General features: G+C 47.4%; 1 protein-coding gene and 1 non-coding gene across 2 annotated transcripts; one reads left to right on the forward strand and one right to left on the reverse strand.

Annotated features, from left to right (window-relative positions):
* Nucleotides 1-22,272: 22,272 nt before the first annotated feature.
* Nucleotides 22,273-93,315, forward strand: LOC8030189 (chromosome-associated kinesin KIF4). Its single transcript, XM_029994636.2, has 26 exons — nucleotides 22,273-22,411; nucleotides 22,491-22,725; nucleotides 33,286-33,476; nucleotides 34,522-34,599; nucleotides 38,973-39,231; nucleotides 50,952-51,062; nucleotides 52,379-52,554; nucleotides 55,059-55,313; nucleotides 55,983-56,041; nucleotides 57,477-57,555; nucleotides 60,151-60,195; nucleotides 61,881-62,060; nucleotides 66,390-66,499; nucleotides 66,727-66,874; nucleotides 68,499-68,792; nucleotides 69,046-69,177; nucleotides 70,065-70,176; nucleotides 72,955-73,031; nucleotides 74,240-74,443; nucleotides 75,836-75,925; nucleotides 78,593-78,670; nucleotides 79,080-79,148; nucleotides 82,675-82,785; nucleotides 85,784-85,831; nucleotides 88,010-88,147; nucleotides 91,929-93,315. The coding sequence occupies exons 2-26, from the start codon at nucleotides 22,497-22,499 to the stop codon at nucleotides 92,007-92,009; spliced, it is 3,354 nt and encodes a 1,117-aa protein (XP_029850496.2). The 5' UTR covers nucleotides 22,273-22,411; nucleotides 22,491-22,496; the 3' UTR covers nucleotides 92,010-93,315.
* Trnag-ucc lies at nucleotides 40,581-40,659 on the reverse strand. The gene is given in 2 exon segments: nucleotides 40,581-40,616; nucleotides 40,623-40,659. It is a non-coding gene; the product is annotated as a tRNA-Gly (tRNA).
* Nucleotides 93,316-102,782: the final 9,467 nt, after the last annotated feature.

A 102,782-nucleotide genomic window follows, 5' to 3' on the forward strand; every position in this document is an offset into this window, starting at 1 on the left:
CTTTTTGCTTTGACTATGCGAGGGCGCAGAAAAGAAAGGGAGCGAGGCCATTTCTTTTCCCTCTCAACTCTTCTGCGATAAAATGATGTCAACATTCTGCCTCATTCGCTCCTTTATTTTCCAGAAATACGGCCATCCGCTCGAGATATGGCTATATGAGTGATGCTTCGTGGTTTATGGCACCCTATTGAACACTTCTGCAATCTTATTTCGTGAAATCCGAATTTCGGTTCAGCATCCCTTTAAGGAATGCTAAACCATTTTGTGCAGTGGTCTATTTATGGTAATAACTCAATCTACGGGCTCTAGTCTGTTGCAACATAGGAACAGCAGTAGATGCTTTTCCTCCTGCTTGTTTTGCTTCACGTACACCGAAGTGTTACCGAAGGTAGAAAGCTTTCTTTGGAGTCTCAGCATCTACTGCTAATCTTATGTTGCAACAGACTATAAGCACCCTTCAGAACCAAATATTACATTCATGCATGGCCGATTTCTCTATTAAAATCGGTATCGAAGGTTGATCAGTACTTCGGAACTATTGCTGACACCAGATGGCGTCGTTGGACAAGGAAAGGCATAGTAGCTGTATATTGGGAGAGAGGGCAGTAGGTAGGTGTGGGAACAAAGGCGCTGGAGGGGAGAAAATTGAAGGAAATGGAGAAGACCACTGAAGGAGCGAGAAGGAGAGAGCAAAGAGGAAACTACCGCCCTTGTGACGGAACACGCTTTCGGCGCAGAGCACTGTTTAGGCTATGCGTCGTCCGCTATGGGCTGACTTCTCTTTCGCCCAAATAAAAGTTTTAGGTCAAACGTCGAGAAAAGTTCGATCGTTAGCTTTTTAACATGCCGAGGAGTAACATTATGTCATTTTCTTGCCAGAACCAGCGAACTAAAAAGAAAGAACTGAAATTTTGATGTTGATCCCATGCATTCCACTGGGCGAATAAATGAAAAAGACGGCCCTCCCTGCTCAGCTGGGAGCAGCCGGGAGTTGGCCCTCCCTGCTCAGCTGGGAGCAGCCGGGAGTTGGCCCTCCCTGCTCAGCTGGGAGCAGCCGGGAGTTCACGTGCATGCGCTCACACCTTTCAGTTTGTGCCGCGGGGTGATTGGCTCGGGAGGGATGGGAGGCGTTACGGCGGCGAGACCATAAATTAGCCAAACTCTCCTAATATACGGCTCTGAGGAGAAGGGTTTCCCCGTGTTCCCAGCTTCTCCTCAGAGCCATTTATACACACGCGGGCCGCAGTGTGTACACGGGCTTGCTTAAGTAGGACTGTTGAAGTTTTTTCGCTGATTCCTGCTTGAAGGTTTCACTGATGATGTTTCCCGCATGGGAGACGAAACGTTTGATTAAATTGTTAATTTTGTTAAGTAAAGTCGGCGCAGTTTTTTTTATCACTATGATTCCCGGCTTTTGGAACACTTTTGCATATCCCAAGCTGTTTTAAAGAAAAGGGCCCTCCAATGATTTCTTGACTGGTCAAAAACTTGCGCTGAGATAGACCTCGGGCAACGTAGTAATGTGGAGAAATAATCGTGGTGGCAAACCGCATTATTTCGGAATTTATAAGCAAATTAAAATCGCTCAAACCGCGATGCATACAGCTAATATCATGTGACACACGGTCGAAAACCTTTCCCAAATAGACTTGTAGCATATCGACGCTCCGATCCATACTACCGCTACATTCCAGAAGGCTCCTTGCCACATGAGCGTTTATAACGATACTTCGTCCTTTGATACCACAACCGCTGCGCGTTCGGAAGCAGCGACTTCGTGTCAAGGGGTCGCTTTCGCGCCCATTCGCGCTTTTGCTCACGGCACGGCATGAAAGGCGCGAAGCGAGGTGCTCCATCTCAGATGGCCGACTGTGCCGGCGCTCTGTAGTGAGTGACTCTAGCTTTGACAAGCCTTCCTCTCCTTTCCTATTTTGTACACCAATCCACCGGCGTTCGGTTTAACCAAGGAGGTTATAAGTAATAGGAGGGGGCACGTTGCAATATTGGTGAAGCCTAGTCACAAAAAGTTGAAACGATTTTGTGCCCAGCGTGATCGCAGATCTCTCTGGCGATTGGTGCGCGTGACACGTCACGTGCGAGATGGATGGTTGATTGTAGGAGGATTCCTTGCAGGCTTGCGTGCGCTCTGTCCGGTAGGTTTTATCAGATCCAAGGCTAGGCTGTGGTGTATTCTAGTCAAGGAGGTTAGAAGTACTAGGAGAGGGCACGTTGCAATATTGGTGAAGCCTAGTCATAAAAAATTTAAACGATGTGGCCAACGTGACTAGATCTCTGGCTATTGGTGTGCGTGACATGTCACGTGTGAGATAGATAGTTGATTGTAGGACTCCTTACAGGCTTGCGCACGCAGTGTCCAGTAGGTTTTATCAGATCGAAGGCTAGCCTGTGGTGTGTTCTAGTACCCCAAAGCTAGACGAAGACTAGCTACGGTCACGTGATGTGGTAATGTTGGCGTGGTAAGTGAGGAGAGTAAGGATGAAAATGAGAAAGGTGAGGCGTCAAGGGAGCATGGCTTGTGGAGGCTACACGGCTGTCGTCATGCCCTCTCCTACGCTTCTATCATCCTTGATTCTAGTACACCAACATAGCGAGACGAAGGCTAGCTACGGTCACGTGGGCCTGATAAGAAAGGAGTAAGGGGGAAAATGAGAAAGAGGCAAGGCGTCAAGGGAGCATGGCTTGTGGAGGCTACGCGGCCGACGTCATGCCCTCTCCTACCCTTCTATAGCCCTTGCATTTTGTTGTCACGGTTGTCACCTGTGCGCATCCACCCAATTAGCCCTCTCCTTCCCTCCCTCTCCCTCCCCCCCCCCCCCCCCCTTAGTAGTAGTATGGTGCCTGGAATACTATGCTTAGTGGTAGTATGGTCCTGGAACGTGTCTCCGACTGGTGTGTTTACCGCGCCCAAAAAAGTGGTCCCTCGATTTCTGCCTGATGACGTCATAGAAGTGTCATGCTGTCGCCGGTCGTGACCCTGGTGGTGTCCCAGCAGCTGTGGTGGATATGGCAGATGCCTGTTCTGCTGCAGGTCGCTCCCCACTGTGACAGTCCATGGAAGCCACAGCAGCCGAAAGTTGAGACGCCGTGATGACAGCGACACTCGCGTTCGCTCGCACTTTTCGCCAGCATTTCTACGGCCAACCGCCAGGATCGCGGCAGTCAACAGCATGACACTCTGGCTTCTGTGACGTCATTTGTTGCCACTTGAAGACCACTTTTGATGTATGGGCAGCATAGGACGCTAAACACACCAGTCGAAGACGTGTTCCAGGCGTCATAGTAGTAGTAGTAGTAGTAGTAGAAGTAGTAGCAAATACGATATAGCTTCGCCAGTACTGGAACGGCGAACGTGACAGTGGCGCCTCTAGCGGACTCGGGAGTCTACGGAAGCAGACGACGCAATCGAAAAGTATAGGCTCCGCGACATCCTCGAGCTTTGCGAGCCCCGTTTCTTCACCCCAAAAGCTGAAACAATTCATTACGGTCAACCCGTTTGCAAAGTGGAATCCACTGATTGCAACTGCAACGACAAACAAATAACAACGCGCGCATAAACGAAGATAGAGCAGTTTATTTAGAGGTCTCAAACGCCACTCAAGGGGATTACGCGCATTTGAAGCGCATCTGGGAAGCGAAAAAAAGGCGTTTAGCCACCCGAACTACGTCGTAAGAAGTTACTGTTTATCCTTTACAAACTGCGTATTCACAATTTCTTACCTGAATAGGTGATTATTAAAACATGCGCAAACAATATGTTAGAATTACCAGGGCAAGCGCACCAGCCTCTGCTAAAAAATGGCAGTCGCCTCCTCTCTGCTCCCTTCTTTCTCTCTCGCTCCTTCGGCGCTCTCCTCCCTTAGGGCGTAGGGGCCCGTTTCCAGCCTGAGCGGCGTCGCCGTCGACGTAACCGGGGGGGGGGGGGGGGGGGGGGGTCACGTGACCCCCCCTCCCCGAGGCCAGGTGACCCCCCCCCCCCCCCCAGGCGAAACTTTTCAACTGGGACCAATTGGTCCCAGACTCCAGTTGCAACTGGTTTATGGAACAATTCCCAGTTGCAACTGGTCCCAGTTGGAGTTGGTCCCAGCTGGAATTGGTCCCAGCTGGAATTGGTCCCAGTTACAACCAGAGGTCGGCATTTTAGGTCGCCCTCACTCACCCTCACCCTCACAGCCACACTCACCTAAGCCCCTCACTCACCCTCACCCTCACAGCTACACTCACGTTCAGCCCCTCACTCACCCTCACCCTCACAGTCATACTCACCTTCAGCCCTTCACTCACCCTCACTGAACCTCACGGCCCTCACGCACTCACCGCCCTCACGGCCCTCACGCCCCTCACGCCCCTCACCGCACTCACGGCCCTCACGCCCCTCACTCACTCATGGCCCTCACGCAACTCACCGCCCTCATCGCCCTCACGGCCCTCACCGCCCTCACGGCCCTCACGCACTCATAGCCCTCACCGTCCTCACGGCCCTCACGGCCCTCATGGCCCTCACGCACTCATAGCCCTCACGCCACTCACCGCCCTCACGGCTTTCACGGCCCTCACGGCCCTCACGCCACTCACCGCCCTCACGCCATTCACGCATGCCACTCAGGCCAGCTTCAGATGGGGCAATTTCGGCCAGAAACTTTTCGTCGCAACTAGGGAGGCCTACCTAGTCGCAACACCAGCAACACGCGCCGCCCGCGATCACACGCAGCAAACGTCATTATAAAATTTTATTTTTCTTGCACTATTTAGACAGAATTACGCGTTATAAACGTGTTTTTATGCATTTAAATCCCGTTAAGAATACTAATGCACCTTTCTGAAACAGTTTATTTCCAAAAAACGATCGATTTCAAACGAGAACCAAGTCTTTCGGTGTCGTCATCACCGGCACGAGGTATCACGTGAAAATTTTGCGTCCCATGATCAGATGCAGCCGCTTCAAACGTATTCGAATTGCTTCGAGTTGCTTGCTTATTTCGAGCCGGACCCGATCTCAGCAATTCCTGTCGATCTAGGGAAAGCTAGAGAACAACCCGCCATTAACACCAAAATTGCTGAGAAAGATGCTCGATCTGAAGGGGGCCTCGCGCACTGACCGCCCTCACGGCCCTCACACCACCTCATGCACTCACCGTCCTCACGGCCCTCACGCCTCTCATGCCACTCACTGCACTCACGCCACTCATGGCCCTCACACCCCTCACGCACTCACCGCCCTCACACCACTCACGGCCCTCACGCCACTCACCGCCCTCACGCACTCATGGCCCTCATACCCCTTACGGCCCTCATGGCCCTCACGGCCCTCCCCGCCCTCACGGCCCTCACGGCCCTCACCGCCCTCACGGCCCTCACGGCCCTCACCGCCCTCACGGCCCTCACTCAACCTCACACTCATGAATTTTCCTGGTTCAGAAACTCACTCACCCTCACCTCACCTGTGAAGATGAGGGTGAGTGAGGGTGAGTGAGGGCCCTCATGAGTGAGGTTTGCCGAGGTATGGCAACTGGTCCCAGTTACCGCTGGTACCAACTCCAGCAACAATGACAATGAAACACGGCACAAAATGGAAGGTTGACAAGACTTTATTGTCAAAAACTTGGAGAATGAGACTAAATAGGTGCGGTGACGTACACGCTCCGGGTTTAGCCACTTGCTTGCGACGGTTGAATCGCTCTTTCAGAGGTGGTGGTATTCATGAGATGAAGGAAGATCGGCCGCTGGCGTCTGTTAGTGAAGACGTCCTCAGCTCTTCCCATCGCGTGAAGGTGCTTACCCGTGATCCCGCGTTGCGCAGGTGAAGTCCTGATAAGATGCGGTAGCGCTCCCACCTTGCAATCTCTGTCAAAACAGTCGAACATTTTCGAGGTAGACCTCCCGCCATTTTCGCCATTGTGCTCTCCGCGGCGTTTTCTCTTCCGTCCGGTCTTTCCTGGGTGCCCTCCGATCGCTGAACTGCATCTTTCCATCCTCGAAGTTCACCGCCGCCACCATGGTGTGTGTACAGTTAGGTCCAAAGAAGCGCAGCTGTAGTTTTGACATTTTCATAACGACGCCAACTTGGGCGATGGCGACCCTTCTCTACCGCGTCGACCGCAAGGAGTCGACCGCGTCCGCGTCCGTCCGACTCGGCGTTATGGCGCATTCACACTGGAAGCGGATCCGCGTTCGCGAAGCGGTTGCGGATGCGGCTCGCGAGCGACCCCGTTCAGAGTCAGACTCACCGAGAGCCGGTTGGCGGTTTCTCGGCGATCACGCGTGATCTTGTGAGACTTGCGTTTGGCAACCCTGTTTTACAATCCACAATCCACTTTAATTCAAGATCCAAAGCCAAACTTATGCTATTTTGGCACTCGGAATATTTTTCACCGGGATGTTTGCGCGCATCACGAGTTTAGGCAGCGAAAAAAGAAGCATGGACCCGCCAAACTCGCCTCTGATTCCCTCGACATCGCCCACAAGCAAAGCCCAGCTAGGCGCGCCTTGCTGACTCAGAACAGGATGCCCCCGACCTTTTCTTCGAAGTGGACCCTTCCCGCATGAATAGCTGACCTTGTTTTCGGGATAGAGGGCCAGTTTTCCCCCCTTGTTGCTGTTCGCTCTTATCATTTTCGAAGTTGTGGGCGGTGGGCTGGACCGTGGTGCGGGGGAATGTGTTCGGTGCTAGCCGGTCGTGGCTTCGTTGGTGGCGGACTCTCCTCTCGTCACTCGCTCGTCGATCGAGTCTACTGTTGGTTTGACATTAAGCTCAAATAAACGCCGTATGGATTACCTCTGCATTGTCTGGTACGTACACTTTATTCCTTGAGTAGGTTCCCTTTATTTATTTTATTAGTAGCAAACGTTACAAGTCGAGCTAGCGCAGGTACCCTGCCCCCTCCGCGGTAGTGCGTTGGCTACGCAATCAAGCTCACGACGTCTCTATTGGCCTTCGTGGTGGTCATGCACGGTGTCGAAAGCTTTCAATAGTTCATGCGACTATACTAGTGGGTAGAAAAGCTGACATTTCGGTCGATCAGGGGCGGGTTCTGACGTTCTACGGGCAGAGACTAACAAGGCACCGAGCTTGGGCTTGTGGCACCCGGAATAATAAACAAACTCTTACCCGAACCAAATCACCGGTGCGAAGCGCGTTAAATTTACGAGTCAATTCTTTTCGCGGCGGATTCAAGTGACAGACGTGAATATGAAGTTTCTCCGTTGATTTGTCGAAAGCTAAGACTACAGCGCTAGGACTACAGCGCCTTGGACGCCTCACCAGCGACAGGTGCCATCTTGTTTCGAAAGTCACTGACGTCACGTCAGCGTCTCGTTGTGATTGGTTGCCGCTTTGCGGTTCGTGAAAGCGGTTGGGAGAAATCGGTCCCGAAGCGGTTGGCAAAAACGCGCTCCAACCGCTCAATCCTAGCCGCTTTGCGGTTGAGAACGCGCGGATCCGCTTCGCGAACGCGGATCCGCTTCCAGTGTGAACGCGCCATTAGGCTCACTCGGATGGATGGATGGATGGATGAATACGGCTGAGCCCTTTGGATCGGGCGGTAGCTTACGCCACCTAGCCATTTTGTTTTACCATTTAAGCTTAGAATATTTAAATGTGAAATCTATATTCACTCCGCAGTGCAAAGAAAGTGAGGCTATGAAACCCCCTTGCCATCAGTGAATAAGAAAATACCTAGTTTTCTCTCGATTTCTGCCACCATTCACTTAATCTTTGCTTGGTAATCTCTACAGTCTTGAAATCCACTCTCCCTTCGCTGTCTCTAAAACCCAATGACTTTATTAAATCTATGTTGTCTTCGGTAGGCATAGGGTGAAGCCCTTTGCAGTAGAGTATCAAGTGCTCAGCCGTCTCGTCCTCCTCTCCACAAGCAATGCACACTGTATCCATTTCCTGGTACTTCACTCTGTATGTTCTGGTTCGCAGAACACCCGTTCTTGCCTCAAACAGCAATGAGCTTCCCCTAGAATTGTCATAAATGCTTTCTTTGGCAATAACTCTTTTGTTTAATCTATAGCTTTCCAGAGCAGTCTTTGTCTGCATTCCCTCTAGCCACCGATCCCTTTCTGTGGCCTTAACTTTCTTCTTAACTGAGACTTGCTCTTCTTCGCTATAGCCCAAAAACTTTCCTCTTAATTTCCTAGTGCGCTGTCTCCACTTTGTGTCTACACTCCTCATGTATAAATAGCTGAAAACCTTTCGTGCCCATTGCTCCCCATCCATTAGCCTCAACCTATCCTCAAATTCTACCTTGCTCACCGCTTCCCTGCTCTCAAATGATGCCCATCCCATGTCTCCTTGTACTCCCTGGTTTGGCGTTTTGCAATGCGCCCCCAAAGCCAGTCTACCTACTCCGCGCTGTTTTATTTCTAGTTTCGCATGCACTTCGGATTTCATGCATAGCACTGCGTTTCCAAATGTCAAGCCAGGCACCATGACCCCTTTCCAAATCTCTCTCACCACCTCATACCTGTTGTAATTCCAAAGTGCTCTATTTTTCATTACAGCTGCATTTCTGTTGCCCTTACCTATTATATACTTTTCATGGTCTCTGAGATATTCTGCACCATCACATATCCATACTCCTAGATACTTGTATTTACTAGCTCTCTCAACTGTAATATTCTGTATCTTCAGCCTCTCAACTTCATCCTCGTTAAAAATCATGACTGCCGATTTTTCGCTACTGAATTCTAAACCTAATTCCTCTCCTTCCCTACCACAGATGCTCATTAATTCCTGCAACTCTGTCCTGTTGTTAGCCATTAGTACAATATCATCCGCATACATCAATCCCGGTAAGGATTGCTGAATTTTTTGGCCTAGCTTACTGTAAGAAAGGTTGAACCCAAGCCCACTCTTCTCTAGTCTATCCTCCAATCCTCTCAGATACAACATAAACAGCAAAGGCGATAACGGGCACCCCTGCCTAAGGCCTCGTCTTATCTCTATTTTCCCTGTCGCCTTTCCTTCCCATGTTATAATCACCTTGTTATCTTTGTAAATGTTCCTTAATAGTGCTGTTAGTCCTTCATCTAGGTTTAAGTTCTCCATTATGTCCCACAGGTTTCTTTGGTTCACATTGTCATAGGCACCCTTGATATCCAGAAATGCCAGCCAGAGCTGTCTGTTTTCTTTTTGCGCTATTTCTATACACTGTGTTAGAGAAAATAAGTTGTCCTCCAACCTTCTTTGTTTTCGAAACCCGTTCTGTAACTCGCCCAGTATGCCCTCGCAATCTACCCATTCCTCCAGTCTGTTCTTTATAATCTGCATTACCAACCTGTAAATAACCGGTGTCACGGTTATAGGACGATAATTTCTAATATCAGACTTATCTCCCTTTCCCTTATATATCATACTCATCCTACTAAGCCTCCATTCATCTGGAATATTTCCTTTTGTTATCATGGTACTCACTACCTCCCTTAGTTTTGCCTTAGATTTAGGACCCAAATTCTTCACCAGCTTGATAGGGATACCATCTGTGCCTGTCGACGTGCCACTAGGGACTCTTCGTTCCGCCTTTTCCCATTCTCTTTGTCCAAAATCCGCGATGTCACAAACTGGACTGCTACTTCCTTCGGTTCTCCTATCTTCCACATGTACCCGTTCCCGAAATTTCTCCTCCATCACTGCTCCTATATATTGTATCGCATCATCTCCCTCTAATTGATCTCCCTGATGCGAGAGTATGAACCTCTGTCTAGCTTGCGTTGTTTCACCGAGTGAGTTCAAGTGCTCCCAAAACTTCTTGGCAGCATTTCTATCTTTCTTACTTACATCACTCATCCATTCCTCACCCTTTCTCTGAATTTTCGCATTGATCAAACTGGATGCCTCTCGGCGACATGTTACAAAATTGTCCCATTTTCTTTTTACTTCCGTTTCGGACTCCCCACTACGCTTGGAATACCTGTGTTCTCTAGAGGCTTCCTGACGTTTTTGTATCGCTTGCTTCACTTCTTTGTCCCACCAACTTTTTGGTCTATGTCCTTGCTTCCCCTTTCGTTTACTCTTAACTTTGTCTAGTTCTAGAGAAAAAAGCCTAGTTAGGCTCTCATAGGTCCAATCTGTATGCCATTGCCCTGAAACTGCTGCCTCTATTCTTTCAACAACTATTTCCAACTCTTTGTCGCTGCAGAAAGTTTGCTTTGAATTATGTTGTCTAGTTTCAGCATTTACTTCTCTGGCAAAATTCAGCTTAATACGTTTGTGATCACTACCAAGACTTTTGGAACCTTCTTCATCTATTTTCATTACTTGTAACTTACCATATATTTTGTGTGACATGAGTACGTAATCTATAGTTGAATGCAGATTGCCAGTTTCCCAAGTTATGTGCCCGTCACACTTCTGACTGGTATTACATAAAACTAAGTCATGTTTTTCCACCAGTTCTAGTAATATGCTTCCAGTTGAGTCCGTATACCCATCCAGACCCTCAATATGGGCATTCATGTCTCCCATAATAATTATTTCGGAGCCTTCGCCTAGTTCACTAATGTCTCTTGATATGCAATCAATCATTTTTCTGTTTTCCTCTTTAGCACCTGTCCCTGTCCATAAGTAAACCACTCCAAGGACTGTTGATTCCCCAGCGACTTTTCCTTTCAGCCACAAATGTTCGGCGCACTCCTTTCTGATCCTTTGAAAGTTCATATTCTTCTTAATAAATGCTCCAATTCCACCTCCCTTCCTCGTTCCCTCCATTCTGTTGCATTCTTCCCACACATAGTCAGGGTTGCAAGGTGGCTGCTCCATGTCTCTGAGATGTGTTTCCACAAACCCATACACCATTAAATCCTCCTTTCTTAGTTGCTCCTCCACCTCTTCCCATTTTAACCTATTTCTACCACCCTGCATGTTAATATATCCAATGTCTGATTGTGCTGATTTTTTATACCTGTTCTTACGTTTTCTCCTCTTTTTAACCCTGGGTGCCTCTCCTGACTTTGTTGGGTTTTCAGTTACTTCAGTGCCCCCAGGGCCCTCGGTCCCCCCAAAAAAGCAGTCACCGTGCGGCCCATCCTATCCCCCACCCTGTAACCCGTGGCCTCACTGTAGTGAATGCCATCTGCAGATGGCGCTGCCTATGCTGACGCCATCTGCGACAGATGGCGTCAGCATAGGCAGCGCCATCTGTCGACAGCGCGTACCACTAATCCGCACCCGCGTGCCACGGCGGCCGGCTAGCGCTAATTGGCCAAAAGATAAATTTATTTACTAAAAGAAAAAAGAAACAAAAATACTGTAGGTGTTTAAATACGCCTCGCAAGTGGGCTCATTTTCGTAAGGGAGGAAGTGGCCGAGTGGGCCAACGACACTGATCTCAATGACAATTGCTGGATCGCGCTTGCCGCTCCCGCAAGTGAAGCCACCGGGCGTCACTCGCTTGGGATACGATTTGCCGTTTTTGCTAGCCTTTGCTGCGGTTTTCCAGCGTGCTGACGACACGTTTTCTACTCGTTCGTCGTCATTCGCCGAAGAAGTTTTTTGAAGACTCTGTGTATTGTTGAGACTTTCCGTTGTGAACACGTGGAAAATTTTACGAAAGTGCAGTGTCGCAGGAAAAAGGCACAACGCGTCGAAAGGAAGGGCTGGCGGCGTGTTCAAAGCATCCTTGGCACGCCGAAGTGCCGTGTCTCTGTGCCTTCGCGCGCTTGGATACCGACCAAGAACCGACGCCGTGTGAATGTGTTTAGCGAGTGCAATGTGAGTGAAGCCGTATCAAAAGGTACAACTCGTCGAAAACGTGTCGCCGGTGTCGCGGCGTGATCAAAGCTTCCTTGGCACGCCGAGTGATGCATCTTTGTGCCTTCGCACGCTTGGATACCGGTCAAGAATTGACGCCGCGCCAAAGTTCTGAACGTGTGTCGCGCGTAGATGCCTTTAGATCATTTATATATATCGGCCACGGAGTTCTGGATCGTCACGCTGTGCCGGTGAGTTGCTATCAATAAAAGGGGGAGATCTGTACGTATTCTTATGTACTATATTAACCATGGCTATGTCCCAAATCTACTCTAATAGATTCCGTGGGAGCACGAATAGGGCAACGTTGTACGTGGAGCCAGGGGGGTTTTCGAAAGCAAAAGTACAAGACGGCGAGAATGAAAATCTTTGAAGCGCGGCCGATATGGTCGTGTGCCATCTGTTGACCAATTACAATTAGGCGAGCCGCGCTCAAACGTCAAATGCAATTAAGTAGGTTGATAATAAGCCAGCACTGATCAGTGATGAGGAGCTGTTGTGCACGGTATTGTGTAAATCGTCTAAGGACGAAAAAAAGACGTACCTTCTCCCCATCTTCCGTCGCTAGTGGACGCTGGATTAAGCTCGTTCCTAAACCGCGAGGGGAAAAGACGCTGATCCAGAGGCACGAACAGCTTCACGCACATTGCACTCGCTGAACACATACACACGGCGTCGGTTCTTGGTCGGTATCCAAGCGTGCGAAGGCACAGAGACACGGCACTTCGGCGTGCCAAGGAATCTTTGAACACGCCGCCAGCCCTTCCTTTCGACGCGTTGTGCCTTTTTCCTGCGACACTGCACTTTCGTAAAATTTTCCACGTGTTCACAACGGCAAGTCTCAACATACACAGAGTCTTCAAAAAACTTCTTCGGCGAATGACGACGAACGAGTAGAAAACGTGTCGTCAGCACGCTGGAAAACCGCAGCAAAGGCTAGCAAAAACGGCAAATCGTATCCCAAGCGAGTGAAGCCCGGTGGCTTCACTTGCGCTGCAGCGAACAAGCGGGGAAGCGCGATCCAGCAATTGTCATAGAGATCAGTGGCCAACGAGGTAGAGGGGCTTAGAGCGATAAACCGGGGTTCCGGTCTGCACTCGAAAGTGACCCCCCTAAGGCGGCTGCCATTGTACGCAAATTTGACCACACGTCACATGACCAAACCAAATACGTGACGTCACAGGAAAGATGGCAGCGCCCATGCAGCGGCTGGCCCCAGCTGGGCCGGAGCTTGTCAGATGCTTTGTTGGTTGTCGTTCGTCTCGGCGAGTTGATTTCAGACGCGGAAGCCGTCATATGAAACCGTTCGAAAGCGAGTTCAGAGTTCAGCGTGGTGTTTGACGTAGGTATAACGTGAAAATACGGAGGAACGGTGTGCATTTCGCTGGTGACCGACCGGGATATTGCCACGGAAGAGACAATCTGACCTACTCATGTCATGTCGTATTACACCTGAGACTGCGGTGGAAGAAATCGGAAGAACTTTCAGTAGAAGGAACAGACACAGAGAACGTCTCAACGTTCTCTGTGTCTGTTCCTTCTACTGAAAGTTCTTCCGATTTCTTCCACCGCAGTCTCAGGTGTAATACGACATGATTAGCTACCACCAGCTCGCCTGCACTCTCACCGTCTTTTCACTAATCTGACCTACGTTGCTCGGACCTCGGATTGATTCGGATACCGCTAGGATAAAATTTAAGGCGACGTCTCTGTGCTCTCGTTGACCATCGGAATCTTCGAGGTTTGCAGTGAAGCGTGTGCAATATATTTGGATACACAGTTTAGCTACGGAAATTGCGTGAGTCGTGATTGGCGGTGTGCAATCGTGGTGCAGTTTCGATCAAATGACCGAGGGCTCACTTCGGTTGTGCGGCGCACCGGAAGGCTGCCTTGAAGCTGGTAGCTCCCGTGCCGTGCTGAATGATGCTGTGCTGCTTACAAATTGTTCCGGCGTAGAAGTGCACTTTCACGGAGCACAGGTGTGCGGCGCACCGAAGAGCTGCCTTCAAGCTGGTAGTTCCTGTGCCATGCTTAGGTGATGCTCTGGTGCTTCCGAAATTGTTCCGGCGTAGACGTGCACTTTCACGGAGCACAGGTGTTGCAGTTGGTATTGATCCCGCTGGTCTGTCGCACGTTTCGTCAACACAAACGTTTCATCCACACTCGTTACGCGAATTGCAAGCTGTCCGGACATTTCATTGAGCGTGTTACGTACCCATCTCACGCCGCTTTGTGGCAACAGTCTGCAGTGGCTCATTACCAGAAAAGTGGTCCCACATCCATTTCAGTTCAGTTCGTCCACGGCAGTCGCCAAACCCCGAAGGAGAGGATTTATTCAGACAGAATGCCACTAAAGCAATGCAGCTTCTTCAGTGGTCAGGATAGATTCTCTTCTGCGAGTTTTGTTATACTGTCACGGAAACTTGTTCCAGTCCTATCTTCTATCAATATTCACTATTCTGGGACACTGCAGGTCATGCTCAGCTGTAATCGTATGTTCTGGTGGAGGTGCTGGGCACCCATAGCCCTTCACTCTGTGTGAACCCGGCGGCTCTTCAGCCGAGTTACTCGATAATGGGACACGGCTGGCGGACTATCCTGCGTCTTATACCCCCGTCGAGCCGTAAGCAAAGTCCTGACCCGAGCCTGGCAGAACAACCGCAAGACGACCGAATACCACAAGGAGTAACCTCGGAAATACACCACGAAGCACCTGAAATCCGAGCCAGTTGCTGCTACCAGGAAAAACCACCGGAATTCGGTCTCCTGTCAGAAAATCCGAAGCTGACTAAGCCAACAATGACAAACCTGTAGCAGCAAACCGTGTCCCCTCCCACCATTGTTTGCATGCCCGTCGCAAATCACACTCTGACGCTTTTTCACGCAAGCTGTATGAAGACGTCAAGGACTGGATTGAACAATATGACAGTGTTGCCCGCCACATTGGGTGGACAGACAACCAGCTCCTGCAGAACCTATACTTCTCGTGGAAGAAACTGCCGGCGCTGGTCTGAGAACCAGGGATCCTCCTTAACGTCATGGGAAGTTTGCAAGATCGAGCTGAAGCGCACATTCGTCAGCCACCATCAACGAGAGAGAGCCGCATTCTTGATTCTGTCCAGGACACTGCCCCAACGAGAGCGCCACCGCACTCGTGGAGGATGTTTTGCGCTTGATCGAGCGCCCACGCCCACGCCGACCTTGATGTTACAGAAGACAAGAACCTAAGAATCCCATGCCCCTCACGTGAGGGACAACACCTTCGGCAGCCTTGTCCGCAACCCCCAACAACAGTCGAAGTGTTCATATCACCGAGGCTTCCAACATGGAATGTACACTGCAGGCCCGAGCCTGCCACTATGAACAACTTCCTGGCGTCTCGACACTCGAGTTGTCCAGCTACTACTTCGACGCCAGCCTCCCAGGCATCCACGACATCATCCACGACGTTGTCTGGGAGGAGATCAGGAAGCTACTTCCTGCGATCAGTTGCCCGACTTTTATTTTGATTGCCGAGATTGTTTCGGAACAAGTTTGACAGGTATTTCAACCGAGACTTCTGCGAGCGAAGCGGCATCTGACAAACCAAGGGCAACTTACGCCACAATGGCACGACGACCGCCACCGGCTGCCCCTTAGTATTCAATGCCAATTCAATGAAACACTCTAACGCCGAAGCATTCCCGACATCGTGTGTAGGTCTGTGCTCAACAAAGTACACCGAGGAAAACGTAGGTGATGCCAATGTGCGACCGAAAACCACTTTGCTACCACTGCATGAAGCCGACCATGTCTACCAAAGCAGCCCGTACCAATGAATTGGTCTGCGAGGGTTCGTGTCAAACGACCCTCGATTACGCCTCGAGGAGCGACCACGGGAGATTAAGGATTACCTTCGGCGACCTTTTTCCCTGATGTTGAAGGTGCTGAATCGAAGATTCTGAATCCCTGATTACCCCGAAGCTCCTCATGTCCATCACCTCAACAAGAGGTAAGCACGACAAAGCAGGTGAGCGGCGATGCAGTGACAGTGGATTTGGTGTCGGTTGTCGTCCAAGGACAATACCTAAAAATTTGCTGACATCAATTTTCTGTGTCCACTCCACGAAGCACACAATTTCCAACTTTGAGGAAGAATGCCCCTGAGTGACTTGAAGGAATAGAATGGTTGGTTGCTCTCAAAAGTGAACTGCAAGCATCACCAGACTTGGATAGCAAACAAAAATTGTTGCCAGCTATCAAGTCAACGGTACAGCAAAAGGCACAGCCACGTATGCAATACATGCCCGAGCTTGCTGCATTGATGCCGAAAACTACCAGGAAAATTTTCGGATTAGAAGCCAGCCCTGCAGCTTCAGTGCATCAGACGTCAGTGGCCGCACATGACGTATGATTACAAGACAGCATCAGTCGGTCAAAGTTGCCACTCGACCAAACTGAACACCGACATGCCAGGAGCGTCATCCGACAACAAGGTCCACAGGTACTACGACTGAACGCCTGACACGAGACTGTCGCAGAAAGAACTCGTTATGGAACCATTTACTAAGAATCAATAATTATGTAATCAAGTGGAAATAAACATATTTGATACACTAACCAGATAAACATATTTCCGCTTGCCTTCATGCCTTGAGAGTCTACACACCGAGAATTGTGTCCACTGCACGCTCTGGACCTTACGAGGACACTCGCATCTCTGACCCTTCAATATTAATTAAGGGGTCATACCAGACTGGCAGACTTCTTGCTAGGGGCAGCGCTCGTTCAACCTTTCCTGAACATGTGGTGCATCCGAAAACCAACTCCAGTGATGTGAAAATGTTATTTATTAATTTATTCCTTCCAGGGGCATTGTAGGCATTGCAGAGAGGATACTTAAAACTACACACATGATAATAGCATTAAAGCACACTGCTGTAACTTGTTAATTGGAAAAACAAACACACCTCTGAGCATATAGTTTAATAGTATGTGTTGATGCATTGTTATATAGCATGACACTTCCTATATGTATGACGCAATAGACCCTTTGCAGAACCTTATCAAGCAACACAACTGTCACCATTGTTTTCGGCGTAAAGCACACGAATGGGCCCCAGTTCACGTCGAACGCTATTGCAGCATTCGACTCCAATACGTGCTGAGCCGAATTCACAGGGATGGCGGACATAACATCCTTGTCGAACAAATGCCCAAAGTCTGAAAACTTGGGGTAATTACAGTAGTAGCTACTGTAATTTGTTTTATCAGAATTTGGCAGACGGCAAAGGCTAAGGTGTCGGTAAGTCAATACACACATTGGAGAGAGGCACATGACAACATATCACCAGAGTGCTCGTCTGCACAGATTTGTCACACACCTTCGCTCCGTCTCTCTGATTGGCTCGAGGGGGCTGTGGCGGTTGGCCTTTTCCAAGTTACGGTGATGCGAAGTATAGACACCCCACACTTTTAAAAAGAGTATTGAAGAGACCGAAAGGAATGGTAGTCAACATTTTTCAACAAGACTGCTCTCCAGGCAAGGGATGAACACAAATATGAATCATCTTATCCAGGTAATTAGAACAATTAAATAACTGACCGACTAATACAATGCACTCTTGATGGAAAAGAGTATAGCTGCAATAAATCCTACAAAACAGAAAAAATGCGCAGTTAATCTATGGATGCACCAAAACAGTTGTTCTTATAGCAAGTCGAATAGCTTTGAAGCAGGTGCCTGCAACGATTTATTCTTCCCCATACTCAATAAAACGCCATCCTCGTAGCTGAAAATAAGGGTGCACTTCGCACTCACACACACACACAAAAAAAGGAAGAAAAGCGATCGAATGTAGAATCGTGGATTAGCACAAAAGAATCGCAGGAGCTTCCTCGCTAAAAGTTGATATGGTTGTTCGGTGACGGAGGGCTGAAACAACTTCCCTTAGGCCCTAACGCGACGTATACATTTCACGTAGATTCTCAGATATTTCAACGTTCAAACAAAGCTAAGAGAATGCGAAAATTTCATGTTATAAGCACTCATAGTTCTATCGGTCCTCGGACACATCCCGGAATCCGAGCACCGGTACGGCGATGCAGAGCTGATGCTGTCTCACAGACGTTAATATCCAGATGATCCAGAGCGATCTTGCGCAAAAACGGTATAAAATCTCATTCCTTCATATTTTCACATTATATCTGCGTCAGCGAGCACGAAGAAGCCCGAAGTCGTCGGAAAGCAGCTGCACATCACGGCTACCGCGCACCGAACAAACTCGCATCCGCCAGCTCTGGGCGCTGCCATCTTACCTGTGACGTCACGGCTCTTGGGAGGTCACGTGACGAGTGGTCACATTTGCGTAAAATATGGCGGCAACCGGGGGGGTGCCACTTCCGAACTTCCGGTTTATCACTCTACCTCGTTGGAGTGGGGCTAACCACTGATCTCTATGACAATGGGCTAACGAGACGAGCCAGGTGCCGCTATTTCAAAACGGAACTATCTGCGAAGAATGTAGATTTGGTCATGCAAGCTGCAACGAAGAAGCATGTTTCGGCCGCTGCACCTTTCTCCTCTGGTAGCAGACGACTCTACAAGTTGAACGGGTCTGACTAGTCACGCACTGCTGAAGGGTCCCTTGCCACGTTCATATGCGCTCACTCTGCAATTTTGGCTTCGGATCACCTGGGTGAACTGTGGCGTGGAGTGACAGATTTCTAGTCAAAACAAAAGGAAAGCTTCCTTTCAGATGGGATTGATATGATCTATACTGTTATTATACCTTGGCCGAGAATCAATGCAAAAAAAAATTTAAAAAGTCGCTTTGCGTTGTATTTTGGATTTAGCGGTTTTTTAGCGGTTTTCGGGATTCCGACTGCGGGTTTTCAATTTTTGAGTTGGCAACACTGGTCTCAGCTCGGAGCGTGGAGCGAAAGCTTGCGCTGGGAACCTCCTGGGTTCGACCCCCGCCGCACCCGCCCGTTTCGATCTGGATGAGTTTCGTACCGGCACGCGTTCGTGTGATCACTACTGCGTGATGCACGTTAAAAAACCCAGGTTAGCGGTTGTACCGCACTGGCCAAATTTCTCATCTACAGCTAAGAGACCGATTACCCGTTGAGGCGCATCTCCATCAAGGCTCTACCGGGTGAAACAAGGAGACGGTAGGCTCTTTAAATCGACCGGAAAATTCGGTTTCTTAACCTATCGCGCTACTACTTTGTGCAGCTTTGCCCACAGATGGTGCATTTTTTTCGTAAAATTTGCAAAGAGCGAACTTACCTGAGGAAAAAGTAAAGAAAGAAAAAGGCTTAGCTCCTATGGAAACGCAGCGACGCCACCGGTCTGCAATCAACACGGCGCCGTTTTGCACGGTAGACAAGAGATGGCGCAACGAACGCCGCCAAGGAACGAGCATACGGGCGCCGAGAGCCGGCCGAGGTATTCCTCAAAGGCTCTTTAGCAGACGATCTTTTCGACTCAAAAGCGGCGCGCGTTCCGCAGGCGGTGACAGTCGCAGAAACAAAAAAGACAGGCGCGGTAACAGCAAGGAACTGCAGTTCCTTGTCTGCTAGTTACGCCGGCTCTCGGCGTCGTCTGCTCGTTCGTTGGCGGCAGTTGGCGTCGCGACCGCTTGCGCCATCTCTTGTCTATACCGTGCAAAACGGCGCCGTGTTGATTGCAGACCGGTGGCGTCGCTGCGTTTCCATAGGAGCTAAGCCTTTTTCTTTCTTTACTTTTTCCTCAGGTAAGTCCGCTCTTTGCAAATTTTACGAAAAAAATGCACCACGTGTGGGCAACGCTGCACAAAGTCGTAGCGCGATAGGTTAAGAAACCGAATTTTCCGGTCGATTTAAAGAGCCTACCGTCTCCTTGTTTCACCCGGCATAAACATAAAAAGCAAGCCAATTTTTTTTTTTTTTTTTTTTTTTTGGGGGGGGGGCTCGTTTTTGTTTTCTGCGCACGAGAAAGCAAGTAGCGGTGACGTCAGAACGCCGAGCCCTGATTGGCTGATCGCGACCCCCTATCTGAGCGTCGTCTGCTCCTTTGCAACGTCGTCTGCTCCTTTGCAATGTCGTCTGCGTCTGTCTTACCTTTCCTGCGACTTTCGGAAGTGCAAGTTTTTACGAGCGAGCTCGACTTCGCCTTTCAGAGAGGGCAGACGAAATAACTCAAGCGGTACGTTGTTTTTGTCTAACTACTAGCAGACGCGCATCAAGGAGGGAAGTGAAAGGACTCACTGGCGAGGTGTCCCGAGGCGCCGAGGTTTGTTTGCTAAGAACCGAGAGTGAGCGTGTTAGTGTCCGCAAGTTCCCTCCCAAATACTTGTTCCCTCCTTTCGTGTGCGGCGAGACCCCTCACTCTTTAACGGCGTCGGCGGGTTGGCTCAGTTAACGTCGTCTGCTTTACGTCTGCTAGTCAAAGCGATGGCTGCCTTACCTTTCCTGCTGTCGGAGATTCACCGCTTTTTCACCGGCGAGAGTCACCGTTGCCTCGGGAAACAAGGAGATAACAAGAGGAAGAAATTGACCTCTTAATCTAAAATTGAGGTCAGCGATCAAAGTATAATACGGGAAGGGTTCACAAGGGTCGCGCGGGCACATTCCATTCAGCACGCCAGCTGGTCGTGAGCAGAGAGCTTTTCCCGGGTGTTTGTGGATCCAGCGTTCTTGTTCGTCGTGGTCTGTTTCAAGTACTTTTTACTTTTTCTTGCTGCTTGAAGGAGCGCACGTAGAAAAATAAACGTCCGTGGGTCGTCGCGACCGCGACGCTGTCGGCCATGCTGATTTGATCGTAAGAAGTGCGAAGGACAGCTTCGGATCTGTCGTAGGATTTCGTCGTAACCTGTGCAAAACTTACGAAAATTTCGTTTCGTGAATACGAATTAAGCTTTGTCTTACGCACATTTTTGGCGTAAGATCGTTTCGTGAATCTGGCCTCTGCACTTCCGAAAGTCGCAGGAAAGGTAAGACAGACGCAGACGACGTTGCCAGCAGACGACGTTTCAAAGGAGCAGACGACGCTCAGGTAGGGGGGCGCGATCAGCCAATCAGGGCTCTGCGTTCTGATGTCCCCGCTACCCCCTGCGCAAGAAGCAGACGAACTTGCCCTCCGCATAGATGTTTTAATATATTTTAATAATGCACTAAATGTTCATTTAGGTGAACACATTTTGTCACTAATTATATTTTCCAATTAAAAAATTATTTAGTTAATTAAAATTTTTATATAATTCTTATACATATATAAATGTACCCCAGTAATTAAAAAAATTCCCTATTTGTATAAATCTAAAAATTTAAGTGTTTTTAGTTTTCTTCATTAGCAAAGGTCAATACACCCCCAACTTGTCAAAATTGTTGCCCCGTGTGAACTGGGAACGGGAAAGGCATTTGAAGTCCGACTGGGAATCGCTCCATCCAGTTACTTTCCTAACTGGTCCCAGTTCACTCCATTCCCAACTGGGAGTCAAACCAGTTGACTCCCAACTGGGAATGGTTCAAACCAGTTGACTCCCAACTGGGAATGGTTCAAACCAGTTGACCCCTCAGCTGGTCCCAGTTGGACTCCTATTGATCCCAGTTGGGACCAGTTAGTCCCAGTTGATTCACAGGTGGGACCAGTTAGTCCCAGTTGAAACCAGTTGAGGTGCCAACTGGTCCCAGTTAGAAATTTTCGCCTGGGCCCCGGGGTCACGTGACTATCCTTCCCTACTCCTCCTCAAGAGCTGCTCTCCAATTCGGCGTTACAGGGATTTGTAAACGGCTTTCATTTTTTTACTCTCCTGCGCCTTCGTCGCCACACCCACTGGCCAAACTCTCCCAATATACGGCTCTGATAGTAGTAGCATTGGACCGCGTGTCCAATGCTACTACTATCAAAAAGCGGAAAACTCAGTAGATTCTGTGGTATTATCACTGAATCAGCAGACTTCTGAAAAATATAATTAGATCTACTGATAAAAACGCCGCTTCGCGGCGTCCGACTATTCGCTAAAGTGTCGTTCGATGAAACGTGGGCGTTCGCTAAAACGTCATTCGATCAAGTGAGTGCCTCCCACTGTGGTGCCTCGGTGCCTCCCGATAAATCAGTAGGAGTGGCAACACTGGCCGGAGGGAGCCGAAGTTTCGCTTTTGATTGCCGCTCGTGTTTAAAATTTTCGCGAAGCAAACAGCATAAGCTCAATGAAACCTAGACTCAACCTACCAACTCTAGCATCTCGCCGTAAATTATTTCAACTATGCCCATTTCACAAGCACTTTCATCACCCATACCTACGGCAGCCATCGAAGATCACAATCCTTTCAAGAACGCTTTAGCTATTATTGTATGATTAGGAGCCTCTTATTTGTCTATACTAATAACTGCACAATATTGTACTATCTTATGAAATGTAATCCACTTCCTTGAAGGTAAATAAATAAATAAATAAATAAATAAGAAATTTTTGCTCTCGGTCCCTAGCGGAAAACCAGTCAACGGTGAGCAACAGTCTCCCAACGGTGCAGGATTCAAAAACGTACGCCGCGCTGGCATTGGCCTTGCCTGCAGTCACGCACTGCCCGTCGTGCCCGTGCTATTGTGCTCGTGCGCCCTCGTTCCGCCGTTCGTTGGAGCATTTGGCCGTCGTAGTGGCCGGTCGTTTTTCGGTAAGCCTACCCGAACCGCTTTGGCCATTTTCGCCTTGTTCTGACATGTTTTACACCCTTCATTGTCTGACCGGCACAGCGTTCCATGGAGGGCAAGGCCATCCCGGTCAGGGTGGCAGTACGCTGCCGGCCACTGGTCTGCAAAGAAAAAATCGATGGCTGCCAGTCCTGTGTCCAGTTCGTGCCCGGTGAACAGCAGATTGTGCTTGGCACGGACAAAAGGTTCACTTACGACTACGTGTTCCCCCCCGAGGAGGCTCAAGAAGCCGTCTACACACACGCTGTAGCCAAACTCATTGACAAACTCTTCAAAGGTAGGCGAACTTCCCCGTAACCGTTTCGAAGCGCGCTTTGCTGAGCAGCCGCCCTTTTAGTGAACGTCGTCTTGTCGAGCAATGTTTGACATGCATGTTGATAGTTTGGGGGTGTGGTTTGAGCAAACGACTTCTCACTTGTGACCTTTTCTCCCCTTTGTTTGTGGAGCCATCTCGGTTGCCGTGTGCCACCACTCGCTAAAATATGTTCTTTTGAACATTATTTGTGGCCCGTAACGCCCTTTAATTAGCAAGCATTCCACTTTGTGTGGAAGTGTTTTAGGTGCCATTAATCTTGGGACGAGCCTATTTTGACGGCAGCCTGAGAGGAGGCGGCCTGGCTGTCCGGGCGGAAGTGCCGGCAATTTCCTCCCATTGGCTGGCTCAACCACGTGACTATACTGCTGGCCAGTGTTGCCGTTGGGCGGTTGGTGAAAGTAGCCAAAAGACCGGTCAAAAGGAGCCATTTTATTCGTCTTGGTGCCAAAAATGTTGCCACCATTAATTCAGGGTAAGTTCTTTTAAAGGGCAACTCCAGTCCATGCTTTCGATTTTGGGATTATGACTGTTTTTAGTGCAGTCAGCGTCCCTGATTTGCAAGGTGTAATTTTTTTCTCGTTATTGTGCGTAGTTTTAAAGATATCGACGCCTCAAAGTTTTGTTTGGGGCGCGGCCGACAAAACCGAAACTAGCCGCTCGAGGCCCCGGCAACACTGGAAATCAGCCGCTATGTGAACGTGACGTCAGGATCATTCTCGTTCAATGAGTACGCAGGCCGAGCGGCACCTACCTCTGTTGCGCTAGCCGTCTAAAGATAGGAGGTAAGCTGATTTTGTATTAATTCTGTATACGTGGTAGTTATCCAGCATATGTAGCAAGAGTTAGTGCGTATAGCCAAAAGCTAGCGACTGGAAAACCCGTGAACTCGTACGGTGCCGTACTCGGTGGCCGCCGCCGTGCGTGCTCTATGCCGTACTCGTCGCTTGTATAGACGCTTTGCAGCAGCTGTGCATGGGCACCGCCATAACTGACCTTCAGTTTTTGTTTCCTCTTATTTCATTTTCTTCACTTCATTATTACCATACCAGGCCAGGTTATAGCCATCTTAGATTTTCTTCTGTCTTTCTCCCCAGCATTGGCTTCTGTGGAGCCTCGTCCACACCAATTTCAGTGGCTCGGTATCTCGGTAAAACAAGAGAAGGTCAGCAATGGCGGCTGTATTCTGGCGCGTGTGTAAAGCGTCTATACCCAAAAGCTAGCGACTGGGAAACGAGTAAACTCGTTCGGTGCCGTAGTCGGCGGCTGTCGCCGTGTGTGCGGTCTTCCGTACTCGTCGCTAGGCCTAAATTGTCATCGTGGCTCCGTGGATGGAGCGGCGTTGCTCTATGCCGTGCTGCCAGTGACGCACAGTACCGGGGGCCCTCTCGCTTTCGCACTGCGGGTCAGTCCCAGACACTAAGCTTTGCGGCCTTCCGGCGCGGGCTGCGGCGCCCGAACACACGTGTGCTGGGCTGTACACGTCTGTTTTTTCATTCTTTTTTCCTCGGGCGCGTAAATGCCGAAGACCACAGTCCACTCGTTGAACAGTGTTCACCCACAGCTTCTTCAATTTCCGGTCCGTTGGAAGCTTGTGAAAAAGCACCTCCGGGTTGCGCAGCGGGTTGTTTGAGCAGCCCACAGCACTACAAGTGGCACTCGGCATCTTTCGAGGAACAGCCGGCCAGTCTTGGGGGCACCGAGTTGCTCGCTAAGACGAGTCTTGGAGTCCTCACAGGCAAATAAACAAAAGGCTATATCAAAGCTGCCTGGGCTACAGATAAAAGCAACGGCTAAACACACCTATCACAACCCGAAGTAGCGGTGGTGGCGGCTTAAAGGGCAACTCCGCTCAATTCCGAAAAATTTAGGCTTGCATGTGATTCCATTTCACAAAGCTCTACTAAACAACTCTACGTCTTCGGATTCGCAAAATGTGAAATATTATTTGTGTGATTCTAATTTAAACGCCAGCTGATACCGAAACTTCGGTTGCGTCAGGCAACATTGGTCTCGTGCGGTCAGAGTCATGGGCACGTCACGTCGAACCACGTGGTCTTGTGACGTTCGGGAGGGGGGCGAGGGACAGGACACGTGACGCGTCCAGGTCGCTTCGCGTGGCGTGGACGGTGACGGCCCGGGCGAGAGGGGGAAGGGGAGAGGACGAAAGAGAAAGGGAGCGGAGAAACAGACCGATAAGCGCGCAGGGCAGCGCAAACTCTGGGTTTATGGCAGTGAGCCTTCGAAATGCGGATGAAGAATTAAGAAGCTGTACTTGCATCTGGACTGCCATTTTCTTTAAAAAATAAAAACGGCGTTCGTGAACATTTCTTTTTTTATCTTCAATTGGAAATTCCGATAGCTTCTCGCTGAAGACGTTTCCCAGGTCTGCTGTTTTTGGACTGGGAAAGATAATCTCATATTGACCAAGTCCAAGGATAGCAAGCTTGTCGATGTGTTGTGTCGCAACACTGATGGATCAGCACTAATGGGATCAGAATGTCGCGGTGTTTTTTTTTGGTTTCTGAATGCTTGGGTAGGTACCCATAGTGCGGACGAATCTTGCATTTGCAGAATTTACACTTTGCCGCTGTTCCGTTGTCAGCAGATGGCACCCAGCCTGCAAGAAGTATTGATGAAGAACATATAGGTGAACAACAGCGCGGCATAGACGCAGCGTTAATGTTTTTATGCACAGCATGCCAAAAAAAAAATTTGTAACGAAGCTTACCATTAATCTTGCTGTCTTTTTTCCACTCGTCGCGGAAGCTATCATTTTGAAAGCCAGTAGTAATGCCTTGAAATGATACAGCGAATCATTTCTGGGCCTGTTAGAAAACAAAAGCCAACAACTAAGTTTGCCAAGGAAGACTGATTCTAACGCAGCTGCTGCTTCCGTTTATATTATGTTTGTGGACTTGTGATTGACCGCTCCTTCAGTATCGTGATGACCGGAACATGCCGCGTTTTTTTCTTAAATTTCTTTTAAAGGTATTTGTAATGTCAGATATCATGTCATCTTTCTGACAGAGTATAAACATTCTCTGTACTAAAAATTCGCCAGAATATAAATTAAAAGTAGCCAAAGAAGCCAAGGAGCCAACTTAAAATTTTTGTCACCAGACCGTGCTCAAAAGTAGCCAATTTGGTGCGAAATAGCCACCAACGGCAACACGGCTGCCGGCATACTTTTGCGGGTATCATATAGACCGGGGATGGCCAGTCTGACCCGGCCTAAAAGCCGCAAACAAAACCACGAAACTTTCAAGAGCTGCGGAGGTGGGGGTAGAGGGGACTTCTGTCCAGAGCAATAAACTAACCTTGAACTACTTTCAATCTATCAGAGTCAAAAGCAGTCCAACTGTTTGTATGATAGCAGTAGCACGAGACTACCAAACCGCAACCACCTGTCTTTCGATTTAAAACGCGTTCCATCTCTTTTTGGTAAGTCCTCATGTGACCGGGAGGGAGGGGGGGGTAGGGCTGCGAGTCACACTTTAACACGTGAAGAGGTGCATGCGGCTCGCGAACCGCAGCTTGGCCACCCCTGATATAGACCTTTCCAGCACCAGTCACGAACGAAGCGATTTGCTGTGTGCGTCCCTGGTTTTGAGAGGGTACGTCATTGTTGCCAGACTGCGCTGGGCTGTGGGTTTTCTAGGCAGTGGGCTGTGGCAGCCTGCGTAGGCACACTTCCGGACGCTGGTGGAGGCTAAATTGCCGCATTCTATTTTTTTTATTTTGTGTTCTATGGCGAATAGAATTTCTCGGGGTTTTTAAGAATGCATTGTCAGTGATGTGATTGCTGCGCCAATTGCGCCAAACTGCGCCAAGGGGCTAACCCTGCTACATTTTGCCAAGATATGGGTAATCTGCGCCAAGCTTGCGCCAAAGGACCAATTTTGGTCGCCTTTATAAACCGAAACTAAACTGAGTACCGCAATTGAGCACGCGGTGAGCTAGGTGGCGCAAGCGGCCGCCCGACACAAAGTACCCTGCATCAATCGTTCATCCGGTCTTGCACGGTTTTCCCGTCATGTCTCGTTCCGCGTCCCCATCGTCTCGCGTTTTTAAAATTTTTTATTATTTTTTTTTAACGATAGACGCGGACGTGTGCGGCGCTCCGACGCTAACGTGCTAGTGTACTGGCAGTGTTGCCAATTTAGCGGTTTTCCCGCTAAACTTAGCGGTTTTTGGTTCTGTTTAGCGGGATAAATTATTGTTTTGCGGGTGGCGGGACTTTTAGCCGTTTTTATGTAACCTTGGCGGTTTTTTAGCGATATAGAAGTTATATAGATTTACTGTCAACGATGCACCTTTCATATCCATAAAGACAAGGATAATAAGCCACAGTCGTCTTCGCTTACTCTCAGTAATGTTCTGGTTTGTGAGAGTAACGCCTGTGACGTCATCAGAACATTAAGACGTCGAACATCGGAACATGCCTCCCTGTTTTGTGCGCGCACGTTTGAACTGCATGAATGTTCCAATTTTTCTTTGACGTTTTTGTCACTGTTTCGTGAAATGGGCGCGGTGAAGTACGCTCAAAAATTTAGAAAAGACTGGCTACAAGACCCCTAACTTAAGGACTGGCTACTGGAGGTTCCTGGTGATAGCAGACGAGCCAGGTGCCGCTATTTCAAAACGGAACTGTCTGTGAAGAATGTGGATTTGGTCATGCACGCTGCAACGAAGAAGCATGTTTCGGCCGCTGCGCCTTTCTCCTCTGGTAGCAGACGACTCTACAAGTTGAACGGGGCTAACTAGTCACTCACTGCTGAAGGGTCCCTTGCCATGTTCGTATGCGCTCACTCTGCAATTTTGGCTTGGGATCACCAGGGTGAATTGTGGCGTGGCGTGACAGATTTCCAGCCAAAACAAAGGGAAAGCTTCCTTTCAGATTGCATTGATATGATCTACACTGTTATTATACCTATGTCACGAATTAAAGCAAAAAAAAAAAAAAGTTTAAAAAGTCGTTTTGCGCAGTGTTTTGGATTTAGCGGTTTTTTAGCGGTTCTCGGGATTCCGACAGCGGGTTTTCAATTTTTGAGTTGGCAACACTGTGTACCGGCCATGTCGTCATGCTATGAAACGAAACCACGTTTCTGCGCGGCGGGAGTTCCTTAGTGAGCTGAAGCACTCGCTCCTGAAAGCAGCGGCCATGGGAAAACTATATTTGGTTCCTGCCTGCCAGTCACCGTGGTCGCGCGACGTCGGGTGTTGCCGTCCCCACGTCGCTGCAGATATGCCGCTTTCGAAAATGAGACTAAATACCGCCGGATGTTCATCAACATTCCTGTTCTTATTTAATACGCTACTAAAAAAATCCCTCTTTAGCTCAAAGACTTCTGTGTCGAAATATTGATTACCTAGGTTTTTCTCGGCGGGTTTTCTTTCGGAAGGGACCCCGGCGCGTGAAAAATCTGCCGCGAAAGAAAGTTGGTGAAGGGAAGTGAGCCAAAGAAAAGAATGCAATGTCTACAGGCTGAACCCGCTCAGCGCGCTTGTTTGTCTCGAGTTGAGTCGTTGCACGAAGCGCTCCAAGAGCTTTTTCACCCTGGCTCGTGATGTCTTGCATCCATGTGCTCAGGTTATTTTCTTTTTTTTTTTCTGTGTGTTTAGCTTGTACCTTGCCTGCCGGCCTGGCAAGCTCGTGCTGCTAGACTGTTTTTTGTCGTATGCTGGACAGTTACATTTTGCATGCAACTTTGGGAACCAGTTGGCGACAGAGCGGGAGTGGCATGGTTTCGATCGAACAGGCCATCTCCGATCGTGCGACAATTTCGTATTGCAGTGCAGTAGTTACGTCACGTGTTTCATCAGTTGGAGACTGCTTTAATTTAATTTATCACTAGTCAACCTAATGCTGTGCTATTTATACTGAGCTGGTCATTTTTAAATAAATGTTAATATGTGCAATTTGGTTCTTATTTACCTATAGCGGGTATATATATATATACGTATCATTTAACTAAAGCATTGCAGAATGTGTCATGTCATTGGCATTTCAGTTACGTGTTTAGAGACTCCCAGGTGGTCTAACTGGACTATAATTTGTTTATTGCGGCGAGCAAAGTGTCCTTGGTTTGTCCAGCACTTGAAACAATTATTATTTCTTTTTTCTAAGAATATCTGCTCCAAAAGCCACTTTTGCTGCTCCAAAACACTGTTTTGGCTGCTCCAAAAGGTGCTCCAAAACGGCTTAGGCCAATCACATCACTGCATTGTACTATTTATGGGAACAAAGACAAGAAATTAGAGCTGTTTTGGTGAGTCCATGCTCGACAGAACAAATGCCACTGCAATGTTTGTTTCATTTTATGTTGATCTTTTTACGGCCCCATACACTCAGCCATGTCAATCTACAAAGGTCTTAGCCGTCGAAAATATTTGATCACACAGGATATCAGATCTGCATGGATGTTCCTTGCCCACAACATGAAATTCATAGTCTCATCAATCGAACATCATATATTGTACATACCCCACGGGGCCGCGTTCTTTGAACAGGATTTGAAAAAGGTCTCAAATAACACAGCATATCCAATATACAGTGTCGACGATAGTCACTTCACGACAATCTGACGGAATCCGGCGTGTTTTGGAGAACATGTAGAAAAGAGCTGCTTTTTTGCACAGCTTCAAAGCAAATGAACAAACGTGTCTATTCTGTCCCCACACGCCGGACCCGACCCTATCAGCTATTTTGCTAAGGCCCAGAACATAGCCGGGAAGGCTTTTTGGAGATTATCTCAACGGAAATAATCCTCGAAGAACGTCGATCCTAAACAGGCAAATAAAGTAAAAACTTCCAAGAAAGGCCGGCGAACTCCGAATGCATAATGCAGGTGAGGAGTCGCACTGACCGGGTTTCCACAGCTCAGGCGCGTGCCAAAAATTTCTGGCTGATGGGGGTCGCTCAATTCGCAAAATGGCAGCGGCCAGAGCGCTCTTTTTTGCAAAGGTCTATATTCGCACGCATTACTGAGATTCGCGTTAGCCTACCCAGAGCCGTATATTGGGAGTTTTGCCAGTGGGTGTGGCGACCAAGGCACCGGAGAGGAGAAAAGTAAATGAAAGGGAGGAGAGCGCCAAAGGAGAGAGAGAGAAAGAAGGGAGCAGACGGAGCAGAGAAGAGACGACCGCCATTTTTGACCAACGCTGTCGGAGAAGAGCACTGCTGAGGCTATGCGTCGTCTGCTACGGGCAGACTTCTTTTTCGCCTGAATAAGTTTGTGGCCATATGTCGAAAAATCTTCATTTATTAGCTTTTTAACCCACCAAGGAATAACAGTAGGTCATTTTCTTGCCAGAGCCAGCGATAAAAAAGAAAATAATTGAGATTTTGGATACAGATCCCACGCATTCCGCCGGGAGAATGAACGAAAATGGCGGCCCTCCCCACTCAGCTGGGAGCAGCCGGGAGTTCACGCGCATGTGCTCATGCCTCTTGCTCTGCGCCGCGTGCTGACTGGCTCACTCGGGAGGAGAGCGTTACGGCGGCGAGTTCATAAACTGACCACTCTCCCCATACACGGCTCTGAGCCTACCCACTTTGCGGCGACAGTCTGTCGGCTTATTACAAAAATGTTGACCCACCTGGCCCTGCTGTACACGCTGCTTCGCGAAGGCCGCGCCCGCCTCGCCCTGCTCTCAGGCAGACAAGCGGCAACCACTGGCGGCAGCAATACCCCACAGACTGGAACCAGCGACCGAAAGTCGCGCGATTGCTGCCAGCCAATGAAAGGACACCGCCTGCAATGTTTCCTCAAAGCTGCTGTGCTGGCTGCCATCGATATGTACACTTCCCTAATTTTATTAGTGGTCCTCAAATGCCGCAGGCTTGCTCCATCAGTGCTGTCATTGCGAGCCAGGGCTGTTAAGTCACCAATGAAAAGTAATTAAGGTACTGTAATTAGTCAGACCCTAAAGTTCAGTACATACTTTCTAATTTATAAAATTTTAGAAATGAACTTTAAAGGGGCACTGGACACCCCAAAGGTCTTAGTATTTTTTGTCTAAAACGATGCAAATTGTAGTCATAAACACAAAAAAAAAAAAAAACGCATCGCGAAAAAAAATTTTTTTGCACGTGCGTGCCTTTTTATTTTTGCCGCTTATATCTCCTGCGCTCACCTCCTTGCTTTTTTTGATCGGTGACGTCAAAAATCAGGAAACTTAGAAGCTTTGTGGGCGACATTTCTATACCATTTAATAACGGCAATCGTAAAACATGTTTTTTAACGCAATTGCGAACGCACTACGGCCCCTCTTTTTTAAATACCAAAAATCAGATTTCGGTGTGATGTCGCTTCCTGGATTTGTATCCTCCCTCGGAAAACTTGGCGGCACTCAGTCGGGGAAAAAAACCGTTGTTTTCCCGCGCCGGCTCCTATCCCGCCTGCTCACCTCCTCCTCCCCTCGAGTTGCTGTGGCCATGGCGGAGGTCCCAAAGAAAGTCGAGTCGCAGGAGACCGCAAAATTTGACTCACTGCACTGGCGCGGATCACGCGGAAACTTCAAATTCGACATTTGGAAATTGTTTTTTTAATTCAGAAATACTGAATTCCCAAGTTTCGAATTTTAAGGGCAATGTCCCGGCATCGTTTTCAATCGTTTCGGATAATAAAAATATATATGATTTTGATGTGTCAGTGCCCCTTTAACCTATTTTTTTAACTTGCTCCAATGACAAGTACTATTAGCAACTTGTCACTTAGTTAATATACGTTCTCCTGTAATATGAAAGGCCCACTAAGAGCTGTTGCTAAGACGGCGGGGGCGCTGCACGCATTCCGGGCAATTTCATGCTGCTTCGAGGGGTGGACACTCACTAAGGGCTTGTCTTGGCCTGAAAGAGCTTAAGCTTTTTATTTAGGCTTAGTGGAAGAGTGCGCTTCATTGGCATCACACTCGGAGATAGAGTTACGGAGGCTCCAAACAAGCGGTCGTCACTGCTTTTTTTATTAGTTTGGAGTATAAAATGTTGGAACAGGCAACTGAACAAATGTCAACGGGTAAATAAACAAATTCAAAATTTGCTCGACATAAAAAAATGCAGAAAATTCCAGAGCCAGTAGATTGCCGGTGCAATGAACTGCTCCCCGTCACAAAACCGAAACAAGAAACTGATAAGCACGGGTTGCGCTGTGCCTGAGCCCCGAGCAAGTCCTTTTCTCGAGGCAAAATGGAATAGTGTGCCCAGCGCCCCCGCCAGTCACCGTCGCAGCCATGTGCTCCCGGTGGGTCCTTACGATGGGCTGAAGTAAACGCTGCAAGCCATCCCAGCCAATCAAGTGCTGTGACTACATCATGCGACTGCACTCCGTGTCGCTGCTCCTCTGCTGAAGGTCACGCAACATTTCTACAGCATTGGACTGGCTTCAGTGGCTCGTAGCGTTGTCTACAGTCCATCATAAGGTGAAGCATAGTATATTAACTTGTCGCTCAGTTCATGTGCAGTTATACTTAGTTTCACCTTGCGACCGACTGCAGAGGATCCTACGAAGCATCAAAGCCAGGCCAGTGCCACACGAGTGTTGCATGACCTTCAGTAGAGGTGCGGTAACGGGCGGGAACTTATGGTCCACGCTTCCTCCACAGCTCCGGATTGGCTCAAGGGTTCGTAGTGTCCACCGCGCTGCATTATGAGGTGAAACGGGGAATAGGTAGCGACTTGTCATTGTCACTTTTTTCACGTATGAAACCGTGCCTATCGACGTCTTTCTCCTTGGAGACAACCGTTCGTGTGTCATCGCAGGTTAAGGGTTACCTTAACATTCTACCTACACAAATGCTTCGGCATTGCGTGAGACTCGAGCGTCCTCACGCAACCAATCCATGGCGGAACGCAACAAGCATCAATGAAATGCCCTCCCCCCAATCCATGCAACGCTACGCCCCTGAGTCGGCCAATGAGAAGAATTGAACTGGAGGAGGGAGCTGGCATTGAATCGCTGACAGTGTCTTCATTTGCTCGCTTGCTAAAGCACGACAAATGCATTTTTTTATTGGTGTCTGACCAAGAAGTTTGCATTTACCGGTGCTTAACCAGGCGAAAATCAGTCCACTTCCAGCTGGATTATGGAACTGGAAATGACAATCCAGCTGGGTCCAGCTGGACCGCTTCATTTCCAGTTCCTTCCATAATCCAGCTGGAAGTAGACTGATTTTCGCCTGGGATATTACTTAGATGAAACGGAGACATGGGCACAGAATTCCCTGACTTCTCGGTAAAATGCATGCAATCCCAACAATTCGGAAGACTCCCCAGTACTAATGAACATAAACGAGGGATGCGGTTCACAAATAAAAAAGAAGCGGCCTCGTGGGCAGTTCGGTGGGGCCTGACGGCGAGTGAATGTTTCTTTCACGCAACTTGCAACCGTGTTGCAAATTAGCTCAGTGTCTGTTCTTCTCCCTTGGGCGCCGGCCCCTCGTGTGCATCGTGCTCGTTTACGTCTGCCGCCTTAAAGTCGGCGGAGCGTGCCCCTCTGAGGTCGGACACACTGTTGCACGCAGGCTACAACGTGACCGTGCTGGCATATGGCCAGACCGGTTCCGGAAAGACATTCACTATGGGGACCAGCTGCGCGTCTCGAGGCATCGCGGAGGACACCGGCATCATACCGCGTGCTGTCCAGGACATTTTTGCTGCCGTCAGCGAATGTCGGGCCAGCAAGGACGTGGAGGTCAAGGTCTCCTTCCTGGAGGTAGGTGCGCTCCCTTACGCGAGCCCCTGGAAACGTTTAGGCTGCAGTCGTGCTGCCAATGTTTCGCACAACACTGTCTGCGATCACCGTCCGAGGAGTCTCTTCCTCATTAGAACGGTCCCGTCGCTTGTCAGTTTGCAGACGGTTTCTTTGTGTTTGCTGCAAACACCGTGCCTTTTGTACGGAAAGTATGAGCGGTGGGACTGCGGCTTAAATGGGTGTTGAAGGGGTATTCCTGCGTGCAGAAATTATGAATGTATAGAATTTATAAATTACGACAACACATTAGATAGCGAGCTGCGCTCACCATTTAATGTGTCGCCATCCCCGCTCTTGCAGTCATGCGTCCTAAAATTCCCCTCGTAGGGAAAAAGTGGTTAACCTTTCGCCGCGGTTAACGTTGACCAGCTTCGAGCGCCCAGAGTACAGAAGGCATCTCTCGAGCTTCTCGATTTTCTTTTCAGTCACTGCCCTTAACTCAAATCTGAGCCATTCATCGATGCATAACTGTGTGGCAAATGTTCCTTAGTATATGTGTTTATCCTTACAAGGCTTGTAGGCTCTTTTATTGCTTTACAGCATCAATGCCAAGATTGGGAGGAGCTCCTCTAGATCAGTTTGACCCCTGCCATAAATATTCTACTATAGCTCCTTTTCGTAATGCCCCAAGGTGGCGCTGTTCTGTTAAGTCTCGCAAACTTCTGGTCGAACGACAGAAGCAATCCCCATGAGGACGCCGCTCTTTGCAATGGCCATAATTTATTTCGCCACTAATTCGACCGGTGCTTGGCTAAAGAACCGTTGAGCGACAGGTTTTGTCGGCGAGTTTCGGGTACTGCTATTAGACAGCCGATCACCTGGTGGGATAGGTCTAATAGCGTAGCAGAAGGACCTCGTTAAATCTCCCGCTTCACCGTTTCTGTGGAACTTGCACGTCCTAGGAATTCGTCTTTTCCGTGGCAACTACAGAAAGCGTCTTATACCGGCGAAGTGGTGGCTCTGCGCTGGCATTCGATCGAGCCTGCGTCTTCCCTTTTATATGCAGATCTACAAGGAGGACATCCTCGACCTCCTCAGAAGCCAGGATCCCCTCTCCATCCGCGAGGACAATGGAACAATCAAGGTAAGGCAAAGTAGCTTCCTCGGGTTCTTGAACACAGTTTGCCGATCTCGAAACTGCTAAAAAAATGTGGCTTGCGCAGCATAGAGCTACTACTTCAAAAGCTGCGCTTAGAGTATTGCAACTACTATTGGGAACTGCAAGCGCACCGATCTGCAATGAAGAGTTAAAAATTAAGGTACAGAATGGTCTTCTGCCGGGCAAAAAACCAGTTTCCGTCTCAGTTTTCTCTTGCACTCTTCTCACCTCCGTTCCCCATTAAAGCGGGTCTCTCCGCTATTCCCCGTAGAAAAAGGGGGGGGGGCATCTCCCTTTTTCTCTAATGTAAGGGTGAAATTGAGGGAGTTTCCTTTCAGCCTGCTCGTCGGCCTCTAAGGGGGGACGTGGCCTGGAAGGGTCAACTTTTGAACCATTGTCTCGAATTGATTCAAACTTTCATGGTGAATTGATTTCAGCCTTATAGGCCAATTTTACAGCATACTACGCTTAACAAGCTTCAGAAAAAAGTTACTTTATTAGGAAATATATTTAAGAAAAATAATAATTGCAATCCACAAAATGTTTGGTTTAATGTGAAGTAGAATACCCATAGTGCAAGTTAAGGTAAAAATTAATTGTAGAAAATGCAATTCTAGAGAAAAACAATAACACCCAAAAAGAGCAAATGATTTCAACAAATTTCTGAGTTTTAAAATATTCAGCTTTTGTCATGAAGAATTTAGCTTTTTCAATGAGTACCTTAACTTTTTCTTTGGGAAATTTCAGTCAAGGACACCACAGAATGAAATCTTTACACTTTCAAAATGTCCAATGATACATTTCTTCATACCACATTTCCTGCCAAAAAGTGAAACTGAGAAGAATGCATCTGAAGTTTCAACTTTAGGTTGCTTTCTTTCTGCGAGTCCGAGGAAGGCAAAATTCACCTGGCGGATTGTTAGCACCTTCCTCTTTGAGACTTCCCTCTTCTCCTGGCAATAGCTACCAGTTTGTTTCGTTTGTAGGCACGCCAACTTTTGTAGCAGGCATTCCCTGACAGATAAACTGGCAAGAACTAAGAGGCAAATCACACTGAGGAAGAGCAGCAAAGCAGGAATAGGATCTGAAGGGGAAGATACTGTAAAGGGGCGTTACTGAAGATGACACAATATCACGTCACCAGGAAGGACCAATCGCAAACCCTGTTTCAGGTCCCGACCAATAAGATTGCTCATACCAAATTTTCAGAATTTTTTCTGCTTGGATATATTGGGTCCTCCTGGCCATTGACACTTGTAAACTTTGAAAGCTTCTATGGGCTAAATCTAGAGTAAAGGCTAAGTTAAACGAGTATGAAACAGCGCTAAATAAAAAAATGGCCGCATCTCCTCGTGGTGAATGATGTTGATTAGGGCGAACCTCTGGTGGTGGTTGTTTGCGTAGACGCTGAGCCACAGCATGCTGAGCCTTTTGTTCGTTTTCATCCATGTCAGAAAAAGAATGTGTGGTATGGAACGTGGTTATATAGGCATTTGAGCATTTGAGCATTTGACCGCAGCGCCCTCTCGTCTATAAATGTTGAGCCAATGCATGCAAAGTTTAATGCGATTATATACGCATTTGACCGCAGCGCCCTCTCCTGTATAGACGTTGAGCGGCTACCTGCAACGTTTCATCCATGACATCCCCAGCTCTTGAGTTACTACCACATTTCAGAGCCCCCTACTCGTCCCGCAGTCGTGGCCGAGTGGTTAAGGCGATGGACGAGAAATCCATTGGGGTCTCCCCGCACAGGTTCGAATCCTGTCGTCTGCGCAAACATTTCTTCTTTCTGCCCTACACAAGCACGTGAGCTCACAAGCACCAGCACCAGCAAGATCGATGTGTGCACGGACGCCGGACGGACAAGGCTAGACCCTAAAGAGCTTTGCCCCTAAAAACGCAAAAAACTTGCTCCCTGCTGACTCGGGGGGGCTGCCGACATCTTGAAAATAATTTATTCTGAGATAAATCCTGCATGTTTTTAAATGAAAGTTTCTGAAACCATTCTTTGGAAGTTAATAAGCATAAACATATCATTTTTGAAAAACATTTTTTTGAAAATTTTGAATTCCGAGGCCATGTGTCCCCTTAACGAAGATCTTTCGAGTTAGTCTGAGCAATCTTGCATCCCCAACTGTACCCGCCCTCCTCCATCTGGGTCTAGATCCGATTTCTTTCGTTTGGCGAGCGTCTTCTGATCGAGCTGTAACTTCCGTGGTGCCAAGGTCTAGCTATACCGACAGAAACCCACAAAAAAGGCCCCTGTTTTGCTCAGGCCGGTGCGGCAAGGTTGTTTAGATTCAAATTCACCCGTTCGTTTTTTCCCGCTCAACCCTTGTAACGCAGGACTTGCACAACAAAAATGTTTCACCAGTCCTGCTTAGATTGTTTAAAGGCATTTGACTGTATACTTTGTGCATAGTACGTGCATGCACATGCTATGTACTTTGTTCTATATTATTTACATACTTTGTACATGGTATGTACTATTGGGGAGGCAAAATGAAATGCAAACGGAGGAGCACGTGACTCGCGGTACAGGCAGCTTTGCCTGGAAGCTCGCCATGGGGTGAGGGTGCGTGGCCTACTCAGAGCAGGCCATGCACTTTCGCCCCATGGCTCACTTCCAGGCGACGCCACCTGGAAGTGACCCATGGGGCAAGGAATAGAATAGAATAATGACTGCGCTTGAATCATGACTGCAATCACAGTCATGACAATGGAACTCAGGAACTTAAATCCCATTTACATTTTGTTTGTGTGCGTCTGCACATGGTGCGAGCGTGCATGTATGTGTACATATTGTCATAATCTCTCCTTAATTTTTTTTCTTTAATTCCCTGCGTGGCGGGCTGGCAGGCGCACTTGTGAACTGGTTTTAACCTGTTCGCAAGTGGAAATAGATATTATTATTATTATTAGTTTCCTTTGTATGGATCTCGTAGTGAATGCTGGGGACTTTTTCACTACCTAATTGAATGATTGAAGTAACAGCTGGATGTATTTTATTTAATGCTACTACAGCACTCAAGGGAAAGTAGGAAGACCCAGCAGAGGTGGTGTAAATGTTAAAAATACAAAGGAACAAAAAAAAAAAAACTGCATCGCATTAAGTTTTTGTTTTTATGAAGGACATAGTCCGCCAGTTGCAGTGGAATCTCGTTCGTACAGTCTCGCATAATGTTTTTCATTCCCGTCGAATGTCCCATAGATACAATGTATTGTGATACAGAAATTGCAATAATTTTTGCTCGAAATTGGATAATACGACAGCTGCACTGGGTTTGATGGGTATTCAAAAATGCGTCTTTATATTCTAGTCTGCCAGCACAAATCACATTGCAGTAGGCCACGAGCTGCCTGCTGCACGGTAGCGGTAGTCACGGGTTAAGTTGCAACCAGCCGATGCGCGACTTGCGGTCAGGCAACAACCGAGGTAGTCAAATGGCTTTTGGCCGTGACCACTGTGGCCAACCACTGCAACTTCTACACCTAATTAAAAAAAAGCACACACAACACAAAAGCAACCTCGGATTAATAAAAATGTGGGTTGATTCAGGAGGCAGTACACTACCAGCGGTATTCCACTGCCTGTGGGATTGGAGCACGTTTTTCACCATGTGTACATGTTCTATGCCCTTTGGGGTCAATTTCGGATAATACGGTATCTGTATGATACATTCAATTTTCCGGTCTCCGCGAAAAACATATTGAAGAGATTCCTCGGTAAATTGAGGCATACCTCGTTCTCTCGCTCTGCCTTTCGTCGTAGCGGAACGAGTCTCGTTGGCACTACAAATACGCCGAGCCTACACGGGCAGCTGAGTCTGATCAGAGATGCCCTCTTCGGTCATTTCCTCCCTCTTGCGAAGCATCGCGAAAAATTGCGGTGGCTTAGCTCGGCTATGCCAGGATATACGTAGCGTGAGCTTATGCGTACAAAATGAGGCGCTATCAAGTGGCTCCGGTGCAGCGTCAGACTTGGCTACTGCACAACAGAGGCGCACAGCTGGGCACACGGCGGCGCCAGTGCATCTGCCGCGGCTATGACGTTACTCCTCTGAAATGCGCAAACCGGTGAAACACGCGCGGCGGCCTCGGCGCTCCAGCTGTGTGCTGTGGGACGTCGCTGCTCCTCGCGCATGCGCAGCACGGCTCTTTGGGAGCCATGCAAAACTGCTCAACCTCGGCCAGTGTAGCTCACGCTAGAAAACTTTCAGCAGGCATACAATTTCTGTCATAGACTTCTCTAGAAGGTGTTGTGCCCTGCGTCGGGAGCCGTGGAACTCTTGCGCAATGGTCGGTCAAGAAGCTGGAGCGGAACTTAAGAGTGGCACTCTTTCTCAAATCTCCAGATCCCGAACCTGACGGAGCGGAGGGTGGCCTCCGCAGAAGAGGCCCTTCACCAGCTGGAGGTTGGCTCCGCATCGCGGAGCACGGGCTCCACCGAGATGAACGCCCGCTCGTCGCGTTCCCATGCCATCTACACGCTCGCAGTGGAGCTGAAGGAACGTGGCGGCAACGACGTCACCGCGTCGAAGTTCCATCTTGTGGACCTTGCCGGCTCGGAGCGGGCCAACAAGACCAAGGCCGTCGGCGAGCGCTTTCGCGAGGGTGAGTGCACTGCTCTAGGGCACCCTCTGAAACGTGGTCTAAAAGCTAGTCCACAGATTTGTGTACAACTACTCCAGTGCATTGTAGCCGCTTGCGAGAGGACACTATGCGGAGCGCAAATTCGTCTGCCTCTTTTTGGGTGTTGTGATGACGTCTGAACACAGAGCTCAGATTTACTCCAATTGGAAAGATGGTAGATAGACCTCTAGGCAGCTTGCTTTGAAGTCTATCCACTATCCTTCTGTCAGAGCCAATCGGAGCTTGGCATCCTGGCATCACCACAACCCCAGCAAAAGAAGCAGCCGAACTTGCGCTCTGCACTGAGTGGAAATCGAGGGATCTCTTTTTTGGATGCACTAAACACGCCGGCTTTTTCCCGGCACCATAGTATCGCTTTATTGGCGCGCAATGCGATCGCAGCCGAAATAGTATGTTAAAGCGAAGCCTCATGCTTTGCTAAAACTGATATGAAAGGTGCAGCTGGTGGGTTAGCTCAGCCGTTAGTTGAGCAACACTAGGCTAAGACTATACTCCGTTTGACTCTAAGTGTAGTGAGGCCTGATTGATAGCGCGAGCATTTGACCCTGAAAAGCGTTGGTACTGTACGACCTTGCATGCTTGGCAGGAACGCTAGAAGCCCATAAGTCGTCTCCAAAGTTTCTTTTTTTTTTACAGCGGAGCAGTTAAGGGCTAGTTTCCCCAGGATCGTGTTCCCCGCAAAGAAATGTTGACACAAAACTCTGGACAGCTACCGTCATCTATGAGCGACGGCGGCCACCAGACAACCGGTTTGCCGGCCTCGCTCATAGATGGCGGCAACCTTTCCAGCCTTTCCACTCTGGTTTTCATCAGAGTGGAAAGGCTGAATTTCTCTAGGCGTCTTCCTAGATGTCATCCTTGAAGTCGTCCTTGAGATCGTTCTTGATGTTGTCTGAGAGGTTGTCCTCAAAGTTGTACTAAAAGTCATCCTTGAGGTCGTCCTAGAGGTCATCCTAGATGTTGTCCTAGGCATTCACCTTGAGGTCGTCCTAAACATCGTCCCTGAGGTCGCCCTAGACTTTGTCCTCTAAGCATCGTCCTTGAGGTCACGTGACCCCCCCCCCCGGCTACGCCGACGCCGCTCAGGCTGGAAACGGGCCCCTAAGAGCTGCGCTCTAAAACACCCGAGCCTATTTAATTAGACGTCAGCCATCACAAATATTGTAATTATAATGCAATTAAATGCAAAGGGGCAAGCGAGCTGGACAAGAATGATGAAAATAATCCCTGGAGAAGGGGAACAAGAGGGACAAAGGACAAACACAAATCTCCAAACACAGCTAAGTGACTGGTGAGCGACCGAAAAAATCCGCCTGGTCCGGGTATCGAACCCAGGACCTCTCCATTACAAGTGGAAGTGGAGCGCTCTACCAACTGAGCTAACCAGGGGTTAGACGTCAGTAGAGCAAACGGGTTTTATCAGCTGCCACCAGTCTAACACCAACAAGGGTGAAGCTTGCAATTTAATTCACCAGTCTAACACCAATTGCAATTCACCATCATCAACAAATATTGTATTCGTTTGGTCATTTTGTGCGGTGATTATTGGGGAAAAGCTTCTTCAAAGTAGCGCTGGAGCCACGCCCCTCCGAAGCAGAGAGAAAGGGGAGAGAGGGAGGAAGCCCATCAGCTGACGTCGCGAGAGGACCGGCTGGGGGACCCCGCCGCACCTGGCCGCTCTCTCCTTTTTAGAGTCGCCGTCGTTTAGAAAGGAAAAAAATTGGGTTGTGTGTATGTTCATACAGCGTAAAACTTGGTCTGCCTCAACGGGCGACTAGTCTCCTAGCTGTCGATGTGAAATTTGGCCAGTGCAGTACAACCGCTAGCCTGGGGACGATGCTCGTTCAGATCGAAACGGGCAGGGTTGGGACTGGACCCAGGATCTCTGGGTTCTACAATACAAGCTTTTGCTCCCCGTGCTCGGAGCTGGTGTGCGCTAGCCGACTCTGCCACCGATCCCCCCTCGCCGTGGTCATTCTGTTGCTGCATAGGGCTTGCTTTTATCCGTTGACCGGTCATCCGACGTGTTGATCGTTCTCTTGTTTGTTTACGAGTTTGCGGAATTCTCGTGGCACCGAAACAACTGACTCGCACTGCTGTACGATGCCGTACTTATGTGTAGCCATTGGCTTGCACGAGCAGTGCTCGTTGTAGTTGTTCTTCCCGCTTACCGCCCTTTCACTCTGACATCAAGATTTTAAGGGAATGAGTTCACGCTTTGCAAACAGATGAGTTTGAGCTAGTATGCCGTTGTTTTGTTCGGAACGTGTTCAGGATGGCATGTATGTGTTAGCGCGTCAGGAAAAACAACGCTTTGTAACTTGGGTTCTTTATAGGAGGGACGAAAGACGTGAATACATTGATAGGGTACAGATTACAAAAGTCAGAGTTCGACCCTGGTCGGCATGATGGCGTCGGTCGATGACCGTTCCCGTTGGACCGGAAAAAGGCTGGCAACTCTGGCCAGGGTTGCCGCTTCCGGCCGCAACACTTCCCCCACACTTGGTGGAATGGTGGAACTACAGGTCCAGCCGAACAGGTGGTCGGCGTTCTCGCACTGGACACTGTTCCTTGCTTGGCTCCAAGGTGTTGGAACCGCTGAGGATTGGCCCCATTCTAACATGAAATCCTCATTCAGCTCACTGGGTTGATTCAGAGGGTCGGGAGTGTTGACCTCGTGCCTCAGGCGTAGCTGGTCATGATGTCTGCGGATCATACTGCCAGGTGTCTGCACCAGCACCATGCGGTTTCCCAGTTCTTGCGTTATTGTTCCACTCAGCCAGCGAGGTCCATTACCAAAGTTCCTTGCAAAAACGGCCTGACCTCGGCTCCATGTACGCGACTGGTTGGATGGCCCTGCCGGTTTGTGACTCTCTGCCCGGGCTGTCAGCAAGTACAGACAAACTTACGGCTGACAGGCCAGAAGCATTTCTGCTGGAGACTTGGGACGACCACCCGATGGCGTTCTACGGTGCATGTGGAGCCATCTCGCCAAGCGAGTTGTGAGAGACGCACCAGACACCTTCTTTAGTCATTCTTTCACTGAGCAGTGCGGTACGTATAGGACGTATTCCATTTTTCTTGACAAAGTCCTGGAATTCGGCTCCTGTGAATGGAGTACCATTGTCCGACACCAAACATGTGAGCAGGCCAAATCGAGCAAGGGTGGTTAGTTCCACTGTCGTTGCCAATGTTGCTGTTGTCGTTGGTGATGCCTCTATCCAGCCAGAAAAACTGTTGACCACCACCAGGATCATCTTTCCCTCTACTGGTCCGGCATAATCCACGTGAACTCTTGTCCACGGCTGTTTTGTTGCTGGCCATGCCAGTGGCTTCCTACTCGGTGGTATGGGAGCCGCCTGTTGGCACACCGTGCACCAGTGAGGCAACTCTTCCACCTCACGGTCGATGCCTGGCCACCACACCAGCGTGCGTGCCAGTGCTTTAGTTGCATCAATCCCCATGTGAGCATCATGAAACTCCAATAGAAATGCCCTCCGTGCATATTTCGGAATCACCACTCTTCCACCCATGCAGATGAGGGCCCCTTCCAGCGTGAGTGCATTCCGATAATGCCAGTATGGCTTAAGGCGAATGTCCAAAAAGCCTTCTTGGCCAACCCTTGCTGATTCTGTCTCATAGGCTCTGCATGGTTGGGTCCTTCCCTGTGAGGTCTTTAGCTGTCATGTGGACACTAGGCCGGTGTCCAACATGTCCACTGTGAAGACCCCCATATCTTGGGCCTCTTCGGTTTCTGCTCCTTCTGGTGCAGTTGCCACCGGCAGACGACTGAGGGCGTCTGCGCTCAAGTTTTTTTGACCGAGGCTTGTACTTAATCACATACTTGCACGCTCCAAGCATTAGTGCCCACCTCTAGATGCGTGCCGCAGCCATGCTTGGAATCTATTTGCTTTCTTTGAACAACCCCACCAAGGGTTGGTGGTCTGTCTTTAGGGTGAAGCTCCTGCAGAGAAGGTAATCCCTGAACTTCGTTACCTAAAAAATGAGCTCAAGCGCTTTCGTTTGTCCTCTCCTTATCAAGCCTCGTCGCCATAGTTAGCGCATCCAGAAAAACAATGCTTTGTAACTTGGGTTCTTTATAGGAGAGACGAAAGACGTGAATACATTGATAGGGTACAGATTACAAAAGTCCGAGTCCGACCCTGGTCAGCATGATGGCGTCGGTCGACGACCGTTCCCGTTAAACCGGAAGAAGGCTGGCGGCTCTGGCCAGAGTTGCCGCCTTTGGCTGCAACAGTATGAAAACAATGTATGTATGAGTTTGGGTCTCAAGAAGGCTCGACTGAACCCGACGCTCTGCCAACCATCTTTGAATGTAAGAAGGCAATTCAGCGCATTAAGCGGCACACGCAAAGAGGAAACAAAGCTAGCTAGGAATTTTCGGTCGACTCTTCTAAAAAAAATCTTAAGATATTAGTTGTGTACATTGTGCTGGAAAAGCCGCAATCATGTAGCTACTGCAGGGTGCGCACAGGTCCTTGAAACCCTTGAAAACCCTTAAATTTGAAAGTTGCTTTTTCAAGGCCTTGAAAGTGCTGGAATATCTTTGCCGTCCTTGAAAACCCTTGAATTCTTAGCGTTTCGCGGGGCTCGGTTGTGCGACCCGCGTTTTATAGCGGTTGAGTGTGGTCCCGGGAAACTTCGTTGCTTGCTTTCCGCGACACCGGGATCGCGAAGTCAAACCAATCAAACTTCCTGCACAAAAAAAAAAAAAAAGAAAAACTCGCGGCCGTTGCGCTTTTTTGTTTTCTTTCATCTGGCTTGCTTCGACTTCAGGGTTGGCTAAAAGCCATAAGTGGCCACAATGAGGCTGGAGAGCCTGGAGAGTCTCGACCTCTTCGTAAAAAAGGCATGTTGCGCCAGCGTGCTTATTTGCATTGGAAATGCAGTTATATGAATCAAGAGTTAAATTTAGTAGTATTTAATTCTTTCTTTTGCCTTCGTCTTTAGCTGGATTTATTGGCAACCCACTAAAAAAGCCACAGCCCCATAGGCCGAGAATTGTCTGTTGGCCACATTGTGCTTTGTTTATATCTGGTCTGTGCCTACTCTGGATGCTTTGTTTGCTGTTTGTTCCCACATGTCGCTTATGGTGCGTGTAGTGACCCAGTGATTCGTGCATTCAGATGGCATAGAATAATGCCCGGGAAATGTAAGCTCCAAAGCGCTTGGCTCAGCAACGACGACTATAAGCTTTGGGTTGCGCCAGATACAGCAAACCCTCACTGCGCAAAATGCACACTCTGCAGAAAGACGTTCGACATCGCTTCGATGGGCGAATCTGCCCTCAGAAGCCATGCAAAAAGTGCAAAGCACTGTGGAATCATGCAAATGGCAGCTGGAAACTCGATGGAGAACTATCTGGCAGCAAGCGTAAGCAGGCGGTCCACTGGCTCGGCTCCGTCGCAGGCGACCGATCTAAGCAGTGCCTGTAAGTCACACGAGGTGGTTACGGATGCGGAAATTTTGTGGACAATGAAAGTGATTACCTCCCACTACTCGTACAGATCGTCGGCACAAACCGGCGACTTGTTCAAGCGGATGTTTCCGGACAGCGACGTGCCCAAATCGTTTTCCTGTGGGGAGAAAAAATGTGCTTATGTAGCATGTCATGGGCTGAGGCCATTTTTCTTGTCGCGCTTGCAACAAGAGGTACAGAAGTCTGACTATTATGTCGTGCTTTTTGACGAGTCTGGTAATGACTTCCTGCAAGAGAAGCAAATGGACGTGCATGTGCGCTATTGGGACTTGTCACACAAGGTGGCCACCAGATATTACACATCCGCTTTTATGGGGCATTCCACGGCAGAGGAAATTCAGGAAGTGCTTCTCAGGGCTTTGGAGCCTTTGCCACTTGGCAAGATTATTCAGATCTCGATGGATGGGCCAAACGTTAACCTTAAGTTCTTCAGGAATATGCAAGTGCACTTGCAGGAACACCATCAGGTCCAGTGTGTTGACTTAGGGACGTGTGGCCTACATACCATCCACAATGCCTTCAGAGCAGGTGTTGTAGCCAGTAAGTGGGGCATTGACATTTTGCTGACAAGCCTGAGCGCACTCTTTCGAGACTCACCAGCACGAAGGGAAGATTTTTCCACCGTGACCAACCAGGACACATTTCCACTGCACTTTGTGGCTCATCGATGGGTGGAAAATACACTTGTCATTGGAAGAGCTTTGCTTCTTTGGAATGATGGGAAGAAACATGTGGAGTCTGCAAGGAGTAAGCAGGTGAGCTTACCAAAGTGTGCATCCTTTGAAAATGTGTACAGCTTCTGTCGTGACCCCTTGACGCCGGCAAAACTGAACTTTGCTCTCAGTTTTGCTTCCATTCTTAGCCTTTTTGAAAGACTACCAGTGTGACAAGCCAGTGATCTTCTTTCTTGGTAGAGACCTTGAAAGTGTTGTGCGGAAGCTCCTTGTGAAGTTCATGAAGGCTTCGGTGTTGTCTTCATTGGCAGGGGTTGGTGGCTTGCTCAGGGTGGATGTCGACAACCCTAATAACCACACTGCGCTTGATGAAGTGGACATCGGCCCCAAATGTGTTCAAGCACTGAAGGATTCGAGAGCAAGCGCGAAGGATGCATTTCAATTCAGAATGGAGTGTAAACAGTTTCTGGCAGCTGTGACCAAGAAAATACTGGAACGAAGTCCCCTGAAGTCATCCATGGTTAGAAACCTGTCTTCCCTTGACCCGCGGCTCATGTGCTCGAAGCCAGATCAGTGCCTGGTGGGCATAAGGAAGGTGTTGGACGTCTTGACCATGGCAGGAAGACTGAGTGACCGCCAACGAGTATGTGTATTGGCAGAATACACTGAACTGCTGCAAGAGTTTAAGCATGAGCTCCGCATGTTTGAGAGGAGCATCAGCAGGCTCGACGAGTTTTTTTCGTGACCTCTTGTGCTCCAATCCCTCGTACAAAGAGCTTTGGAACGCAGTCACGCTGCTGCTTGTTTTAAGCCATGGGCAGGCCACCGTTGAACGGGGGTTTAGCGTAAACCGTCACATCTCTGTAGAGAATCTGAAAGGTTTGTCATACATTTCACAGCGTATCATATAAGACGCAGTGGAGAGGGCAGGTGGGATTTTGAACGTTGCTATCTCAAAAGAGCTCAGAGTAGCTGTGTCTGCAGCGAGGCAGCATTACAGTGCACACCTGGAATCGCAAAAGAAACAGTGCCAGGAAAACTTGCAGCAAACAAAAAGGCAAAAAATCATGGAAGAGGTTGAAGGCCTGCAGATGAAGAAAAAGAAGCTTGAGGCAGTTGTTGCCCATTTAACGACCTCTGCAGATGAATATGCAGAAAAGACTAAAGCAACTGCTGACATCAAGAAGGTGGTAAAATCGAACAGCCTAAGAAATACCGCAAGAGCCAAGGCTGAGGAACTCAGCAGCATTAAGACTCAACTAGCTAATAAACTAAAAGACCTGACGTGAGCTTTCGCACTTCATGTAGTCGAATGAGACTATGTACAATCTCCAGAACTAACTTCACCTAATCGAATGAAACTGTATGCGCAATAACTTCAAGTGAAGTCAGTTTTCTTTGTTCTGTGCAATAAAAATGTGTGTGATCTACTGTAGTGTTCTTTATTTTTTGAAAGGTCCTTGAAAAGTTCTTGAATTTTTTTCTTGAAAACCTGAACGAACCCTGTACTGTCTCTTCTGTGTCAACTGCCTCATTAGTGTTTCAGTTTCGGTTCCTTACATCGCTGGATTGACCATATTTCCGGGACAGACTCCGCTACCCAAGATTGGTTTCTTTAGTTTTGAACCTGATCTGCTACCCAGTCACTTGGGAGAGGAGGGCTTGTTGTAATAAGTGGTCATGCAATTCATCATGTGACTCTCACGGTGCAACCTGTTTTAGCGTGGACTTTTTTTTACAGTTGCTGATGCCATTTGGGGTCACCTTTTTTAAGCACAAACACAAATTTTGTTAAAGTTTCCTTCCATAGTTACATATTCTCTTCAGGAGCATTTTTTAGAGATACAAAGCATGTGACATTCTGTTGTTAATAGTTCTCTTTTTACAAGTTATGCAGTGTATTCCGTATAAAGTTTGTATGTCATGCAACAATTCTTTGTGCCGTAGCAATGCGATCGGACGATGATAATGCTTGGTGGTGGTCTAATGCAGTCAACAAATGTTGGGAGAAGTATGTGAATGTGGAGGCCCAGGAAGCTTTCACGAATTCAACTCAGGGCTGCTGGGCACACATCTCTGCTTTCTCTAAGGTTGTAAAGGCGTAATAATTGGTGGCAAACAAACTAAACGCAGCAGAGGGTACCACTATCGCAAGTATAGACCCTCTGTGCAGTTATTCGCGTTGTACGGAAGGACGTGGCAGAACGGCGTCCCTGTCTCATGACCAGTCTTGTCTCGGGGAAACAATCCCAATGCCGATTATACTATCCCTTCAAACCACTTCAGCCTTGGTTAAGAATGCAGCCCGCATGCTCACGTGTCCAGCAGCTGCCAAGAATGAAGCCTGAGGTGCGCCGAATTCTTGTCTTCTGACGACCGTTTTGGAGAGGGTCACGATCATCCAGCCTGACGCGTCCAGTCAATAGCACTACGTTTATTGTCAACATATTAATTACGTTACAATAAGTAGCAGTCGGTAAGTTTCTGAACGTGTGAAGCCGGCCATGTCGCGTCGGCGCAAGCAGTTCCTCGTGTGCGCCCTTATTACTGCGGTGGGTCATTTTTCTGCCTTGCCAACGGCTGGAACGCATACCTTTGTCACGTCAAGGGCCCCTGGACACATCCCTTGCGAATCCACCGAAAGATTTCGGAAAATCGGAAGCCGAACCCGATCAATAAAAGTAGAAGTCTCGGCGCCCGGCTACTTCTGCAAGCGAGAATCGAGATGGTCCTCTTGTAACATAGTGGTGCGCCACGCGTGACTAGGCAATTGCGTGCCGCTGCAACGATCGCTTCCGTTTTCTTAGCTTTTTGCAATTAGTGGTCTTTTTGGGTCAGACGGTCGTGATATTTGGACTCGGCAGGCACAAACACGTCAGAACCAACCATTTACTCATTTTTACAGCGGAGCTGTTAAGGGGGCCCTGCAAGGACTTTTTTTACTGGTTTTTAGTTTGCACCGAACCTGAGCGCAGTGAATATAGTAACTTGGTGAAACTTTTATTTTCTCTAAATTCGCTTTATTTTAAAAGTTATAGGGAAATTAAAATTACAAAGACAAGCAAAAAATAACCTCCCTCATGACATCCTTGGTTGCTTGAGTGGCCGTGAACTAGAGGAGGGGTAGTGGGCTCATCGCGAGCGCTCGCGGCTGCCGCACTCCGTGTCGACGGCGCGAGAGCATGTTCTGGATAGGCTGTATGCAGCAGGCAGCCAGAGCGGCTCTCATAGCATTTGCTGCGCGATTAAACACTAATTCGGCATGACACTTCATTGGCCACAAACGACAGCAAACACGGGGTAAAGATCAGTTCAGAATGGGAGCCACTTCGCGCTGCCATACCGCGAAACGGCCAAACCGCAAGACAAAGCTTCTCGCCAAAGGCCTTCGCAACGCTCGGAGCCGGTCGAATCCTCCTGTTGATACGACCGCAGCGCCGCCGCGTACATCTGGGACCTTTCCGTGTTGGCACCTGATTCCACTACTCCTTTCTAGTGTGCCCCGCCTTTTCCACCGCTTGGTGGCGGGTATGTCGAAGGGTCATATCTTGTTTCCATACTTTATAAACTGCATTTGTTTCTTTTCCGATCTAAAATACTGAGCAAAAACTACTTTTATAAATAACTGAAAGGATTTGCGCCACTTATATTTTGTATTTCGACTAAAAAGTAGCTTTTAGCAGCTCTGACCAGTAGTAAGCCCAGGACCAAAGACGTCACATTTTGCGCGCTTTCGGTACCGCGGGTCGCCCTCGTCGGTGGAGGAGGTTTCCGCGTCGTCCGGTTAAAATGCGACGCATTGATATTTAGTTACTCTCTCCGTGCCTGCTGGCTTGCCCGCTGGCTTGCCCGAACCCCAAGAGACGTGAAAACCGCAAAAAAGGTAGTCGCTTAAATATGATTGTGGGCCCCTTTAAGGGGGGACATGGGTCTTTGGAGCCAAAAACTTCCTAAAACTGCATTCTTGTGAAAACGGTAATGGCTGTTGTTCTTCTGAATCTACCCAGCTTCTAATTTCGTGGATGAATATTCGAGCTATAAATCAATTTATAATGTCTATGCGGGCTGAATGTGCATTAAAGTTGACTCTAAAACATTGTTTTCACATAACACAATTTTTGGACTCGTTGAAAATTTGCAGGAGGGATATCTCAGCATCTACAGCAGTCAGAAATATAACCTTTCTTGAAATGTGTTGTTAAATGTGTGAAGCATACAATGTTGAGAGCAACTTTTTTAATAAAAGTCTAGAAAATTTTTTATTTTATCTTTTGTTTTATTACTTGTTAGCCATGCATTGAGCACTGAACTTCAATATGTTGTAAAATCACTAATAACGGGTTTATCTTAAAAGTACTTCCAACATTGTATTCTTTACACTTCGTAGTATCTGGCCATGTGTTAAAAAGGATATTTTGTTAAGCAGTTTTTTCCTTATCATTCCTCCAAACAAAGGCAGGCAAGTTTTAAGTATCTTCAGGGCAATTCGACTGAATGAAGAAATTACAAGATATATGAAATCAGCACAAAAAGCTGAACAAGCTTGTGCAGTTTCATTGAGTTTGGTCATAAAATAAGAAAGACCTCCAAGACCAGTGTTCCCCCTTAAGGGCTAGGTTCCCCAGGATCGTGTTCGGTACCGAAGAAATGTCGACACAAACTGCACCATCTATAGGCAACAGCAGCAACCAGTCTGGTTGCCGCCGTCGCTCATAGATGGCGGCAACTTTTCCAGCTATCATAGGAGAATGGATAGTGGGGCGAGTCGGTGGGAATTCATCGTAGGAAACAGCGGGAAAAAAAGACGAGGACGAAGAAAAAACACACGTGACTTGCGCAGCGCACGTCGCGTGTGTTTCTTCGTCCTAGTCTGTTTTGCGCGCTGTTTCCTACTCTCTTATCAGTTTCGGTTTGGACTTGCGATGGGTCGGCCGCGTGCCCTTTCTTCGAGGAAAGAAGACCGGGTGCGGAAGGAGCGGCGACATATGCAGCAGTGCGAATGGGTCCGCAACCGCCGCTTGCGTCGAGCGCTTCAGATTTTCTTGTGAAAGAAGAGCAGATCACTTGCCTGGAAAGCCACCACCGAGAACAGAAGCTACAGCTTCACTGCTCTTCCTTCTTCACCGGAGTGGAAAGGCTGAAAGTTTTTTTCGAAAAGCTCTTCAGTTTCTCTTTAATTCGTACAGTTTAAGTGGTTTATTTGCTAATGATCACTTTAGGCTTTATTTCCAACGTCTGCCATAGTAGGTAACGTTGTCCCAAAGAAATCAACTCTTTCCAGTAGTCTTTTGTTTTTTTAACTTTGTCATTTTTGAAAGTATGCAGATTTAAAGCCTGCCAGGGATAGTAAATAGCCGGTGCCAGTCTGTTCCCTTGTCATGAGCGTTCGCAATGCAGTCATTCATACTCTCAACGTAAATGTGTGAGCCAGTCGTAACTTTTGCGGCTGTGCTTGAGACTGCCTGCAAGGTGTTCTCAGACGTCGAGTTCCATATCTTGTCTCCCAGGGGTGCAGATCAACCGTGGCCTCCTGTCTCTGGGGAACGTGATCAGCGCGCTGTGTGATGAGAGCAACCACATCCCGTACAGGGACTCGAAGCTGACACGTCTGCTCCAAGGTACTCGGGGTGTTTTTTCCTCTCTCTTAAAAGGACACTTAACTAAAACTGTTTTTCCAAAGGCCCGGATAGAATGCATGTGTGATGATAGACACCTTTCATGAAGAAAAAAAAAATAATTCAAGCTTGTCTCGATTGTACAGGGAGCTACCGAGAAAAAAGAACGGTGTTTTCTGGCCCGGGTGAATAAAGTGTGCATCGCAGAGTGCTCGAGCTCTGCAAGAGTGACTCTAGTGGTTGTTCAACATGAATGATTACACGTTTAGGTTAATGTCAGCCTTGCCACCCTGCGAAATGCTTACATAACACATACACATGCTACAGAGTCCAAACTTCTCTCCCTTGAGCGAATCAACGTTTTAGCGAATAACGAGGGCATGCGTTAACCCATCCGCCGCGCTGCGCTTTACGCCGCTTTGCGGTGACAGTCTGCGGCGGCTCATTACAAAAATGTGAACCCAATGGCCCACCTAAAAACGCCACTTCGCGGCATCTGATTATTTTCTAAATTGTTGTTCGGTGAAACGTGGGCGTTCGCTAAAACGGCATTCGATCAAGTGAGTGCCTCCCCCTTTTTGGATGGCACAAAGCATGGGAATTCCGACGTGTGGGACTTCAGGAACGTCATGAAAGTACCTCTTTCGAGGTCTGGAGTTCGTCATTGTGCCGCGAAGCCACCGCGACCAGGGAAATGCTACTATTACACGTGCAACAAACACAGATGCCACACTTCTCACCTCGAAATTGGCCGAAACAGAAAGGCCCAACCATGTCTGAACACGCCGAACCAACGTGTGCCGCCGAACACACGAACAAAGGCTTTGGGCTTTGGATTGGCTTTGGATCCGTGGCCACCGGATAGATGGATAGTAAAAACCACTGCGGTGCCGTGGAGGGTACCTATCACCTTCTTGTAGTGGTGCAAGATACCGCCAGAAACAAATTTACGAAAAAAATCTAGCAAAACAAAAATTCGTAAAATTTGAAGCATGATTCGTAAAATCTTAAACTTAGTCCCAATTCGTATATTGTACGAAAAATTTGGAATAGTTGGCAGGTATGCGCTTGCGTCTTATCATCATGAACAACCAGCTCACCCAAAACAGCAGTTTTAGCCACGGTAATTCTGCTCAAACTGGCAGAACTGTTTGATTAGGTGTGGGGATCCATCAAAGTAATTTGAGTTTGGGGAACATTAGGTTCCTTGCAACCTAGTTTGGGAGCCTATGCCCCAGCTCGTTGTGTCGATCCGTCCCGTCGGGGCGCTCTGTTGCGACGAGCTTCTGCCTTCCTCATCCGCGGCCATCTCTGCACAGACTCCCTGGGAGGCAACAGCCACACCGTCATGATCGCGTGTGTGAGCCCGGCAGACTACAACTGCGATGAGACTCTGAACACACTGCGGTACGCCGACCGGGCACGCAAAATCAAGAACCGGCCCGTCGTGAACCGTGACCCCAACCAGGCAGAGATCCTTCGGCTGAAGCAGCGGGTGAGTGCCAATGTCTGTTCATTTTACTCTGCGTCGAGGAGATGGCGAGGCTGACGGTTGTGAAGGTCTCTCGATCCTGGTGGAGTAGTGCCTGCTAACGAAAGTAAAATAAAATAATTGTGATTTCTTCTTAAAAGAAATAAATAAATCGTAATGATTTAAATCTGTTTCGTTTTATTTAAATCTGATGTTTTTCATTTGGATCGGGTATATTTGGTGTCAAATGGTTATATTTGGTGTAGATTGTTTTGGTTTATAACAAGTTTATTTGATTTAAATCGGGTTTATTGGATCTAAATTTCATTTAAACCACTGTAGCGGGAAAAGTCCTTATCAGTACTAAATTTATTTTAAAACGGAACAGATAGAATGAGCAATCTGTCCAATTGCTCAAAACAATGCAGAAGAAAGAATTGCTGTACCGTATTTACTCGCACAATGAACGCACTCGCGTAATAAACGCACCCCCCAAATCGGCTCTCAAAATTTCGACTTTTTCTTACTCGCGTAATAAACGCACGCCCAACTCGGACGTCAAAATTTTGACCGCCTCCCCCCACGCGCGCGAAATGAACGCACTTTTCTGTCCTAGTGCAGCGAGGTCGCGAATGCATGAGCAGCGTGGGAGAACAAAACGCTTTGCAAAAGGCGTTAAAAAAATTCGCAAAGATCCACCGGAAGCAAGAAAAAAAAACATGGAGAGTAGCTTTTTTTTTTTTTTGCACAGCGCACTCTGGACTTCGGGTTCGCGCGCCGCCGCGCGCAAGGAGGTAAGAAAGAGGAGCGGAGAAGCGCTCTAAGCGAACGAAACAGCTTGCGAAAGGCGGCCAAAAGAAAAAAAACAAAAAAAAACCCCACGGAACTAAGAGAAAACGAAAACAAAAAAAAAAGCTTTTTTCTTTTTCTTTTTTTTTGCACAGCGCAGTTTGGTTACCGGGGGTCGCGTGTCGCGCGCAAGGAGGTAAGAAAGAGGAGCGGAGAAGCCCTCTAAGCAAACGAAGCAGCTTGCGAAAAGCGGCAAAAAAAAAAAAAAATAAAAAAATAAAAACCACGGAACTGAGAAACAAGCAAAAAAAAAAGAGGAGCTTTTTTTTTTCTTTTTTTTTTTTTTTTTTGCACAGCGCAGTTTGGTTACGGGGGGTCGTGCGTCGCGCGCCGCCCTCAAGAGGATAAGAAAGATAAGCGGAGAGCCTTCCCTTAATCGAACAAAACAGCTTGCGAAAGGCAGCGAAAAGAAATACCCAAGGAACTAAGAAAAAAGTTTTTTTTTTCACAGCTTAGTTTGGTTACAGGGTCGGGCGCCGCGCACAAAGAGATAAGAAGTTACTTCGATTTTTCAGGATAAAAGGTCCGTTTATTATGCGAGTAAATACGGACGCAAAAATTTTACTTCGCGTAATGAACGCCCCCCTCAACTTTGCATCGATTTCTCGGAAAAAAGTGCGTTCATTCTGCGAGTAAATACAGTATATCTAATAGTTGAGTGAATGTCTTATTGGTCTAAACCCTGCCATATTAGAACGAAAGCAGCTTCATTTTTAGTCAGTGTGAAATGCTTCATTTGCTTATTGTTTTGCATCCAGATTTGCTTGCAATATGATATTGCTCGTTTTCATTTTTTTTCTTCACATTTTGATTTGTTTGCAACCAAGCGGAGTGGAAGCTAGAAACTTGAATGCTCCAATAGACCCTTTGCAAAACGTGCAGCGCCACGACAGCAGGGAATTTTAGGAACCCTCGGTACAGATGACGCGCTTTCTCGTTGCGCCTCTGCGACTGTGCGCGCGTCCCGGCTGCCACCACTAGCAGCCGTTGCAGCCATCCCGCCTATCCGCGGAGTCGTATGTCGTTGGCGGCGTACCGTATCTGTGGCAGCGTAAAGGCATCGCGACAGGTGAACTTGTTTTCAATATGTTATTTGTCGTAACTTACCTTCACGTATTGAAGTGTCACCGAATCCATTTAGTTTGCACCGCAACCGTGGCAGTTTTCGACCAGGTTTGACAAAGTGTTAATGCAGCAGACGACAGAGCCGGTACAAAGAAGAGGGATTAGAAAGGGGCAGCCGTTGGCTCGTCGCTCACCCGACTCGGCTGCTCCAAAAGGTGTTGCCGTAGTACCTGCGCCTGCTCGCATATGCCACGTTGTAGCGGGAAGAGGGTTTGAATTATCTGCAAGTTTTAATTAAGAGAGTTTGAATTAATCAGATTTGACCGTATTTCGGAATATGCAAGTTGGATTAAGCTCGTGCAAAAAATGATCCTCGCAGTGCTCAATGCCTTGTGTTGTAATGGTCTTATGTATTTAACCGCCTATACAGTGGTCAGGGAGTTTATCTGAAATTCTTGGGGAAAACCTGGAAAGTCGGGGAATTTCAAAATAATTTGCCAGACACCCTGTATAAAACGCACAGATATTTTGTAAAAGAATTTCAACTAGTACAGTGCAAAAATGCAGCAGTCTCAACTCTGTATCACGAGCGACTGGATCCCTCTCCACTGCAGGTTCACGAGCTGCAAGTGGAGCTCCTCAAGTACCAGGCAGAGTCGATTGGTGATCGGTCTGGTGCCTCCACTTCCAAGCACGACGTCACGTCTTCACCCGACCAAGAAGCCACATGCTCTCTGGCCACGTGCGCTCAGCAGCGCAGGGCTCTGCTCGAGCACTCGGCCGACCTGGCCGAGAGGAACCAGGAGCTGAGCAGAAACCTGATGTCTGCGCTGGACCAGCTGACGCGCTCCAGCGAGCAGATGCTTCTGGTGAGGGCGGTCACTTGCGCTCCAGTGTGGCATGTAGGTTTATCGTTTACATCGAAATACTGTTGAGGCCGGTTGTAACAAAGTCGACGGGAATCGGAAATCACTTCGCCATATTCGCTTCTTGCTTATGTCTGGCGTCCTTAAAAATAATGCACAAAAAGAATAGAATAGTATGTTTATGTTCATTACGCCTGCAGAAGGCGGTCAAGGCTTCCCTGCATGTGCATTCTGTACATAATGGCAGCCTTCGTACCATTCAAATGCAACAAGCTCCGGTCGAGGAGAGGTCCTGCTACGTGTGTACTGGCCATGTCAATAGTTGCGATGGCGGCCGCAAAGGGCGGTGGCGGTGGAGTCGCAGTGTCATCGTCCCTGGTGTTGCTATCTTTGCCAATGGAAGTGGCACTGTTCAGTGGCCCGTCGTGACCACTGTTCAGTGGTCAGGACGCTTCGAACGATTTCACCCACCGACGGATTCTCGGCAATGAGGATTCCGAAGCGGCACAGGTGAAATCGCTGACCTAAGCAAACCAAAGCAACGCAGAAAATTCATCTAAGCGCCAGAAGTTGTCTGCCGATGCGTGAGAAGATTTCGCCGAGAGAAATTCTTGCGTGGCTTGCCACGGGGGACGCTTCCGTGCCGACTTTTGTGCTCGTCACATTTCACAGGACCAAATGGAGAACCAAAAGCTGAAGCAACTCGTGGACCAGCTGGAGTCCAAAGTCGAGTGAGTGCCTGTTTGCTCTGGAACTGAAACAAACACGGGAAGGTCCACCGTTGCTTTCATTTAGATGGACCGCCTATAAAATGGCAAGTTTCTAGGAACGTGGGAACTCTACAAGCTTCCCAATTTTTTTTTTTTTTCATACCGTCCCTGTTGCCTGGTGGTGTTCCTCGTTTTAAGCACCATGCAGTGAGAAACGGAATGAGAGGAGAGGACGGCACACAGGCACGTCGGAGTACAGAGCTCCGATTGGAACGGTTAGCAGGTAGACTGAAAGGTTAGCTGCCTTTGTTTCTGCTCACTGTTCAAATGCATTTGAGCAGTGAGCCTACCCCTTGGTAGTGGTAGACACAAACTCTTCCTGGTTTTGGCATTGGTACAGTAAAGCAGTGCAGGGACCTGCGCAGCTTGTAAGCTATAATGTACACACCGAGGGGTTTTTGACTTGTTCAGGGTAAGGTCATCATAACAGACCTGGTTACAACAGATATTTGGATATAACATACCGATTTGTGAGGTTCGGTTGGTTTTCCTCTATGCACCACTGACTCAACTTTATATCTGCACACAACATATTCCTTGTACAACAGACCAAAGTCTTGGTTAGAATCAAGGTCTGTTATAACGAGCTTAGACTGTAGTTCTGCATCAGTGAATGGCTCGGGTCTGCTGAAAATAACGCTTGCACTCGGGGTAGCTTGGGTGAAACCCTGGAAGTACTCTTGGGAATCTCTGGGTCCCGGTTCAAGAAGAGACACTCCGAACACTCCAGTTGAGACGAGGTGAATGGTCTTTGTTTGTCCTAAGGTTTTGTCTCTGAAGTTGGAGGTCGAGAATGTCAATCTCCGAAATCCTAATGCTCTCTCGACTCACTAATGTGAATCCTATGGAGATTTTTTTCTGTTCCCTCTCACCACTAGCTCGAACGCACCATTGCGTTTGGTTCCAGTACCAGGCATGCTGAATTGAAATTTGGATATCGTAAAATCGGGCTGCAGAAGCGTTGAATGGGACGCTATGAACTCCAAAACATCACTCGTACATCGACATCTTAAACGGATGGCCATACTTTTAGAAAAAGGTGCGATTAAGCGAGGGCTATGACGTCGTTGTCCTCCTGGAAAGTTTGAGAATGAGGGGAAGCGGCCTCTTTTCTCTCCTTCAGTTCACCAGCTCGACGGGACGTAGCGAGGAGAGAGAATGAGAATCGTAACGAGGCTTGCCTCGCCGGCCGTGTTAAAATCGCTCACTTCTTTGCTAAAAATACGGCGATTGTTTTGAGATATTGCTGTATGATGTTTTTGTGTTTTGCAGCGTCCCGCCTCTCAATCCAGCCCTGTTTTATCAGCTCTAAATTTCAGTTCAGTATCCCTTTAACTATTCGCCTGAAAAAATGGCCGCTGATTTCTTTTTTTACTTCTCCTCGACGACTCTTTAGGCAGCTGAAGAGCGTGGCCGGTGGGGCGGAGCGTGACAGCGTCATAAGCAACATCCAAGATACCATCCATGAGTTCATGGTAAGTACTCCTGCGGACTTCTAAACGTGGTGGCATATAATACGGCAGTCCTGCTCCCGTGAAAGCTGTTTGTTACACGAGACAAATGCGTGGGAGGGTCGCAAGTGGATTGATTGAGAACAAAATTAGCCCCAAGATTTCTTGTCTTTTAACACATCACGCTCGAATATAGCACACAGATGTAATCTCCTAATGCTGATTAATAATCTTCAATTGCACTTAAAGCGTCTTTTCTCAGTCTATATGGGAAAATATATAATTCTAATTAGGTAATCTTAGTTCGTTAGGGTAATGTGTCGCTAAAATTCTTTCCTTCTAAATTATTACAGGGATTTACATGGGTCTATTATGCGTGCTGAAGCTAACAGAATATTTAGTAAGCCATGTTATTTATCCTAAATAAATCGGTCGCAAAAATGAAATAAGCGGGACAAAAATTGCCTTAAGCAGCATCAATTACTTTTTATCTGTTGAGCATCGGGCACAAACTAAAGCTTTAGGAAGGAGTTCAGTTGAACTCGGCCAGTAAAATCGCTCCAAGTTTCTTTCATATACAGTTGACCTCTTTATAATGAACTAGCATCACAAGCAGAAACTTCTTTCGCTATATGCGATATTCGTCATAAAAGTACACACAAATAGACGCGAACGTTCCCGCAATCGAGTCCGCGCAAGAACGTGCAGAGCACTGCGATTTAAACACGAGCTAATTGCGGACCACGCGATCCTCACCAGTCACTAAGCAGCCTAAGAAAAAAAAAATCGGAACATGAGGATCTCGATTTGCAACACAAGAAACGACTTTAGCTGGATCCATTATTTCATTTATTTGAAGAAATGCGTGAGTTTAGGCTGGTGCGTCTTCACCTGGAGGCAACCGCTGCTCGCGTTGAAAGTGTCATGCCCTAACAGACACGGTAGACTGAATGCTTTCGTTTGAAGAAGCTGAACAGACGCTGGCAGATTTCGCGCCTTTACATTCTAAAGCATTAGAACCGAGCCTCTTCCACGTTTGGGTCAAGGCGAGGCCAAAGACTCTTTCGGTCAATCTTGACCGAAAGAGTCTTTGTTTGCATAGCAGTCCTCGATTTTCTTTTTTTGCACTCGGGATGGTCGATATCGTGCTTCGTGCGAGCCCGAATTTTGCAGTGACGTCTTTTTTTCTTCTGACTGCTGTCCACCGCCCTTAAAACCTTCACATTTGTCTCCAGAAAGACTGCTTTCCACTTCGTCGCTATTCGCAGCTTCGTTACGAGTGGCGTGGTTGGCGGTTGGATTTAATCCTCGCCGGTTTTTTATGCCTTGCATAGAGGCCAGCAGTGGCGTCCCGGCCGTTATCCACTCGGTTCATAGATGGCGCTACCTCCCGAAACGCGCATTTTTGCGCATCGGGTAATCTAAACTTTCGTAATTTTTCGTTTTGAAATATTTTTGTATTTTTTTTAACGTTTGAATAACTTTGATAGTATTTTGTGATACAAGAAAAGTAGAAATTGCCTCGCTATAACCGATCGCACGCCAGATCTGACGGTTTCGGTTTCATTACGTACTAGAACTCCCATCCAAATGAAGCATGACCTACCAAATTTGGTGATTAGTTTGCTATATCCGATAATACGCTATATCAGTGTTCGTTGTAAAGAGGTTCAACTGTATCCTTAAATCCAGCTGCTTGAGACTGGAATTGTCAAGCCAATCAGGCGGCGGAAAAGAGAGCAGCATTTGACTAGGTAAAAGGAAGCAGACTGGGCTCATGTATGCTGCTGTTATTGCAGCATCTGTGTCACCAAGTGATGTACCGTGTTTGCACGATTGTAACGCGCACTTATTTTCGCCAAAACCGATGCCTAAAATTACATGCACGTTACAATCGAAACCAAAACTCAAAAGATAAACGCAATACTCGCTGTAAGGCTGCTAGCCAAATCGCCTTCGTGACCGTTTGTTTACATTCGCCATTTTGGTATCCGTATCGCATGTTCTTTCGCCTTTACGGACTTATGTCTGCTGTTTTAAGATGGAAATACAAAATAAATTCCATCAGGAGGCTTTATTTGAACAAAACATCACGCTGGCGGGAAACAATAACAATGCAGCAACACTGCGTGGCCTCTCAATCCCGACGAGCTCGTGAAGGGTTGCTTGGAAGACGTCTCTCTAATAGGCGACGGTCGCGCACTCGTACAAGCACCAGAAGCACGGCTCCTTAAACGCTTTAGACGGAAGCAAGGATGACCTTCTGCAGTCTGTGGACAGCGAAGAACCATTGCCAGATTCAGACTACGGCGACTTGTGCGCGGTATTTATTTTTGTGTATTGGCGTGAGTTTCATAAAATCGGTTCTATGGGGTATGTGTTCAAAGTCCATTATTTTACCTGCGCGGCAGAATCGGCAGCAATTCAATTTTTCAATATCTGGGAGCTAAATTTGCCTGCGTGTAAGAATCGAGGACGCGTTAGAATCGTACAAACACGGTAAGTGGATGTTATGCAGAAGGCATTTTGGAGGCTGCTAAAATCTTGATGGTCTCGTTTGTGTTTTGTCTGCCTTCAAGTGATTATGGTGACAGAAGCGACTTGTGCCGTTTGTTTCAGGAAGGGGAGAAATCGAGGCGTGAGGCAAACGCGTCCCTCTTCAAGGTGAGTGTCCAGAGGACTGCACGGAGCGCTCAAGTTCTTGAGCATTTGTCTCTCTACAAATTGCAATCGAAAGGCTGCTGACAGGCAAAATTCAGGTCCTTTAATATTTTATACCAGCCACAATGTTTTTGATAAAAAAAAAAGAGTAACTTGCACATTTTGAAAATAATGTTTTCCTGACTTCTCAATGGCTGGAGACTATTTGTTCGCAGTCCAATATTTAGTTGCTGCAGACAAGAGGTAAGCCCCTTGAAAGCAGTACAAAGTAAAATGGCTTCCCTGTCCACGGAAGTCTTCTATTTTCTGCCAACCTATCGACGCTAGCATAGCGCATAAACCGAAATATAGGTCGAATTTATTTTTGAAAATGGACCTGAAAAGTCGACCCTTGTCTCGTATAACAGTCATTAGCGTAAAAACAAAAATAATCTCTCAACACTGGGTGGCTGAAGCTGCCATCTTGTTTCTCTTTGCAATCGCCTAGCACTTGTCCACTTGTCACGATAATGGTCACGATTCACTTCCATTTCTGCTCCTTGTTTTGTTATATCTACCGTTATAATGAGCAGAAGTAGAAGACAGTTGATGGTAGCCTAAGGCAATCGCCTATGCAGAGACCCACGGGAATCTTGTAGCGCAGCGAGAGTTTGGTGTATTGGAGAAAAGCATACGCTACTGGCGAGGCCAGGGACAAAAACTGGTGGCTTGCAGCGAGGCGAAGAGCGGTTCATTTCGTGGAAGGACTGCAGTGTACCTCGAATTGGAAACAGGGGTGGCAAATTTTATTTGGAAATCTGCGCACCAGATCGCGCTACCTGTGACGTCAGAGTGCATGCGTACAAAAGCCGTCGAGGTTGCTCGTGCCTCCGGGCTCTTGAAGGCACAATTCAAAGGGACGGCACCGTCCCTTTGAATTGGATTAGTGAACTCGTCATCGGACGAAGGTTCTGAAGAATCTTTGAAATAACGCTCTTGCACTTCCTGTTTTATTGCGTGCGAAGCAATTAAATAAATGTGCCGTGTTTTCTCGTCCTTCCATATCCTTGACCAATTTTGTTTCAAAGGAAAGGTTTAATTTTCTTGCCATAAACTTTTTTTTAGCTTTTTGCAACTTCTAAATTAGGGGGTCGACCTATATTTCAGTTTATACGGTAGTTTCTGTGGAGCTCCAAAACTGTCGGACCAGTATGGGGCTGTAGCACTTCTACCTTTCCCTAAAATTACTCATTGTCCCTCAAAATATAGGCATTTCTTTTCCCTGGCCATATTAAACTTTAAATCTTCTATCTTCAGCTTCATAGCTTGTTTCACAGTTCCCCCAGAGACTGCCCTGTGCCTATGCATCAGGTATTGTTTCACAGTCCACCTGAGGACTGAAACGATTCCTGAAACACTGGCATGCAAAACACGATCCCCCCCCCCCCTCCCCAAAGACTGTTTCGCGTTCTCTCGTTTCTTGTGTCGCAATATCGCAGTTTCCCCAAAAGGCTGAAACAATACCTGAAGCAACAACCCGTGACTGTCTTTGGGGGGGGGGGGGGGGGGGTGAGGATGCACAAGACAGTCCCCCAAATGCTGTTTTGTGTGCTCATGTTCCCGGAATTGTTTCATGATGCCCCTAAAATCTGTCGCGTATTAGTTTCGCAGTCCCCTCCTAAAGGCTGCATTGTGCGTGCCTGTTTCAGGTGGACTGTGATGGAGGTGAGGGCCCCCTGGAGATGAGCCTGGGCCAGCTGGCGCCCCAGCGGGTGGACATGAACCGGCAGCTGGCGGAGCTGGGGGAGATGCTCCAGGCCAAGGAGGACCTGGCTGCCCGCATGCACGCCAACGGGGAGCACCTGGAGGTGGTGCGCTCCCAGTACCAGGTGGGTGGCACAGGTTGGATGGATAGATGGTAACGAATGTACCCCTTTTAACGGGCGTAGCTTGCTCCACCTAGCCTAGAAATTAAGAACCAAAAGTATGATTCCTCCCTTTGCCCTTCTAAGCCAATTTGCTTTCCCCCTGTTATTCCGTAACTTTCGCCAGGCGGCTTGCGATCTCGTTAGGATGACCTTTGGGGGATCGTGCAAAAAAACTAAAAACACGACTTCCCGCTTCTTCCCCTCTCTGAAGGATCATCTTCATCGTAAACTTTATTAATCGGAAAGTGGAAGGACCTTGCGGTCTCTGGTTGGTGCCCTTACTCCAGGGCTCCGTTCGCCGTCCAGATTCGGAGGGCTTGCTCAACCAGTCGCTGCTGATCATCGAGCTCTGTGCCGGAAAGGGCCGCCTCCCAGGAGGAGTCGCCAATTTTACTCCGGTCAAACCTAGTCAGCAATGCTTTTGCACCGGGCCCTCTGGTATAAAGGGTGGAGACTTTGGGCTGGTCCTACATGGGAGTCCCAAATTTCCTTTGTCCCGCCTGTCCCCAGCAGTGTCAGTCAGTTGTATGTCGTTCAATTTTTTCTATATAATTTGCCCCAGTCTTCCAATCTTCCCTTTGTTAAATTGCACTTATCATCCATTATCTTATTTTCGTCTGCAAACACCAGCGCTCCAGCTGAATCCGTGCGTTCTATTGTCTTGTCCCCCCTTTGGCATATGGCACATTGCATATCCCTTTCCTCCTACTTTGTCCTATATGTCCTGGTCCCCAATACTCTCGTTCCAGCCTCAAATAACAATGAGTTCCCCCCCCCCTGGTGGATTATCAAATCAATGGTCCTTCTTTATTTCCTGTTTTTGCCCCCTGTACATAGTTAACCAATTTTTCCTGCATTCTCTTTTCCCACAGTTTTCTCCAGGCTGCTTTTACTTCCTTTCTTAGAGTCTGGTGTGCTTCAGCACTCGACTGTTGGTATTTAAATTTCAGTTTTTGGGTTCGGTTTCTCCATTCTTTGTCCAGGCTTTTCGTATATAGATGATGATATACCTTTCTCGCCCCTCATGTATCCTCAATTGTTTTCCAGTCTTTGTTCAAATTCCAACTTGCCGTTTGCCTCTCCAGCCTTAAAGGGCCCCTGAAAAGAAAAATGTTTTCTTTACAGTAAAGCTGTTAAGGGCTAGTTTCCCCAGTTTCGTGTCGGTCACCAAATATGTCGACACAACTCCGGACCGCTACTGCCATCTATGAGCAAACCTTTCCCAACTTTCCACTCTGGTTTTTGACCAGAGTGGAAAGTTGTACTCAAGGTCGTACTAGGCGTCGTCCTCGAGGTCGTACTAGGCGTCGTCCTCGAGGTCGTGCTAGCGTCGTCCTCAAGGTCGTACTAGGCGTCGTCCTCGAGGTCGTGCTAGGCGTCGTCCTCGAGGTCGTGCTAGGCGTCGTCCTCGAGGTCGTGCTAGGCGTCGTCCTCGAGGTCGTGCTAGGCGTCGTCCTCGAGGTCGTGCTAGGCGTCGTCCTCGAGGTCGTGTTAGGCGTCGTCCTCGAGGTCGTGCTAGGCGTCGTCCTCGAGGTCGTGCTAGGCGTCGTCCTCGAGGTCGTGCTAGGCGTCGTCCTCGAGGTCGTGCTAGGCGTCGTCCTCGAGGTCGTGCTAGGCGTCGTACTAGGCGTCGTCCTCGAGGTCGTCCTCGAGGTCGTACTAGGCGTCGTCCTCGAGGTCGTACTAGGCGTCGTCCTCGAGGTCGTCCTAGGCGTCGTCCTCGAGGTCGTCCTAGGCGTCGTCCTCGAGGTCGTCCTAGGCGTCGTCCTCGAGGTCGTCCTAGGCGTCGTCCTCGAGGTCGTCCTAGGCGTCGTCCTCGAGGTCGTCCTAGGCGTCGTCCTCGAGGACGTCCTAGGCGTCGTCCTCGAGGACGTCCTAGGCGTCGTCCTCGAGGACGTCCTAGGCGTCGTCCTCGAGGACGTCCTAGGCGTCGTCCTCGAGGTCGTCCTAGGCGTCGTCCTCGAGGTCGTCCTAGGCGTCGTCCTCGAGGACGTCCTAGGCGTCGTCCTCGAGGACGTCCTAGGCGTCGTCCTCGAGGACGTCCTAGGCGTCGTCCTCGAGGACGTCCTAGGCGTCGTCCTCGAGGACGTACTAGGCGTCGTCCTCGAGGTCGTCCTAGGCGTCGTCCTCGAGGTCGTCCTAGGCGTCGTCCTCGAGGTCGTCCTAGGCGTCGTCCTCGAGGTCGTCCTAGGCGTCGTCCTCGAGGTCGTCCTAGGCGTCGTCCTCGAGGTCGTCCTAGGCGTCGTCCTCGAGGACGTCCTAGGCGTCGTCCTCGAGGACGTCCTAGGCGTCGTCCTCGAGGACGTACTAGGCGTCGTCCTCGAGGTCGCCCCCACCATAGTACAGCTCCGCTAGTCTCCCTTCTTCACCAGAATGGAAAGGCTGAAAGTTTTTTAACAGCCTGGTTGGGACACGCATGTCAAAACATTAATTTTATGGAAAGATGTTTTTAGAGCAATATTGTAGACGCGATTTAGTTGGCAGTCTCCTCTTTTCCGCTTGTTTCCTCTCGGCATTTTAGGTGCATGGAGGAGAGGTGGATCGGCTATGCTTTCACGTTGAGGTGGAAAGGGCGAATGACTGAGATGGTCATTCCAGAATGACCCCTGATGTCATGGACTTTGCACGCAGAATTTTAAATAAATCTGTCGCCGTCATAATTGCACTAAAATTTTTTTCATTAAATTTATTTTTTGACACGCATGTCCCAATCAGACTGTTTAAAACAAACATTTTTCTTTCTTTTCAGGGGCCCTTTAAGGGGACACTGGCTAAAGGTTTAACTACTAAACTACTCAAGTGATCAGAATGAAATTTGCAGGGGAGATTTAACGTCTGATGTAGGTGTACTGTGCAAACTTTCAGTTCTCTGGGACAACTTTACATACCTGCATAAGATGTGTCGCTCTTCTTTAAGACATCTACGATATGCAAATGAAGCTGTGAAGCATCATTTTGACTGCTTGAATATAAAGTCAGGGTGTAAGACTTGGGGCTGACTAGCTTTTATAACTCAAATGTAAATAATTCAGGAAGAGTTTTTATCAAAGTGAGATACACATCTGACCTGTGCCAATTTTTGAAAAGATAGATTTTTCTCATAGAGGACTTGAACTTAAAGCAAAATAAAGTAGATAGCCCAATTCCTCAGTGAATTTCAGTTCAAAAACATCTTTATCATGGCATCGGAATACTTTTACCTTCGAACAAGATTCCTTCGTATGAAATCTGCAGCAAAAAGTGGAACTGAGAAAAATGTATTCAAACATTGAACTCCTTTACTTTGTTACTGACTTGCAATGTGTTGAAAATATTTTATATCAACGTAACTATTTGGTGTATGGTTATCAAATTTAGTGCAAGGGCGTATAATTAGTTTCTAAAACCGAAAACCTCAATATTGAGGAATTATTTAGAACCATGTCCCTCCTTAAAAGATGCCCAGCCCATGCCTCCCTGCACACCTTCATTTGGTGTATTCCTATGGGCCACCAGTGCCCGCCTGCCCATGCTCCTCTGCCAGGCCTCTGAGTTCGACTGGACCTCAGATTTTAGGCATAATACCGCATTGCCGAAGGACAACCCGGATACCATGACTCCTTTCTGTATTCCCTGAGCAACTTCATATCTATTGTAATTCCATGGTGCCCTGCGCTTCATGGCTGCTGCATTCCTTTTTCCTTTCTTTAGCATATTCTCTTCCTGTTCTTCTAAGTACTGTTTTCCCTCATTCAGCCTTACTTCTAGGTATTTATACTTCTCTACGCGTTCTATTAAAACGTCTTTAATTTTCAGCGGCTCCCCCTTCTCTTCGTTAAACCCTTATTTCCGACTTGTTCCTATTGAAATTCGGGCCCAGAGGCTCTCCTTCTTCTGCGCAGATCTTGGTCAGCTCCTGTAACCTATTCCGGCTATCTAACAGTGCAATGTCGGCTGCGTAGAACATTCCTTGTGGGGGGGACACTGCCAGCGTTGCCTGCTTGGTATACGTTCATGACACGACCCCAGGGCCAGATTTGAGAGAGAGGGGGGAGGGGGGGTTGCTGCCTGCTGTTGCCTTTTTGCGTGGCCGCCGCTCTTCCGTGCAAATTAAGGTTATTATTATCCCGAACGAGTTGCCTGCAATCTTATTGAGGCTTATCGTGGAAAAGGTGCTAATTTCAACCTTGTGTCAATAGATCGCTAAAGTGGTCCTCCGATGGGGCGTGCCAGGTGCCATTCGCGGTTTGGCACGTAAAACCTTCGAATTTGACTCGTGTTTTTTGTTCTCGTGTGCCTCTCCGCCGACAGGCAACGACCAAGGAGCTGGAGAAGGAGGTGGCACTGCTCAAGAAGGAAAGGGACGACCTCTCTGTCCTGGTGGTGTCTGGCAACAATGCCAGCAAGAAGTCCCAGCAGAGGTGACCCCCTCTTGTTCCTTTAAACCGGCCCTAGCGAAGCGCGTTTCTCGGCACTGCAGAATTTTTACGGCGGTACCCCTCTGATACGGCAAACTGGATAGAGTGAAGCAGAATTGAAGTATCTTAATACGTAATATAGGTAATACCAGTGTGAGGAGCCCAGGGTGAGAACACCTGCTATAGGTTGCCCTTGCCCGAGGTTAACCGTTCCATGTTCTCTGTTGCAGTGGCATCTCTGAGCAACGGCGCAAGCGCATCAAGGAGCTGGAAGAGCGCGTTGCGGAGCTCCGCAAGAAAGTCCAGGAGCAGGCCAAGATGATCCGGCTGAAGGAGGAAGCTGAGCGCGCTGCCAAGAAGCTCAAGGCAGAAATCCTGGTGAGAAGGGGTTTTTCTGGTGGCGACTCACAAGGTACAGTTCGCATTGTGTTGCCGTGACTCGTGTTCTTGCACGCCTACCGCAGTGCGCTTCAGTGGGCCAGCTAATTCGACGTTGAGGGCAGTTGCGCAAAGTACTGCGTCAGTGTTTCACTGGCAATGTAGGAAGGGTCCTTTGCGGAGACCTCGTGGAGCGGCGAGGGACGCTGCCAATTTGTGGAATGGTTTATTTCTTTAGCGAGATTCACACACTTCGGTAGCAATGTTTGTAGTGACGAGTCGGTATGTCTTACAGGAATAATAGTGGTGCAATAAGACGCGGGGACATGTAGAAAGAATACACGGACCCAGACTGTGTTACTTTCCCCATGCCGCCCAATTATGCTCCCTTATCTTTAAAGGCTGTTGCATTTTTTGCCAAGTTTGCATTATATCCCGTCATTCAGCTTTTCTTGATGATTGCAAATATCTGGTCAGTTTTTCCACTTAGTAGTACTCCAAGAAAAGTAAAACTTTGCTTTCTGAAACAATAGAAAAACATTTCTTGAACAAAAAATTATGCTTAAACATGCAAAGGGAAAAAAACTTTTTTTTTTTAAACAGGCTAGATGGAAAAAAAAATATTATAAAACAAATTTACAGGGAAAAAAAAAAATGTACAGCTATATTTACGGTGCAAAACGAATTTGTAGTTGGCGCCCATGGGAGCCTCCGCTGGTCACGTGGTAAGCCTGTGCGCTGCCGCGCTGCGTCGCCGCCGCCGCAAAGTCATGCCACCGCCGCACGCTCAGCGTTGTACGATGCAGCTTCAATGCGTTTCTCCACGTTGCCGCCGCACAAGTTAGTGTGCTTTGGGGCGCCGCCGCCGTCATCTGACCGGCGCACAGGTCTATCACGTCTGCGTGCGCTTTTTCAGGAGTTTCCTTCTGGCTCAAAAAGCTATTTATTAATCTTAGTTTTTTGTTATACATACTTCAAACAAAGATGAATAAGTAACTTTTAGAGGCCATAGGAAGCTTTAGAAAGAGCACAAGCACCACGTGACAGGGCCACTTTTCTGCGGCGCCTGCGGGGGCCAACTACAAATTCGTATAGTGCTGTAAATATGGCTCCAAAAATTTTTTTTCTTCCTTGTAAAATTGTTTTATGACATCCTTTTTCCGTCTCGGCTGTTAAAAAAAAGTTTTTTTCCTTTGCATGTGTCCTTTAATGCATGGCTAGATGCTACAAAGTACAAAGAATACAATGTTAGAAATACTTTCTAGATTGAACCTTTATTAGTGCTTTTGCAACACATTGAAGGTCAGTGTTCGTTGTGTGGCAACCAAGTAACAAAACAATAGATCAGTTGAAAAAGTTCCTAGGCTTATGGTAAAACAATTGGCTCAACATTGTATGTCTCGCATATTTAGCAACATATATTTTAAAAATGCTACATTTCTCTCTCTCCGAGGCGCTGAGATATCCACTTATGCAATGTCGTTTTAGCATAAACTTCAATGCAAATTCAGTCTGTGCAGATGTTAAAGATTGATAATATAGCACTAATATTTGTTCAGAAAATGGGAACTTTCCAAAATAGGTGCAATTAAATTCTGCACTGCTGCACGCCCTTCTCCCGCAGGAGATGAAGCAGACGCGGGTGCGGCTGATGCGCCAGCTCAAGGAGGAGTCGGAGCGGCACCGCCGAGCCCAAGGGGAGCGGGACCGCGAGGTGCGCGCCCTCCGGCTGCGCGAGCAGCAGCGGGCAGTGCAGGCGGCGCGGCAGGAGCGCCAGAGCGGCCTCAAGATGACCGTGCTCCGGCGACGCATGGAGGAGGCGCTGGCGGCCAAGTCGCGCCTCGAGGTGGCGCTGCAGAAGCGGCAGGTCGCCGCCGGAAAGACAAGCACCCCGGGAGACATGGCCGCTCGCGTCAAGGTGAGCTTTTCGTCCCCGTTCGGCCCTTTTATAGCTACCGCCCTAAAAGTGCCAAACGCCAAAAGTTTCAGCAATGGCCCCCTCCCCTGTCTCTCAACACCCTAAAAATTGTGAGATTTCCACGTCTCAACTTTTTGGGGAGAACCCTGTTTTCAGAGCTAGACGAGGTGGAGGTGTGCTCGTGGTGAAGAGCAATCGTCGATACGTTGGTTTTGTGGCAAGACGAGAATGTGCGGGGTGTTGTGGCCTGCAGGCCACAGTGGAGCAGGAGCTTGCCCTCGCGGTGGACAGCCGGAAGCTGGAACAGCACGTCGAGGCGCTCGTCGAGGGACGCAAGGACCTCGCAGCCGAGGTGCACTCGCTGCGCCAGGCTCTCCAAAAGCCGGTGAGAAGCGGCTGTTTTTTTTTTTTTTTTCATACATTTGGGTAATTTCTAATTTCTCATGCTTCTTTTTTTTTTTTTTTTTTTATTTCGCTCTCGTCGGTTGCGCGGTCTCGCGGCTAGACAGATATCGCCTAAAAAAAATGTATGGCACATTGCTAGGCAATTTTGTCTTGCATTCATGGAACGTTCTAGCATCACAAACATTTAGCGAAAGCCTGAGTGACCAGACGTCTACTAGATAACAGAAAGTATAAAACAGAGAGAGGACGAAACACAGACGAGTACATTCGTCCTCTCTCTGTTTTATACTTTCTGTTATCTAGTACATCGTACCAACACGCTCGTTAATAATACAGACGTCTATGTTCCCTGCACTCTTCATTGGATAGTTTAGAGCGTGTCATGTGCACACTCGACAGTTCCTCACTCTAAAATTCTACCGCTGCAGAATTTTAGGCCTCCTGAACTTCACGTCGACCATGTCGTGGCGACTCGGCATCCGTGAGCGACGTGAGCAGGCAAGATGGCCCACAGTCGGAATGCAACCCGAAAATATTTGACTTTGCTCACCATCGGAGCTGCTCACACTCGAGAGCTACGGGCCTATACTGCTCCCATACCATTGCCTCGGTTCGAACAAGGGCCTTCCCACTGCGTGCCTCTTGTGCTCGAATGTATAGAGTGCACATCCCCATTTACTTGACATTACCTTCAACTTTTGCGTGTGCACTTGCTCGGTGTTTTACGATAGGTTCGCCTCAATCTTTCGTTTTCCGATCTTTCCTTTTCTTTCTTTCCTTCTCTTTTTATGTGTTACACGAATAAGAAGCAGCTTGAGTTGTCAGTGAAGAGTTGCATTCTGACATCTTGTTTTTGTTCCCTCGTAGGGGAGTAAGGATGCCGCGCTGCGTGAGCGATTGGAGGAGTTGCAGGCAGAACTGCAAGTGCGCAACACCCACATAGGGGAGCTGCAGCAGAAGATCCTCGACGTGGAGGCCGGTAGGTGGCCTCGGCCCCTCCTTGCCCTTACTAATGCAGTTGATTTCGGCGAAGGTCTTCCAGACGGGCCTTTGGTCGCAGCTGAAGCTACCAAAAGAAAAAAAAAATGCCAAGTTTGGTTTCAGTGTGAAGCACAAGTTCGTCTGCTTCCTGCGCAGAAGTTGCGGTGACGTCAGAGTGCCGAGGTCTGATTGGCTCCGATTGAAGAATAGTGGGTAGACCTCAAGGTGGCTTAGCATTGAGGTCTACCCACTGTTTGTCCATCAGAGCCGATCAGAGCTCGACGTTTTGACGTCATGACAGCCCCTGTGCAAGGAGCAGACTGATTTGCGCTCCGTATTGCCTTTAGACTGTGTTGCAGAGTATGTAGTTAAAAAAACATTTGAGAGATAAATTGTGGTTTTGGCAAAAAGTATTCAAGTTGTGTGCTTCGATTGGCTGCTTAACTCTAAGGGTGGTTAAAGCTGCATGCTCGTTAAAGCTGCCTGTTTTGCATCATGAGATCATGCTCTCTGCGCATACTGTTCAGATTCGGAATGCTGCCGGTAGTGCAGCCAGAAGCAGTGACAGCACTCTGCACTGTCAAGGTTAGGTCGGAGGATGTGTGTATTTGGAAGTAAGATTTCGGGAACTACCGTAAAATCCCGGAGCGATAGCCCACCTAACATCAAGAGGCAATCGGCTGAAAATATGGAGTGGGTTAACTTTCGGTGTGCAATCAAGAAAAGTTTAACAAAAATTGCTATTTTTAGGTAGTGTGCCTTCCATGCTTGTTATGGTGGCGAGGGGCAACGAAGCAAAGATGACTGTACTTCCCAGTCAGCAATGTTCGCTTATGTCGAGCCATAGCGAACTGGGGCATTTATGCTGAGGAAATCATTGATCCCAACACCACTATTATTAGGAGTGGGCCATCTTTTGGTGTTTAAATAATATAGCGAATCAAGCCAAACATGGGGGTCGGCTATCTTTCGGGGTAGGGCATCTCAACGGAATTTTATGGTAAGTACTAATCGAAGAAAGTTACAAAGTATCTCTTAAAAAAAAGAACTGAAAAGCAGTTGCTGAAGTTTGTCTTCCACTTTAGAAGTACAGGGAGTTACTGTAGAAGTACAGGGAGTACAGGGCGTGTAAGGAATGTATGCATTGACGGTGCAATGCTGGCAGTTGGGATGAGAATGCGAAAGCTTGAGAAGACGTTACTTTATAAAAACCAACTTCCTCTATGAGCCAACATCCACCTAAGCCTAATATCGTCGAAATGAGAGACGACTTTGTAGCCGCCTGTAGCATCTCTTTCAGTGAAAACAACTTTTCAGCAAGAAAGTAATATTCTTTCTTCCTGGCAACTGTTGTTCACCTATATAAATTCCACGAGCTTCCACAACGTCGGTTCTTTTTTCTAAGCCAACGTCCACCCAAGCCTAATATCGTCAACAGAAATTAAATTTTTCCTAATTAACTTTCGACCCAGGTAACATCTTATCCTCAAACTTTCGCATCCTGTCCCAGCCACTATCGTCACATTCTTGTAAAGTTTGAGCTTTCTGCGGGACAATAAATGCGGTTCTCTTTTCTCGGGAACTCCCTGTGCAAAGTCGCCAACCAATTTTTTGGACTTTGCAGGAACCGAAAAAACATTTGAATAATGGAGCAGTCAGAAAAATTAGCAGATTAAAAAACTGGGCTTTATTACGTCTAAGTGGGCTTCAAAAAAAGTCTGAGGACAACTAAGCATTTTGCGAAAGCATGATTGTTGTTCTTCCGCTTTCTTAATTCGTCTGCGGTGTACTGGGGTGGACTGGCACGTTTCGCTACAGCAGAGGTTGCGGCCGCCGACGATATAAATGCCTGAAATGCCGCCATGTTTCACGGCGCCGAGAGGAACAAATGGCTGCAGTCCCTCACCCCCCTCCGGCAACGCCTGACAAGAGAGCGGTGGCCGAGCGAGCGCTCTCGTGAAGCGGCTGCCAATGACTATCTAGGAGCCGTTTTGCTCGGCCAATGGGACAAGGGGCATTTCTTTCGCGTTTTTTTGCGGTTACAGGCGCCGCCGGCTCTAATGCTTTCGCATTAAAAAACGATCATGCCATGCTTCAGGTTATGCGTCTGCCTGCATTCTGTCACTTTCTATTAGCTTGAGAATCGCTGCCTTCTTTTCTAGCATTATTGTAGAGTAGTTTCCTCGCTTCTTAGCGAAATTTCGCGATGGCAGACGAACAGATGGGGTCATGACGTCCAAGCCAGCCAAGTCCACGACTCCAGAATGGCGAAATTTACAAGGCAAAATGATGATGATGACGACTCCATGCAGTTAAAAAAAAAGCCATAGCATAGGGTCGCCTTGAGATAGGATTTAGCAGCACTCAAGTAGTGCTGCCAAACCAAGCCCATTCATGTGCAGCCAACATAGGATCTAATATTGCGGATTCTTGGTGATGTTTTATTGCCAATTACTAGCAACGATTTAGTCAGAAAAATCAAAATTTCAAACTTCAAGCTGTCCGAAACATCGGTCGTGAATATGCATCATTTTTGTCGGGTAGCTCACGGTTCCTCCTTAACGTCCGAAAAATCTGTCGGCGACTGCTTTTGTAATTGTAACTCGTTACGCCAACTTCAATACATGTTGCTCTACGGCTGTGCTGTCAGTTCAATGGAGATAAAAGTATTTGCACGTGTGGCCCCTAAGTGCCTTTTGGCTGCTTGTTGCAACATAACCACGCTGTGTCGCTGGAGAGCAGAACAGTGCTGCCAAGATGGACGGTTCTGTTTCAGACAAACGGGCAAAGAACCTGTTTGCGGGTGCCTGCGCAGCAGAGTGCAAGCTCATCGGGACGCACCTCTTCCAAATGGTGAGTCGTCCTCCATTGATTTTGTGAGGCATTGGTGGCGTTCATAGCACGACGAGGATGGCACGAAGAAGGGTTTGCCAGTTTTTCCCATCTTTCTCAGATGGTGGAAGGCTGTCATCGAAAGAACTGCAGTGAAACCACACATTTTTTTCAGTGGACCGCCATAAAAATACGCATAATCCGGGAAAATGTAACAATCGTAAAAACTGCTGTGAAAACCTAGTATTTATTCGAATGCAGGTTAACTTTCCTTTGGGAACTGTTATTAAAAATTGAGGGGTTGATCTTTATTTTCAGTCGAAAAATATCTTCCTGTGAAGGCCAGTTTGCATGTGCAGTGCAGCACCGAGTGGGTGCTAATCCCACACTTCAAACAGTGCTGAACTTGACATTTGTTTACCGCTCTCTAATACGATACACTCATGTCTTGTTAATCTGGATGCCTCGCTATTTAGGCAAAGCTCAAAGGCGAACTGGGTAAAGTCATCCACTTTTGTCTGGTTTTTGGGATCCACTTGCATTATAAATATTTTTTTTTTTTCTTGAGTAAACGGAGGTATTCATATTAACGAGACATAGCTGTTATGATATAGCAGAGGCGAGCGTATTGATTGGTGCTGTCTCAAGTTTTGCGCCTGTTGTATACGTATACAGTGTTGCGACCAGTTTGCACCTAAGAGGGTGCCACCCAGTCTCGCATCTCAAATCTTGACATAGACGCTGTTCTTCATGTGCTGTTCCTCGGAGTGGCATCTCATCCTTCTGGCATGCTCGGCGCCACTGGCCAGTTTCTAAGTCTAGAGCGTTGTAAAGAGTTTTAAGGAAATCGTGATATGCGTGCAAGACAATCATGTAGGTGGTGCCACTATGGGTTATTTGATCATGTGATGCAATGTCGGGGTGTTGCATGACCACTTAACTTCATGTCAGTGTCCTGTGACCTCTTTTGATGTCGCCTGACACTACGATATCTGGAGTTCATGCAACACAATAAGGGATTTTAAGTGATCATGGGGTAAGTGTAATGTGAACACCGTGTGCTAAATATGGCGGGAAAGGATTGTATGTCATATTTTAAAGGCCCCTCTAGTCCACTTTCTGCACAGTTCGAACTTCATACTTTTTAAATCCATGATGCATGTAGTACAATTGCCGGAAGACTGAGCTTTCGTTGCGCCACACCCGTACAATCTGGGCCGTCCTCGCAGCTCTCCGAGCGCGAGATCGGCGCGTGCCAGCGGGCTGACGAGGTCACCCGGGAGGCGGAGGACTCAAGGGCCAAGCTTGAGGAGGTCCAGTCCAAGCTCCAGGAGGTGGAAGCCAAGCTCCGAGAAGCTCAAGAGTGCAAAGACAGAGACCTCAAGGCAATGGAGCTGAAGCTCCTGGCCATGGAAAAGGAGCACCAGGATCGGGTACGTTGACCCTTCGCCTTATTTTGTTGCTTTTGCAATACATTTTTTAATGCAGAATGCATTTTAACGGAAATGAACTTTGGGTTTGTGTAGCCATTGAGTCGCTGTGTTGTGCCGTCGTCGGGTAAATTTTGTGGGGTGATGTCCCGCTACATTCTCGCGTTTAGTTAAATCTTCGGGGAGAGCGAACGTGGTATTCAGATTCGCAGGATAAAAGTACACTAAAATCAACCTCTATCTCATTTTGCAGCGAAGCTGTTTATGGCTAGGGTTCCGTGAATTTTTGTGCGTGTCCACAATTATACGGGTCCAGAATTTAATGCAAAATCGCTTCATTCTATGCAAAAGCTTATGTCTCATCACTTGGATATGCATTTTCAGTAGATTAGTTATCAATAGGCACCATTTTCAAGATCGGTAGACTCTCGAGTAGATAATAACGGTTTCTCAGAGATTTGCTGGTGTGCGACCCGTGTCTGCCATGTCTACGCTTGCACTGCCCTCTCTTTGACGTCGTTCCAAGCGCTTGCGTGCCTAGTTTCCTTTCCTTCCGCTCTTCCAGGGTGGCGGTCCCGTCGCGTATGTCTATACTCGGCGACAACTTTTCTTGGCAATGCAGTGGAAGGTACAGGCCCACGTCCCCCTCCCATTTTGAGTGTGTGCGGGCTCTCCTCCTCTCCCCGTAAATGGTGGAGGAGGAGAGCCTGCGTACACTCAAAATGGGAGAGGGGTCGCGGGAAAGTACCTTCCACTGCATTGCCAAGAAAAGTTGTCGCCGAGTATAGTGTCCCCCGGCTCTTTGGGCCTGCGATAGTTCGTACCTTTGTTAAAAAATCTGTTACGTCTGTGTCGTGTGCTAAACAGCGTCGCTGATCATCCATCTTCACAAAATAAAATACTCATAATTTTTTTTTTTTTGAAGAAGTGTTTTGGTTTTTTTAAGGACAGCTTGAATCTGGAGTTTTTTTGGTTTTTGCACATTTGGGGAAACTTCCTAGGCGTTTACCGAAAACGCAGAACCCTAGTTATGAGCGACCATTTTTCATAAATTGTGAATAGATATAATCACGCAAATAGTACCAAAAAACCTTCAGTCTGCACAGATTGATGGTGTTCGAGAGGTACCCAATAAACGGTGCCAGCGTGTTCCCTCGTAAGCGGTCGGTCAGAGTCGAATGCAAATGTGTGGACCAACCTTTATGTGGCAGCTCCCGCTACACATTTCGCCAACGTTTCGGGGACGCACGGCAGGGTGGATCTGACGGAACGGTTGGCGGTGCTTTCCAGAAACTGTGGCGAAAGGTCTTCTGCCATTTTGAGGCCAGTCGGGAGGCTTCCCTCGCAGCCTCCCACCGGTGACACCATTCGTCTTTTCTCCTTTGGCATTTGCAGATGCTGTGCCTGCTGAAGCACTCCGCGAGCACTTCCCTGGGCACGACCCCTACCCTGGACACCTCCCTTGCCGAGCGGCTGGAGATCCAGGTAAGGGACTCTACTAAAGGGCAACTCCGTTCAATATCGAAAAATTTAGGCTTGCATGTAAAGCACTATTAAACAACTCTGCGTCTTCGGATTCGCAAAATGTGGAATATTATTTGTGTAATCCTAATTTAATCATCAGCTGATACCAAAACCGGTTGCGTCAGGCAACATTGGTCTCGGGTCGTCAGAGTCATGGCTACGTCACGTTAAACCACGTGGTCTTGTGACGTTCGGGAGGGAGCGAGAAACAGGACACACGACGCGCGGGCAGGTCACTTCGCTTCGCATGGCGTGGACGGTGATGGCCCGGGGAGAGGGGGAAGGGGAGAAGATGAAAGAGGAGAGGGGGAGCGGAGAAACAGGCCGACAAGCGCGCATGGCAGCGCAAACTAGCGCATCCGCGTTACGGTGATCACGTGGACGCCCGGTCAGCCAACACCGGGAGGAGAAACTCGTGACGTCATCGTTCAATTTCGCTCTGAGAAGTGAAAACAAACAAAACGTGAGAATGACGTAGTCATGCCTCTGACGTAGTGGCTCAATGTCGGCTGCTCCAACTCCGTGGCATTGACTGCGCTGATGATTGCGCCTCACGCCGCATGCTAGAGTTGGCAGATTTCGGTCACTTGGCTCGTTTGAAGGTTTGCTGGCCAGTTTATTAAATATAGAGACGGAATTAGATCGTAATATTTGACATGGGGTCTTCCTATATGATACTGAAGAGGGCTACATAGTTTTCTAAATATCGAAAATGAAGCGGAGTTGCCCTTTAAACCATTTTTATGTGTACGGTTAAAACCCGATCCAACGCAAATCACTTGGTTAAATCGAGAGCTTCCTTAAATTGCATACGGCATTATTGGGGGCATTAAATTCAATGAGCCAAACTTCAACGCGTCTGCATCCAGAAAGCTGTTGCAATACCGCATTCCCGAAGTGCTTGCACGCCGAGGATCTGATTTACGCGTGTACGATTATGGTAGATGAAGACGACCTGTATTGGTAGTGCGTAAAGAAAACCTTGGAAGTCTTGAAGATTAATTTTTTTTTTCGCCAACCACAATCCGTGCCTTTTTATCGGCAAACCACGAGAGCCAGGGAGGGTTCAAATTGAAGTCCATGTGCCTCACCACAAAAGCAAAAAGAGTGCCCTTTGCAATTTGAGCACCAATGATTTTCGCATTTCCTGTGGCGTTTCGAAGTCTCCAACTACTGGCACAGACGAGAAGAAATGCTCGCTCCTTATGTACAAGGTCTCTCGCTGCAAACAAATTGCTTTTCATCAGGGACGGGACTTCATAAGTAGTATTAGCTGGTTCACTCTCCACAACTATGCATTTGTGTCTTTATTTCTCTTTATTTTAATGACATTATTTTATAGATTTAGCAGTATAGGCAATAATGGAATGCTTTGCAAGTAGTTACATCTAAATGTAAATGTAAAAGTGCCGTATTTCATTCGTCTTTGGGTGACCGTAGGGGCCTCAAACCTCGCACGGTGGCACGCGGCATTTCTTTCTCAATACTCTGAAGTCTACATTAGCAATTTAGAAACGTCCCGAAAAGCAAGTTGAGTTCTGCCAGTGCCCCACAACGAGAAAGATTTGGTTGACCTTCTAAAGTGGCATGCAACTGGTGTGAGCTTCTTGCTCACACCAGTGCAGCTTGTGAAGAGACTGCTTGCCTTATACACTGTAGAGTAATGAAATGAAATCTGAAATTGTTATTTCCAGATATTTACTCTGGCGGGCGTCCAGACAAAAAGCTGCCATATGGTAACCTGAATAGGTCTGGGGCCATAAAGCAAAACAAGCATAGCAATCTGGCAGAAAAGTGGGATACATCGAAAAGCCTCGGAGTTTCTCTTACCAACTAGGCATGTACTTCAGTATCAATAAACAGAGTAGACATCTGAAAGCGCAGAAACGTTTGGCAGCAAGCATATAATGTGAAAGCGAGAAAGGTCAAGCGTGAAAAGAGCAAATAGACCCAAAATGTCTGGACATGGCGACACTAAATTTTTGAAAGAGTGCCATATGAGGGTGCTGCTTTCACCTCTGTGCATTCCCGATTTGATTGGTAAAAGTTGTCAAGTAAGGCAGTGTTTGAGTTTCTATTGAACTTCTTGATTCTCTTGGTTTACCGAAAATACAGCTTCCACTCCTCCCCGAAATATTTCCGGAGCATCATTGTAAAGTGGCAAGGGTATTGCATTTGTAAAGGTGGGGAAAATGTGAATAATTGTTGCCAGTTTAAAGTTCAGCTAATGTCTTTCTCTCTGCATTTTTATCTCGTGTATTTTTTACTCTCGTAATCTCTGTGGAAATATTTCGAACTTTTTAGTACTGGTACATTCTGTGAAATAGCAAATTGTGTACACTCTGTGTAAAAAAAAAAACCTTTCTGTAGTTTTTTTTTTTTTTTTTATAAATCAGGTTTATGACTACTGCAGCAGCAAATGCCTGTAGCTCTATTACATGTCTACTTCAGCTTTTTTCCCCCTCTATTCATATTTATGCTGCACCAATGTTCCCTCTAGATAGGTTCTATTGTGTGGGAATCGATGCTAGCAAATTTTGAACATTGGCACGTACAGGGCTGGCCGAAAGGGTTATGTGCCTTTGACGGTGTCGTGACTGATCTGCTTCGACTTTCACGCCGCGGCAGGACAAAGAGATCTCCCGACTCCAGACTGTCCACGAAGAACTCGAGAGGAAAACAAAAGAAGTGGAGCAACTTCAGGAGGTATGTTTTTCTTCTTTTTCTCAATGCGTCGACTGCTCAACGGGAAAAGTGCAAAGGACAAGGACAGCAAGAAGGCAGCACAGTGCTTTGTGTCATCATCTGTCCTTTGCACTCTACGTATTTAATGCGTTGAACCAACTAGTCCACCTCAATATTTTAGTGTTGACTGCAACGAACCATGGGTTCTCAAGCTGGGATCATCTACCTACCGTATATTGCCGCATATAAGTCGACCTTTTTTTCAGGAAATGGGTACCTAAGTGAACTGACTTCGCGGTTTAAACTCTATTGCAACTGGTTTTAGCGTTTGTTTTTGTTCTTGGGCTCGGCAAGATTAAGCTCTCGTTTGTTCTCTAAGTGCGTTCTGCATTTCTTGATGTCGTGCTCATGTTGCTTTCCTTTTACACAGGTGATTAAGCAAGGTGCCAGGCCTGTGCTGGGGGTGGACTACTCCGCCAAGAAAAAGAAGCCAGCCAAGGTAAGTTGTTGGGGCCTTTTTGATAACCTGTTGCCGGACAGTTATCTCAGCACTGTCCCTTTCAGAATGATTTGAGAGCTCTACTTTGGAGGAGTGTACCTGGTCTGAGCTGAAAGTTAGATCGCAAAAAAACATTGTATACCATATTTTTCCGTCTATAAGTTGCACATAGTACTGCAAAGGACTGTGCCTAGAGTATTTCCAGTTGAGGACATGCAGCCGCACCTAGGACTGCACCGCAGGAAGAGCAGGTTATCAGCAGTTGTTGTGCTGCTCGCACAGTTCATGTTGCACAGTTCATGTTCATACTTACAGGAAAATGCATACTAGTCGGTGTGATATAAGACACACTCACAAATATTTGGGAAGGAACTGCAACTTAGTAAACAGGATAACTGGGCGAGTTGGTATGGATTCATAATGGAACAGCGCGAATTTTTGCAAGGACAGAGGAAGGAACTGGACAGGACGAGCGCTGACTAACAACTGAAAGGTTTATTCTCAGGAACCCACGAAGAAAAATATACGACAACACGACTCTCTAATCTCGATGTAAATGCGCATGCGCCTCACAAAATTGGGTGCTATCAGTTACACAATGTTATATGCGTCATCCCCGATCTAAAAACTCGACCTCATTGTCCAGCAAATTCAAGGAAGCCTGACTCACGCAGGCTGACCCCTCCTTCTTCATTCTATGAGCTTCAACAATCTCTCGAGCTTTTTGGTTCCTGTGTTTATACAAAACAACGGCTTTTTCAAGTAACGGTGTGCACGCGCAGTCCCTGCAGTGCAACGCCAAGTGGGAGCTTGCCGTACCTGTTAAAGAACTACCGTGCTCCCGCAGGCGAATGTTGAGGCACCGCCCCGTTTGCCCGATGTATACCTTCCCGCAGGTGAAGGGTATCTTGTATACTACACCCAAGGTGCATGGCACGAACTCAATGCGGTGTTTTATGCCGCACGGGCTCTCCCCCTGTTTCTCTACCTTATTAACGCGCTATTCCTCTGCAGAGCAAATACTACTTAGCTTGTTACGTGCCGAGAACACAACATCTACCCCGAACTTCGAGGCTGCTCTTTTAAAGCCGTGTGACATGTGGTGCACATACGGGATGACTGTGACCTGCTTTTTTACTTTTGTTGCTGCTTTTCCCCGCGCCTCACTCTTAATGCTTTTCACTATTGCTTCCGCCGCCGAGGCGATTACCGATTCCTACCTGGGCGGCAAGGCTTTCTCCCACTCTGTGGTGGCAAGACTTTGTTACCGCGGACAGAATACATGATTTTGCAATGCCTCTTTTGACGAGCTTGGAATGCCCCGATCTAAAATCAAGGAGATTCTTGGTGGTCCTGGGATGATGCCACCAACAAACGTGGCTCTGGCTCACATCCACGCTCAGATCCAAAAACTGGATTGTCTGGTCTTTTGGGGTTTCAAAAGTGAACCTCAGGCCCAAACCCTGCTCCTTGAACGTTTTTAGCGCGAAATCAAGGGTCCGACTAAAGTTACCTTTGTCGACGAAAACTAAATAATCGTCGACATACCTAAAAATCTTTTTGGCGGGGGCCTTCAACAGGCCGTCAAGTGCCCTGTCAACCTTTGCTAGGAAGATGTTACTCAGCACGGGTGCTACCCTGGACCCTATGCACACCCCAGACTTTTGCACATACACCTTGTCATGCCACCCGATAAAGGTAGCCCCCAAATAAAATGACAACACTTCTAGAAACCCTTCGACCGGAATCCCGCATTGGGACCTAAATGCAACTTCATCGTTGAGGTCCGTAATGCATTCTTTTACGCAACGCATGAGGTCATCGTGGGGCATTGAGTAATACAGATCTTCGTCTATGCTAAACGCTGTACAACCCACAGGGTTACTGTTCGAGAGATAGGAAACAACGGCATTTGAGCTAGGGATCACGAAAGGGTCCTCGGCATTTAATGTGTCCAAGTGCTTTTTGAGGTACCCAGACACAACACCCTAGCTCAAATGCCGTTGTTTCCTATCTCTCGAATAGTAACCCTGTGGGTTGTACAGCGTTTAGCATAGACGTTCAAGATCTGTATTACTCATCTAGTGTCGCACAGGGAAGCGAGCTCGCTGCTCCGGTCGTCGGCGCGGTCGGCGGGCTGTGCCAAAAACCGCAGTATAACCGGTATTTCCCTTCGCGCGCCTGCATTTTAAGCGGTATGTAATTACATGGAGTTCTATGGGAGGTGAACCGGTGGTTTAAAAAAACCGCGTTATACCCGGTCCTGCATTATAAGCGGTTACGTTGTAAGTGGTCTATACTGTATAGGATATAAATCGTCCTTACCGTAATCAGTTATTCATCCCATTTTCCTCATGTCGGATAATCGAAAAATGACCGCATCTCTATGTGGTGGATGATGTTGATTGGGGCGAGGCTCTGGTGGTGCTGATGATACTAATTTTGTTCATAGGTAGTGCCGATTGTACAGATTTTTTTTTTTATCGCTCATAGATAGTATTGAGTTCCGGGTTGCGTTTCAACTTCATTATTACAGCTTTAAGGACATGCCGGACTTTTCGTTCGTTTACATCCATGTCAGAAAGAGTGTGTGGTATGGAACGTGGTTATATACGCAGTTGAGCATTTGACCGAGCATTTGACCGCGTCTATAAACGTTGAGCCAATCCATGCAAAGTTTAATGCGATTATATACGCATTTGACCGCAGCGCCCTCTCCTGTATAGACGTTGAGCGGCTACATGCAACGTTTCATCCATGACAGAAACCCCAGCTCTTGAGTTACTGCCACATCTCAGAGCCCCCTACTCGTCCCGCAGTCGTGGCCGAGTGGTTAAGGCGATGGACTAGAAATCTTTTGGTGTCTTCCCGCACAGGTTCGAATCCGCAAACATTTTTTCTTTTTTTAAGAAGACAGATGGGATGGCAATGGATGTGAGCACGGACACCGGACGAGGCTAGACGCGAAAGTGAGGCGGAGGTGCGAGGGGGATGGAAGGAAACAAATCAAAATTATAATAATGATGATGATGTGCAGCTAAATAGAAAAAAAGGGCTAGCATAGTGTCACCTAGCAGTAGGACTGGAGAGTACTCAAGTAGCGCTGCCAAACCAAGCCAATCCATTTGCAGCCAACATAGAATTCGAAATGGCCGGTTCCCAGTGGTGTTTCCCGCTGATCGCTCACAGCGCTTTTGTCCGAATAATCAAACTTTTGGACTTCAAGCTGTCCGAAACATCGGTTGTGAATATGTACTATTTCTATCGGGTAGGTCGCAATTCCTCCTTTAGGTCGGAAATATCGAACAAGACCGAATTATCGGAGTCCGAAAAAACAGTCGGCAGGCTGTAGTCTGCACCTGCAGGTAGTCTGCACTGTGCAAAAATTTTGACTTCTGGACTCTTTCTCCATAGTCTACATACGCGTTTGGGTGACGCGGTACTGCTGCAGCATGCGATATGCCTCCTGGAAATGGTCACGTTGTACAATGTCTGCTTCGCGTTTCTTTACTCTGTTCCTTTCCAGCCCAAGAAGCTTGAGCCGGTCCCCATGATCGACGATTTGGACGACAGCTTCGAAGACCACAGCAATGACGAGAACGACCCGGACTGGGCCGGCAGTCCGATGTTCCCCCAGGTGAGCCGTCGAGCGTGCCGGAGAGAGTCGTTAAAGAGGCGCTAAAGTGGTTTTTGAGGTCGTCTGTTTACGGTCATAACTCTATCTACGGGCTCCGAGCATTCTAGAAAACCCGAGGTTTAGATTGATGTGCACCCAATTTTCTATTAAAAATGGGATCTAAGATAGCAGTGCACTGTTTTCCTTCTATTCGGCGCAGGAACCGGAGCGCGCCATCGAACATGCGATGGCCAGTCATGAAAAATTGCTTCCCGCGTGTGAATCGCGTGTTTTCGTAAGGTGGTTCTCCGAGGGTTGGTCCCCTTGCTTTTGGGAAGCAATTGCTCCTGATTGGCCGTTGCGCTTTTGACAGCACTCCGCGGGTTTTGCGTCGAATCGCAGGAAAAATGGATATGTCACAATTATTTATCCTGTTAACGCGGAATGTTTTACCGGACGATTTCTGTGGCGTTCCGTAACTTTTCGCCTTAACGACACTCAAAAGCATACGACCGTAGATGGACTATTCACTTGTTTGCACGTTTGTGTCAAACCGTGGCCGAGAACATCGGGACCTCTCGTAACCTAACGCGCTTGCACACTGGCGCCTGAATATGGGTGGCCCAGAACACTCCCGATCTTTGCACACATTTTTATAACTTCTAAGTAGGGGTGTGTGAGTACTCTAATATACAAATTCGAATCGAATAGCAAGTTCCCGAATAATTCAATTTGCGAATCGAATTCTTAGTACTCTGTCACTCGAATATTCAATATATTCAGCCAAAGACACACGGTCAGCACGGAGGTGCCAAAAGAGCAGTTTCATCTTCAGATGTTAGCGTCGTGGTGTTCGGCAGACCATGCGAGAAACACCTCTTGGTCCCACCGTTCTGCAAAAATCTAACACACAGCTTAGAAAAAAATAGAAGTAACGAACGCTACAAACTTTATAGCGTGCAGATTTACTCATGATCGTGACTCAATCTAACCTTGAATCAAAACTGGAACATCCCGTTTGCACCGCTTCCAGAGAGGAATTGTTGGGAGGCTGGAATTCCGCGCCATGCGCAATTCTTTTCACGAGTAAAGCCCCTTGTTTCAAATTGACGCGCCGATGTAGAACACACTTGCCACACGCACAGAAATCGGTGACAAGATCACAAAGAAAACCACGTTAACCACGCCAATGAAGCCAGCAGAGTTGTTTTCGTCGTTCTTTCGGAACTGCAAGCCGCAAATTCTGATTCGCAACGGAACAGAAAAATAGTGTGCCTAGATTTGAGAGGGTTTCCAACCGTTCGACAGCCCCGTGGGAATTACGAACTGCGAGAAGGTGACGAAAAGACGAGAGTGTCGATCGAGCAAGCGTCGTCGCTCTTCCATTTGCTCGCCTTCCACGCGACTACACAACACGTGTGCACTTACGACTGATCTGCGCAGGAGCTGCCTTCGTGGTTTGTTTCGCTTGCTCCCTCTTTTAAATGTACACTCTCTAAAACAGGATAGATGGGCATAGCGGCAGTTAGACTGTGACTTGTGCCACCTAACCACATGTTTTCCTCTTACTTCAAATTATAATGTTTTAAATCTGTTTACGCACATTTAACAGCTATCTGTTTATTTATATAAAACAAAATCCGGGGTGCCCTTTTTTCTCCTTTAAAGTTGAGACCAAATATTGCAAAATGCCCCTTTTTTGAGATCTATAAATATAAAAAAAGTACATGTCGCGATGTTAGGTTGTGCTTTTACGAGGACAAAAGGCACACATGGCTGTAACTTTGTTTTTTTTTGTGACATTTAGGGTAGACAGATAATGCTTGTGCGTAAAATTGGATCGTTAGTGCCCAACATCCATCAGCAGCTGCTTTTCTTTTCTTTTTTTCACCAGAACTTTTACACATTAGAGCTTTTGTTCCGTACGAGATACATATTCTGCACCAGGGGCATACTCTGCACATATAATCTAATTCACAAATATAATTTGATTCGGTACTCGACTTGATAACTACTGTTCCGTGTTCACACACCCCTACTTTTAAGCATTATTATTCCATTGTGGGATCACTAATGATGAGAATATTAAGAGCGACTATTTCCCATACTAGACATGTTCTCGGAATACCCAGACTTTATAAACGTCCTGGCATGCTATTAATCACCTCTAAGTTTAGTATGGTTATTGAGAAAACTACAAAGAAAGGTTGTGCGGAAACCAACGTTTAAATTTTCTCACTTTCTTCGCCAGGACTACGTTGCACTTCTCGCCGTGCAGTTCTCTCGACCACAGTCCAGTACAAATGTGTGAGCAGCTTTTAGACCCAGTGTACTTAGTTTTAGCTTAAGTAATGGCACAGCCGACTACACAAATTATTTGGACAGACCGAGCAGCGTCGAAAGCACAGGTCACTTGACGTTTTCTATTCACGATTGGTGGTAGAACATGTACAGAAGCGTGATGAACACTATGATGATGCATTTTTGCAGTCTGATTTGTCCCATCGGCTCGTAGTGCCGGCTGCATCTGGACTTCAGGTGAAATGAAGTAGCATAGCATGTTTGCTTTCTACCCCAACCCCCCCCATTGTACAAATATCCGCTGCAACGATGATTCATCCTTTTGTTTGCAAGGTATAGTAGGCAGCAATATGAAAGAGAATAGACTTCCAAAATTTGTAGGTACATAAAAAAAAACGTGGGGAACCATAAAAAGAATGTGGGAAACATGTTACAGTCCCGGCGAGGGCTAGAACAGAAAGTTTGGATCCCAAACTACATGCTGTTTGATGGGTGGAGGTTAGACAAAGGTTGTGGGAGCTGTGAAACTGGAAAGAAGGATGAACTGTTCACTTTCGTGTTGTTGCCGGTATTACCTTTTTATGCGTTATGGGCATGGCCATTTTGTTGCCTAGGGACGCACAGGTGTTGTCGACGACTGCCTTAGTCCTGAAATGGCAGAGAGAGACGCTCGGTTTGGTGGTGTCTGGGCGTTTCAAACCAGTCATTTTACTCGCAGACGAACCGGAAGAGGAAGTCCCGGGACGAGGACCTTCCGGAGATGAAGGTGAGTTGCTGCTCCCAGTCGATCGTGGATGGGGAGCGTTAGGAGGCCGAAACGCTTCGTCGGCGTTTGGCCGAGGCTCGCGTCCTTTGCCGATTAGAGACGACTCTCAGCCGAACGCAGACTCCTTTAGGCGACGCGGTAGTTTCAACCCTCCGGTTTTGTTGTCTAGGCGGAATCGGTTAAGCTTTCTCGGCTGTTGTCTTTGATGGCGCTGCCAGACTGGCGACCTGGAGTATGGTTCCGCCTGGCCGTTCAGGCAAGCATTCTCTCCGGTTTGCAACATGCGAGGCGAAGTCCCTCGCATTGTTTGCCGCAGGGGTTCTCAACTACCGATGTTATGGGGATGCCTCTAAGCTTTTCAACATAGACTACTCACTCGGAGTACATGTAAAACGATACTTATAATAATTTTCTATTTTCTTCATGCCCCTGAACAACCTCGCAGTTTTGATGTGGTAGAACAAGGTAGAAAATTTAAGAGGCACAATTTATATACTTTCACGGATAATAGAAAAATGAAAAAGGTCAAACTTGTCACGGTTCAGCAATAACAATCGGCATCAATTTAACAAATTTGATTGCTCAATCGAGGGCTTTGGGGACCGTAAGAAGGCCTTGGGGGACCTCATTTGAGAACCACTGGTTTGCAGATCCCTTAGCATGTAAGACTTGTTCCAGGAAAACATTAAATGCGAGGCATTTCGTTCTCGGTCAATAGTGTAGCCTAATCCTGGAACTGTGGCCAGGATGTTTGTAAGAGTTCATTTTGTATAAATAGTTCATTTATTGTTATTTGTTTATTTTTTTACCGTTACATTCTGAACGAACGCCTGCCCAAAATGAAGAGATCAGTTGTGAAAAACATGCGGTGGGCTATCTTTGAGGATGCCACAGCAAAACTTTATCAAAAATTAACGGTAAACAGCCTGGCACCGGCTACAAACCACGCGAAGCAGGAACCGATGCTGCAGATGTCGGACACCGCAAATTTGAGTTTCACGCTGCGAAAAACGCGCAGGAATTCGCCACAAACTCCTATGTCACGAGAAAGGGTACTGCAAGTTACGGACGCAACAAATTCGTGTTTCACGACGTGAAGGACCTGCAGAAACCCGTCGAGAATCTCATCTGACGAGAACGAATACCGCGAATCGCGGACGCAGGGGATTCAAGTTTTATGGTGCGATATACACTAAGGAACCTGCTACAAACTTCAGTCACGAGAACCAATATCGCGCGCAGATCGAGGACAAAAAGCGCGGAAATTCGCTACAAACTCTTGCGTTACAGGAATAAATCCTGCAGATCGCGAAGGCAGCAGAATCGTATTTTACGGTGCAGCATACACGCGGGAACAACTCTCATGTTACAGGAGCCGATATTGTGCGTGCATATCGCAAAAAAAGACAGAGGAACCCGCTACGAACTCGCTTGTCAGACATGCCGGTACAGCAGATTGCGCGGTGGATGCGATTACCATCGGACATTGCGTGGCATCCGATGGATAGGGGGGGGGGGGGGGGGTGATGTTTTCGAATTTTTATGTTACTGCTTTTTATCCAGTGGGCGATCTTGGGGGGGGGGGGGGGGGGTGTTCTTTCGGAACTTTACGGTACTTTTTTTGGGCCGAAAGCCATTACTAAGGGGAGTGGGCTAGGATGTACGAATGGCGTACATAGAACAAAATATTAGGTAAGTTCACATATAAACAAGTTAATCGGAACACTGAGCAAAGCAAAAAATTGGGTCTAATGCCAGCGCACTCGGCGATACGGGAAGGAGATTTCAATCCAGCGATGTAGTGCGTAGGACTCGGTATTCTGGGAGAATCGCATCAATCTGGAAGGATTCTGGGAGAAGCTTAACCTCTGGCTACAATGAAGCCAGAAATAATACAACAATCCAATTGAACGTGGAGTGAATAATTGGATTCTTGAAGCATACTGGAAGGATTCCTGAAGGGTCTGAAGGGTTGAAAATGCAGTAACCAAGGTTCATATGTTACGCTTACCACTGCTAGTGGCCATTTGCTGCCGGACCAGTCGCGGCCTGTTCTTTGCCAGACATTTGCGAAACCATTGGATCGACGTTCAGCGAACGGCATTTGCTCGTCTGCATGCTAGTGTTTTCAACAGTTGTCCAAACTGTGTGCGATGCGACTTTGTGGTGTGTGCGCAGCGCTCCTCATCCAGTGCAGCGTGCAAATGCCGCGGCCTGTGCGGTGCACGCTGCGGCTGCAAACGAAGGACAAGGTCGTGCAGCGTCATGTGCAGCTGCAAGGGGGGCTGCGCTGGTGCTAGCTCTGCACCCTCAATGGTAAGGGACCCTTCTTCCCTAGTAAAGGTGTGGCCACACTAGCATCGCAGATGCTTGCTGTACGTCGTCGGCTGCCGTGGGCTGCCGTCCCAAACCAGTTTTTGCCCTCGACGGCATGCCGACGGCGCTGTCCGAGCAGCCGGCCCGCGTGCGGTTGGGGACTCGCCATTTTATTGTCGCAGAAAGAAGGAGCCAATAAGAGCAGGTGCAGATAGCGACGTTCCGGTGTCATGGCGACGCGCAAGCCGCTTTGCCGTGCATCTTTCCTGTTGCGAAGGAGTGTTACACGACTTCATTTGCGATCTCTATTTGCCCCGCTGCCTTTCGCAACGGAGCGGTGTTTCGAAACCGCAATAGTATTAACGGAAAACACTTGTCGCACCTGATTGTATTGCTCATTCTCGAAAGTAGCCTTGATCTCTGGCACGCAGCTAGGGCTGAAAAGCACTGGCCTGTCCCTCGGGGATTCGGTAGTTCCAACTCTGCCGGAACCAGAACATGCGCCTTCTTGTCTTCAGAGTGCGGCGACGTTGGAAGATCAACGAGCAGGCTAGGGTGGTCCATTCACGCTGTTCACCGGGTCATCGTCATGCAGTCAAACCCACTTATAACGATCCCACATATAACAACCAGTTTTCAGAAAATGTATGAATTCGAGGCCCCACTCATTAAAATTGGTCCAGATAAAACAACTGTTTTTCAAAGCATCACGCTGTTACAACAAAAACTCAAAAATCCGCCTTTGGAAAAAAGAAAAAAGGCCAGAACAGCAGCGTTTTGGGACGCGCTCAAGGTCATTTCCACGGCCAGGCTGCATACTTCCTTGGGGAGAACACACAACTACAAAAGCAAAAACGCCCTCCCGGGTCGCATAATCTGCAGTTTGTGCGTGTACAGGAAAGAGGAGGAGAAGATGTCAATTTTTAAACCGTGCTGCATTCGTACGTTCTGTGTTTGCATACTCTGAATTCAACTCGAGAAAAACTCTATGCTCGGTATAAAGTGGCTAGCCCCATCGCTATCATGACCGTTTGTTTACGTTCGCCATTTTGGTATTTGTATCATGCACACTCTGACGCGTCTACGGACTCGTGTCTGTTGTTTTTAGATAGAAAAAACAAAAAACAGTAGGAGGCTTTATTTAAACGAAGGGGCATCACGGTTGCGAAAAAAGGTAACAAAGCACTGTGTGGCCTTGCAATCCCAGCTACCCGACGATCACGCAAAGTGTTGTTTGAAAGACGACCTTGCCAGAGGCGATGGTTGCGCCTTACATGCGCAGGAAGCGCGGCACTTGAAATGCTTTATACCAAAGCAAGTTTTAATTACCTTTGTGGACGGCGAAGAACCATCTTCGGACCAGTACGCAGCATTTATTTCTCTGTTGGCGTGCATTTCATAATATCGAATCAGCAGCAGTTTACTTTTTGATGATCTGAAAGCTAAATCTGCCTGCGCGTTTGGATAGGGGGCACGTTAGAATCGTGCAAACAGTTTCTTTAAATAAAGAACTGGCTGAGTGAAACTTCCAATACCAGCTTCATTATCCTTATTTATACCGTGTTTTCAAGGCAAGTCCATATATAACGAACTACTGATAACACGACCACTTTTTGCAGAACTATCGCGTTCATTATAAGTGGGTTTGACTGTACTTGCCATGTAGGCAGGGGATGCGGTTTCGGTTGAGTTATGTGGAGGATGGGCGCCAAATTGGAAAAACCTAACGAAGGGCAGACGACGAAAGTGCAAGAAATCTGGCGGAAGTGCACGCGCAACGAGATCCACTGCTGTTACGTGACAAATGCCGGCAAAATGGAGGCCAATGTGGCCCCCTCGCATTGGGATGTCGAACTGTGGTGCCGCCCGGCGGCGCCGACCCGCAGCGCTGTTGCCGCTAGTGTGGTCGGGCCTTAGGGTTTAGCGAAGACGGGTTGTGACCGTTGGTTGTATTGACGTACGTGTTTGTTGTATATGTGAGCACGTTGTAGACGTGGGCACGTTGTAGACGTGGGCACGTTGTAGACGTGGGCACGTTGTAGACGTGGGCACGTTGTAGGCGTGGGCACGTTGTAGGCGTGGGCACGTTGTAGGCGTGGGCACGTTGTAGGCGTGGGCACGTTGTAGGCGTGGGCACGTTGTAGGCGTGGGGGGCACGTAGGCATGGGCACGTTGTAGGCGTGGGCACGTTGTAGGCGTGGGCACGTTGTAGGCGTGGGCACGTTGTAGGCGTGGGCACGTTGTAGGCGTGGGCACGTTGTAGGCGTGGGCACGTTGTAGGCGTGGGCACGTTGTAGGCGTGGGCACGTTGTAGGCGTGGGCACGTTGTAGGCGTGTGCACGTTGTAGGCGTGGGCACGTTCTGTGTCTTTCGCACATTGTGTGCTGCAATCGAAAATATTTGGAAACATGCAGGCGAAGGAACTATACTTGATAGAACGGATCAAATGTTACTAAACCGTCGTGATGCAAACATTTTGGTGGTTATTTACATATGTGGTTGTGCGCACATATCTGTGTTGTTTCTCTTTTAATGTTTTTCTCTCTCCTCTCTCAGGCGACCTCATGCAAATAAAACACATGTCCAGTCAGTATCGTAAGCATTTTTGTAGACTAACAGCTCAAATATTCTAGATTTTGAGGTCGAGGCCGTTTTGGGGCGCAGTTAGCAAAGGTGCAATTTTTCGTTTCTTTTCTGGTGTTTTAGAGGGGCACTGAACCCCTTTCTGCAATAGTTTATGGTCAGGACTCCATCTATGGGCTCTAAGCGCCCTAAGACGACCCAAACGTTACACGCATTTGCGTGGCCGATTTCTTTATTAGAACCTGCACTAAAAGATTGAGACGAGATGGTGCCACTGGACAAGCAAGTGCAGAGCCCTGCCCTTCCTTGTGTGACAAGTTCTGTGGTGTCTGCGGTAGTTCCGTCTTCATTTTAATTTATTTATCTCAAAGTGCCCGAAGGAATTCCAGGGGAGGAGGGGGGGATAAATATTTTAAACACCAAACGCAGAAAATTAAAAAAAGGTTATACAGAGTCTTGCATAAAAAGGAACGAAAAAAAGCAATATTTACATTTTAATGTAGTACATAGGGTCAAAATATATGGAATAATTATTCGCAAGCACACGTAAATTGACTACAATTGGACGTTCGCCACACTGTCGGGCATTCCATTCCTTAACAGAAAGATTTCAAGGACACTCGGCAGGAGGGCAGCCGGATTATGTGCTGGTGAGCACACCTCGAAAAAATTGGAAGCAAGTGGAAGCAGACTTGAGATGTGGATCATGGTAGCATATGCGGCGAAAAAGGGTCAATCGAGATACTTTGCGTCTGTTGCAATATATATGTCGGGACAGCTTTCGACTTTAGAGATGTCACACTAGACGTAAAAGAATAATCCCTAAAAGTGAAGTGAATGGCTTTGTTTTGGATGGATTCAACTTTTTTAAGGAAGTAATCTTGCTAGGGACTCCAAATTAGACCAGCATATTCAACTGTCGAACGAATGAAGGACTTGTAAGCCAAGTTCCAAGGTGATCTTTATAATAAAAAATGTGATGTAACTTTTGGTTTTTTAGAATGCTTATAGCCCATAGATTGAGTTATTACCATAAACTATCACAGAAAGTGTTTAAGGGAATTGCAGAAGCTACATTGAAGTTTGTATCAAAACCCTACTTCTTGAAAACCGTAGATTGTTTTCTACCAGTACACAGCTCAGACTCTGTTAGAGATGAAGTATCAGTTTAGTTTTTTTTTCTGTCTGGTTCCTGCAGGACGTACCGATCGAAGAGGAGAGCAAGGTCCTCCACTTCAGCAAGCAGCTTAGCAACCTGAAGAAAATGCAGCTGCACTGAAGCTTTACCTGCCACATTTTTTAAACTTTTGACGATCAATTTTTTTTATATCTTAAATATAACATCACGCGGAGATTTATTTATCTTATTCATTGCGTGTATCTCCGGTGTAAATATTTTGTATATGATCATTTGTGGCTTGCCCGAAATAAAACTGCATGCCACTTTTTTTTTAGACGGGAGACGCCCTTTTATATGGTTTTAATACAATCCCTTTTTAACGCTGCCACGACCTACTTTCACTGACAATTTTTTTATGCACTTTATATTGACGATAGACTTCGTGAATGCACAATTTTACTGTAGTCCGTTGCAACTCAAGAAGGTAGGGCGTGGGTGAGACAGGCCGGGGAGGAGGAAGCAGACAAAACGCCAAACAGAGGTTCCCCCTTTCTTCTCCAGCGTTCCGTCTGCTTACTTTGCCCGGCCAGTCTTACCCTCGCCCTACCTTCTTGAGTTGCACCGGACTATAGCTCAAGGTACTTCAACTTTTTTGTTTATTTATTCATTGTGCTGAAATTTGGTTTATCAAATATGCAAAAAAACTATGACTTGTCAATAAACTTGTACTTTTAATTAGGTTCTCATGACCGGTTGTTGGTGGCATGAAATTGTTCACAAATGTAAAAATTGTAGATTTGCATTCATGAAGACAAGCTTTGTGCGGTGGTTTTGTTTTAAGCCCAATTTATTTATATTGGTAAACATTTGACCAAGCTGCACGAATTGGAAGCATGTTTTCCCAAAATTTCCCAAAATAGCATTGCTCTGGTGTAAATATTCTGTCTACGATCATTTGTGGTGCTTCATGAGATGAACTGATTGCCACTTTTCTCCTAGTAGTTTCTACAGGTTCCCTTTTTCTTAAGTGGGGAGATGCCTTTTTATTTGTGGTTTTAATGTGTTCCCCTTTTCAGTGCTGTTGCAGTCTCCATTCACTGGCCATCTTTTTTTACGCACTTAATTGACGACAGACATTGTGAGTGCACGATTTAACTAGCTTGATTATTTTGGTTTTCTTTGCACGATAAAACATCTTTAGCATTTTGCACTGCGTGTCTTTGATTAGGATGTTTGTCTCGATGACTGAGTGCTTTGTTTAATGTAAAGCTTGTCGCGGTTATTAGTATGGTTTAAGAGATTCATGTTTGCCGAAATGTCATGGTTTTGGCATAATATACGCAAGAGGTTCGTTTATGCTGTTTTATATGCTCTCATCAGAACGAATTGATCCATGTGCCCACAAAGACAACTGGCCAATGGAGAGTGAATGAATAAAGAAAATCATTATAAAAACTGTGTTCAATCTGGTGTCAGAACCTCATGAATGTGGAGGAACTGAATCATAGAATAGGTGTATAGGTTTAACGTGTGTCGGGCACGTCCGCCTGACAAAAAGGCTGCACCATTTGAATGATAACAAACTTCGTCAGTTTTTAGTGTTTTTGTTTTTTTTCAGGATAGGGGCTAACATTTGGCCATCCTGATATTCAGGTGTCCTCACTTCAGCTTACACCACTGCCTTCACTTTCATTTCCCTTGCAAGCTGTTGTCTGTTATGTCAGGTTTGTAATCTAATGACAAGCAAGATAGCTGCCTCGAGGATTCACCCAAGTGCCAGCAAAGTTGCAGCAATTCAGTGCTCCAGCTCCAACTAACAAAAAAGAAACAAGTCTTAGTGTGTGGTAAACTTCTACAATCGATCTCTGGAAGGGAAGGCAGAGGTTGCAGAGATTTTTCATTGCATGCTAGATGATGGGCAAAAGTGGGCCTGGACAGGAGAACACAAAGGCTTTCGAAAGCCTCGAGAAACTGCAGACTTTTTAGCCTCTTGTCGAAGTATGACAATAGCAGTCCTTTGGTATTATGCTGTGACTCCTCACCAGTGGAGATTGGAAAGTTGTTGGCACACCAAGAGGATGGCGGGACTCAGCTTCCCATCGCATATGCCTCACGAAGTCTTGGCAAGAGTGGCCGGAATTGTGCAGAAGTCGACCGAGAGGGTCTTGCCATTGTCTATGGGGTTAGACACCTTCACTGGTATCCAGGGCTTAAAGTCTAGGGGGTCTCAGACCCCCAATGATTTTAAAGGATGGTCCGAGACTCTCCTCCACAGCCCCAGCATTAGTGAAATGTAAATATTTTTCAGTAAATAGCTCTAATTGTTTTCAGAGATGTAACATTTAATTGGATTATCAATTTGAGGGGTGCAGAGTGGGTAGTCAGCAGTGGGGTTCATTTTATGTGCATCTAGTACATCTCGTCAGACCCCCCCCCCATCCTTCTTGTAGGGACCCCCTCAGCTTGCGGGAGACTTTAAGCAGTGCCAGTATCCGACAGGAAGAAGTTGTACAATCCCGAAAGAATGTAAGCTGCTACTGGGGTCGTTTGGCACAGACAAGTGCATGCCTGATGTCCTTTCACCCCAAATGCTATGGTGGACACTCCTGTTAGTGCCTACAGCTACTGGTGAAGCTGTCTAACCTGATCAAATACCGGAAAGGCCAAAACTACTCTAATGCGGATGGTCTGAGTCGGCTGTGAGTGCCTGGAGGTGTGGACGAACCAACACTACCCCGGTAACATCCTTGCTTGAAGCCGTCCAGTAGCCCCACCTGGAAAGGACACTGCTGTCAAGGGTAAGGTGACCAGACGCCCCGTTTTGGCTGGGACAGTCCCGTTTTTGAGTTCCACGTCTGTCGTCCAGTCTTTGTCCCAATAAAGAATCGTGTCCCGTTTTCCAGAGATGATTTTTTTTATATATATATATATATATATGTGTGCCAACTTTTGCAGCCGAGTCTTGCAGGTTAAAGTCCCGCTTCGGAAAGTTAGTCGTCAACAAAATACGCCCACACCAACGAAGGACCCGAAGCAGGACCTTCCAAATGAGTGCATGCAACTGAATCGTGAATGGGACTGTTTCCTAGGCCCTAGGGCTTAATTCAATATGGTAATGTTTTGAAATGAGAGCAGTTATTTCAATGAAGTTTTTTTTCCCTAATCTCGATGCTTAAAACGCTCCCCCCCCCCCCTTCCCCCCCACTGGGATGTGCCGTTTTCTACCTTGAGGAATATGGTCACCCTAGTCAAGGGTGTAGTGGGTGCTTCGGATGGCCTGATGACAGTTCTGGTGGGTACTTTGTACCGTTTGAAGTAAGAAACGGCTGTCAGTGCGTCGAGGCTTTGTTCTGGGGTAATCGTGTGGTGATTCCAAAGGTACAAGGAGCCAGGTGATGCAGCTCTTGCATGCAAATCATCCTGGGATAACGGCGATGAAGGCAATTCGAGTAACTGTATAGGCTCTGCTAGCAGAGCCAGCGTATAGCATTCCTTTTCCTTGCACTGCCAACTCTTGGCGGCGAAGCGGTCACGTGTGCCGAATTGGATCACCCTCGTGAGAGAATGACCTTGCAGGCATCGAGTTTCGAGCGGAACATATTTCTCGCTTTGCGTTTGCAAAAAGTACATTCTACACTAAAATCGAACGATCTTGAAGGTTCTTTGACCATTAAACATTATGTGTAGCCGCTGGGTTCAGTATAATCGTGTGGTTTTTTAACTCGAGCGACGTTCTAAAACGCGTTTCCAAAGTCCGGGAAGATGATCGCATCTGGCGCTCGCGGAGAGGTGCGCGACCGGTACATCCAGGCACTTTGGACCAGACAGTGCATAGCTACGGCTTTCAAAGGGATGACGCTTTCGTCGGCTACTATGTTCTAATGGCATAGAAAAAAAAAAAAAAAAAAAAACAACCGGGAGAGAAATGACAAGACGGTGCATGCGCATCGAATCTCTGCGGCGCGAAACACATGTACGACGAAACCTTCCGATCCGACGTGCGGACTGCCGGAATGACCTTGGGGGGAGAGGGTTTTCGTAGCATCGGAGAGCGTTGAAAACCCTCGCGTCCGACCGTCGTATTGCGCGGTCGGACGTTTTATCGTGAGTAGCGCCATTTTGAGAGCGAGAGAGAAAAGGGGAAAGGGCTAGCGGCGCTTTCCTCCTTTCTGATTGTGTAGAAAGAGTGGAAGTCCCGGATGAGAGGCTTGGCCGGTGTTGGGCGTCTGCAGTGCCCCAACTTCGTTCGCGCTTTCTTCTACGTTTCAAACTCCCAAACTTAATTAAAGCCATGGTCTTTGATGGCGACAGTCCCCCGGTCATCGGGACACCATTGCTGGGTGATAGGGTGCACAAATAACGACAGAAAGCGTCGAATACTGTCCGAGGACCTATGTAGCTTGCATGGAATCCGGCAAGGCAAGTACGGCTGGAATGTTTTTAAGCTCCATTGATTTCCGAATGACTGGAGATGATGAACCATTTATACATTTTTGCCAGCAATGGGCCTATTTAAACGTAGCCGCTTTTAGTTGTAATCAGCAAGCGATACACGAAACGGGAACCTCAATTAACTTTGTAAACGCCCGGAGCTGCTACATATCGTCTTGCGGTGCTGTTTTTATCTTCGTGTCCCTGTTCTTATATTTCCTTGTGAATGAACGACGAAGACGCTGTAGATGTACTTTTATCGAACCGCAGAAAGCCTCGAAGCAGCCACGAAATACTTTACTATTTGATGCAATATTTTGAGTACTCACCTCCAATTTCTATCGCTGGCACGTTCGCTGCCGCTGTTCCCCCCGTCGCCACACTGGCGGATGCTATGACACAAACAGAGAAACGTGCGCACTGGGCTCGAAAACGCAGATCGCAACACACGAGTCGTTCCCTGCAGCGACTATCAAGCGCCTCAAAGCGCCTTAGTCAACGGAGACAACCCACCAGCAGCACTCGAAGGAGCGCTTTTGCCGGCTCTCTGGTATCGCGCAGGAGATCGCAATTAAAAAAAAAAAAAAAAAAAAAAAAAAAAAAATTAAAAAAAAAATCAATACAACTACGTTTTCAACAATTTCCAGCCTCACCCGGCGGCGGAAATAAAAGCCTCTAACTAAGTGTTGTAGATGATAAAATCGATTTAGTCACCACTACAAATTATCACTATTAAGATAAATTCAGTTACGAAATTTTACAAGCTGAAACAGCAGTTATCATGAGAAAACTCGCACGCACATTGCGAGCGTACCCCATGTTCATCGGCGGTACAGCGTTCGGTGCGCGCTCCATTCACGAAATGTTCCGAGCGAAGTCGAGAGGATGGCGTCGAGGAAACGCCTTTTCGGTTTACGGACGCAATCCACTGCCCCCGGAGCAGGGTTCATGTGGAAAGCGATGGAGTTCAAAGACATTGCAGCCGCTCTCGCCTTGCTGAATTCCTTGCAAGCTACATATGTCCTCGGACAGTATTCTATGCTTTCTGTTTTTATTCGTGCACCCTATGACCCAGCAGTGGTGCCCCGATGACCGGGCGACTGTTGCCATCGAAGCGTCTGGCTTTAATTAAGTTTGCGAGTTTAAAACAGAAAAGAAAGCGCGAACGAAGTTCGCGCACAGCAGACACCCAACACCGGCGAAGCCTCTCATCCGGGACTTTCACTCTTTCTACACAATCAGAAAGGGGGAAAGCGCCGGTAGCCCTTTCCAATTCAGAGAGAGTAAAAGAGAAAAAAATGCACTCCCCCTCTCACCCCGTACGTCGCCTGCTGCGCCGAGTGAGCTGTAGCTAGCGTCCGGCTGGCGTGCAAACTCTGTTTAAAATCGCGTCATTTTGGAACTGTCAAGCGCGGATGCGCAGATTTTGGTATGCCAGTTGTCGTGTAATACTATGCTAGATAAAAAGATTCACAGGGTCCAATTGCGCTGTTACCTGCGTGCAAATAAAAATAAAAAAAAAAACAATAGGGAAAACTGTGTCAGATTTGCCGGTCTCTTTGGCGAAAAGTAAATCCGGTTGCTGTACCTTTTTACTATACGAAGTTCGTACTGGTGTAGGCCTTTAGCGACCATGAGTGGAAGTCTGAAATAATAAATAAAACGTGCTCTCCTGGCGCAATACACGCAGTAGTTGAGGGTAGTACTGCAGGCTGACTCAACTGCTATTTAAGTAACGGAAAAAGGATATGCTAGTTCATTATTTAGCGAAATAGAACAACAGAGAGCTATAGGCTCATTTTGGAGTAGCCACAACTATTCTAAGAACGCGAACCACTTCACAACGGCAGCCACGAGCGAGAGTTCGATGTTCCGTACTGCCCGTCGATACAGCCCAAAGATGGAGAACGGCAACCTCCCGGTTTGTCGTCTGCTAGCGGAGTCGGGCGCGTGCCCTTTGGAATAAACGACGTTCGTGTGCCCAATTTCATGTATGTATGTTTGAAATTCGACTTTTGCTAGGCGTGCCAAATGTGAAAGTTTTTACGGCCGCACCCTGTATATATATATATATATATATTTTTTTTTTTTTTTGATATTGACTGCCGTCGAGTTTCTTCCGCCGATTGCATAAATAGATTTTTGGTACCCCTAAGGAAAAGTGGTGGCGCGGTAATTTTTTTTTTTTTTTCATACCAATGCAGTAAGTTCCCCGATTCTCTTCAACTTCTGCGGTGCAAGCCTTTGGCATTCGGATTAAAGCCATTGGTCCAGTGTTGTAGGTATTACTAGAGCACTATATAGCTCCTTCGGAGCAGAGTAGCGCAATCTAGAACGCCGTCTCTCGGCGACTAGCGGCGAACACCCGGAGGTTCCAACTGCGGTCAGAAATGCATGGAGAACGTGAGCAAATCGTTGTTTCTTCAGTATTGTGGGGATGTACGAAATGGCAATCGTTTTTGACATAATAATGGAGCATTTTAGAATAATTTGCGCTAAGTTTTGTGCCACGCAAGGACGTAACTTGTTTAAAAAAATTGCCTGAGCGGCATCATGCAGCAGACGACACGGCGACGTCACACCATTCACGTGACCCGCTCCGGCCAACCCGAAAAGCCCATCTCCGCTGCGAACGAAAATCGTCTGCTTCAAACGCCATTGCCTTGGAAATTGCCTTCTCAAAATTCGCACACGCATCCGATATTATTAAAACGTTGATAAAGTATTTAGTGCTTTACTAACTTCACGACAGACTAGTTTTGAAAAGTGTGAACTCGCCGTTCATTTTTTAATCAGCCGTGTTGTGTCGATCTCCATGTATGCTGAGTACCACGTGACTCGCGCCGAGCCACTCTGTCGGCCATATTGTCGGCAAAACACGGGGTTCAAAGGATTGCGCTACTCTGCTCCGTAGGAGCTATATAGTGCTCTAGGTGTTACCGGAGAAAAAAACGACGAAATAGTTACTGGCTATTAGCAAATCAAACGAACGCGTTAACGTCCTACGTTACCTCAAAATAAAAGCAACGCGTTACCGTCACCGTTAAAAATATAAATTTTATGTTACGTTTTAAAATTAGGAATTAACATATTTTAGTGTTTTGACGTTACAAGTATGCAAGTATTTAAAAAAAATATTATTCCATAAAAAAAGTGAACATAAATAAGTTAGCTTTTTTACGGTTCCACAAAAATACTCGCAAGAATACACGCAAAAAACCCCAGAAAACAACAACAAAAACGCAAAAAGACTAAGCAATTTATGGCTTGGCATTTAAAAACGCAAAACATATTGAAGTGTAATTTTTGAAAGTTTTAAAACAATTCCGTTACACGTCACTCAAAATAACTAACGTAAGTCCGTTACCCGGTATTGGTTTTAAAATGTAACGAGCACCTTACGACGTTACCTGAAAAAGTAACACGTTACCGGTAATACCGGTACTAGTAACCCGTTCCCGCAAACACTGCGTTGAATGCTCCCAGATTTGAGCGTGGCATAGCCAGTTTCGGTTTGTATATATATGTTAATCGGACTGGGGTTCCCATGCTGACTACCAGATGTGACTTTCTGCCAGGGTGTAAGATAGACAGGTGGGGAAACGAGAGCCAAATAAGCGACCGGATTGTGTCCCACTCGGTTTTCTCTTTTTCTGTGGCGCCATCTATGAGGAGCACCGCGAACTCTCACTCCGGGTGGGCGACCGGTGGCGACCGGCTAAACTGACGGAGATGGTTTCTTGTGTATTTTCATTGGAGGACTGTCGTGCTTTTCGTTTATTTTGCGCACTCTCCCATAAAGTTCCACACAAATCCGATTCCGATTTTTTTCCTCTCGCCGCAGCGCCATCTGTCGCAAATCGGGGGTATCCGCAAGCAGACGAGTACACAATCCAATCACGGCGCTGCGGTAGGCTTCTATGGGCCGTTTCCCCCCCTGTCTATCTTGCACCCTGCTCTCTGCATATAGTTTTAAGTCACGCGCATTGCGTGACGTGTATGCTTGGGTTCAGGAACTTAAAGGTGTCTCCGATGTCTCCTTGAGTCCCGTTTCATCGGACGATACAACAATACCCTGTCCCGTTAAACGAGTAATTAAGCCAATCGCCTTTCCTTATTGGCTGGTGTCGGCCGTCTGTAAGACGGGAGTGAAAAAGAGAGCAACAGAAAACAGGCGTTTGTGAGTGAGTGTGGATGCGGAGGCACACACACAAAAACAAAAGAACAAAAACATGGATTTTTATGTTTTCTTACATAGAAACTGAAACAAAATCCCGAGATTCAATTTATTGATGTATTAGCAAACTTGTTTAGTTAATGTTTGCAACGAACGTCGAAATAGAAATTAATTGTGTCGAAACTAAAAATAGCCATGTCATGCATATTTCTATTGGGAATATTGAATTTCCCCTTTGGATTGGGTTTCATCTGCTGACAGCCGTCAGACGAGTAGCGAAGAATTAGCTAAATGAACAGAAGTTTGGGGTGACGTTAAGACAATTAATATGATATGATACTACACCACAATAATTTGTAAAAAAAACTCCTGCCGTTATTTACTTTTGTTGCTATCTTTTAGATCAGGGGCCTCGAAACGTTTTGGCTAAGGGGCCGGTTTGGTGGTCTAGCGCAGCCTGGAGGGCCAAAAAAATAGTAATTATAAAAAAAAAAATGATTTTAAAACTGAAATTATTGTCAGAGGAAGTATTAAAGTATTAAAAACAGCATCCCAAGGTGGATGAATGCGTAAACTTCAGCACTTAAATTTGAAATTTAATATTTAGCTACTTATGACCCTCCACAAAATGGTTACCAAGAAAGTTTTCAAGGCATACATCAAAGTGCGTGGGAAATTCGGCACATTCGCCCAGTGCAAAAGACTAATGAGAATGGTAAAACTAATGCTGACAATATGGGATAGTTGTGACAAAGGACACAAATCAGAATGTACCATTGGGTTCAAATAAAATGCGAACAGTGAAGGGAATTCGAGCCCGCTACCGTCGCAGCCTCCAAGCTTGGGTTGTGCTTGGCGAGATTCAAACACATATGAGTAGGGTGCTGCCAGGTTGTGCGTCCTACTCGTGTGTGTTTTAACCAGGGTGTCGAACCGGAACCGAACCGAACCGAAAACCGGAACAGAACCGTTATTTTTAGCCGAACCGGAACTGAACCGAACCGAAATCTTCGCCGCCATCTTGGAACTGAACCGGCACTGAACCGGAAAAAAATATAACGGTAACCGGTTCAATACGGTTCACGGTATTTTTTTTTGTTAGTATTACAAATTTATTATTATTGGCACGTGTATTCCTCTACGTATTGATCAAATCGTCATATACAGAATTGCAATGTATAATAAATCCAGGTTTTTTGCGGCGCTTTCTTATTGGCACTATGATTAGCCATCTGTCACAATGTCACGTGACGTCATGATGTCAAGACATGCTGTCAAGTAATGTCACATCACGTGACCCCGTGACGTCACGTGACTCACCGCGTTAAGTCGATTCGAATTGAGGACGTCGCTAGATCTATTAACGTTGTTGATACCGTGACGTCACATGACATCACAACTTCGCACTGAGAGTCACGTGACACCATGATGTACCAGATTTTCATGATCCCGAGTCAAATGCTCTGGTTCATGACAACCAGTATCGCCAAACATTCGGGTAACGCTCGTGTTCAACTCAAAGATTATGATGGGCCCGAGTCCCACTAGAGCTAGAAACAGAAACAAACAAAAGCGACAAGCCTCAGACACATGCAGCATGTTCGCGATGGTACCTTTATACGGCTTTGAGTTGTTCGGTGCTCGCGAAGTTAGCACGAGTGTTTACAAGCCTGCAAATGGTACTATCGTGTGCATGATACTCGTGTTTGAGCATCATAGCCTTCTTTATTCTACAAAGCCTGTCAAATCGCGAAATACTCTGGTTTAAGGCTAGCCGCTGTCGTTTGTTTCTGTTTGTCGCTTTAGTGGGGCTCGGGCATTATAGCCCAACTAAAATTATATCTGAAGATCAGCCCATGCTCTCTGCTTTGCCAACCCTGCGTATGACTATGATAAACACTGACGGTGTATATATTAGGATCAGATCACGTGGCTGATAGTTCTAATTGTGAGTTGAGGAGGGGAAAGCTGTTTCATTTCTTTCTTTCGACTGTCTGCCATTTCGCGGAGGGGCAAACTAATGGATGCTTTTGCAAGTTATCAACGTCAAGGATTACAACTTAGCGGTATTTATTGAACTTAAGGTAAAAAAAAAAAAAAAAAGATGCTGCACGACCAATTTTACATGTATGCACACCATTGAGGCTCCCAAACATGTTTTCGTTATTGCTGAACTGCCTCAGAAAGTTGTCCCGAGAATAGAAGTGTTAAAGGGTCTAAATGTGACGTATTAGTCGGACGTTACATGGAACTATTAGTGTGTACGGGAGGGATACCTGAAAAGAAAGATCCTAGTGGCCTCACGGGGATAGCCGAACGTTGAC

The sequence above is a fragment of the Ixodes scapularis genome, unplaced genomic scaffold (genome assembly GCF_016920785.2).
Source record: "Ixodes scapularis isolate PalLabHiFi unplaced genomic scaffold, ASM1692078v2 PGA_scaffold11__112_contigs__length_91849675, whole genome shotgun sequence".
NCBI classification, from domain to species: domain Eukaryota; kingdom Metazoa; phylum Arthropoda; class Arachnida; order Ixodida; family Ixodidae; genus Ixodes; species Ixodes scapularis.

What these genes read in the sequence shown, in the direction of transcription:
- LOC8030189 (XM_029994636.2), top strand. Translation starts at nt 22,497, where the DNA reads ATGGAGGGCAAGGCCATCCCGGTCAGGGTGGCAGTACGCTGCCGGCCA. An exon ending in TCAAGGTCTCCTTCCTGGAG is followed by an intron (nt 33,477 to 34,521) that starts GTAGGTGCGCTC and finishes TTTTATATGCAG; the next exon opens with ATCTACAAGGAGGACATCCT. An exon ending in CAAACGCGTCCCTCTTCAAG is followed by an intron (nt 60,196 to 61,880) that starts GTGAGTGTCCAG and finishes TGCCTGTTTCAG; the next exon opens with GTGGACTGTGATGGAGGTGA.